We start from the raw sequence: 112,821 nt of genomic DNA, 5'->3' as shown, positions 1-112,821 counted from the left end.
TTTTGAGGAGATGATGGTGTTAAATGCCAGCTGTAATTGATAAAGAACATCTTGATGTATGCATCTTGCTGTCCAGATGTTCCAGGGTTCTGTGAAGAACCAACGAGACAGCATCTACTGTAGACCTGTTGCTTCCGTAGGTGAATTGGAGTGGATCCAAGTCACCACTCAGACAGGAGAGGATATGCTTCAACCCCAGCCTCTCAAAACACCTCATCACTGTGGATAGGAGTGCCACTGGGCGACAGTCATTTAAACAGGTTGCCGAGCTCTTCTTGGGCACGATTGGAGCCTGCTTGAAGCAGATAAGTACGACACGTTGCCAGAACGAGAGGCTGAAGATAACCGTGGACACACCAGCCAAATAGTCGGCACAGGTCTTCAGTACTCGGCTGGGTACTCCGTCTGGACCGGACGCTTTCCTTGGACTCACTCTGTTGAAGGCAGCCCGCACGTCATCTTCAGATACTGTGACCAAAGTATCATCGGCACTCACGGGGATGCGCGATGGTTTCTTCCTGTTCTGGTGGTCAAAGCGTGCATTGAGCTCATTTGGAAGCGAAGATCTGCTGTCCCTATGTCACAAGATTTAGCTTTGTGCCATGTAGAATGCGTGCGTGTTCTCCCGGTGCCCCGGTTTCCTCCCCCGGTCCAAAGACGTACCGGTTTGTAGGTTAATTTGGTTTTTGCAAACTTTCCTGTGATTAATCTAGAATTAATTGGAGATTGCTGGGCGGAGCGGCTCGTAAGGTTGGAAGGGCCCTCCTTAGCTGTATCTCAAGCATTCAATAGACGGAGAGATAGTTAGATAGATAGATAGATAAACAAACCGACACAACCCACTGGGAATGTTGATCCCCTCTGCAAGCACACCTCAGACGTAAGAGTCCCTTCAAAGTAGAAAGTAAATTTATTATCAATGTTCATACCGCATACGTCACCACCTACTACCCTAAGATTTATATTTCGCAGGTATTCTGGACAGAATACTGATATATAATGGAATAAATGAGAAACTGCATACTAAGACTGAAAAACAACCAATATGCAAAGGAAGACGAACTGTGCAAATACAATAAAATAAATAGATAGATAGATAGATAGATAGATAGGTAGATAGATAGATGGAGCCTGGTGGCTGGAGGGTAGTTACTGTTTTTGAACCTGGTGATGTGAGCCCTGACGCTCCAATACCTCCTGGTCGATGGCAGCAGCGAAGAGATCGGCCTGGATGGTGGGGGTCCTTGATGGTGAACGCCGCTTTCTTGTTGCAGCGCACCTTGTGAATGTGCTCAGTGGAAGGGAGGGCTTTACCTGCCACACTGTGAGCAGTGTCCACTGCTTTCTGCTGGCTTTTCTCTTCAAGGGTACAGGTATTGGTGTTTCTGTACCAGGCTGCGATGCAACCAGTCAGGACTCACTCCGCTGTGTGTCTATAGATATTTGTCAACATTCTAGATGATATGGCGAAAATGTGCAGATGTCCAAGAAGGCAGAGGCGCTGCCATGCCATTTTTGTAATGACCTAAAATGCTGGTCCCAGAACAGATCCTCTGAAATGACAACGCTAAGGAACTTAAAGTGACCGACTCTCTCCACCTTCGAGTTCCGAAGGACTCTGGTCTCAGAGATCTCTAGCTCCTTCCTCCTGCAATCAATAATCAGGTTTTTGTACTTTGGCCAAGTCAAGGTGAGACCACTGGAAGCGTTTTCCTTATAGTATCGGACCAGGCTGAATCGCGTTACAGGCTCAAGGAGAATTTGGCTTAATCCGTGTGATCAGTTCCAAGAAAGGCGGACTGCTGTACAGTTCCCCCAGCTAACTATTCCTAAACAAGTGTGACCGGCAGCTTCGGGGAAGAGTAAAAATACTTGTCCTTGTAAGAGTGGTTGATTCGGCAACACCACTCCCCCCACCCCCCCGGCTCAATCTCAATCGTCGCTTCTTTCCCGTGCTCCTTACATCGTCCCCGTTCTTCCCGCTGTTCGCTAGCGGCTGACCGAGGAGAGGGCAGGCGGCGTGCGCAACGCGGGCAGAACCCAACATCAAAGCAACCATAAATTAAAGCAAAACAATACCGCTGGATGCAGCAGTTCAACCAGCGTGTTTCCACCATTTTCTCCTCACCTGCCTATCAGCTTACATCTTCCCTTTTCCCACGGTCTTTTCCTCTCCTATAGGATTCCTTCTCCAACCCTTCACCTTTCCCATCCATCCGGCTTTACCTATCACCTTCTACCTATCCTCCTTCCCTTCCCCACCTTTTTTTTATTCTGGTGCCTTCCCCTTCCTTCCCAGTCCTATTAAGGGTCTCGACTCGAAACATCGACTGCATCATGCCCTGGTATAGAAGCACCAATGATCCTGATCGGAAAATCCTACAAAAGGTAGTGAATACGGCCCAGTCCATCACGGGCAAAGCCTTCCCCCGCCACTGAGCACATCTACACGGATGTTTGTCACAGGAAAGCAGCATTCTCCATCAAGGGCCCCCGGAACCCAGGTCATGCTCTCTTCTCGCTGCTGCCTTCAGGAAAAAGGTAGAGGGGTCTGAACACTCACACCACCAGGTTCAGGAACAGTTATTACTCCTCAACCATCAGGCTCCTGAACCAGAGAGAATAACTTCTCTCAGCTTCACTCACCCCATCACTGAACTGTTCCCACAACCTATGGACTTACCTTCGAAGAATTGTCATTTCATGTTCTCGATATTTATTTCTTCTTATTACTGTTATTATTTCCATTGTATTTTGACAGTTTGTTGTTTTTTTCGCAGATTGGTTGTCCTGCTGGGTGCGGCCTTTCATTGATCTATTTGTGTTCCTCTGTACTTTCTGTGAACGCCCACAAGAAAATAAAGCTCGGACTTGTATATAGTTACATGTACGTACTTTGGTAATAACTAGTTTGGTTGAACTTTGAAATAGGTCCGGAAATGGAAAACAATAACCAGTTCGCTGCTCCAGGGCTGCAGCGAACAGTGGCTCTGATTTCTAACACATAGCAATCTGCTAGAGCAACTCAGTGGGTCGGGCAGCATCACAAAGTCAACGTCAATTTAATATCAAAATGTTTATGTTCTGAATGGACACTTTATTATGTACCTCCTGTACCTAATAAAGCGATCACCGAGTGTATGTCCGTTGTCCTCTGCTGCTTTAGCCCCTCCACTTCAAAGTTCGATGTGTTATGTTCAGAGATGCTCTTCTGCACATCACTGTTGTAACGCATGGTTATCTGAGTTGCTGTCGCCTTCTAGCCAGCTTGAACCAGTCTGGCCATCCTCCTCTTACCTCTCTCATTAACAAGACGTTTTCACCCACAGAAATGCCATTCATTCGATGTTATTTTTCGCACCATTGCCTCTAAACTCTAGAGACTGGTATCTGTGAAAATCTCAGCAGATCAGCAGCTTCTGAGATACTCATACCACCCCGTCTGGCACCAACAATCATTCCATAGTCAGCGTTACTTAGTTCATATTTCTTCCCCTTTCTGCTGTTTGGTCTGAACAACAACTGAACCCCTGGAACACATCTGCATGCTTTTATGCATTGAGTTGCTGCCTCATGATTGGCTGCTTAGATATTTGCATTAACGAGTGGGTGTATCTAATAAAGTGGCTACTGAATGCATACTAACTTGAGATTCAGCATCTTACGGGCATTTATAAGAAAATACAGACACGCTGTAGAACTTATTAAAAACTATACACAAGCAAACGTAAAGGAACAGAAACTGTTCCTGAAATTATGAGTGTGTTTCCTCAGGCTCTTGTACTGTACTGAGAAGAGGTTGAGGAATATCAAACGAAGATATTCAAACCAGCATCTCTTTCCTTGGACTGAAGTTGTGGATGTATTATAGCAACACCAGGGATTACCATAGTTCGGGTGGGCCAGAGCGTTCCCCCCTCCTTCGAAGCAGCCGCCACTTTAGCATAAATAACGGCGTAAGTACAGGGTTTCGATTAAACTCGAATTCTCCTCCTTGTTTTCGTGGCGCCCTATTCGTTCTGCGACCCTTCCAGTCCTGTAACCCCCGGAGCCCGAGGAGACTAATATTCACATCTAGCGCCTTATGTACCTATCCGCTGATATCCCTGGACATCAAGCACCTTATGCAGCGTCCGCTGGTGTACCTGTTCATATAGCATCTTATGTAGCCATCCGCTGTTATACCGGTCTATCTAGCGCCTTATATATGCTTTCAGATACGTATATGTCTGTGCCCGAATCCCCCTATTAAGACAATCACTGAGACTTACCCTTTTGACGATGCATCCCTCATTAGACCGTAAGACATAAGAGCAGAATGAGGCTATTCGGCCCATCGAGTCTGCCCCGCCATTTTATTACAGCTGACTTATTTTATCTCACAACCTGCCTTCTCCCCGTAACCTTTGATATCGTTTTGAATTAAGAACCTATCAACCTCCATTTTATATTTCCCAATGACTTGGCCACCACAGACGTTGGTGGAAATGAATACTAAATATTCATCACTGCCTGGTTAAAGAAATTCTACCTCGCTTCTGCTCTAAATTTACGTCCTTCTACTCTGAATCTGTGCCCTCTGGCCGTAGACTCGCGCGATATAGGAAGCAACCTCACCACATCCACTCTATCTGGGCCTTTCAATATTTGATGAGTACTGTACAAGAGCCAGCAAACGCTCCACATACGTTAACCCTTTCATTCTCGGGATAATCTCGTGAACCTCCTCTGGATCGCCTCCAATGCCGGCACGAATATTTTAAGCTGCTGTGCAAAATTGCTACCAAATGTAGTACAGAGAAATTGAGTATGAAACACCCTTACATAGTCCAAACAAACATCTGGGCGAAGGGCTGAGTGAAGCCCAACATACACCAAAGGAACAACGCATCATATTCCGACTAAGCCGTCTGCAACCCAATGGTAATAACAGTGAATTCTCCAATTTCAGGTGACACACGCCTCAGTTCCTTCCATTTAAAGAAGCTTCGCGCTCTCCCTTCGGTTTGGAGGGGGAAGTGGTGGGTTGGGCTGACTCACTGTCCTGATGCTGTGGGTCTCAGAATGAGAATCAGGCTTATTATCAACTGACAGGTCCAAACAGGAAAAAAATACTACAAGTTAAAAAATAATAGTGATAGAGAGAAACAATGAGGCAGTGTTCGTGGGTTCCTGGGGGGGGGGGGGTCTGGTCATGAAAGCGTTAGGTGTAGTTGTTCAGGCTCCAGTACCTCCTCCCTGATGCTAGTAACGACAGGAGGGCATATCCTTGACGGTGAAAGTCCGAAGGTCCCTAAAGACTAATGGCCCCTTCTTGTATTCAAATGACTGCGCGTTACAACAGTGGTATGTAGAAGAGCATTTCTGAATGCACAACACGTCGAACCTTGAAGTGGATGGGTTACAGCAGCGGAAGACCACAGACATACACTCAGTGGCTATTTTATCCGGTACAGGAGATGTCCAATAAAGACCATAAGACCATAAGACATAGGAGCAAAATTAGGCCATCTGGCCCATCGAGTCTGCTCCGCCATTCAATCATGGTTGATCCTTTTTTCCATCTCCTCCTCAATCCCAGTTCCCGGCCTTCTCCCTGTAACCTTTGATGCCATGTCAATCAAAAACCTATCAATCTCTGCCTTAAATGCACCCAACGACCTGGCCTCGACAGCTGCATGTGGCATCAAATTCCTCAAGTTCCACTATTCTTTCGCTAAAGAAATTTCTCCGCATCTTTGTTTCGAAAAGGCGCCCGTCTATCCTAAGGCTGTGCCCTCTTGACCTAGTGTTATGGTCCGGTCTGTGAAGTCCGCATTCCGGTTCACGGTCCGGTCCGTGGACTCATGACTCCGGGTCTTCCAGCTGTCCCTCGTTTGATTGAGTTAAGCAGAGGCACCTGATTCCCACCTTGGGGATTGGAATATAAGTAGCCTTGGGGTTGAGTATGAGGTGCTGGTTTGCCTTGTCAGTCCCCCTTGGAGCACCCTGCCAGTGGAAGGCTGGAGCAGCCACTTGCCATCTTTAGGCCGTGTTGGAGAACCATCGCTTCATTGAGCCTTGCTGTTGGTAGTCGGAGCTGTCTTTGCGGTATGGATTCGGCTGTTTCCTGGGCCAGCTCAGTGGCTGCCAGCCACTCCGAGCTAGGTAGGGATCCGGCTGTTTCGGTAGCCAGCTGAGGTTGCTGGCTGAACTGAGACTCGGAGCTTCCCTGAAGCAGGGATGGAACTGTCTGTCGTTCTTTGGTGTTTGTCTTGTCTTGTCCTCGCCTCCGTGGGGTAAGTCAGGCCGTTTTGCCGTTGCCCTGCGGGGGGAATCTGTCTTGTCTTGTCCTCGCTTCTGTTGAGTAAGTCCAGCCATTCTGCCGTTACCTGGCGGAGGAACCTGTCCCACCTTGGTGTGGAGATGAAGTTGAGTCCCGTCTTGTCTTAAGATAAATCTCGGCTCTATGTCTAGGTACTGTCATGTCTCATGTTGATGTCACGTTAACGATGAGTCCCGGCTTTTTGAAGGATAAGTCCCGGCTCTATGTTGATGTTCAGTTCCCAGTCTGTCTCTCAGCTCCAGCCTCCGAGTTATCAGCCTCCGCATTTCAAGAGGAAGATCCCACAGCCAAGCTCCAAGAACCCCAGCATCGAAGATCCCGCAGCCAAGATCCAAGAACCCAAGCTTTGAGGATCCCAAGCCAAGCTCCAAGAACCCAAGCTTCGAGATCCCAGGCCAAGCTCCAAGAATCCAAGCCTTGAGGATCTCAACCCTAGCTCAAGACGCAAGACCCCAGCCGGCAGCCAAGCTCAGGCCTCTAGACCCCAGCCACGTCCTGTCCTGAAGCCATGTCATGTCCTTGCCTGGTTCTGGGGTCTGAGCCCGAGGCAAGACCCAGGTTCTGGGTCCTTGTCCAGTCTAGGTTCGGAGCTCAAGCCTTGTCCCCTAGTCCGTGGTTCCTAATCCTGGTCCCGCTTTCCCTAGCCCAAGTCTGCGTTCTTGTCCCTGCTCCTTGTCTGTATCCTGTCACGTCCCTACTCTAGTCAAGTCCTGTTCCTTGTACTTCAGTGTCTGTGTCTCGCATTTGGGTCCGTTCCAAGCACCCCACTGTGGCACTTAGACTCTCCTTATTTTTAATAATGCTGTGTTCATTGTCAATACCGAATGTTTTATGTACGTATGTAAGTATATACTTATTTATTATTTTCTTCATTTATTCGCTGTTTATGTACATACATTTTATTCCATATCGGTCATTCAACCTCTAACTTGATTATTTTTTATTTAAATTTGTCTTTACTTTTATATAATTCTTTATTCTGTATCTTATTGAATGTTTTGTTACATGTCACGCCAACACACCACAGCAAATTCCCAATAAATGTATATGACGCATAAAGCTGATCCTCCATCAACATCTCAAAGCACTTCATCCCAGTAGATATGAGTGCTTCCAGACGATGGTCGCTGATGCAACTGATGTTGTTCTTTAACCTTAATTTTAATTTCAGTTTAGAAATACGGCATGGTTACAGCCCCTTCCGGTCGAACTGAGCCGCCCAGTTACACCTATGTGACCAATTAACCTACTAACCCACATGTCTGTGGATTGTGGGAGAAAACCGGAGCCCCAGGAGGAAACCGTCGCGGCAAGTAGCGAACGTACAAACTTCTTACATGCAGTAGCAGAAATTGGCCCTAGTCACTGGCAATACAAAGCGATGCGCTAGCCATTACTTTACCGGGCGGTTTCTTTATAACTTCGGCTCTTTTGAAGCAGGTGGGAGCCCCATGTTGCAGCGGGGCGAGTTTGATGAGGTTTGGTTCGATCACCCTCATTCTCCTGTCCTCTCTGGTGTGTGAAGTTGCCGTGTTGGGAGAGATCCTGCCTGGAGTTTATTGCAGTAAATTTAGAATTCAGCTCTTTGATCCGTGTTTTCAATGTCACAGTAAATTTATTATCAAAGTATGTATACAATATGTTACCAAATATTACCCCGAGATTGATTTTTTTCTTGGCATTCACAGTAGAACAAAGAAATGCAATAGAATCAATGAAAACTACACAGAGAAATGGACAAAATGACGATGTGCAAAATACGACACTGTACAGTACAAAAAGAAAAATAAGTAATAATAAATAAATCATATGTAATATTGAAAACACGCTGTAGAGTCCTTGGTGAGTCCATAGGCTGTGGAATGAGATAAGGTGAGTGAAGTTTTTCCCTCTGGTTCAGGAGCTGGTGGTGAGAAACTAATAACTGTCCCTGAAACTAGTGGTTTGGGGGCTAACCTCCTGAGCTTCCTACCCGATGCCAGCAGCGAGAACAGAGCATGGCCTAAACGGTGGGGCCCTTGATGATGGAACCTGCTTTCCCGCGATGGTGCTCCATGTAGATGTGCTCAATGGTGGGGAGGGTTTCGCCTTTAGTGGACTGGGCTGTATCCACTACTTTGTGTACGCTTTTCAGCTCCTGGGCAGCGTTGTTTCCATACCAGTCCGTGATGGAATCAGTAAGGATACTTTCCATTGTGTACCTATAGAATTTGTCAACGTTTTAGATAAAATGCCGCATCAGCGGTAACTTCTAAGAAAGTAGAGCGTCTGTGGTGTTTTTTTTTTGTAATGACACTTACATGGTAGACCCAAGACAAATAATCTGAAATGATATCACTGAGGAATTTAAAGTTACTGAAACTCTGCTCCTCCGATACCCTGAGAAGGACTGGCTCATGGACCTTCCTCTTCTTCCTCATGTAAACGACGATCAGCTCTTTGGTTTTGCTGACGTTGACTGACAGGTTGTTGTTGTGGCACCACTCAACCAGAGTTTCAATCCCCCTCCTATATGCTAATTCGTCACCACTCTTGATTCGGCCAAACACAGCGGTTCGACCAACAAGCTGCACCCTGCGGCTAATCACCTGCTGCCACCAACTACCACACAAGCCGGGCGCCACGGTGCCGTGGCGGTGAGAGCGACGCTATTACAGCTCGGGGTGTCCGAGTTCGCATTTCAATACCAGCGCCTCAAAGGAGCTTGCTCTATACGTACTCCCTACGGAATGCGTGGATTTCCTCCGGGTGCTCCGGTTTCATCCAAAGACGTACCAAGTAGGTACATTGATCATAGTAAATGTCCTGTAAGTGTCAAATCGGGGCGTGGGGTGTTGCTGAGCGGTGCGTCGGGAAGGCCGGAAGGATCCATTCCGCGCTGTATCTCAAAATATTAAATTAATTAATAATAATAACAAATAATAATTATACTTGTCAGACTATTCGCTGGAGAAGCTAGCTGGGCACTTTTCAGCGTTGCTGGATGGTGGCAAAGGACCGCTTCAGGCACCGAGTAACAGGTTTGTCTGGTTCTTGCAGGCTAACGTGGGAAAGAACAAAAAACATTCGGTCAGCTGCTGTTTAGAGAGCTGACGTAATCCACAGCCTTAGGGTAATTAAAATAAACCAACTCCTAAATTAAGGCACTCGATTGTTGGTTTGCCCATGGTGGGCGGAAGAACCAGTTGCTGTGCGGTATGACCCTGACCAGTAAGACCTCCGAAGCAAAATACTCACGCCCAGTGCTCTCATTCCCTTCTGCTGGAGAATATTGACTGAACACCCTGTGCACGTCGGTAGATAACAAATAAACACAAGAGATTCTGCAGGTGCTTGAAATTCTGAGCAACTCACACAAAATGATGGAAGAGATGAATAAACAGTCGACGTTTCCGACTGAGTCCTTTCTTCAGGACTGGAAAGGAGCGGGGAGATGCCAGAATATACAAAAAAGGTCGGTGGAGGGGAGGGAGGACACGCTAGAAGGTGATAGGCGAAGCCAGGTGGGGGCGGGGGGGGGGGAAGGAAAAGGACTGCAGAAGAAGGAATCTGAACCATAGCAGAAAAGGAAGAAGGAGGTGCACCAGTGGGTGGTGATAAGACCATAAGACATAGGAGCAGAACTAGGCCATCTGGCCCGTCGAGTCTGCTCCGCCATTCAATCATGGCTGATCCATTTTTTCCTATTTCCTCCTCAACTCCATTTCCTGGCCTTCTCCCCGTAACCTTTGATGCCATGTCCAATCAAGAACCTATCAATTTCTGCCTTAAATACACCCAACGACCTGACCTCCACAGCTGCACGTGGCAACAAATTCCACAAATTCACCACCCTCTGGCTAAAGAAATTTCTCTGCATCTCTGTTTTGAAAAGGCGCCCCTCTATCCAGCGGCTATGCCATCTGGTCCTAGACTCTCCCGCCATGGGAAACATCCTTTCCACATCTACTCTTTCCAGGCTTTTCAACATTCGAAAAGTTTCAGTGAGATCCACCCCATCCTTCTGAATTCCAGCGGGTACAATCCCAGAGCAATCAGATATTCTTCGTATGAGAACCCTTTCATTTCCAGAATCATCTTTGTGAACCTCCTCTGGCCCTCTCCAATGCCAGCACATCTTTTCTAAGATGAGGGGCCCAAAACTGCTCATAATACTCCGAGTGAGGCCTCACCAGTGCCTTATAAAGCCTCAGTATCACATCCTTGCTCTTGTATTCTAGACCTCTTGAAAAGAAAGCTGACATTGCATTTGCTTTCCTCACCACTGACTCAACCTGCAAGTCAACCTTCAGAGTGTTCGGCACAAGGACTCCCAAGTCCCTTTGCATCTCAAATTCCCGGATTTCCTCGCCGTTTAGAAAATACTCCACAGATTTATTTCTACTACCAAAGTGCATGACCATGCATTTTTCAACATAATGTTTCATTTGCCTCTTTCTTGCCCATTCTCCTAATCTGTCTCAGTCCTTCTGCATTCTAACTGTTTCATCAATACTACCTGCCCCTCTACCAGTCTTCGTATCATCTGCAAACTTGGCAACAAAGCCATCTATTCCATCATCTACATAATTTATGTACAACATAAAAAGAAGTGGTCCCAACACTGACCCCTGCGAACACCACTAGTCACTGGCAGCAAACGAGAAAAGGATCCTTGTATTCCACACATTGCCTCCTACCGATCAGCCGATGCTCTAATCATCTTAGTAATAACATGGACTCTTAATTTGGTAAGCAGCCTCATGTGTAGTACTTTGTCAAAGGCCTCCTGAAAGCCCAAATCTACAGCATCCACTGCATTCCCTTTATCTATCCTACTTGTAATCTCCTCAATTAATTCCAACAGGTTCGTCAGGCAGGATTTTCCCTGAAGGAAACCATGCTGACTTTGTAATATCTTGTCCTGTGTCACCAAGTAATCCATCACCTCATACTTAATAATTGACTCCAATATTTTCCCGACCACTGAGGTCAGACTAACTGGTCTATAATTTCCTTTCTTTGCCTTCCTCCTTTCTTAAAGAGTGGAGTAACATTTGCAACTTCCCAGTCCTCTGGCACAATGCCAGAATCCAATGATTTTTCAAAGATCATTTCTAATGCCACCACAATCTCTAATGCTACCTCTTTCAGAACCCTAGGGTGCAGCTCATCTGCTCTGGGTGACTTATGTACCTTTAGGTCTTTCAGCTTTTTGAGCACCTTCTCCCTTGTAATAATAACTGCACCTACTTGCTTTCCTTCACACACTACAACAGCAGACATACTGCTAGTGTCTTCCACAGTGAAAACTGATGCAAGATACTCATCTAGTTCATCAGCCATCTCCTTGTCCCCCGTTATTATTTTTCCGGCCTCATTATTTAGCGGTCCTATATCCACTCTCATTTCTCTTCCATTTTAACGTACTTGAAATAACTTTTACCATCCACTTTGATGTAATTTGCTAGCTTGCTTTTATATTTCATCTTTTCCCTTCGAATGATTTTTTTAGTTGTTCTCTGTAGGCGTTCCTACTAATTTTTGCTTTGTTGTATGCCCTTTCCTTTACTTTTGTTTTTATAATAGATTTGACTTCCCTTGTGAGCCACGGTTGTACTATGTTACCATTTGAGTATTTCTTCATTTTTGGAATGCTGTTCACATGTCCTGCATCTTCCTCGTTTTTCCCAGAAACGCACGCCATTCTGCTCTGCTGTCATCCCCGCCAGCAGCTCCTTCCAATTTACTTTGGCCAACTCCTCTCTCTTACCACTGTAATTTCCCTTACTCCACTGAAATACTGCTACATCAGACCTTACTTTCTCCCTATCAAATTTCAAGCTGGACACAATCATATTTTGATCACTGGTTCCTAAGTGTTATTTTACCTTAAGCTCCCTAACTGCCTCTGGTTCATTTCATAACATCCAATCCAGTATAGCTGATTCCCTAATTGGCTCAACAACAAACTGCTGTAAAAAAAAAAAAAAGCTATTTCTTAGGCATTCAACAAACTCACTCTCTTAAGATCCATTACCAACCTAATTTTCCAATCGACCCTCATGTTAAAAATCTCCCATGACTACCATAACATTGCCCTTTTGACTCGCCTTTTCTATTTCCTGGTGTAACCCGTGGTCCACCTCCCAGCCACTGTTGGGAGGCCCGTATATAAACGCCATCAACGTTCTTTTATCCTTGCAGTTTCTTAACTCAACCCACAAGGATAAGGATTCAACATCTTCTGATCCTATATCACATCTTTCTACTGATTTGATTCTATTCTTTACTAGTACAGCCACACCACTCCCTCTGCCTACCTTGCTATCCCTCCGATACAATGCGCAACCTTGGACATTCAGCTCCCAACTACAGCCATCCTTGAGCCACGATTCAGTGATGGCCACAACATCATACCTGGCATCTGTAATATTGCAACAAGATAGTCCAACTTATTTCTTATAGTACGTGTGTTTAGATACAACACTGAGTACCGTATTTGCTATCCTTTCTGGCTCTGTATCCCTAATGATTGGATACTCAGCCTGTTGGCTGCAACTAAGTCCCATCACCTGCCAGCCCTTCCTGACAGGGTGACTGCACTCTATCTCCACTTTTTTACCATCTGTCCTTTCCAGAGTTTCTTCTCTCCGGTTCCCACCCTCCGCCAAGTTAGTTTAAACTCTCCCCAATAGCTCTAACAAACCTGCCCGCGAGAATATTGGTCCCCCTCGGATTCAGCTGCAACCCGCCACTTTTAAACAGGTCATACCTCCCCGAGAAAAGAATCCAATTATCCAAGAACCTGAAGCCCTGCCCCCTGCACCAGCTTCTCAGCCACGCATTTATCTGCCAAATCATCCTGTTTCTACCCTCACTGGCGCATTGTACAGGCAGCAATCCAGAAATTAGGAAGGTGAGGAGACGTAAGAGGCCAGAGTGGGGAATAGCAGAAGAGGGAAGGGGAGAGGAAAAAGAAATTTAAAAAAATAAATAAAATTAACCCGAAGGAGAAATCAATTTACATCATGTTAGAGGCTACCTAGATGGGCTATGAGGTGCTTCTCCTCTAATCTGCCATTGGTCTTTGAGAGTATACTTACGTGGAAAAGTGGCGGCTATGGGCCGACATGTCGGAGCAGGAATAGGAATAGGAAATGGAAATAAAATGGTCAGCTACAGAAAAATTCCACTTTTGACGGATGGAGTGGAGATGCTCCACAAAGGAGGTAGCCTACTACAGAACATCAGAACATCTAAGTACAGGAACAGGAGCGATGCCCCAATCTTCGCACCATTCTCACCATTCCCAATCATTTCCCTCCACCCACTGATCTTCCGCTCCTCTACAGATTTACCCCTACCCACCACTCCACCAGCACCTCCCATCCACTTAACTTACAGCCGCCTCTCCACCATCCCCTTGGCTTCTCCCACCGTCCACCAATCTCCTTCACCTTGTCATCCCTGCATTCCCTCCCCACTATCTATCCCCCTCTAGCATCTGTCCTTCTCCTCCACCCCCATCTACCATCTTCCATCCATCCCCCTCTCACTATTACCCCTGCCCATCCCTCCGATCGACCTACCCCCCTCCTATCTTTCCCTACATCTCTACCATCTTGCCCTTCACATCCCATCCCACCAACCGCCTCTTCCCAGCATTTACCTCTTGTGCATAATTAACCTTATCTCCAGCCATTACCTCTGTCCACCTTTCTTGCTTCCAGCCACCCTTCTCCTTTCCAACACAGTTCCCTTAGACCTCACACGCCTGTTGGTCTATGAGGCTTCAGCCGGTTTTCTTGCCCAGCCAAGCGAACGCGGCATGTGGAGCTGTATAGTTATGCACGTTGTAGAAGGAACCAAGTTGTAGGCAATGTTCTACAGGGGGAGAATTTTTTTTTAATTAGAGGTGCAAAAGCATTTGGGAATCCTAGTACAGGATCCCCTAAAGGATAACATACAGGTTGAGTAGGTGCTGAGAAAGGCAAATACTATGTTAGCATTTATCTCGAGAAGAGTAGAATATAGAGCAGAACTGCAACCCTGAGGCATTGATCAGACCGCACTTGGAGCATTGTGGACAGTTGAGGACTCCTATCCTTAGAAAAGATGGGCTGGCATTGGAGAAGGTCCGAAGCAGGTTCACGAGGATGATTCCAGGGTTTGGGTTTGTACTCGCTGGAAGATGAGAAATTTGCAGATGCTGGAAATCCAAGTAACATCCATATAATGATGGAGGAACTCAGCACCTATGGAAAAGAGTAAACGATCAACGTTTCGGGCCGTGACTCTTCATCGGGAATGTGGGTCGCGGCCCGAAATGGAAATCCCGAGTGTCGGGACCGGAGGCAAGGGCCGGATGATTTCGTTCGCTCTCCCGCCATGTTCGTTCCCCTCTCCGGCGGCTGTCGTCTCTGCGAGTTCTTGAGGCGTTGTTTTCCAGCTAATATAATGAAACTAAGATTGAGGATTGGGACGACTCTGGCGCTCCGGGGAGCGGACCTAAGGACTTAATCTGGATCGGAATGTGGTTATTTTCTTCTATTGTTTGCATGATGTTAGTGTGTGTTTCCCTCTTTCTCTGCGCAGTGGTTATGGTCTTTGTTTTAAATTGGGTTGTTCCGGTTTCTTTCTTTCTGGCTGCCTATAAGCAAACGAATCCATATATTCTTTGTCAACAAAGTTACTTTGAATCTTTGGATATCATTGAAAACTATCGAATGTTGAAAGGCCTGGATAGAGTGGATGCAGAGAGGATGTTTCCTATGGTAGGGGAGTCAAAGACCACAAGGCAGAGCCTCAGACAGAGCGAAGTCCATTTAGAACAGAGAAGAGGAAGAATTTCTTTAGCCGGAGGTTGGTGAATATGTGGAGTTCAAATCACTGAGTATATTTTAGTTGGAGGTCGATAGATTCTGGATTAGTCAGGGAGCCAAAGGTTATCGGCAGAAGGCTGGAGAATGGGGTTGAGAGAGATAATAAATCAGCCACGATGGAATGGCGGAGCAGATTCGACGGTCTGAACGGCCTAATTCTGGTCCAATGTCTTATAGTCTTAAGACAGTTGTTGACTCTGTTGCCGGGGAGCTCATAGATTCAAAGAGCACCACATCATGAAATAGGCTCGTCGCCCCATCTAGTCTCTGCCGAACTATTATTCTACCCTAGTCCCATCGATCCGCGCTCGGACCATAAGCCTCCATACCCCTCCCATCCATGTACCTATCCAAACGTCTCTTAAATGTTGCAATGAGAGGCATTGATCGTGTGGATAGTCAGAGGCTTTTTTCCCAGGGCTGAAATGGCTATCACGAGAGGATACAGTTTTAAGGTGCTTGGAAGTAGGCACAGAGGAGATGTCAGGGGTAAGTTGTTTTACGCAGAGAGTGGTGAGTGCATGGAATAGGCTGCCGGCGACAGTGGTGGAGGCCGATACGATAGGATCTATTAAGAGACTTCTGGATAGTTACATGGAGCATAGAAAAATAGAGGGCTATGGATAGCCCTATGTAACTTCTAAAGTACATGCTCGGCACAGCATTGTGGGCCGAGGGGCCTGTATTGTGCTGTGGTTTTTCTATGTCTCTATGTTTCTAATCGAACCAGAATTCACTACGTTCGCTGACAGGTCCTTCCACTCTCGCGTGGTTCCCCTTAAGTATTTCATCATTCACCCTTGACCTATGACCTCCAGCTCTAGTCTCACCCAACCTCAGTGGGACAAACCCGCTTGCATTTCCACTATCTATACTCCTCAATTTCGTATATCTCTGTCAAATCTCCCTCATTCTCCTACGAGCTAGGGAAATAAAGTCCTAACCTCCGCAACCTTTCCCCATAACTCAGGTCCTCAAGTCCCTGCAAAAGTCTTATAAATGTTTTTCTGCACTCTTTCAATCTCAGTGATATCTTTCCAGTAGGTAGGTGACCAGAATGACGTGCTCCACCGCGCTGTGCGTGTTCAAGTTTCTCATTCTTTCAAATGGTTCCGCGGTTTCACGTGTATCCTTCCAATAGTGGCTGAGTTTAGGACTTGAAGGCACAGACTCCGAATCGAAGGACGTCCATTTAAAACAGAGAGAGATGAGGAGGATTTTCTTTAGCTAGAGGTTGGTGAATCTGTGGAATTCATTGTCAGAGACTTTGTGCAGGCTAAGCCACTGGGTACATTTAAAGCCGAGGTTGATAGGTTCTTGATTGGTACGGGCGTCAAAGGTTACGGTGAGAAGCAGGAGGATGGTGGACCCACACCACCAGGTTCAGCAACAGTTATTACCCCATAACTATCAAGCTCTTGAAATACAGGGGATAACTTCACTCAACTTCACTCATTGAAGCACTGAGCTGCTTCCACATCGAATGGGCTCACTTTCAAGGCGTCTACAACTTCAATTCAGAATATTTATTAGTTATTTGTGTATTATTATAATTTTGTACGTGTACAGCATGTAAATGGGTTATTTTTCCGTCTTTGTCGTGTGCAGCTTTTCATTGATTCCATTTTTTTACTATGAATGCCGGCAAGAATGTGACCTTCGGGGTTGTATATGGTGACATATATGTAGTGATAATAAATTCCCTTTGTACTTTGAATGGGTTTGAGAGGGATAATAAATCAGTCATGATGGAATGGCGGTGCGGATTCGATGGGCCGAGTGGCCTAATTCTGCTCCTATGTCTTATGGTCATATGGTCTTTACCCAAAACCAGTCGTTAAGTATATTCAATGTACCGGCTTTGCCACGTCTCTTTGTTCAGTGCCCAGATGGTTTCGGTCCTAACACCTACAGATGGCAATCAGAATCGCACGTTGCAGTAACCTTCGATGCAAATGGGCCGCTCTTTGACATCAGTCAAGGTGTTTTAACAGTTCAACTTTTCTTCAGTCGGAGTCTGTGTGTCAGTAGCAGGGGTCCGCGCCCACCGTCAACCACAGCTAACTTGATGCAGCTGCACGTAAAGAGAAAATGAACCGGATGCAGGTGGAAGTAGCGTGCAGATGCTAACTTAAAATCTGTGTTCAGGCTGGGGTATTAAGTGAAGACTTGTGGTTTATAAAGCGCCTTTCATCCGCTCGGAGGCTCCAAGAATCTTCCCAGTTAAACGCAGCAAAGCAGATCTACAAACAGTAAAGAAATAATCGAGTTGTAGGTGCGATTTGAGAGACAGGCGCCCAAAGATGTGAGTCAGAATCAGAATCAGGTTTAATATCACAGGTGTACGCCGCCAAGTTCGTTGTTTTGTGGCAGCGATGCATTACAATGTATAATAATAAAGCTATAAATTATAGTAAGAAGTACAGTCAACACAATTATCCGTATATCTAATTATACTATAGATAGAGAGATACTGTAGATAGATAGATAGAGAGATAGAGAGATAGGTAGGTAGATAGATAGATAGTTAGATAGATAGATAGATAGATGGACAGACAGAATTAAATAAGTAGTTCAAAAAAGAGGAAAACTTACTGAGGTAGAGTTCATGGGTTCAATGTCCATACAGAAACCTGAAGGCAGAGTGGAAGAAGCTCTTCCTGAATCGTTAAGTGTGTACTTTCAGGCTCCTGTGGCTCCTTCCTGATGGTAGCAATGAGAAGAGGGCATGTCTTGGGTGACAGGGGTCCTTAATGGCGATGCCGCCACTTTGAGGCATTGCCACTTAAAGGTGTCCTCAATGCTGGGGAGGTTGGTGCCCACGATGGGACTGGCTGAGTTTACATCTCTCTGCAGCTATTTTCCGGTCTATACTAACCCTCCGCAGTAGCTGTGACAGCTACATTCTTGACTTTACATTACTGTATTGTCGACTAGGCTAACATCAAGCGGCTGCGCCCAGACAGCACAAACTCGCACTGCTGTAGACTTTCTACTAAAAGTTAAAAGTTCAAAGTAAATTTATTATCGAAGTACGTATATGTCACTATTCAGTTTTTGCGGGCATTCAGGGTAGAACAAAAAAATAGAACAGAATCAGTGAAACACTGTAGGCACTCAAGCGAAGACCGATAAGCAACCAATGAGCAAAAGAGACTAAATGGGCAAATAAATACATACATACATACATACATACATACATACATACATACATAAATAAACAGACAGACGGACAGACAGACGGACAGACAGACAGACAGATAGGCAGATAGATATACAGTGGCATGCAAAAGTTTGGACACCCCGGTCAAAATTTCTGTTACTGTGAATAGCTAAGCGAGTAAAAGATGACCTGATTTACAAAAGGCATAAAGTTAAAAATGGCACATTTCTTTAATTTTTAAAGCAAGGTTACTTTTTTCTTTCCATCTTTTACAGTTTCAAAATAACAAAAAAGGAAAAGGGCCCAAAGCAAATGTTTGGGCACCCTGCATGGTCAGTACTTGGTAACACCCCCTTTGGCAAGTATCACAGCTTGTAAACGCTTTCTGTAGCCAGCTGAGAGTCTTTCAATTCTTGTTTAGGGATTTTTGCCCATTGTCCCTTGCAAAAGGCTTCTAGTTCTGTGAGATTCTCGGGCCGTCTTGCATGCACTTCTCTTTTGAGGTCTGTCCACAGATTTTCGATGATGTTTAGGTCGGAGGTCTGTGAGGGCCATGGCAAATCCTTCAGCTTGCGCCTCTTGAGGTAGTCCATTGTGGATTTTGAGGTGTGTTTAGGATCATTACCCTGTTGTAGAAGCCATTCTCTTTTCATCTTCAGCTTTTTTACAGACGGTGTGATGTTTGCTTCCAGAATTTGCTGGCATTTAATTGAATTCATTCTTCCCTCTACCAGTGAAATGTTCCCCGTGCCACTGGCTGCAACACAAGCCCAAAGCATGATCGATCCACCCCCATGCTTAACAGTTGGAGAGGTGTACTTTTCATGAAATTCTGCACCCTTTTTTCTTCAAACATACCTTTGCTCATTGTGGCCAAAAAGTTCTATTGTGACTTCATCAGTCCACAGGACTTGTTTCCAAAATGCATCAGGCTTGTTTAGATGTTCCTTTGCAAACTTCTGACGCTGAATTTTGTGGTGAGGATGCAAGAAAGGTTTCCTTCTGATAACTTTTCTATGAAGGTCATATTTATGCAGGTTATGCAGTGCACCACCACTCCAGAGTCTGCTAAATCGTCCCGAAGGTCTTTTGCAGTCAAACGGGGGTTTTAATTTGCCTTTCTAGCAATCCTACGAGCAGTTCTCTCGGAAGGTTTTCTTGGTCTTCCAGACCCCAACTTGACCTCCATCATTCCTGTTAACTGCCGTTTCTTAATTATATTACCAGCTGAGGAAACAGCTACTTGAAAACGCTTTGCTATCTTTTTATAGGCTTCTCCTGCTTTGTAGACATCATTTATTTTAATTTTCAGAGTGCTAGGCAGCTGCTTAGAGGAGCCCATTGCTGCTGATGGTTGGGACAAGGTTTGAGGAGTCAGGGTATTGATAAAGCTTTGAAATTTGCATCACCTGACCTTTTCTAACGATGACTGTGAACAAGCCATAGCCCGAATAAGCTATTTAAGGTCTGAGACCTTGGTAAAAGTTATCTGAGAGCTCAAATCTCTTGGGGTACCCAAACTTTTGCATGGTGCTGCTTTCCTTTTTTTCACTCTAAAATTGTACAAAACAAAAATAATACACTAATCTTACTTAAAATGTTGAAAGGAATGTTTCATCTTTAACTGTATGACTTTTAGAGATCAGTTCATCTTTTACTCACTTAATTATTCACAGTAACAGAAATTTTGAACAGGGGTGCCCAAACTTTTGCATGCCACTGTACATTCCAGATAGATAGGTGCTGTACATAGATAGGTAGATGGGTAAATAGATGATACAAGGAAGATGGGTTGAAAGTGAGTCTGTATATTGTGGATTTCCTTCCACAAGTGAAGTTATGCGCACTGTTTCTGGAGCCTGATGGTTGAAGGGTAATAACTGACCCTAAACCTGGTAATGTGGGTGAAGAGGGCAGCAGTTCTATGAGAGCATGGGCAGTATGGTGAGGTCCTTGGTAATGGTTGCTGTTTCCCCCGGCAGCGTTCCGTGTAAGTGTGCTCAACGGTGCAGAGGCCTTTGTCTGTGATGGCTTGGATTGTGTCCATCACTTTCTGTAGAGGATTCCTTGGAGTTGTGCGCTAGAGGATTCTCGACCCAGTGGCAACGAAGGATCCGGGATATTCTCGAAATCGAGACTAGAGTGTCAGCTACGCCTGATTGAAAAGTCAATGCATATGGGTTGCCCGTTCGAGAAGCCCACAGAAGCAGCTAGAGAGGCTGTGTCAATATTCCAGGAGCCGCAGCGCGCCCCGGGTGGAGAATGCGAAAATTTTCACCTAGGACCATTATGCGCAGTCTAGCCGTCACCTTACGGAAAGGGTGCAATTAAACATAAGAACATGGGAATCAGAAGCAGGAGTCCATCTAGCCCGTCCAACCGGCTCCACCGTTCAATACGATCATGACAGATCTGATCATGTACTCAACTCCACCTGCCTACCCTTACCCCATCACCCTTTCATTCCCCTGCTGCGCAAAAATCGATCTAACTGTGTCTTAAATATATTTAGAGGTCGACACTACTGTTTTCCTGGGCAGAGAATTCCACAGATTCATGCTCCCTGGCAAAAGAAGTTTCCCCTCATCTCCATGCTAAATCTATTCCCTCAAACCTTGAGGCTGCGTCCCCAATTCTAGTCTCACCTACCATTGGAAACAGCTTTCCTGCTTCTATCTTATCTATTCCTTTCAGAATTGAATGTATTTCCATAAAGTCCCTCTGATTCTTCTGAACTCCAGTGAGTATAGTCCCAGACGTCTCAATCCCTTCTTGTAAGCCCCCTCTCTCACCCCCCAGACTCAACCTGGCGAACCACATTACATCAGTCATGTCCTGTAATGTTCATGCTGTGTAACCCGGTTCCTTAAGGTTGTCATAGCCAGTGGTGTTGTTGGTGGGTGTGCGTTCTAATGGGAATAAGCACCCACTACCTATTTAATGCTCCCAATTATATACCTCTCAAATAGCCTCTGATAACTAAGCCCAGCTCTTAGCTTTCACGTGTAGCGTAGCTACTAAGCCCGCCGAATCGTTTCTACTGAGAGGAGAAGGGACAAAAGCGGGGTACCGGCGCATTAAAACCAATCCCTTCGGGCAGATGGGGCTCGTCAGCCGTGGGTGGGAACTCATCTAGGAGAAGGATTACTCTGATCTCAAACTTCCACTGTCTTGCGTCTGTACACACTCACGGGATAGGCTTTGGAAATAAACCCCGAGGAAATGTCTGGAGCTCGATTCCCCAAGGCCGTCCATTGAGTTCGTGGATGACTGGCAGCTCCAGCGACGCCGCTACTGTTAAACTGTGCTAGTCCCTGCCGTCCCTGGACTCATCAGCTCCGTGGAGAGGAGAAGCCTGCTACATGGGCAACCGCTTGCAGCATCGATAGTCGTCCCCAACCAACGGAGCTCCTCAAAGAATCTAACTCCACCCTGTGCCGGTTGGATTCAAGACACACCAGAAAACGGAGGATCACAAGAGGCTTCAGTGGGTTATAAGCTCAGGCAGCTCTCTCGCGGGCACAACCCTCCACATCACTGGGGACATCTTCAAAAGGCAGCGCTTCAGGAAGGCATTTTTAAGGACCCTCACCACCCACAGGACATACCCCCTTCGTGAGTGTTACCTGAAATTGGAGAATTCAGGTTTAACCATTTAATTCATTGGGTTTCAGAAGGCTCAGTCAGAATATGAGGTGTTGTTCCTCTGGTTTATGTTGGGTCTCACCCAGCCCTTGGCCCAAATACTGTATCTGTTTGGACTAATTATGTAAAAAGGAACGTGCGTAGCAGGTATGGGCAGGTAGGACCAAATAACGTGCTTGAGGAATATAAATAATACAAGAGAACACTTAAGAAATAAATCAGGTAGGTTAAAAGAAGGCATGAGATTGCTCTAGCAGACAAAGTGAATGAAAATCCTAAGGGGTTGTACAGATATGTTCGGAGCAAAAGGATTGCAAGGTCCTCTGGAAAGTCAAGATGGTAAACTAAGCGTGGAGCAGAAAGAGATGGGGGAAATCTTAAATGAATATGTTTGTCTGTGTGCACAGAATCTACAGAAGTGAGGCAAAACAGCCGCGACGCAATGGGCCCTATACAAATTACAGAGGAGGAGGTGTTTGCTGTCTTGAGGCAAATTAGGGTGGATAAATCCTCAAGGCCTGACAAGATGTTCCCTCGGACCCTGTGGAAGGCAAGTGCAGACATTGCAGGGTCTTCGCAGAGATATTTCAATTATCTTCAGCGACATGTAAGGAACCAGCGGATCGGAGGACATTTAATTTTGATCCGCTGTTTAAGAAAAGTTCTAGAAATAAACCTGGAAATTATAGGCCGCCGGGATGATTTCTGAGACCGTTGCTGTTTGTCAATGATCTGGATAATAATGCGGTTAACTGGATCAGCAAATGTGCGGATGGCACCAAGGTTGCGGGTATAGTGGGCAGTGAATAAGGCTATCGTGGCTTGCAGGGGGATCTGGACCAGCTGGAAAAATGGACGATGGAATTGAATGCAGACAAGCGCGAAGTGTTGCACTTTGGAAGGACCAACCAGGGCAGGTCTTACACAGTGAACGGTAGGGCACTGAGGAATGCAGTGGAACAAAGAGATCTAATAATACAGGGTCATAATTCAAGGAAAGTGAGGGCACTGGTCGACAGCGTCATAAAGAAAGCTTCTGGCACATTGACCTTCATAAAGCATCGAGTACAGGAGCTGTGATGTTATGTTGAAATTGTATAAGACATTGGTGAGGCCCAATTTGGAGTATTGTGTGTAGTTTTGGTCACCTACCTACAGGAACGATGCAAATAAGGTTGAAAGAGTGCAGCAAAATATTACAAGGATGGTGCTCGGACTGGAGGACCCGAGTTATAGAGGAAGATTGAATAAGTTAGGACATCATTCCTTGGAATATGAAGACTGAGAGGAGATTTGATAAGGGGGGTATAGATAGGGTAAGTTCCAGCAGGCTTTTTCAGGTTGGGTGGGACTACAATCGGAAGCCATGGATTAAGGGTAAGATGTGAAAAGTTTAACGGGAACATGGGGGGAAATCTCTTCACTCAGAGGGTCGTGAGAGTGTGGAATGAGTTGCCAGCACAAGTGATGCATCTGACTTCCATATCAACGTTGAAGAGAAGCTTGGAAACGTACGTGGATGGTAGGGATAGGGAGGACTACTGTCCCGGTGCAGGTCGATGGGACTAGGCAGTGTAAATGTTTCAGTATGAACTAGATGGGCCAAAGGACCTGTGTTTGTGCTGTACTTATTATGACTCTGTGACTCTACACCTCATTTCTCCGTATTAATTAATCAATTAATCGTTCATTTATTCGTTCGTTAATTTATTCATTATTATTATTAAATTCGCATTATTATCAGTAGGAAGGCTGAACAACACTTCCATCCACTAACCCACCCCTCATTATCCATCACCATCAGCGATCAATCGTAGTCGAGTATGAATCTTCTCCGGGTGGTTGATCTGGTCACTTGTGGGTCTTGAGATGACAGAAGGGGCCGATCCGTGATCCACAAGTGTTGCCAGGTGTAGGTCATTGAGGTGATGGTTCGGCCTTCCCAGCCGCTTGGTCTTGGCGGCACGGAGAGCCCTTCCCCAGCTTCCCCTATCCTCTCCTGACTTCTCCCATCCATTCAGGTTGACGTGACACTTCCTCAGGTGGGTCTTGATACTGAATCGATCTTTCTGCCCTCCAGGAGTGCACTTTGCATACTTGAGTTGGTCGAACAGGAGTTGTTTATGGAGGCGGGACTCAGGCATACGGGCGATGTGGCCGGCCCATCGCAGCTGGTGTTTAGTCACGATTGTGGCCATGGAGTTAACGTTAGCTTCATCCAGGATGCTGGAGTTAGTACACCTGTTCTTCCAGCTAACACTCAGAGTTTTCGTAGGCATCTTTGGTGGTAAATTTCACAGGATTTTCTGTGCCTGCTGTATGTTATCCATGACTCCATTCCACATACTAAAGAGGAGAGGACTATAGCTTTATAGACCAGATCTTGACATGGCAATCTTCAAAACCCTCTTTCCCAGCCTGGCAAAAGCTCCACTCACACACCCTAGTCTGCGATTTATTTCGAAGACAATGTTGGCTCTTGAACGAAGGCTGCCAAGATATGGGAAATGATCGGTGTTCTCCAGAGGGATGTTGTCAACTTGGATGGCTGGAGGTTTAGGAGCTTGATCTGGAGCAGGTTTGTGCAGGACTTGGGTTTTCTTGATGTTTCGATCCAGTCCCAGGAGCTTCTATGCTTTGGCAAAAGCATCCATTATGCACTGCAGATTCTCCTCAGAGTGAGCTGCGATGGCATTGTCATCTGCATATTGGAACTCCATGATGGAAGTAGTTGTCACCTTGCTCTTTGCCTTGAAGCTGTTAAGGTTAAATAACCCCCATATGTCCTATAGAGGACCTGGCCTCTTTGTGGGACGTCTTGACCTGTGAGGTGAACAACAGTTGCAATGAAAACAGCTAACAAAAGTTGGGGCAATGATGCATCCCCGTTTGACCCTGGTCTCAACCTCAAAAGGAGCTTTTTTCAGAGCCGCTGTTGCACTCTTGTCATTGAGTAAGAGCCACAGGATCTTGAGGTATTTCTCCGGGCACCCGATTTTGAATAGTACCTGCCAAAGGGCTGGACGATTTACACAGTCAAATGCTTTTGGCAAGGTCTATGAAGGCTATGTAAAGTGGGAGATTTTGTTCCTGGGGTTTCTCCTGCAACTGACATGCTGTAAAAATTAGGTCGGATGTTCGCCTGGCTGGATGGAAGCCACACTGAGACTCAGGCAGGCGATTTTTTTCTCAGAGGTGAAAGCCGGTTCCATAAAATTATTTATATTATTATCAGCAGTAAGGCTGTTCAACACATCCACCCACTAACCCACCCCTCCACATCCCCAATCGCCACTATCTTTTCTGTCAGAGTCACCATACTCACAGACACTCCTGTGCCTAGAGTCACTTCATGGACGCACAGACAATCTATGTATATAAGCTCTCATGTATTTATATTTATTGTGTTTTTATTATTGCGTTCATTGTCTTATTGTGCTTTATTTTGTGCTACATCGAATTCGGAATAACGGTTATTTCATTCTCCTTTACACTCATGTACTCGAAATCGCATTAAACAATCTTGAATCTAGATTCCTGTATTTGCAGCTTGGCACCTTTTGCGAATTTTTTGCCTGTGAGACCTTGTGTGTGATTTTCATTGGTTCTATTATATTTGTTTGTTCTACTGTGAATGCCTGCAAGAAAATGAATGTCAGGGTAGTACGCAGTATGGTGACGTATAACTAAATTAAATTTACTTTGAACTTTGAGGTCGTCGTCAGCGTGTGCGTCACTTCCGCATGGTTTCATACAGCAGTACCCAGTCTGGCTGTCGATGTTTGTGCCTGTATCAATGATGGCGGCTCGCTGCCGGATCCGCCCGGATAGGACGGGTCCGTGTGGCTGGTCTCACCGAGACGAGCAAACGGTGGCGAAGGACTCTTCCCCCTACCCTCTCCCAGGCGGACCTCTGTAGCGGGTCTATGGAGATCAGGGCCAGTCAGTCCGACACAGACGCTGGCAGTTCCTAGCCAACCCGAGAAACACCGCCTTCTCCTGTTAAACAGTCTGACGCGCCATAGCTCTTCCAGAACCGTGGGATTGTCCCCAACCCTGTCAGTGTTAGCAAAGCCCTAGTCCACATCTCATCCCTTTTCCCATCTCTGTTCCCTCCTGATCTCCTCCAGGGCAGAACAAAGATAACCAAACCCCCACACCTTCCACTCGTAAGGGCATAAGGCATAGGAGGAGAAATGGGCCATTCAGCCCATCGAGTCTGCTCCGGCATTTCGTCATGGCTGATTTCTTATCCCTCCCCACCGCATTCTTTTACCTTCTCCCTTTGACACCCCGACTAAACAAGAAGCTTTCAGTTTCTGCTTTAAATACACCCACGGCCATCCATGGCAATGAATTTCACAGATTCACCAGCCTCTGGTTAACGAAGTTCCTCATTACCTCCGTTCTAAAGGGATGGTCTTGTATTCTGAGGCTGTGTCTTCTGATCCTAGGCTCCCTCGCTATTGGAAACATCCTCTCCACCAGACTCCGCAATCAGATTGTTAGTAGCGTCCGCCAGATTCAAAGAGTTTTAGGCACAGTTCGCCTTTTTCCCCACCCCACCCCACCCTTTCTGACTCTAACGAACTCCTGGTTCACTGTTCTATTCCTCCACCCCACACCCACTTTCCTTTGTAACTTAGACATTGTCACCCATGTCCTTCACCTCTTCCATTCCCAGCTTCCCGAGGCCCGCATCGTACTTCACAATCAGAATCACATTATTATCACTGGGATAAGTTGTGAAATTTGTTGTTTTGTGTCAGCAGTACAGTGCAAGACATGAAATTATTTATAAACAGTACAAAGTTTGAATAGTTAGGCAGATTTCGTGGATTCGTGGACTGTTCAGAACTCTTATGATGGAGGGGAAGAAGCTGTTCCAAAGAAAAAACCCCGCGCTTGGGTCTTCCAGCTCCTGTACCTCCCTTCTGATAGTGGAAATGAGAAGAGGGCATGCGCTGATAGTGGAAATGAGGAAAGTTTAGCTCACAAACCTGAGCATCTCGTTGCCCGCCAATTAAACCCTCCACCACCCTCTGATCTATCAATCTGTGGTCCCTTGCACTGATGTAGTGAGGTCTAAACCAAGGCTGTGGAATGCAGCTTTCCGAACTCTACAACTCAGGAAACGGGTTCAAACTTACTATTAAGTCTCCATATGTGATGAAAACAAGAGATTGTTCAGATGCAGGAAATTGAGAGCAACACTCACAAAAAGTTGGATGAACTCAGCAGATAAGGCAACAACTATAAAGGGGATAAACAGTCAACGCTTCGTGCCGGGAAAGCTCAGCTTGTTTGTAAATCGACCCCCCCCCACCCCCAACACAGCTTTGATTTTCTTCTGAGAGTTCGGGACACCAGCCTAACCTGTGGGGCACGTTCCCCGGCTCTGTGTTTTGCATCTCCTGCATTCTTCTGCCTAAATTCTCACCCTTAACTCCCCCAATCACACACTAAGCAGCGAAGCCCATGGTCACCCTAATACTTAACCTATGACCTCTAGTTCTAGTCTCACCCAAACTCAGTGCAAAAAAGCCTGCTGGCATTTGCCCCTCACAATTCTATATACGTCTATCATATCTGTCCTCATTCTCCTACGCTCCAGTGAATGAAGTCCTAACCTATTCAACTTTTCCCTATGTCTCATGTCATCAAGTCCCAGCGACAACTTTGTTAATATTTTCTGTATTTTCTTTCAGTCTTATTGATATCGTTCCTGCCTGTTGAGAACTGTACATACTGCTACATATTCGGCCTTACCAAAGTCTTAAATAACTTAAGTTCAAGTTCAGTTTATTGCCATTTAACTACACCCATGTATGGCGCCAAAGGAAACAACGTCCCTCCCAAGTAAGGTGCACAACAGCGTACATTTAACTCAGACACACAACATATAACGTAATATTACTGTACCACAAACAATTCATGACATAGTAGGGCTGAGATAGGTTACAAGTTAAAATGAAAACAGTATAATGCTGCTGGTGCTCCATATGCGACGAGACCTGGGTGTTGTCAGGGAGTTCAGTCGTCGCACGGCCGGTGGGAACAAGCAGTTTACCATCCAAACAGTTCTTGTCGTAATGCTACGGTGCCTCCTGCCTGATGGTAAGGGGGGGCGCGGGGGAGGGTTGTCAGAGAGATTGATTACCACTAGGCTAATCCAACACAGTTTCGAACACATCACAGAATATTAACCGGGCTAGAGAACTTCCATTCTCGGGAAAGTTTGACTCGGCCCAGACAGTTAAAAAGGTGACAAACACCGACGACTCGTCTCCCACGCGAGGGGAAAATGGCAAGGAACCAAAGACTGGGCTCATTGGTAGGTAGGAAAATTCTCTCTACCCATAATCTAATAGGACGAGTGCTTAATATGATAATCGAGTGCTCTTTATCGTCATCGAGCCGGAGATACAGAAGCCTTAGGTCCCACACAACCAAGTTCAGGGACAGTTATTACCCCTCAACCATCAGACTCCTGAACCAGAGAGAATAACTTAACTGAACTCAACTCTGAACTGATTCTGAGGCCTACACGCGTGGATGCTGCCTGGACTGCTGACTTACTCCGGGAATCTGCGTGCGTTGCTATTACATTCAGAGTCACCTTCAATGCCTCTTTGAGGTCAGAGACAGGCCATGGTATTTTTATATGCTATCATTTTCTCTATCGTAACTATAGGTGTTCTATGTGTTGCATGTTGCGTGTGACTGATGGTTCTGTGTTTTGCAATTTGGTCCCAGATGAATGCGGTTTCCTTTGGCCGTATCCGTGTGTATGGTTGAACGACAATTAAACTTGAAATTGGACTTGATATGTTTTTATTTGTACAGTTCATCTACTTTTGCACATAGGTTGTTTGTCAGTGTTTGTTAATGTATAGTGTTTAATAAATTTTATCGGAAAGTGCGCGCAAGAAAATAGATCTCTGGGGTAACATATGTGCTGTGATAATAAATTTACCTTGAACTTAAATTTACCTTAAATGCTCCGATGGCATGGTCTCAAATAGCCTCTGACAACCAAGTCCAGCTCCGAAACCTATGGTTTAGCTACTAAGCCCGGTGGAACCATTTATACAGACAGAAGATGGAACAAAGACTAATTTCTGGGGCGCCTTAAAATAGGTTGCCTAGTTGCTTCGAGCAGATGGGTCTCGACAGGGCTGGCACCCCGTCGAGGAGAGGGAAAACTCTGATTTCAAACCCCAGTTGCCTTGTGGCTATATCCACTCACGGGGAAGGCTTTGGGAGTAAACCGCGAGGGGAAAATCCGGAGCTGGAGGCCCTAAGGCAGTCCTACGTTGAGTTCAGCGCTGACTGACAACTCCTCCGTCTCAGCCGGTGCCAGACTGTATCGGCCACTGCCGTTCCTTTAGATTTATCAGCTGCGTGGAGGAGTCTGCCGCTCTTCATATCGTACTGTCCGGGCTTGCATATCGTGTAGACAGGTAGGACGCAACATCCAAGGTTGACCCCAACCAGTGGAGGGCTTCAACTAATATTGTGCATATTTTGATAATAAACTGACGTAAAGTTTTGATGGTAGCATGGAAATTTTTATAAAAAAATTAACGATGAACGTCCTATCTAACCCCACCCCCAACCTAAAACAACACATAAGGCAGCTGGAGGGGTGTAGTGGCCTGGCTCACGCTTCTCATTACTGCTAGAGTCAACAGTCGGATATTTGCGAAGCGTCATAACGTGTCACACCGGAAACGGAGGTCAGCTTTAAAGGCAGCAGTCACCAAAATAGCACAAATAACGGAAATGTGCAGTTAGACACACCACCACCACAAGACCAGTTACTCAACACTGGAAAATCCCCGTTAGTGGGAAAATTAAACTGCTCATTTCACTGGAAAGAGGAATTAAAATGTTTACAATTATAGCAAAAAAAATCAAAAAATAAAACAAAAAGCAACCGGTTCGGTATCAAGATTCAAGATTGTTTAATGCCATTTCCTATACACAAGGAGAATGAAATTATTTTTGCTCTGGTTCCGATACAAAAATAAACCTTAAAAGATAAAGAACAAAATAACAATAATAAAATAACACACACAATAATTATAAATACGTAAGCTAGTTCATATAAATAAACGGATTGTTTGTCCATCAAGCTACACCAGGCACTGTAGTGTCTGTACATAAGGTGACTGACAGGAAATGATTGACTAGTGGTGGACGTGTTCATCAGCCTTGCTGCTTGGGGACTGCTTGAGTCTGGTGATGGTGGCGTGGATGCTACGTACCCTCCTCCATTATGGAAGTGGGATAAACAATCCATGAACAGGGGGTGTGGCTTCCTTGTTGATGTGACTAACTCTTTTCTGGCACCTTTCTGCATGTCTATCATTGCTGGCAATTCATTCCAATCCATAAAGCAATTCTCATGATGGGGAACAGTGATTAAAAACATCTGTAACTCGCTCAGCTACAGCAAGTCGCAAATTTACTCGCTTTAAATACGTCAAATCATTTTTGAAGCAAATTTCTTTGAAGAAAAAGTGCAAGGCATTGACACTGGCCGTGTCACAGACTCCTCCCGCCCCACCCCCCTCCCCCGCAGTTGGACTGGTTGGCGTCCAATCCACTACTCCCTACACTCAAATTTAGGATTTGTTAGCCTGTGGAAAATAAAACTCAGAAATCTTCAGCCCTCCTTTCTTGTCGTAAACAACGAGGTCACTGCTTTTATGTTAACGCCCTAAGCATAATTCACAGAATGCAGCAATTGTACTCCAATCTTGCAGCTGAACATTCTCCTCTCTGTTCACCGGTTGGGTTCCGCCTCTCCTCCCACTCACTCTGCACTGAAATTCGTAGGAAGCGTTCTTAAAGGGACATGGGGGATTCAGAGACTTCACAAACAAGAGAAAATCTGCAGATGCTGGAAATCCAAGCAACACACGCAAAATACTGGAGGAACTCGGCAGGCCAGGTAGCATCTACGGAAAAGAGTAAACAGTCTACGTTTCGGGCCGAGACCCTTCATCAGGACTGGAGAGGAAAAGATGAGGAGTCAGCGTAAGAAGGTGGGGAGAGGGGAAGGAAGAAGCACAGGGGTATGGGTGAAACTGGGAGGAGGGGTGAAGTAAAGAGCTGGGAAGTTGATTGGTGAAAGAGATACAGGGCTGGAGAAGGAAGTATCTGATAGGAGAGGACAGAAGGCCATGGAAGAAAGAAAAGGCGGAGGAGCACCAGAGGAAGATGATAGGCTGGTTAAGAGATAAGGTGAGAGAGGAAAACGGGAATGGGGAATGGTAAAGGAGAGGCGGTAGGGGGGAGTGGGGGGCGCATTGCCAGAAATTTGAGAAATCGGTGTTCATGCCATCAAGTTAGAGGCTACCCAGATGGAATATAAGGTGTTGTTCCTCCAACCTAAGTATGGTCTCATTGCGACAGCGGAGGCGGCTATGGCCTGACATTTCGGAATGGGAATGAGAAGTGGAATTAAAAAGGGTGGCCACCGGAAGATCGTGCTTTTTCTGGCAGACAGAGCTAGGCTGCTCGGCGAAGCCGTCTCCCTATCTACGACGGGTCTCACCGATATACAGGAAGCCACACCGGGAGCACCCAATACAGTATATAACCCCAACAGGCTCACAAGTGAAGTGTCGCCTCACCTGGAAGGACTGTTTGGGACCATGAATGGTAGTGAGGAAGGAGGTGTAGGGGCAGGTGTAGCACTTGTTCTGCTTGCAAGGATAAGTGTCACGAGGGAGATCAGTGGGGAGGGACGAATGAACAATGGAGTGGCGTAGGGACCGATCCCTGCGGAAAGCAGAAACTGGTGGGGGGGGGGGTCGGGGGGAGAGGTGTGGTGGGATCAAGTTGGAGATGGCGGAAGTTACGGAAAATTATGTGCTGGATGCGGAGGCTGGTGGGATGAGGGAATGACCAGAGGACCCCTATCCCGGGTGGGGTAGAGGGAGAATGGGGTATGGGCAGACGTGCGTGAAATGGAAGAGATGCGGTTGACGGCAGCGGTGATGGTGGAGGAAGTGAAGCCCATTTCTTTCAAGAAGGAGGACATCACATTAGTCCCGGAAATTCAGAGCCGTTTTCGCTCTGCGCCAACACATAGTGTGTACCAATACTTTCAAGACTGCCGGGGCAAGGAGGGAGTGTATTACAGCACGGCTAACTCAGTCGGAAGAGCATGAGGCTCTTAATTTCAGGGTCGTGCGTTCGAGCCCCACGTGAGGTGCTACTACCTTTAACTTTAAGGCAACACATTGAGTATAATTAGAGGTTGGCATGTTCTTTATTAATAAGGGCGTCAAAGGTTACGGCTACAGGTAGAAGGCAGGAGATTGGGAGATGAGAAGGGAATAACTGTGCCGTTATGGAGTAGTATATCCGAATTGTTATGTGCGCCACGATTACGTCTATTACGGCTCGGGGCGTAGGAATTCGGAATGTAATCCCGGCGTCCTCTGGAAGGAGTTTGTGTGTCCTCCCCGTGGAATCCCCCCACCCACCCCGGTGTGCTCTTTCCCCTCAGTCTAAAGACGTGACGTACGGGTTGGTAGGATAATTGTTCATTATAAATTGTCCCATGAGGAGGTTAGGATTGAAGCGGAGTTTGTCGGGAGTTGTTAGGCAAAGCGGCGCTAAGGGCCGGAAGGAACTGCTCCGCGTTCTATAATTCTTGCGCTGTCAGGACAGGAAAGGTTTACATATTATTCTGTAGGGAATGCCGGCTTTAGATAATTGTGCACTACGTGAAAACCTTGAACAATATGTTATATGCACAGGCGGGAATCCTGGCATGCTACCGTTGACCATTTGGCTCCTGGGCGGCGGGGTAGAGATACGTCCCTAGCAAAGGCGCGCCTTTCCTCCGCTAGCCTGCAGGTCACCCTTGGGCAAGGTGCAGCACCTGCTCCACCACCCCCAACCCCCACCCCTGATCAGGGTCTGGTTACGCGACCACTGACGCCAGGCAGACAATCTCTGAAGAGTATTGAGAATGGCTGCGGATCACAGAACCCGCAAGTACACTGTCCAGAAGAAGGCAATGGCAAACCACTTCTGTTGAAAAGATTTCCGAGAACAATCATGATCCTGGAAAGACCATGATCGTCCAAGTCATAGGACACGGCACGTAAGGACGAACGGCCACTCCCCACCCCATTTTCCTGTCCTCACCCCGTAACCTTTCACACCCCAATTTATCAAGGTAAAATATACCCAATATACTTTAAGTCTATGCTTCAATACGCTTTAAATCTACCCAATCACTTGGCCTGTTCATCTGCCTGTGGTAATCTAGAGAGTCAATTGATTGGAAACATCACAGCCCTTGAACGGAAAATCCTACAAAAATTACTGGACCTGGCTCGGGTCATCAAGGTTGAAAGCTTTCCCACTATTGAGCACACCTACACCGAGCGCTGTCGTAGGAAGGCAGCATTCATCAAGGACCCCCACCACCCCGGTCATGCTCTCTTCTCGCTGCTGCCATCAGGAAGAAGGTACAGGGGCTTTAGGGTCCACACCACAATGTTCAGGAACAGTTATTACTCCTCAACCATCAGACTCTTGAATCAAAGGGAACATCTTCACTCAACTTCCCCATTCTCCTACGCTCCAGAGAGTAAAGTCCTAACCTATTCAACCTTTCCCTATAACTCGTTCCCCTAAGACCCGGCAGCATCCTTGTAAACTTTCTCTGCACTCTTTCATTCTTACTGACATCTCCCCTGTAGGTAGGTGACGAGAAGTGCACACAATGATCCAAATCAAGCCCCACCAACATCTTACACAACTTCCACATAACATCCCAACTCCCGTACCAAGGTGGCTCTCTTTACGAACCTAGCTACCTGTGACGCCACTATCAAGGAAATATGAATCTGTATTTCCACGTTACTCTGTTCTCTCGCACTCCTCAGTGTCCTACTGTTCATCGTGCAAGTCCTACACGACCATGCGAGTACCGAAAAAGTAATCGCACTGATATGCGCAAAGCTCTTTAGGGGCTGACTGGGATGATGCTTCTTTTCAATGGGCTGTTCTGAATAAGTAGTCACGTCTCCAAATAAGGGCTGGAACATTCAGAACAGAGTTGGGGGAAATATTCTTCGTTCAGTGAAAATCTTCGGGAATTTCCATGCAGTAGGACAGTGGAGGGTCTCTTGCGGTGTTCAATGCAGACACAGTTAAAGTTTTCAATATCAGTGCTTCTATTCACGGTTTCTATTCTTTGGTTTAGGAACAAAACACTATTAGGGCAAAGGAGCAGAATCTGACCATTCGGCCCATCAAGTCTGCTCCGCCATTCCATCATGGCTGATTTATTATCCCTCTCAACCCCATTCTCTTGCCTTCGCCCTGTAACCTTTGACACCATGACTAATCAATAACCTCTCAACCTCTGCTTTAAATACACCCAATGACTTGGCCTTCCATAGATTCACCACCCACTGGCTAAGAAATTCTGTTCTAAAGGGACATCTTTCCATTCAAAACTTGTGCTCTCTGGCCCTAGTCTCCCCCACTATAGGAAAAATCCTTTTTGCATCTACTTCACCCTGGCATTTCAAAATGCGAAAGGTTTCAATGCGATTACTCACTTTCTTCTAAATCCTAGCGAGTGCAGGCCAAGAGCTATCAAACGCCCGCGTACGTTAACCCTTTAATTCCCGGAAACATTCACTTAATTTCTTGTTCTACCTCTGTGCTAGTGCTCCACAAATCAAAAAGCGTTTTGTTAGGTCTCGGAAGTTACTACTAAATTCACCAATTTCAGACGCCTGGCCCATCCAGGTTATTTTAGAACTGGGTAGTTCTCATGAAAAGTCAGAAACTTACAGAGTCATAAAAGATCTAGCGCTTTCCGGGCGTACCTGCCGAATAAACTCGATTCAGGCTTCCAGCCGGGTACAGATATCATTAACACCGTTGGGCACAGGAATACATTCAGCCAGAGACTCATTCCACCGGGATGCAGCACTGAGCGTCATGGGAAGTCATTCCTGCCTGTGGCCATCAAACTTTGCAGCACCTCCCTTGGAGGGTCGGACACCCTGGGCCAGTGGGCTGGTCCTGGACTTATTTCCGTCTGGCATGGTTTATATATTATTATTTGATTGTTTGTGGTTTTGTATTGCTATGTTTGTACTCTGTTCTTGGTTGGTGCAACTGTAACGAAACCTAATTTCCCTCGAGATCAATAAAGTATGTCTATCTATCTATCTATCTATCTATGACATGTTATAATATTAACTATGCGTCCCTCCACAGATGCTTCCTAATCCTCGGAGTTTTTCACTCTCTTCAGTAAAGTGTTTCAAATGTTATCGTTCTCACCACCACGCAGAGCCCCAAGCAGTCCTTCCAGGTGAGGCGACACTTCACCTGCGAGTCTCTGTTGTATTCGGCGCTCCCGCTGCGCTCTCCTCCACATCCATGAGGCACGACGCAGATCGTCGAGCACCTCCACTCCATCTGCTCCAAAAGGCACTGTCTCCCGTTGGCTGCCCATTTCATTTCGATATCCCGGTTTCTGGCTCCTCGGCGGCCACGACGAGGCTACCCTCAACGTGGAGGATCAATGGTTCACATTCGGTCTGGGTAGCCTCCAGCCTGAAGGCATGAACATCGGTTTCTCTAACTTTCGGTTATGTCTTCCTCCTCCACCACCTCTCTGCTATCATTTTCCCATTACCCACTCTGATTTTGCTCTCACCCCCTCTCTTCTCCTGACCTGCCCGTCAACTCCCTCTGGTGCCCCTCCTCCTTCCCTTTCTCCCATGGTCCACAGTCCCCTCCCTCATATTCCTTCTTCTTCAGCCATTTACCTTTCCCACGCCTCCCCTGCCTGCTTCTTACTTCACCCCACGCCCCCTCCTCCACCCACCCATCTCCCCCTCACCTGGTCTCACCTATCAAATGCCATCCTGTACTTGATGAAGGGTCTCGGCCCAAAGCTTCGACTCTTTATTCGTTTCCATTGATAATCTGCTGCTGGTCCAGCCCTTTGCGAGTGTGGCAACCAACAATTCGTCGCAAATAAATATTAATGGTTTCTCTGCTCTGTTACATACGGTTGTGTCTATATAATGTTAGGAACAAGACAAATACACTCCTTGTATTGTAAGCCAAGTACCAGCCTTCCCCGGGTTACGAATGTCTGAACTGTACCTACGATCGAGCTCCCAGAACATGAATAAATTCCAGTCGCTCCTCCGAACTCCAGAAGCAGTTATCTGTTTTTCTTCATGTTGAGCAATTAGTCTCTTGTACCAGGAGGTACTTGATAAAGCGGCCACCGAGTGTATTGTCCGTGGTCGTCTGCTGCTGCATCCCATCCGCTTTAAAGTTCGACATGTTCTGCATTCAGAAGTACCACTGATGTAACGCGTGGCTATTTGAGATACTGTCGCCTACCCGTCAGTTTGAACCAATCTGGCCATTCTCTTCCGACTTCTTTCATTACACTCACATAACTGCTTCTCATTGGATGTTTTGTTTTGTTTTTGCACTATTCTCCGTAAACTCTGGAAAATCCCAGCAGATCAGCTGTCTCTGATATATCCAAACCACACCCTCTGGCACCAAGAATCACTCCATGGTCAAAGTCACTTAGATCGTATGTTCCTCCCATTCCGATATTTGGTCTGAACAACCGAAGTCCTTGACCATGTCTACATGCCTTCATGCATTTGCGTTGCTGCCATACCATTGGCTGATTAGATATTTGCATTAACCAGCAGGAGTATGGATACATAATAAAGTGTATACTGAGGTACAATGGAAAAAGTGTGTTGCTTTAAATTTCCAGCAGACTTTCTTGTGTACAATGGAAAAAAAGTGTTTTGCATTACGTCCATGCTGATCAAATTATAAAAGCGCATAGAATTAGTACAAGGTTGGGCAATAGCACAATATAGTTTAGATTAAAGTGTTACAGTACGGTGTGAGCAGTGCAGATAGACTCAAGCTGCAAGGTCACAACGAGGTGGATCATGAGGGCGAGTCCATGCTATTCTGCTACGGAATCAATTGTCTTACGACAGCGGGGCACAAGCTGTCTTTGAGTTTGGTGGTATGCTCTCTCAGGCTTTCGGATCTTCTGCCCGATGGGAGTTGGAAGAAGAGAGGGCGTCCGGGGTGGGTGGGGTCTTTGGCTATGTTGGCTACCTTAAGGAGGCAGTGGCAAGAGCAGACAGAGGCCGTGGAGGGGAGGTTGGTTTCCGTGATGTGTTGAGTTGTGTCCACACTTCTTTGCAGTTCTTTGCGGTCACCTGTGGAGCAGTTGGTGCGCCAAAGGCCAAAGTTCAAAGTAAATTTCTTATCATTTTACGTACAGGTTATGTCACCACATTCTACCTTGAAATTCATTTTCTTGCGGGCATTCACAGCAGAACACAGAAATGCAAAGGAATCAACGAAAGACCGAACACGACCAAAGACTAACAAACAACGAATGTGCAAAAAGACCAATTCTGCAAATACATAAATAGTTAGATAGATAGACAGACAGACGAGCAGGCAGACAGACGGGTAGGTAGATAGATAGATAGACAGAGAAACAGAGAAGTCGATATATATAGATGGATAGGCAGGCAGATAACTAGAGGGATAGATAGAAAGGACAAATACAAGTACAGTAATTAATACTAAGAACATGAGTCCTTTAAAGTGAGTCCATGGGTTGTTGGATCCGTCCAGTGTTCAGGCGAGTGTAGTTATCCACGCCGGTTCAGGAGCCTGATGGTTGAAGAGTCATAAATATTCCCGAACCTGTTGTTCTGGTACCGAATACTCCTGAACCTCTTTCTCGATGGTAGTGGTGAGGCGAGAGCATGGCATGAATGGTGTGGGTACTTGCTGATAGATGCTACTTTCCTGCAGTAGCGCTCCTTGTAGATGGGCTCAATGACGGAGCGGGCTTTGCCTGTGATGGAGCCGTACCGACTACTTTTTGTCGGGTTTCTAATCTCGGGCATCGGTGCTTCCATACCAGGCCGTGATACAACCAGTCAGCCAGGATACTCTCCACTGTCTGTAGAATCTATAGATGTTTGTCAGTTTCAGTTGTCATGCCAAATCTGCGTAAACTTCAAAGAAAGTAGATGCACCAAGCCGTGATTTGTTTTTTAATATATTGAGAGAGACAGTGCCGAACAGGCGCTTACGGCCCAACACGCCACCTCTTTAACACTTGGCCAACCACAATGACCAATTAACCTACTAACCGATACGTCTTTGGACTGTAGGAGGAAACCGGAGCGCCCAGAGGAAACCCACGCGGCTCACGTACAAAATCCCTACAGATGGCACCGGAATCGAACTTGGATTTCCAGAACCCCACGGGCTGTAATAGCTTCGCGCTAACCGCTACGCTACCCTGGGGCCCAACTCTGTGGTAGGTGGTGGCATCAGGTGATTGGCTGAAGGGTGCAGCTTTTCTGACTTTCTGACTGATTTGCATGTGTAGCCCACGCTCCATTTCACAGCCAGAACAGCAAGTCCTGTTTCCCCCCAGTTGCCTGCTCACTCACCGCACCGGTACTTAGTCCTGACGCTCAGTTCACGCACCTGAAGATGACGGCCGACGGAGACATGCCAAAGCGCTCTGCAAAGTAGGAACTCAAAAATATGATTCAAGAGGGGCGGCAGCGGCGGCGCATCCCAGGCCGAAGTGATTGCGCCGAGGGATGAACTGAAGACACGTGCCACAAACCTCACAGTCTTTGTGGGGAAAGGCATGCTTCCACAGGAGACCTGGGAGCCGAGTCCCATGCAAAATCCTCTCCCGCTTGTTGGGTGCTTTGTTCGGAGAGGCCACGAGGTGATTTTAAAATAGTAAACACAGGAGATTCTGCCGACCATTGTTGGTAGAATCTCAGATGGAGATGAGAGATCGTACAGGAGTGAGATATACCAGCTAGCGGAGTGCTGCCGCAGCAACAACCTTGCACTCAATGTCTGTAAGACGAAAGAGCTGATTGTGCTCTTCAGGAAGGGGAAGTCGAGGGAACACGCACCAGTCCTCATTGAGGGATCAGAAGTATAAAGAGTGTAATTTAAAGTACTTGGGTGTCAAGATCTCTGTGGGGTGGGGGGGCGGAAGGTGTTACTGCACAGGACCAAAAGAAGCTACAGAATGTCGTAAAATTAATCAGCTCCATCTTGGGTACTAGTCTCCATAGTACCAAAGACACCTTTGAGGAGCAGTGCCTCAGAAAGGCAGCGTCCATTATTAAGGGCCCCTTCATCCGGGACATGCCCTCTTCCCATGGTTACCGTCAGAAAGAAGGTACAGTAGCCCGAAGGCACACACTCGGCGATTCAGGAACAGCTTCTTCCCCTCTGCCATCTGATTCCTAAATGGACATTGAACGCACGAACAGTAGCTAAGTTTTTAAAAATATATATTCTTTCAGTTTTTGCGCCATTTTAATCTATTTAATATATATACTTACTGTAATTGATTTACTCAGTTATTATTTTCTTCTTTCTATATTATCATATATTGCATTGAACTGCTGCTGCTAAGTTAACAAATTCCACGACACATGACGGTGATAATAAACCTGATTCCGATTCTACTTCTGTTTCTGAGATGCTGGGAATCCAGAGGGAGAAACACAAAATTCTGGAGGAACTCAGCAGTTTAAACAGCATTGGTAGAGAGGTATAAACAGCGGGTGTGGAGATGATGTTTCCTATAGTGGGGGTAGTCTACGACCGGATGACACAGACAGAATGGAGGGACGTCCATTTAGAACAGAGTTCTGGGGAATGTCTTCAGCCAGAAGGTGGTGAATCGGTGAAATACATTGCCATAGACGGCTGCTCAGGCAAAGTCATTGAATATATATAAACTGAAAGTTGATAGGCTCTTAATTAGTTAGGGCGTCTAAGGTTACGGGGAGAAGGCTGAGGATTGCCGTTGAGAGGGAAAAGAAATCAGCCATGATGGAATGGCGGGGTAGACTCGATGGACTGAGTGGACTAATTCTGTTCTTATGGCTTATGGTCTAAAGCCAATTACTGCATGACGTTATTGGGCCTTTTTTTTCCTGGATGGTGAAATGGACGCTAAGATAGCGCAGCGATTGGCGGGACACAGTTACAGCTTTTGCTGATAACACGAGACATGTTGGAAAGTGGGCCGTGAAGAGAAGCGCTGGGGGCATATCATTCAGTATCCATTGCACTAACTACCTCCTGTACCTAATAAAGTGGCCGACCACTTCGAAGTTCGACATTTTGTGCCTTCAGAGATACTTATCGTGGAGATCAGCAGTTTCTGAGATTCAAAGTTACAGATCACACTTCTTCCCCATTCTGACGTTTGATCTAAACACCAACTGGACCTCTTGACTATCTCTTTGATTTTATGCGTGAGTTGCTGCCACATGATTGGCTGATTAGATAATTGTATTAAAGAGCAGGTGCACAGCTGAACCTAATAAAGTGGCCACTGTGTCAATCGTGAACAAACCGTGCTTATAGGAGAGTAATGCAAAAAAAAAAATCTACATTCCATCCTCCGCCCAAAATACGCTGTCTCAATGTGGACTTTTTTCAAAAGCGATTCATTGAATCCAGCATCCAGATGCAGTCGATTCGCGACAGCAAGGAATTACGGCCTTTCGTGACCACCGATTTCCTTCTAGAGTTTATTACTTCAGAAGCTGGTTACAACAGCTTGCAATGGTCTCCAAAGAAATTCCATCTTACCTGGCATGAGAGAGACAGGACAACATTAGTCTTGGTGGGGTGTGGGGGTATGTTTTTCCTAAACACAACTACTTTGGTAACGAAAACACATCAGCGTCACCATTTCCTGAAGAGGTCGAGGCGTGCGAGGCTCCCCATCCATTCTGTCCAAACAGGAGCACCATTGAGAGTGTCCTGACTAGCTGCATCACTGTCTAGTACGGGAATTCCAAGGCATCTGACCACAGGTCCCCACAAAGGATTGTGTGGACTGCTGAGAGGATCATCGGGTCTCTTCCACTCATCCAAGATATTAATCAAGACCGCTGCGTACGCAGGGCCCTAAGCATTGTCAATGGCCGCTCCCATCCGTCCAACAATCTTTTTTACCCACTACCATCAGGCAGGAGGTATTGCAGCATCAGTACAAGAACTGTTAGGATGGGAAACCGCTTCTTCCCCGAGAACACCCTGCCGTCACCCAGATCCCATTCGGTAGGATGCACCAATAGTATTATACTATTACTTTTTAACTTGAGCTGCAATTGCACCATATCTATTTTTTTTGTACTAATATTACTTTATGCGTGTTGCGTGTGAGTTATATGCACTGTGTTGTGCATCTGGGTCCGGGGGAACATTGTTTCATTTGGCGGTAAACATGCGTAGAGTTGAATAAAAATAATCTTGAACTTAAACCTGAAAAAACATGTGTGGGTTGGCTTCTGAACCGAAGATGTACAACAGTGCACCTTTTTTACAGTGATGGAACGGAATGATCGCAAAACATTGAAAATAAACTAATTAATTGGATTTAATGTTTAAAAATGTACGCAAATCCTAATCTGTCAGATTTTCCGTGAAAATATACAGCCTTCAAATACAATGTATATAAACACAACTACGAAGAAAACGTGGATTAAAATCCCCTTTTATACTGCATACGATGTAATAAAATTGTTAGTTTTATTGTTAACTCCTCTACAACCTGACCCCGATTTCGAAATATTTTAAAAATGCTCAACTGTATAGTATAAATAATCTCTGAAAGACAAACATTTCAAATTCATGTAGTTTGAACATTCAAAGATCAGACGATATTGTTTCTAAGCTTCGAAATAACGACCCCTGATTTTAACTGGCCGAAAGCTTCTTCTTTCTAATGGTCTCCAGTGCGGCTTCCTTCTCCTTCAGAATCTCTTTTAGCCGCCGGATTTTCTCGTCTCGGCTGGTCTTATTTACCCTGGAAGGTGTCGGGATGGTCGAGGAGTGGCTCTTGGTCACAGTCGAGAGGCCGGGCACTTCATCCGCCGCTGCGCATCGCGTCGGCTCATTGGAAGGTTCGATTACATGTGGCCCTGATCTGGTGCTCGGTGAGCCGGTCAAAATGTTTTCACTGCTGCGAGGACTATTGCAGGCCGCTCCCTCGGTATCTCTCCCCGGGAGGCAACTGTACGCGAGCTCCGATTTTCGGTTTAGATCCGCTTTCTCGTCACGCAGTTTCTCAATTAAACGCTGGTTTTTCTCGCATTTTCTTTTGTTCTTCGCGGACGATTTAGCCTTGATCTACAATGAACGAATCAGATATTAGCATAGTTTCCAATACTGCATCTGTAATATCGAAAAAAATGTGTCCTAACCTTATAGAAACATCTTGGTTACACTGCGCCTTCACCTTCTCTAAGATGAACCCAGTCAATGCATTTTACTCCGTGTGGCCGGTTCCCAAGTGAATTTTTGGCCCCCTACCATCAGGCAGGAGGTACCTTAGCATCAGGACAAGAATTGTTAGGATAGGAAATAGCTTTTTCCTCCAGGCCGAAAGACTACCCAACTCCTTGCCATCACCCAGGTCTCACCACGTATGAAGCGCCAATTGCGCTATACTGTTTACTTTCGTAAATGCACCTTATTATTTGTAAATTTATTGGTGGTAATATTACTTTATCGCTTATGTGAAGCATAGGTACTATTGTTGTGCACCTTGGTCCGGAGGAACGTTGTTTCGTTTGGTTGTAAACGTTAAGTAACTTCAGTTCACAAGTATAGAATCCTCGGTAATCTAATTTCGGATGATTTACAATAAAGGTGAACAACAATGGACATCAAGCCCCCTAACTATCGCCAGAAAAAGTATTGGCTGCGAGGAAGATCAACAGCCCCACAAAAGGAAAATTCTTTCGCGCAGATACGCAAATTCTTTTTCTCCTTACTAGGTAGGTGCCCAATATTTGCAACACTCCCTTCCCCTTCATTCACAAAAACCTAATGCTGCAAAGTCTGTATCGTCCGCTATCCATTCTCCATCCAAGAGCTACTCCGACGCCCAAGAAGGCTAGTGCACCCTTCGGCGAAGAATTCACTTTGTTGTATCGACGGGCGTAGCGTAATGTTAAGTGCGAGCGAATCAGCTTAAATGACCATCCGCACAACCGCATGGTTAACAGGAACGCCAACTACAAGAAGATGCGAACTAATCCAACGCTCGCTGAGGTCTTCGTGAAAAATTCAACGGTTGGGATTTAACATGAGCTGTGAGCGAGGAAAAAAGCAACTGGGAAAAGTATCCCATACAAGGTATGGTTGTTTGCAATGTGGAAAGATGCAATACGAGAGTGAGATTGTCAACTTATTTCGAGGCACGAAGCAGTGTGAACAGCACTTAATAGCCTACATGCTCTTTTCTACACCAGAAAAAAAATAAGATGGGTTATAACGGAATTCGCGTTAACAGCCGCAATGACCATAGGACATTGAAGCAGAATTAGGCCGTTCAGCTCATCGAGTTTGCTCCACCATTCCATCATGGCTGATTTTTATCGCTCTCAACCCCACTCCCCTGCGTTCTTCCCGTAACCTTTGACGGCTTTACTTATCAAGAACCTATCAAGCTCCTCTTTAAATATGCCCAGTGTTTTGGCCTCCACAGTCGTCGGTGGCAATCCTCTGGTAAAAGAAATTTCTCCTCATCTCTGTTCTAATTTCCTCCTCAGCCTTCTATTTTTTTTTTGGCTGTGCCCTCTGGTCTAGGTCTCCCCATCATAGAAAGCATCCTCTCCACGTCCACTCTGCCAAGTCCTTTCAATACTCAGTAAGTTTTAGCGGGATCCCCCGCCCCCAATTCTTTTAAACTCCAACACAGACCCAGAGCCATCAAACGCTCTTCATACGTTAACCCTGTCATTACCGGAATCATTCTCGAGAATGTCCTCTGGACACTCTCCAGACGCCAGAGCGGCGATCATTACACAAGCAGACTGCTGAACATTTTACCCAACAGTACTGAGCACGGAGGCTCAAGATTAGTTACAAGGAAAATTAAGGAAGTTGGCTATTAGCAACATAAAAAAGGATCGGTGTAGGGGTTATTTCAGAGGCGCGTGAGACGAGCACTGTACTGCTGTCACGAAATTACAAGCTTCACCACGTATAATATTACATTCGGTGATCGAATTAACTATTTCACAGCATCTCCGGCGGCAGGGCCATTTTACTCAGGACCCTCTTTGCAAAAAGGATCACAAGGACTATATCTTTGGTACAGAAAAAGGAACTACAGTACACGAATCATATAGAGAGCATCGAAACCTAACAAGTCATCGTTGCCTTAAAGTAGGAAGGTTAAGATAGCTCGAAACGTCAGTTTATTTCTGTCCACAGATGCTACCTGGATGCTGAGTTCCTCCAGCATCTCTGGATTTCCTGCATCGCCAGAACCTTGTGTTCAGGTTTAAACTGTTTCATCCTCGCCATTTCATCAATGCAGTAGTGATCGGAGGGAGGCGAAAGCCCGATTTTGCAACGTTAGGACTCTAGCCAAAGTTTGGGGTGACTGGCTTGCACTTTATCGTTACAGGAGGCTTGCAATTCTAACCTAACTTAACTATGCTAATACAGTGTGAAGGCCAGTCTTTCTGCAGATGCGGGCAGCCAACGAACAAAGTTGTGTTAGGAAGCCTGCACACTATAAGACATAAGAGAAGAATTACGCAATTTGGCCCATGGAGTGTGCTCCGTCATTCCATCAAGGCTGACTTATTATCCCTCTCGATCCCGTTCTATTGCCTTCATTCCGTACCTCGATGCTCTGACTAATCAACAGCTTATCACCCTCCCATTCTAAATATACTCAATGATTTGACCTAAAGCTGAATTGCAGCGTCCGATGTGGGCTTGAACCACAACCATGAGATTAAGAGTCTCATGCCCTACTGCCTGAACTAGCTGGGCTCACACAGGGAAAGGTACGCCCAATTACAATCTGCAGCAGTTCCGATGTATGATGTTTATTCAGTGGCAAAATATTTTCCGCTTTTGCCTTCTAAATTCATAATCTATCCCGTTGACTTACAAGCCAGCGAAGTTTCCTCTAACTCGTACAGGAGACTAGAGAGAATAATAATTCGACACGAACTAGAGGCATAGAGCACGACAGCACAGAAACAGGCCCCTCGGCCATCTAGTCCATCCGTGCCGCATTGTGGTGTATGGGGTGTCAGGGATGGGTAGCTCCTCTGGCGGGGGATCATGTCGCGTCCTTTTCAAGGCAGTTAGCCCACCTTTGGTCCCTACCTGGCACTCAGCTCTCGCCTCTGGCTCCCCGCAGCTGTTTGCATGCAACAGCGGCCACACCCCGAGCAACGACTTCGACAAGCCGGCTAAACCAGGTGAGGGTAGCCGACGGGTGTCAAACCCTTGGTGAGATAGGAGTTGTCTATCCCAGCATGTGAAGACAGACTCCGGCGGATTGAGCAGACGTGACCAATGGAAGGTCCAACAGTCAAGAAGGCCATCTCTGCAAGCGTCGTGGAACGTGTAGAGCAGGACAAGACACGGAAGACGTCCTGGTCATCCACTGCGCTTAGTCGCATCTCCAGCCGTCTCGACTCTTGTCTTGCCACTGGATCCAGATGGGAATTGGGAAGAGAGAGTGAGGCTGATGCTGCGGAACTCTCCCTCACTTAAATTCAAATCACGCGCTAGTCTCGACACTATCATAATGGTATCGAGGTCCTCATCGACGTCGACGATGGACGAACACACCATCCGTGCCGTAAGTGGTAATCTCGTCCCAGCAACCTGCTCCGGGCCCGTACCCCTCCCATCCACGTACCGATCCAAATTTCTCTTAAGTGTTGCAATCGAACTCGCATCCATCACTTTCGGTGGCAGCTCATTCCACAGGTGGTGAATCTGTGCAATTCATTGCCACGCAAGGCTTTAAGTACATTTAAAGCGGAAGTCGATACCTGATAGGTGAAGCCAGGTGGGTGGGAAAGGTGAAGGCTGGAGAAGGAATCTGATAGGTGAGGAGAAGGGAAAGATGACGGTGCACCAGGGGAATGTGATAAGCAGGTGAGAAGAGGTAAGAGATCCAGACTGTGGAATAGAATAACAGGGAAATACCGGAGGGCGAAGTCGATGTTCATGCTATCAGGTTGGAGGCTACCCAGACGGAATATGAGAAGTCGCTCCTCCACCCCGAGAGTTGCCCCATAGTGGCTGTAGGGACGACCGTGAACCGACAAGTCGGAACAGGAACGAGGATAGGAAGTAAAACGGTTAGCCACTGGCAGATAGTCCTTTGCATAGATGCTATACTGCCTGACCTGCTAAGTTCCTGCAACATGCTACCTGTGTTACTCAAGTTTAAGTAGTCTCTTCTTAACACATATCTTCCTTCAATTATACAGCACAGGCTGGCCGTCCAGTACTGACTTTGGTTTATCAATCATCGTTCTAATCTTTCCCCGTAACTTTGGTTTTATAAAGCACTGGTGAGCTCTCATTTGGAATATTGTGAGCAGTTCTGGGCCCCTTATCTAATAAAAGATGTACTGACATTGGAGAGTATGCAGAGGAGGTTCACGAGAATTATTCCGGGAATGAAAGTGTTAACGTATGAGGATAGCTCTGGCCTGTACTCGCTGGAATTTAGAATGTCATTGTAACCTATTGAATATTCAAAGGCCTAGACAGAGTGGATGTGGAGAGGATGTTTCCTATAGTGGAGGAATCTAGCACTAAAGGGCACAGCTTCAGAACAGAACGTTTAAAATGGAGATGAGGAGAAATGTCTTTAAGCAGAGGTTGGTGAATCTGTGGACTAGGTTGCCCAAGGCAGCTCTGGAGGCCAGGTCACTGGGTGTATTCTGCGCCTATGTCTTGTGGAAATTACATTTTCCAACTAATTCACTGGTTATTCAGATCTGCCATTTTATACATTATGGGTGCTCCGTGAAACACATTATTTATTTTTAAAAGCTATAGCTGAATCAGTCAGGTTTAGTAGCATCAGCAAATGCTGTGAAACTTGTTTTGTGGCAGATATATTTCAACCTGCAAATTAAACTTTAGGAAATCCTGCACAAGGACTCCCAAGTCCCTTTGTGCCTCAGATTTTTGAATTTTCTCACCATTTAGAAAATAGAGTGTACTTGTATTTCTTCAACCATAGTGCATGACTATACACTTCCTGACACTGTATTCCATCTGCCACTTCTTTGCCCAACTTTTCTAATCTGTCCAAGTCCTTCTGCAGTCTCTCTGCTTCCTCAACACTACCTGCCCCTCCACCTGTGTATCATCTGCAAATAACCTGTGGTTATTTGAGTTACTGGTGCATTCCTGTTAGCTTGACCAGTCCTGCCTTTATCGTCTGAAGTCTCTCATTTACAAGGTGTTTTCACCCACAGAACTGCAGCTCACTGGATTTTTGTTGTTGTTTCTTGCACCATTCTCTGTAAACTAAAGACTTTTGTGCATGAAAATCCCAGATCAACACCTTCAGAGATACTCAAACCACTCTGTCTGGCACCAACAACTATTCCATGGTCAAAGTCACTGAGATCACATTTGGACTGAACAACAACTGAACCTCTTGACCATGTCTGCAAGCTTTTATGCATCAAGTTGCTGCCACATGATTGGCTGGGTAGATATTTGCATTGATGAGATGAACAGGTGTACCCAATAAAGTGCCATTGACATAATATGACAGTGGATGGGGAGGGGGAACATGAAGCCAGGGCAGGCCACCAATCAGTACTACAATACCTTGGCACACCCTCGCCACCGGAATAAAGTCTAAACAATTTGTACATCCGCACCTCAGGTTCTATGCTTAATTGACGCCACAAAGAATGATTATCTGTTTGGCTTCTGGAGTAATTTGACATGAAGCATTCTTTTCCAATGTCCTACCAAAGAACTCACCAAGACGGGCGGGCAATGTGAACAAGTCAATATCTTCCATATGGAAAGGAGACATCAGGTGCATCAAACTTGGGCTGCTAGGGTAACAGGACTGTCTCAGCAATGTTTAAGAAGGTTCTGAGATTTAAAGGATGGTGAACTGAATAAATAAAAGCTTAATGCTATTCTTCTGGATAAAAGAGTATGAGCTGGCCCATCAAAGACCTACCAAATCCCAAACAAGATTGCTGATTTGAAAGAGGACCACAAATTGGTGGTCAAAAGTGTTCTAAACAATCGTGAGTATATAAAAGCAGGATCAGTTAGAGTGATCCATAAAATCTCTGCTTGCCGGAGAAGTATTATTTAGAACCTGACTAAATGGACAATTGATAGAAACATTTAAAAAAACTGAACAGAAAAAGACAAATATGTAAAACAGTGAGATACTGAGAGATTTCACTACAAGTGTAAGCACTGGCTGTACATGGAGTTAGAAAGACTGACACGCCTGGCCCTTGCTAAATGTGACTGAAAGACAGTCGTAGAATGTGCCACCAGAAGAGTAAAAGGAAGATGTCAAAGTTTTAAAGAATTTTCCTTTGAATAAACTCTGAATGGACGATAGTTCATGCTAAACGTACCAAATTGAAAGTCCACGGTGTCCGCAAAAAGATGTCATAATGGTGAATGGAATAGACCGTAAAACAAAGAAACTACTGGACAGGACTTGGGTTCATTCACAACACAGAGAGTACAATGGGAACCCAGAAACACACACAAGAATAAAATGCATTTTTAGGTTCAAAGAACATGTAGCACGCAGTTAAACAGAGCACACCCAATATAACTGAAGGACTAAATATTGTACAACAAAGTGCAGCTATCAAGATGATTATAGTTTTTCTACAATTTTAAATTGCAAATATTAAATGTGACTGCTGAACTAATTGTTCAATTTCTAAGAAATTGTAAGTACAGAGGATTCCAGTTAATTGGGCCATTTCTTAATCAGGGCAGCAGCTTATTTGGGACAACCCTTACAGAAAAAAACCGATCCAGAGAATAGCTGGGATTCCCTTTGCTTATTTGGGACACTATGCCACTTAACTGGCGCAAGAGACTACTGCTGAACAGTTTCTAACAAGCATCAGTCACATGCACTTGTGTGGCTGTTAGACACTACACTGTGCTTAGAGCAATCAGTTTTTAAATAGCATCAATTGCATGAACTTATGTTCAAAAAACAGTGATTCTTGTCACTGATAGCTGGCGAGAAATAAGCAGTAATGTAATTCAGAACTGTTTTGCTCACCGTGATTTCAAGCATTCAGGCCTGGAGATGCCAGAAATGGCTAGGAGTGCAAATGGATCGATTTCACTACTTCAAGTTAGGACTATGAAGAATTTGAAGGTATCAACAATCATCTTGAATGTTACAATGAAAATGAAGATGTGGAGGATGCAATCGTCGGCAGCATAGTATGAAGGCAGTCCATTATCTGCACTAGGTGTCCGTGCAGATTTTGTTCATTTACATTAAAAGTAAACAAGATGCAAGTGAATTCCTCTGTCGATAAGTATTAGGAACTATTTCAGTTTTATAGTACTGTAGTAATATTGGTAGTGTTCTCATTTGTCCTGCATTTCATTTAAATACTTGTTACTCGGTTTGTCTTTTTTTTATACCTTTTTAACTATTCCATGAAACTTCGACTAACTGGAGCTGCCGCTTAATTGGGCCAAAATGTACTGGTCCCAATGTGTCCCAATTAACCGGAATCCACTGTATTTGCCATTTTAAGCACTGAAGAGACAGATCACATTGAACAAATATTTATATCTTCAAGGACCAGCACTGTAAAACACAAACTAATAAATTTGAGAAAGAACTTTAGAAAGGAGCTGAAACCATTTTCTTCCGTATTGCTTCCAGCGCAGCCTCCTTCTCTCTCAGTATCTCTTTCAGTCGCTTGATTTTCTCATCGCGTGTGGTTTCGTCAACACTCAAGGGAAGAGGAGTGTAAGGGTGTGCCGTGCCGATCTCAGAGGCAGAGCAGTGTCCTCCTGAAGGAGGTGAGCTGCTGGGTGCAGGATCAACTGGGGCAGCCATATGGCGGCCATCAATTGTAGTGGGAGAGGATTCCACTTCTGCGGGCTTCTCTGGTACTGAGTGGGGTTCAGCTGTGCTGGCAAGTTCCTCTTGTTCACAGTAGGAGTCAGTGTGGGAGGGTTCATCCTTAATGGAAGTAGGCCTTTCAGCACAGTTCACAGGAAGAGAGCTGTAGGCATGCTCACATTCCCAGTTTGAGCTTAATCTTTTCATACACTGTTTCTTAACTTCCGTTGAATTATCAGCACTTTCCATTTTTCTTTTTACTGGTGACTGAGGCTCACGTTTAATCTAAAATAGAAAAATAAAACTTCAGAAGATTAGCATACACATATTAAAGATTTCCATAAATTCCACAACTCCTTGAGTAATGGCCACATAAAATAAGCTGTAGTTAAAACTACTGGAACACACTTTAAATCCCCTAGATTTTGAAAGACTCTACATTCAGTGGTCACTTTATTAGTTACCTCCTGTACCTAATAAAATGGTCGCTGAGTGCATGCTCATGGTCTTCTGCTGAAAGGTTCGACAGCTTGTGTATTCAGAGATGCTCTTCTGCACACTACTGTTGCAAAGTGTGGTTATTTGAGTTGCTGTCACCTTCCTGTCAGCTTGAACCAGTGTGGCCATTCTCCTCTGACCTCATTAACATGGGCTTTTCACACATAGAGCTGCCACTCACGAGATGTTTTCTGTTTTCCACACAATTCCATGTAAACTCTACAGACTGTTGTGAAGATCCCAGGGATCAGCAGATTCTGAGAAACTCAAGCCACCCTGTCTGGCACCAACAATCATTCCATGGTCAACATCACTTAGATCGCACTTCTTACCCATTCCGATGTTTGACCTGAACGACTTAAGCATGTCTGCGAGCTTTTATGCACTGAGTTGCTGCCACATGATTGGCTGATTAGATATTTGCATTAATGTACAGATTTACACATGAAATAGCCACTGAGTGTATTTCTGAATTTAATTCTAACATGCGTAGGAAGGATTATGATACGTTTTGCATTAACATTAGCTGAGTGTAAGTATAGAAATCTCAAGTGAAAAGTAGTGGGTTCAAATGCAGATATGTCGGTATATTATCTAGGCTGACCTTTCAGTGACAGCACTGCTTGGGATGGAATCTTCCATGTGACATTAAAATGATGCCCTGTTTGTTCCAAACAGGACACTATTTTGAAACAAGAGATTCTCCAGAGCAATGCACATGAAATGGTAGAGTGTCTCAGCAGGTCAGGCAGCATCTGTGGCAGGGAATAAATAGTCAGTGTTTTGGAACCTAACTCTAACCCACAGTACATCTCAGTAGATGTACTGAGCACATCTACATGGACAGTTGCCACAAGAAGGCAGCACCCACCATCAAAAGTTCCCACTATCCAGGCCACACTCTCTTCTCACTGCTGCCATCCGGATGTTGCACGGTGGGTGTTGAAGGCGGACCCAAATGCAAGGCACAGACACTGAAATTCTTGGAAAAGGACTAGGTTTGTCAAGAAAGCAAGGGAAGAAACAACGCTGGACATTGACACAGGCTCTGGACGAGACTGGGATTCAGGACCTGGGCTTGGACTTAGATGAGAGACACGGGACCCAGACGGGGACTAGGAACATGCAACTCCAGAACCAGAGTCCAGACAAGGACCCAGAACCTGGGTCCTGATTAGGACTCGGAACCGGAACCCAGGTCCAGACGAGGACTCGGAACTAGGATCTTGGCCAGGACCCGGGACTAGGATCTTGGCAAGGACAGGACGAGGTACTCCAGCACACTTCTACTAGAAGTAGAAGAGCCTCAGGATCTGCAGCACCAGGTTCAAGAACAACTATCAGCCTCCTGAACTGACGTGGATAACCTCATTCAACTCAGCACTGAACTGATTCCACAACCCAAGGACTCACTTTCAAGGACTCTTACTCTAAATATAATTATTTAATTATTATTACATTTTGTATTTTGCACATTGATTGTTCTTCAATCTTTGTGTGCAGATTTTCATTGACTCTATTGTATTTCTTTGTATCTATTGTGAATGCCCGCAAGAAAATGAATCTCAGGGTGGCATATGGCGACGTACGTGTACTTTGAACTTTGCTTAGTGACACTGCTTTACCGTAGAAACCTCACTTATTGAACTCAACGTGATTTTGGACAATCTGAGATTGTAAAGGATAAAGTGCGAATAATCTTTATGCTCAATTGTACAGTGTTGCCTGGGTGATGCTGCCGAGTACCATTACATCTTAGTGTTACCTTTAGCAGACACTAAATTACTCAGTTTGAGAACAGGGAGGACACTATAACTGAATCCATTATTCCCCAGAAGACCATGAGACATAGCTGCAGAATTAGCCCATTCAACCCACCAAGTCTGCTCCGCCATTCCGTCATGGCTGATTTATTTTCCCTCTCAACCCCATTCTCCTGCCTTCTCCCAGTAACCTTTTCTCAATTCCGACATCATCTTTAAGCAGTCTGTACATCCTCCCTATGGAATGCATAGGATTTCTCTGTGTACTCTGATCTCCTCCCACTATCCAAAGGTGTACCAGTTATGAGGTTAATTTGTCACTGTAAGTTGTCCTGTGACTGGGCTGGGTTTGAATCGGGGGTTGCTGGGCAGTGTGGCACGCCTCAAAGGGTCAGAAGGGCCTACTCTGTATTGTATCTCTAAATAAATAAAGAGAAACAAATCTCTGTTCTAAAGGGACATCCTTTTATTCTGAGGCTGTGCTCTCAGGTCCTACACTGCCCCAATATATTTCCATGTTCACTCAATCTAGGCTTTTCAATATTCGATAAGTTTCAACGAAATGCCCCCTCATTCAATATATATTGTAAATTCCAGATGGGTGATGGGGTGGGGGGGGTGAATAGTATTTAGCCCTGCTCTGATGTTGTTATTGTTGAACATATACAATGACTTAACACTCATCATATGTTTCGTCCATGTGAAACAGATACCTTACAAAAGATTATTTCACAGCTGACTAAATACCAGCTCATTCTTAAAAAAATCTTAGACTAAGTTCAATAATTTGCAAGAAAAATCTGGACAGGCAAGAAGGTGGAAAAGTATATTATCCAATCCCCAGCTTCTCAGGCATTATACTTGGTATCTACAATAATGAACTTAATGATGGATACTGCCTTCTCGAGGCATCACCTTTTAAAAGCATCCTCGATGTTGGGGAGGCTAGTGTCCATGATAGAGCTGGCTGAGTCTACAACGCTCTACAACTTTTCCGATCTTGTGCATTGGTGCATCCACACCAGACTGTGATGCAACCAGTCAGAATGCTATCACCGGTACTTTGCTGGAGTCTTTGGTGACAAGTCAAATCTCCTCAAACTCCTAATGAAATATAGCTACTGCCATGCCTTCTTCATGATGGCATCAATATGCTGGGTGAAGAATGAGTCTTCAGAGATTTTGACACCCAAGAACTTGAAACTTTTCATTATTAAGCACCCCCCACATGCAGGATATGTCCTCCTCTCATTGCTACCAACAGGGAAAAGGTACAGGAGCCTGAAGACACACACACACACACGTTAGGAACAGCTTCTTCAGGCCCACCATCAGATCTCTGAATGGTCCATCAACCCATAAGCACTACCTCAGTACCTTGCTCTTTTTATTCAGATATAAATATTTCATTGCAACTTAGAATATAGATCAGTACAGCGCAGAAGCACAGTGTCTGTATGAGCCACCATTCCAATCCAATCCCATCTGCCTGGACATAATCCATGTATCTCTAATGCCAGCCTGTTCATCCGTCTGTGTAAACACAACTTCAACATCACTATCATATCTGTTTTTAATCACCTTACATAGCATGTTCCATGCACTAACCATTCTGTGCAAAAAAAAAGTTTGCCCTACAAATCTTCTTTGATTTTTCCCCTTTCACCTTAAAGTTACGTCCTCTAGTATTTGTCATTTACCCCCGAGGAGAGTAACTGTGACTATCTCCAGTCTCTGTAATCCTAGCAGCACACGTCTTTACTTCCCCCCACGCTCTGCTTTCCACAGGGATTGCTCTCTCCACCATTCCCTTGTCCATTTATCCCTCCTCACTAATCTCTATCCTGGCACTTATAACTGCAAGCAATAGAAATGTTACACCTGTCCTCAAATAGTCCTTTCAGGTGAGACAACACGTCACCTGTGAATCTGTTGGGGTCACCTATTGTATCCTGTGTTCCTGATGTGGCCTCCTGTACATTAGTGAGACCTGCCTAATATAAATTTGGGGAGTGCTTTGTCGAACATTTCCATTCTATCCACCAAAAGTGGAGTATCTGGTGGGCAACTATTTTAATTCTTCTCCCCATTCCCGTTCCAACATGGCAGTCCCTTGCCTCCTCTTCTGCCCAGATGAGGCCATTCTCAGGGTGGAGGAGCAACATCTCACAATCCATCTGGTTAGCCTCCAACATCATGCCATTTATATCAATTTGTCCTTCCAATTAAAACAAATTCCCTCCCCCTCCCCTCCTTTTCTATTTTCCTCCTGGCCTCTTACCTCTTCTCCTCGCCCGCCTATCACCTTCCCCTGGTGCCCCTCCCCTTTCTTGACATGCCAAAATTCCTTCTTCTCCTGCCCTTTACCTTTCCCACCCACCTGGCTTCACCTATCACCTTCTAGTTTGTCCTACTTCCTCCCCCCCTCTTTATTCTGGCATCTTCCCCATTTCCTTTCCAGTCCTCATGAAGGGACTCAACCCAAAACACCGACTGTTTATTTCATTCCAAAGAGCTCCTCCAGCATCTTGTGCTTGTTGCTCTGGATTTCCAGCATCTGTAGAAGTGTGTGTGTGTGTGTGTGTGTGTGTGTCTATATCTGTTTAAGTCTTTCGTAAATTTATGAACTATTATCTCAGCCTCCAGAGGAAGCAATCCAACTTCATCCAACCTTCCTTTCTAATGAATGCTCCAATCCAGGAAACTCTTCAGCACACTATTCTCTTTTAGGACATGGAAGCTTTGAGAGTACTTATATGACTTACAGTAATTTTTAAGCACTGCACTGTCCTGCTGTTGCAAAACAACAGATTTCACAACATACAGTACGTTAGTGAATACAAACCTGATTCCAATTCACTTTCCTCTTTGCTATATTTATTTTCATCAGAGAGACAGCGTGGGACTGGTCTTTCCAGCCCAGAGACCTGGTAACACACCTGTTTAACTCTAGCCTAATCTCAGGGCAATTTACAATGACCTGACCAGCAAGACTTTAGACAGTGGATGGAAAGCAGAGCACCCAAAGGAAACCCACGCATTCACAGGGTAGACATACAAACTACTCACAGAAGACATTGGAACTGAACTCCAAACTCCGACGCCCTGTGCTTTCATAGTATCGCACTAACTACTCTGCTTCTATGATGCTCACAATATTGTGCTAACCTTAAATGGTGATCTATATTATAGCATACAGTAATTTTTGTGTCTTGCACTGTACTGCTGCCACTGAAACAAGTAAGAATAAACCTGATTCTGAACTCAGGCGCCAGTGAACATAGCAAGTGTTACAATTATTCGACAGCCTTTAAATAATTAACTGTTGCCAGAGTAGTTATGTACCTCAATCTCCCTTGTATGGTGTGCACAATATTCTGGCTCTATAGGCTCCTCCTTCTTAATCGGAAGCATCAAATTCACTTGAGGTTTACTGCTGGTGGTATCATCGGCTTTCTTGTTCTGCTCGCTGGATGACGGTAGGGATTCAGATATTGCAGGGGAATTGGTCCTCACCCATCGTTCGATCTCCTTAGGGGAGATCCTGGTGAGGCAGACTCGGAGATCCGAGCAAATTCCTGCCTTCTTCTGTAACTGCTTATCCATTTCCTCTTCAACCATCGTACTAGCTGGTTCCGTGCACTGTTGGGAGAAAGGGACGAGATGTTTAGCTATTCGGCAAGTACAGAAATTTTGTTTAAAATGCTCACAAGCAGAATCACAGTATGATACAAGCAACACATAATTAAAAATATCACATTTTCACTTGCTAATATGACGAGGTTCTGTGATTTTGACTACCATTGTCCCAGTCTAAATTACACAAAATATATTGATTACAAATGTCAAGAAATGACAACAGATAAAAGTTTTGATCATTATACACTTGGTGGCCACTTTATTACATACCTCCTGTGCCTAATAAAGAGGCCACTGAGTGTATGTCCATGGCCTTCTTCTGCTGTGGCCCATCCACTTCAAGGTTCAACATGATGTATATTCAGATATAGCCCTCTGCACACCTCTGTTTTAGTGCATGGTTACTTGAGTTACAGTCACCTCCCCTGTCAGCTTGATTAAGCCTTGCCATTCTCCTCCGACCTCTCTCATTAACAAGGAACCTTTTGTCCACAGAACTGTCACTCACTGCTTTTTTTTTGTTTTTTTGCACCATTCTCTGTAAACTCTGTAAACTGTACTGGGTGAAAAGCCCAGATAAGATTCTCAAACCATCACATTTGGCACCAACAATCATTCAATGGTCAAAGTCACTTAGCTCAGCTTTCTTCCCTGTTCTGATGTTTGGGCTGAACAACAACAGAACCTCTTGATCATGTCTGCATGCTTTTATATACAGTGGCATGCAAAAGTTTGGGCACCCCTGATCAAAATTTCTGTTGCTGTGAATAGCTAAGCGAGTAAAAGATGAACTGATTTCCAAAGGGCATCAAGTTAAAGATGACACATTTCTTTAATATTTTAAGCGAGATTACTTTTTTTCATTTCCATCTTTTACAGTTTCAAAATAACAAAAAAAAGGAAAAGGGCCTGAAGCAAAAATTTGGGCACCCTGCATGGTCAGTACTTAGTAACACCCCCTTTGGCAAGTATCACAGCTTGTAAACACTTTCTGTAGCCAGCTAAGAGTCTTTCAATTCTTGTTTGGGGGATTTTCACCCATCCTTCCTTGCAAAAGCCTTCTAGTTCTTTGAGATTCTTGGGCCATCTTGCATGCACTGCTCTTGAGGCCTATCCACAGATTTTCGATGACGTTTAGGTCGGGGGTCTGTGAGGGCCATGGCAAAACCTTCAGCTTGCGCCTCTTGAGATAGTCCATTGTGGATTTTGAAGTGTGTTTAGGATCATTATCCTGTTGTAGAAGTCATCCTCTTTTCATCTTCAGCTTTTTTACAGACGGTGTGATGTTTGCTTCCAGAATTTGCTGGTATTTAAGTGAATTCATTCTTCTCTCTACCAGTGAACTGTTCCCCATGCCACTGGCTGCAACACAAGTCCAAAGCATGATCGATCCACCCCCATGCTTAACAGTTGGAGAGGTGTACTTTTCATGAAATTCTGCACCCTGTTTTCTCCAAACATACCTTTGCTCATTGTGGCCAAAAAGTTCTATTTTAACTTCATCAGTCCACAGGACTTGTTTCCAAAATGTATCAGGCTTGTTTAGATGTTCCTTTGCAAACCTCTGACACTGAATTTTGTGGTGAGGACACAGGAAAGGTTTTCTTCTGATGACTCTTCCATGAAGGTCATATTTGTGCAGGTGTCGCTGCACAGTAGGACAGTGCACCACCACTCCAGAGTCTGCTAAATCTTCCTGAAGGTCTTTGGCAGTCAAACAGGGGTTTTGATTTGCCTTTCTAGCAATCCTACGAGCAGTTCTCTCAGAAAGTTTTCTTGGTCTTCCAGACCTCAACTTGACCTCCATCATTCCTGTTAACTGCCATTTCTTAGTTACGTTACGAACTGAGGAAATGGCTACCTGAAAATGCTTTGCTATCTTCTAATAGCCTTCTCCTGCTTTGTGGGCATCACTTATTTTAATTTTCAGAGTGCTAGGCAGCTGCTTAGAGGAGCCCATAGCTGCTGATTGTTGGGACAAGGTTTGAGGAGTCAGGGTATTTATAAAGCTTTGAAATTTGTGTCACCTGGCCTTTGCTAACAATGACTGTAAACAAGCCACAGCCCTAACAAGCTAATTAAGGTCTGAGACCTCAAATCTCTTGGGGTGCCCAAACTTTTGCATGGTGCTCCTTTCCCTTTTTTCACTCCAAAATTCAACAAAACAAAAATGATACACTAATCTTGCTTAAAATGTTGAAAAGAATGTTTCATCTTTAACTTTATGACTTTTGGAGATCAGTTCATCTTTTACTCACTTAACTATTCACAGTAACAGAAATTTTGACCAGGGTGCCCAAACTTCTGCATGCCAGATGATTGGCTGATTAGAAATTTGCATTAACAAGAAAATGTGGAGGTGTACCTAATAAAGTAGCCACTGAGCGTATATCTTCCAATCATGGCTTGGTCTTTAAAATTATTACTTGGAGTGTTATGTAAAAATAAACACATCCTAGCAGTGAATTATCTGATTAGCTAGGTTGGCAAGTTGCTGGATGACTAAAAATACCTTCCAACCCTTGCCTGATATTTATGCCTCAAGTACAGATGGTGGGGGGGGGGGGTTCTCATCTCTAGATTTCTGCACAAGGAATCCTTGATACCAGGAAGAAATGCTAAGCACAGGTTGCGGCCAAGCACAGAGTTCAAATGAACCGCACAGGCCCTTCAGCCCACAACCTTCTCCAAGATCAATCTAACCCTTTGCTCGAAATTGCCATCCATTTTTCTATCATTCACGTGCCTAGCTAAGAATTTCTTAAATCTCCCTTATGTATCTACCTCTACCACCAACCCCGGCAGGACATCCCACACACCCACCACTCTGTGTAAAAAAAAAGCCTACCTCTGACATAAAGGAAACTTGCAGGGCAAGTTTGTTTTCATACCCCAAAGTGGTGTGTAAGAGGCTGCTTCTTACAAACATGAATACACTAGGAATGGATCATATGCAGGCAGAAGAGTTTTAGTTTAATTTATGTTTGGACAGACATTGTGGAGAAAGGGCCTATTTCTATTGCTGTTCAATGTTCTACGCAAGCCAAACACTATACAAGGTTAAATTTTGAACACAGAATGCTATAGCACAGTATGGACCCTTTGGCCTCCGATTCTGTGCTGACCTTCTAACCTACCCTAGATTAATCTTATCCTTCCATCGCACAAAGCCCTTCATTTTTCTATCATCCATGTGCCTGAGATTCTTTGAAAAGTTTCTAATGTATCTGCATGAGTGGCAATATGGAGATATGTCTGTACCAAAGGAGGTACTGACAGTATAAGGTGCTCATTCCCTCCACTAGCCTGCAGGCCCATTTTGAGCAAGGTGTAGTGCCTGCTTAGCACCCACCCCACTGAACAGGGTCATTTGAAGCCATGGGAGCACGTAGTGGATGGTCGGATAAGCAACTGGTGCGACCACTGAGGCCAGGCAGACAAACTCTGAAGAGTTTTGATCATGGCTGGGGTCACCCGTCTTGAACGGCAAACCAAGAACAAAGGAAAAACACGAATGCCCATGTCATAGGCATGGTACGTGATGAAAAAAAACCTACATATCTGCCTCTCCCACCACCCCTTGCTGCACATTCCACTATGACGTGCAAAGGTTTAAACAAAATGTGAGGTACTTTAAAAGAAACATGCAAATCACACAGTAAAACTCATGTTATTTTTTACCTTTTCCCTTCTCCTCACCTGATTATCACCCTGATGCCCCTCCTCCTTTCTCCCATTCTCCCCTCCTACCAGATTTTTCCTTCTCCAGCCCTTTGCCCATTTCACCCTTTACCTTCCAGCTTCTCACTTCATTATCCCCCTCACCCATCCATCTTCCTCCTCACCTGATCATACCTATTACCAGCACACTTAGCCCGCTACCCCCATCCCCTTCTTATTCTGGCTTCAACTCCCTTCCTTTCCAGTCCTGCTAAAGGGTCTCAGTCCAAGATGTTGACTGTTTCCATACCTGACCTGCTGAGTTCCTCCAGCAATTTTTGTGCGTTACACTTTTTCTTAAATCCCGACATGTCAAGTGTACAAACAAGCTTAGCTGACAGGTGGTGCACAGAAAAGGGTCCAGCCTTATGACACTATTTCAGAAAAGCATTCCCAGATTATCCATCAGATTAAAGACGTGTTTATTTATCACAAGTACATCAAAACTGTGAAATGCGTCATTTGCGTCAAATCACATCCGCAATGATTGTGCTGGGGGCAGCCTGCAAACGTCACCACACATCCAGCACCAACATAGCATGCCCATAAGTGGAGACATATGTATTTCATTTCTCTGTGATGCTAGTATAAAGAAGAGAGAAGAAGCAGGATTCTTGGTAGGGTCCACATTCACAGATCCCTCAAAATTGCTGTGCAAATTGGCAGGCTGATTAAGAAAGCATATGGTGTGTTGGCCTTCATTAGTCAGGGGCTTTAGTTCAAGACCAAAAGGTAATGTTGCAGCATCTCTAAAACTATGATTAGACCATTCTTGAACAAACTGTGTTCAGTTCTGGTCACCTAATTATAGGAAGGACATCGAAGCTTTAGAGAGGGAGCAGATGTACCTGATAAAGTGACCACTGAGTATACATAGGTGATAATAGGAACTTGTAGGGGACAAGTAAGTGGCAAGTGGAACAGAAAGGATGGCAGGACAGAAAGGACAGTGGACAAAATGCATTACAGAACCGGGAGGAGCAGCTGTAAAGAAAGAGGAAAGAGTGCAGCAGGTAGCCATGGAGGGAATGAAGGTGGATAGGATGCGGAGGACAAGTGGGAGGGATGAGTCAACCAGATAGTCATGGAGAGAGTGAAGTTGGAAAGGATGGTGAGGTCAAGGGGAGTGATAAGGGGAGTGATGAGTGGACCGGATAGTCATGGAGAGGAGGAAGATGGAATGGAAAGGGGAGGGATGAGTGGACCAGATAGTCATGGAGAGGAGGAAGATGGAATGGAAAGGGGAAGGATGAGTGGACCAGGTAGTCATGGAGAGGAGGAAGATGGAACGGAATGGGGAGGGATGAGTGGATCAGGTAGTCATGGAGAGGAGGAAGATGGAATGGGGAGGGATGAGTGGATCAGGTAGTCATGGAGAGGAGGAAGATGGAACGGAATGGGGAGGGATGAGTGGATCAGGTAGTCATTGAGGGAAGGAAAATGGAATGGAATGGGGAGAGATGAGTGGATCAGGTAGTCATGGAGAGGAGGAAGATGGAACGGAAAGGGGAGGGATGAGTGGACCAGGTAGTCATGGAGAGGAGGAAGATGGAATGGAAAGGGGAGGGATGAGTGGACCAGGTAGTCATGGAGAGGAGGAAGATGGAACGGAATGGGGAGGGATGAGTGGATCAGGTAGTCATGGAGAGGAGGAAGATGGAACGGAATGGGGAGGGATGAGTGGATCAGGTAGTCATTGAGGGAAGGAAAATGGAATGGAATGGGGAGAGATGAGTGGATCAGGTAGTCATGGAGAGGAGGAAGATGGAACGGAATGGGGAGGGATGAGTGGACCAGGTAGTCATGGAGGGAATTAAGGTGAAAGGTGGTGTGGAGTACAAGGTTTGGCTGGTGGTGGGATCTCATTGGAGCTGGCTGCAGGTTGCTGAGGAAAGCAGGTTTAATAATATGGGCTAGAGGAGGCCAGTCTCCATTCAGTCTGAAAGGAGTGCAGCAAAGAGTTGCAAGACTGGTGACAGTAATGGATACTTTGCATTTTGAGGATAGTGCGTGGATGAGAACTCCATTCTCCAGAGTCAGGAAAGAGGAGATCTCATCTAATCCCTCAGTATTCTCACAGGGCTTGACAATCTGGATGAAATGAGGATGCTTCTCCTGACAGTAGAGTCTAGAGCCAGGTCACAGCAGCACTTCATGAAAATATTTGGACTCACTGATGAACACCTGAGCAGTCCTATGAATGTTTCGACATATGTGATTGAAAAAGAATCTGAATAAGTCAAGATGACATGTGGTCTGGAGGGCAACTCCCAGACCTTGGTGGTCAGGTGCATTTCCTACCCTTGTAGAGGTGGTGGGTTTCGAAGGTCGACAAGGTCTTGTTGATTGCCGCATTGATCGTACTGCTGCGGCCACCGGTCAGTGGTGTGGTGAGTGAGCAGGTGCCTACTGGGCTGCAACACCCTGTGTGCAGTTCATCCTCTTGAGGGTGCACTCATCCAGGCAAGAGGAGACTGTTCTATTGTGTTCCTGACTTGAGCCTTGTAAATGGTGAGCAAGCATTGTGGAACTGTGAGGTGAATTCATAGCCTCTGACTGATTCTTTTATATATCTACTCCAGCTCAGTTTCTGCTCAAAACAGACCAGGGATGCTGACATCAAAGGTAAGATAATCAACATCAGAAATTCACAAAAAACTGGAGGAACTCAACCAGTCAAGCAGTATCTATGAAGAGGGATAAACAGTTGACAATTCTCAACCCAAGTCATCAACAGTTTATTCCTCTCCAATACCATTCCTCACCATCTCCCCTCTTACTCCTTTTCTTTTCCTTACCTGCCCATCATCTCCCTCTGATGCCCCTCCTTCTCCCATTTCTCCAATAGTCTACTCTCCTTTCTTATCAGATCCCTTCTCTAGCCCTTGACCATTCCTACCTATCCCCTTCCAGCTTCTTACTTCATTACCCTCCCCTCACCTGGTTTCATCTATCATCTGCCACCTTGTGCTCCCCACCCCCAACACCCCTGCTTCTTATTCTGGCATCTTCTCCCTTTCTTTTCAATCTCGATGAAGGGTCTCAGACCGAAATGTTGGCAGCTTATTGCCCTATAGATACTGCCTGACCAGCTATATCTCTCCAGCATTTTGTGTGTAATGTTCTATGAAGATAATGTTAGGAGTGAGAGGTGAGAGCTGGATTTACTCATTGGATAGCATTCGTGTTTCTGAACGAATAACACATCGAACCTTGAAGTAGACAGGCTCCAGCAGCAGAAGACCAAGGTGAATTCCACTCCTATGGACACATGATTAGTTTCTATGCATTTCACTGTACTACTGCTGCAAAACAACAAATTTCGCAACATACGACATTGATATTAAATCTGATTCTGATTTAATGAGGGTCACTCCAGTCTTCTCAGCATTTATATTAAGTAGGTAAACAAGGTACCATACATCATGTAAAAAGTTATGAACACAATTAGAATATGCAAAGGTTACAATTGGAAGGGAAGCTCTTAACAGCATGAGACACTTGTTAGAACCATAATATGACACTTCATATTCTGTCTATGTGAGGCCATTCTCAGGGTGGAGAAGCATCACCTCGTATTCCATCCAGGTCACCTCCAACCTGATAGCATGAACATCAATATTTCCTTCCAGGAATTTTTCCCTTCCTTCTTCTATCTTTCTATTCCTCACTCCGGTTTCTTACACCTCTGCTCTTCACCTGCCCATCAACTCTCTCTGATGCCCCTCCTTGGTCCCTTTCTCCCATGGTTCACTCTCCTCTCCTATCAGATTCTTTCTTCTCAATCCTTTTACCTTTTCCACCTATCACCTCCCAGCTTCTTACTTCATCTCTCACTCCCCACCCACCCGACCTCACCTATCACTTTCTAACTTGTCCTCCTTCCCACATCCCCTTCCTTTCCAGTATTAATCAAGGGTCTTAGCCCAAAATATCAACTGTTTACTATGTCCACAGAAGCAGCCGGACCTGCTAACTTCCTCCAGCATTTTGTATGTGTTGTTGTAACTATCAATTGCTTTAGCATTTCATATAGCCAAACCTCTTTTGTACTTTAACTTGCATTGGAAAATAAGACTGTTAGACAAAGTAAATACCAGTTGATTAAATTGGTAGCAAAAAGATTATGGAAAGACTCACCTTACACTTGACAGGCACACACTGAGTCTTGTGCATGTTGCTGGGATTTTGGACACTGCAAACTTTCATGGATGAGCCTTCAGGCTGGTTCTCTTCCAGCTGGACCGGATTGAAGTCAGGGTCCTTTGGTTCTTCCTTGATTTTAACCTGTGAATTGGTCTGCGGCAAGTTAGGAGACAAGGTGCTCTCCTTTTCTCCAAGACTTTCTGAAGCTGAAAGAGTCTCAGGCTCTGGACTGGAAGAGTCGTTGCCCTTCTGAATGACAAGGTAGACTTTGCTGTTGTACATAACCAGCGCATTTTCCTTCGCCGGAGAAAACAAGTCTTCCTGAGTGTCTTTGTGCGAAACTCTCACCGGTGTTATCAAGTCTAACAACTTTTCTTCCACATATTTGTGATCAGCCAGGTTCTTCAGGATCTTTGAGGCTAAATTATTGGAGGATTTAACAGGAATAAGGCAGCGTGGTAGGAACTGTTGCTTGCTCTGCATAGCCAATTTCAGAGACGCCACCTGCCCAGCGTTAAAGGTTGCTGCACTACTACTGGGCAATGCTATGCTGGGCCCAGGACCCGCCCTGTTAATGACAACCGTGGGGACCTCAACAATGTTCTTGGGATGATTGCTTGGGGGGTGCTTCTGTACCGTCTTCACAGTACGGACAGGGCAAACATAAATGACAACAGGAGATGCATTTGAGGACTGTTGCCCACCAACAAGGTTGGAGGCTGCAGTAGGCAAAATCTTCTGCTGGATAGCAAGAGGCAGTAGAGATGCTGGTATAGACTTGACTTCTGCATGTGCGGGGATCAGAAGGTGATGGCCAGAAGGCAGTATCGGAGATTTTAAAAACATGTATGTCTTGTGGTCCGCTGTTAAAGGAGATGCTTGAGGCTTCTGCACCAAAGGACAAGGTTGCTTATCACTCTGTATATCCTTAGGTAATGTTAGCGATGCTTGGGTTGGAGATGCCGCCTGCACACCAACTGTTGCTAGTTTACAACTCATTTTATCTTGAGCCAAAGTGACAGAAGGCTGGGCATTTTTCACTGCTGGACTTGCCAAAGCATCTTTGTAAAGCAGTTGCTCCAACGGCAAAGCAGGAGGAGGCTGCGTTTTCTGCATGGCCAGACTTTTCACTGTAGCTGTTTTTATACTGTGTGACTCTTTGTCTGGACATGGGGTAGCAGTTGGCAGGGTCTGCATAGGCTTCCCAGAGAAAGTAACTGTTGTCAGAGGACATTGCAAAGGGGCAACATTTGCTGCTGTAGGTATCTTTGCTGGTGAACATTTGACTGGAGGGACGTTACTGATGCCTACAGGCGCGTCAACTGATGTTATCAGTAATCCCCCCCCACTGGTAGGCGGCAGTATTGAAAGACACGTCTGGACGTTGCAATTTGTTGTTGCCACAGAGATCATGTTCAGTTTAGTAGAGGCGCTGCCGGTGGGAATTGGGAGAGGAACTGTAGGGATATAACGTATAGTGTTGTTGGAGACTGGAATTAGCTTCAGGATGTTCTTGCCATCCAGAGCTGTGCTCTGCACAATCTTATAGATGCATCCTGAAGTGCTAGGAGAGACATTAAAAAAAGTCTTAGGCAATATGAACATATCCATTTGTGTTATAAAAAAGATAACACGATCTTAACTAAGCTACGCAACACATCCCCAATTTATAATATCATAAAAATAGAAAATCCACACAAGTTGATGATTCTCAAGTTGAAGGCCCCTCACCATTGAGCAAATCTATATGGAACGCTGTCACAGGAAAACAGCACCCATCGTTAGGAAACCCCACCACCCATATCATGCATTCTTCTCGCTGCTGCCATCAGAAAGGTGGTACAGGAGCCTCAGGAGCCACACCACCAGGTTCTATAATCCGGCTCTTAAACCCGGGGGATAACTTCACTCGCTCAATCACTGAACTGTTCCCACACCTACGGACCCACTTTCAAGGATTCATCATCACATATTCTCAATATTTGCTTATTTATTATTACTATTATTACTTTTGTTCTTCTTTCTTTTCGTATTTACACATTTGTTGTCCTCTGCACATTGATAATTTGTCCATTCTGTTGCGTGCTGTCTTTCGCTGATTCTAATGTGTTGCTTGTATTTACTGTAAGAAAATGAATCCCAGGGTTGTATATGGTAACATATGTGCACTTTGAGCTTTATTATTTTGTGATTGAATGTACTATTGTAACTATAAGCACTGTATGTGACTGTATGTACTCTGTACTGGAGGAACCCTGTTTCGTTTAGCTGTATACATGTGTTTGATTCAATAAAAATTAAACTTGAACTTATTAATATAATCAACACATTATTGCATCATTTCCCAGACATGGTTTAAAGCAGGTAAAACACTGAACAGAGGGGGAAAAAAAGGAAGAATGAGGAAGAACCAAATTTAAGCTCTCCCAGTCTGAAAGGAAGAAAACATTGCTTAGATAAGGTGGTCCACAGTTGATATTTCATGTCTGCAGAAGGACTGATATTAAGAATGGGCAAAGATGTGGCAGATGGAATACAATGTAGCGGAGTGTATGTTCATGCACTTTGGTAGAAGGAATAAAGGCAGAGACTATTTTCTAAATAGAGAGCAAATTCAGAAATCGGAGGTGCAAAGGGGAGTCCTAATGAAGGATTTCTTGAAGGTAAGCTTGCAGGTTGAGACAGTGGTAAGGAAGGCAAATGCAATGCTATCATTCATTTTGAGGACTAGAATACAAAAGCAGGAACATATATGCTGAGGCTTTAAAAGGCACCAGTCAGACTGTACTTGCAGTATTGTGAGCAGTTTTGGGCAACATATGTAAGAAAAGATGTGCTGGCATTGTAGAGGGTCCAGAGGAGTTCACAAGAATTATACCAGAAATGAAAGTGTTGGCGTATGTGGAGCCTTTAATGGCTCCTGGCCTGTATTCACTGGAGTTTAGGGGGTGGAGGAGGGTGTAATCTCACTGAAACCTATTGAATATTGAGAGGCTGAGACAGAGTGAAGATGGAGAGGATGTCTCCTATAGCCCAGGCAGACTAGGACCATAAGGGTCAAACTCAGAATACAACGATACTTTATTCTGCTGTTACGTCTCATTGAGAAACCCACATAACTAGATTTTATTTCCATCTTTGAATTCACAACCAGAAGGGAAGTACATGAATTTTGAATTAGAATTAGGGCAAATTGCACTGGTGAGCCACAGTAGCGTGTCAGTATTACAGCCCGGGGCGTTCCGGAGTGTAATTCTATCACTATTCTGTAAGGAGTAGGTCTCCACTCTCCTCCCCCGCAGTATGTGTGGGTTTTCCCCGGGTGTTCGAGTTTCCTTCCACAGACCAAAGGCATACCAGGTGGGTCAAACTGGTCACTGTAAATGTCCTGTGATTAGGTTCGGGTTAATAGGTTTGTTGAGGGTTGCTGGGGCGGTGTAGTACAAAGGGCTGGAAGGGCCTACTCCGCGCTCTATCACTGAATAAGTAAACTGAGGAATAAACCGCAAAATGCCTTTTCATTCTTACATTCATGGTATTACAGGCAGCTTACAAAAACTTCTAAATCCTGCAAGAAAACAAATCTCAGGGTTGTATATGGTGACACACAGTATACGTACTTTGAATTTTAAGGACTAAAAAAAAGCTCTGAAAATCTTAGAACAAAACAAGTGACCTTGTAAGTAAGAGCAACAGCCCAGAATAAGTTAACTGCACACACATTACCGAGACTGTTACCTGTTTAGATAACTCAACGTGCTTTAGCATCACCTTTTCTCGAGCCTAACCCAAGTCGATCCCGATAACTAAAAACGATAAGATCAAGGGATTCACACACAAAATGCTGGAGGAACTCAGCAGGTCAAGCAGCATCTATGGAGAGGAATTGACAGTCGACGTTTCAGGCCAAGGCCCTTCATCAGGACTGGAAAGGAAGGGGGAAGATGCCAGAATAACATGGTGGGGGAAGGAGAAGAAGGGAGTGGGTGGGAAAGATAAAAGGGCTGCAGAAGGAGTTTGATAGGAGAGGAGAATGCATGATGGAATAAAGGAGGGTGACTGGGGAAGTGATAGGCAGGCGAGGAGAAGAGGGAAGAGGCCAGAGTGGGGAATGGAAGAAGAGGGAAGGGGATGTTAATGCCATCTAGAGGCAGTATGAGGTATTGCTCTTTCTCACTGACAGAGGCCTCATCATGGCAGAAGAGGAGGCCATGGACCAACATGTCAGAACAGGAACAGGGAGAGGAATTAAAATAGTTGGGTCACTGGAAAATTACGCTTTTGGCAGATGGAGCAGAAGGGCTCAAAAAAATGATGCTGCTCTCTATTTTATCAGTAGCTTTACCCCCCTACCACTGGCCTTTGTCTAGAACTAGTGTGTTGACACCATCCAGGAAAACTTCAAATGCAACCCATTTAGGCCCTGAAGCTTGCTATTCAATAAGAATTCAATATGGCCCAAACACATTCATGCAATTCCAAAGACACAACAGCAGCTATATTTCATTAAGAGTTTGAGGAGAGCTGGTATGTCACCAAAGACACTTGAAACTTTCTGCCGATGGACCGTGGACAGCTTTCCATCTGATTGTATTATCATCTAGTGTGGAGGGGCCACTGCACAAGATCAGAAAAAGGTGCAGAGGTTGTAAACTTAGCCAGCTCCATCATGGGCACTAGTCTCCCCAGCATCGAGGGCACTTTCAAAAGGCGATGCCTCAAAATGGTGACATCCATCAGTAAGGATTCCCATCACCCAGGACATCCTTCTTCTCATTACTACCATCAGGGAGCCTAGAGACACACGCTCAACTTATATATACATACCCACTTACTTATTGTAATTCATGGTTTTTACTATTTGTATTGCAATGTACTGCTGTCAAAAAACAAGAAGTTTGATTACACTTAATGGTGATATTAAATCTGATTCTGATTCTGTGATATAGAAACAGAGAAATATAGAAAATAGGTGGAGTAGGCCATTCAGCCCTTCGAGCCTGCACCGCCATTCAGTATGATCATAGCTGATCATCCAACTCAGAACCCTGTACCCGCCTTCTCTCTATACCCCCTGATCCCTTTAGCCACAAGGGCCATATCTAACTCCCTCTTAAATATAGCCAATGAACTAGCCACTCTATTAAAGAGTCAACACAATCCTCAAAATAATAACGATCAGAATCAACATGGGCTTATTTCAAGGAAATGGAAATTCACCAATCGGTTCAGAGTTTTAAGACTAAAATGGATAGGGCAGATGTTACATACTTTGAACTTCAAAAGGCATTGGATAAGATTTTAGTGAGAAAAACATAGCACAGGGGAAAGTGAACTGACACAGACTGAAGATCAGTTAAGTTAGAAACTTAAGTACATTGAGAAGCTGTGGGTAATACTATGCTATAGGGTTTGAAAATCTTGATCAATGATTTTGATCAAGTGTATTTACTTTTGATGTTAACAAGCAGAGGATGATGCAGAAACTTTTAAGGTGGCATGGAAAGTTAAGTGAATGGATAAAGATGGAATACAATAGAGTAAACACCGGGAAATCTGCAGATGCTGGAATTTCAAGCAACACACATAAAAATTGCCGGTGAACGCAGCAGGCAGGGCAGCATCCACAGGAAAGGACACAGTCGACACCTCAGGATCTCCCCCTCCCTCTCCCACTTTCAAATCATATAGAGGGGGTGCAGTAGTGTAGCAACCAGAGAACACTCGTGACCCAGGTTCAATTCCTGCCCCGTTTCCCTGTGACTGTGTGGGCTTCCTCCCATATTCCAAAGACATACAGGTTAGTAGTCATATGGGTAGAAGTGGATGGTGTGGATTTGTTGGGCCAGAAGGGTCTGCTAGCATGCTGCACCTCGAAATAATCCTCAGATCACAGTTCATGCTGATCTATACGAATTGTGGATAGCACAGAGGGCTGCTGTCGGCTACAATGGGACATTGACCGGATGCAGAGCTAGGCTGAGAAGTGACAGATGGAGTTCAACCTGGAAGAGCGTGAAGGGATTCACTTTGGAAGGTCAAATTTCAAGGTAGAATACAGGGTTAATAGCAGGATTCTTAGCAATGTGGTGGAACAAAGAGATCTATGTTCCCTCTAATTAGACCAACCATTGCTATGAGCAGAATTATTAATTTTTTTCTAAAAAAACACAGCCTCAATACTGCATAGCACTTTTTTTTGTAATTATGCTTACCATGAATATTTAGAATGAAAATTGGAAACTCACGTTCTTTTGATTTTATCTATTAATTGAAGTATATAATGAAATCCAGTACCAAGAAAATCCTTCATGTTTCATAAACGCTTTTTTATCAGTCCTTATTACAAATCCACTATCATATCACACAAACACAAATCACAACTCACAACACAAGTAAATAATGTCAGGTTGTCACAACAAGAGAGGCAAAATGGCAAAAGTAAAATATTTTTGACTAAATAGCGTTGGTGTTCAGAATACTGGTGGTTTATTAACAATGAGCAACTGACTTCCATTCTGTGTTTATTGTTACAATTTGTAAATGTATTGTAACTTGAAACATTGACAATGTAAATACATTGAAGCTCTAAAATGTTTCAAAGTAAAGGCTGTGGTACATTTATTATTTAGAAAATGTATGGATTATATTCATTAACACAATTACAGGGTATTTGACTATTATGCTAGTCAATTATGCTAATCAAAATTATATTAACATTATATAAAATAAAATTCCAGCTATTGCCAACAAAGCCTATATGCACAAGAGCATTTTGGTTAATGTGCGCACATGCACCAGCACAGCTTAGAGGGAGCCATGAGAGAGATCATGGGATCCATATTGATAGATTTCTCATAGTTGTTGAGCAGGTTGACAAGGTTATTAAGAAGGCACATAGTGCGCTGGCCTTTAATAGTTGGAGGACTGAGTTTTAATAAGACATAGGAGCAGAATTAGGCCACTTGGCCCATCAGGTCTGCTCTGCCATTCCATCATAGCTGATTTATTATCCCTCTCACCCCATTTTCTCACCTTCTGCACATAACCTTTGACACCCCCACTAACCAAGAATCTATCAACCTCCACTTTAAGTATACCCAATAATTTGGTGTCCACAGCCGTCTGTAGCAATGAATTCCACAGACTCACCACCTTCTAACTAAAGAAATTCCACATCTCTCGGCACTTGTATCCAAACATGGCTTAACTGATGACAATGGAATTGAGTTACACAAAACCATTGGTATTGTCATTTCAGAGGATCTGTCCTGGGTTCAGCACTCAAGTGCCATCATGAAGAAGGCATGACAGAGACTTTACTCCTTGGAAATTTACACAGAGGTGGCCTGTCATCTAAAGCTCTGCCAAACTTTTATAGAGGCACAAGGGAGAGTATCCTGACTGGTTGCATCAAATTCTTATGAATTCCAGTGGGTAGACACCCACAGCCATCAAACGTTCCTCGTATGACAAGCCTTTCGATCCCAGAATCATTTTCGTGAACTTCTTCTTAAGTCTCTTCAATGTCAGCATATCCTTTCTTAGATAAAGAACCCATCACAATACTACAAGTGAGGCCTCACCACTGCTTTATAAAGCCTCAACATTACATCCTTGCTGTTATATCCTGATCCTTTCGAAATGAATGCTCACCACCGACTCAACCTACAAATTAACCTTTCAGGAATCCTGCACGAGGATTCTCGAGCCTCTTTGTTGCTGAGATTTTTGAATTTTCCCTCCTTATTTATTTGCTATTTTTTTAAACACTTTGTCTTTTTTAGCATATTGGTTGTTCGTCAGCATATGAGTGTAGTTTTTCATTGATACTATTGTATTTCTTGTTCTAATGTGAATACCCACAAGAACATGAATCTCAGGGTATTACAAGTACCTTGTACCTTAAAGTTGTCATATCCCCAGGGTGGGGTGGGGAGGGGGTTGGAAAAGTGGTGTAAAGTTCCCGATGTCTATTAAATGCTCTGAATGGCAAGCATCTCAAAGAGCCTTTGACAACCAAGTCTTTTGCCTGGCCTTTACGTGTGGTTTAGCTAAGCGAGGCAAAACAGTTTCTACTGACAGGAGAACAAGCAAGGTCCTCCAGGGAGCTGGGGCTCATCAGCCATGGTTGGCAGCTCGCTGAGGACAAGGAAAACGCTGAGCTCAAGCACCTGCTGCCTTACAGCTATATCCACTCATGGGGAAGGTTTCGGGAGTAAAGTCCCAAGAAAAAATCCGGAGCTGGAGTCCCAAAGGCAGTCCTACATTGAGCTCAATGCTGACTGGCAATTTCTGTGGCACTGCTGGTGTTAAAACTGTACCAGTCTCTGCTGTTCCTTTGGGTATATCAGCTACATGGAATGGGGGAGCCTGCTGCATGGGCAGCAACTTGCTCTCCATATCGTATTGCCCCAACCAAGAGCAACCAAGGCCCAAAATATGCATTTTGATAATAAATTTACTTTGAATTTTGTGCTTTTCAACAATGGAAAGGGCTGCAGATTTGATGAAAAGCACATAGCAGCTTTATGTCTGAAGAAGGGTTTCAGCCCAAAATGTCAACTATTTATCCCCCTCCCTGACCTGCTGAGATCCCCCAGCATTTTATGTGCGTTGCTTTGGATTTCCTCCTTGTACTTGTCTCTATTAGAATCACTTTGGTGCCCAAATAAAATCCATAAGACAAGAACACATAGGAGTAGAATTAGGCATTCGGCCCATCAGATCTGCTCTGCAAATCCATCAAGGACAATGTATTATCCCACTCAACTCTATTCAATTTTCAAAGTTCAGCATAAATTTATTATCAAGGTATATAATATACGTCAACATGTACAACCCCAAGATTCATTTGCTTGCCAGCATTCACAGTAGATACAAAGAAACACAATAGAATCAATGACAAACCGTACACAAAGATGAAAAAACAACCAAAGTGTAAAAAACAAACTGTGCACATACTAATAAAAACCGAAAATAATACTCAGAGTTGAGTCCTTATTGTTCCTCTCCACCCTATTCTCTTGCCTTCTCATGTAACTTTTGATGCCCTGACTGATCAAGAGCCTATCAAACCTCCACCTTAAATATACCAGTGAATTTGCCTCCACAGTCATCTGTGACAACGAATTCCACAGATTGACCACCCTCTGGCTAAAGAAACTCCTCCTCATCTCTGTTTGAAATGGAATTCCCTCTATTCTGAGGCTGTGCCCTCTGGTCCTAGACTCCCCAATACAGGAAACGTCCTGTCCACATGGACTCTATCGAGGCCTTTCAATATTCGAGGTGTGTCTACCGTATACAGACACCCACAAAGTATGTCCACCGTGTACAGACACCCACAGAAAAGTAAAGAAATATCATAAAATCTATGAAAGAAACATACTGGATATAACAAAGACTGACAACATCCAATGTACAAAAGAGGACACGTGGTGCAAATCATAAAAGATGGCCGACAATTGGAGATTCAAAACATCCTACACAGGATGCATTCCTGGGAACTATTGCTGGTTTGTTACAATGACTACGCTGACTTTGCTTCTTTGCAGGAATGGGACCCGTTCTCGGGGTTTCAGGACCAGCTGTTGTTCGGCATGCCAAGTGGTTGGCCTGAGAGGTGGCCTAGTGTTTGGAAGTGTAAGACCTCGGGGCTCTGGAGACGGGCAGATCAAGGAATGGTGTCACGGCAGGAGATTCATGTGTTTTCAGGGAGGCTGGAAAATCTTTCGCTGTGGGCCCAAAGACCCAAGATCTTTGGGATCTTTGGGCACAGAGCTCATAAAAAGTGACGAAACACACTTTTTAACATCATAACCCAGCGGGTTGTTGTTGTTGTGTCTCCTGCTGGCTGTGAAAATGGGGGACACCTCCCTCCTCCCTATTAGGGAGACAGAGAACCTGTGGGTTGTTGAATGCCGGATGAAATGCGATAGTCTTTGGGATAAATGCAAGGTCTGTGTTTTTGCTATCGCTTAGCTCAGTGGTCCCCAACCACCGGGCCGCAAAGCATGCCTTACCGGTCCGCAAGGAAATGATATGATTTGGCGATATGAAACGATATGAGTCAGCTGCACCTTTCCTCATTCCTTGTCACGCACTGTTGAACTTGAACATAGGGTGGCCAGCTATCCCGTATTTGCCGGGACATCCCGTATATTGGGCTAAATTGGTTTGTCCCATACGGGACCGCCCTTGTCCCGTATTTCCCCCGCTAAGGTAGAGCGTTCCTATGAAACCTCTCGTGCCGAAATGGCGTAAAGCAAAGAAGCAATTACCATTAATTTATATAACACTAACATATAGTAAAGGCAGGAATTATATGATAAATACACAGCCTATGTAAATTAGAAATAATGCATGTATAGTGTAGTTTCACTTAATAGAATTCGGAAGGTTAAGCCAAAATCAATTTGTAGGAAAAAAAATCAGCATGTACCCGCATGCGCACGTCACGCATGCACACACAGGTGCCCGCACAAGGCTTCGTGGTCATGAACCCACCCCCCACTACCCCGGGTCGGCCAGTCCGCAAGAATATTGTCAATGTTAAACCAGTCCGCAGTGCAAAAAAGGTTGGGGACCCCTGGCTTAGCTCACGCTTGTGCTCGGTAGCGGGTGCGCTTTTTTTTGCCGGGGTGGAGGGGGTTATCATTTCCTTGCTGCCCCTTACATGCAGGAGGTGGGGAGTTGGGGGGGGACTTTGGGGTTCTCACGTTTAACTGTCGTTCATTCTTTGGTACACTCCTCTGTTTTTGTGGATGTTTTGCGAGGAAAAAGCATTTCAGAATGCATATTGTATACATTTCTCTGACTTTAAATTGAGCCTTTGACAGGTCATTAAAAGGATGCACTTTATAAACACTAGCTGCCAGGGGTTAATCTGGGTGGCGAAAGCAGGACGGCAGGATCCAGAACAAAGCTGACTTAAACAATTTATGCTAAAACATCAACTCTGTGGTTGCTGAACCATGAGAGTCTGGCTAGTATCAAAGTCCAAAGTAAATTTCTTACCAGAGTACATGCATGTCACTATATACAACCTCGAGATTCATTTTCTTGTGGGCATACACAGTAAGTACCAGAAACACAATAGAAGCAGAGTAAGACCACACTCAACAAGATAGACAAACAACTGATGTGGAAAAGGCGACAACTATGCACATACGAAGAAAAAAAATAACAATAATAAATTAATATTGAGAACTTGAGAGAAAGAGTCCTTGAAAGTGAGGTCATAGATTGTAGAATCTGTTCAGTGATGGGGTGAGTGAAGATGAGTGAAGTTATCCCCTCTGGTTCCAGAGCCAGATGATTGAGAGGTAATAACTGTTCCTGAATGTAGTGGTGTGAGACCTGAGGCTCCGGTACGTTCTTTCCTGACAGAAGGAGTGAGAAGAGAGTATAGCTCGGCTAGTATCAGTTCATTTTGTGCAAGACCATGCAAAGACAATGCACCCAGTACCTCTCCAGTGCAGCTAGCAATTGGCTGATGACAAGTAGACAGCAGTTACCACTTCAATGAGAAATACCCCAATTCTGACAAAGCATTGACAATGAACTGCAAAATTCATTAATGCCCAGGGACCCTCCTACATACAGCATCTGAAACTCCCACAGTACCTACTCTCAGCCAGTCTGCCCTGAGAAAACATCACCAACTCACCTTCATTGAGTCTGCCTCACACCATCAATAACCTCTGGTTCGCTTCCTCCTTCCCTTTCTTCCACGATCCACCGTACCCTCCAATCAGATTGCTCCTTCTTCAGCCCTTTACCTCAGCCACCAATCAGCTCCCAGCTTCTCACTTCATCACTCTCCCCCAGCCACCCACCTTCCCCCTCACCTGGTCTCACCTATCACCTGCCAGCCTGTACTCCTCCACCTCTCCCACTTACTTATTCTGGCTTCTTCCCCCTATCTATCCAGTCCTGACGAAAAATCTTGGCCTGAAATGTCAACTGTTTATTCCTCCCCATAGATGTTGTCTGACTTGCTGAGTTCCTCCAGCATTTTCTGTGTGTAGGTCACAATACAGGGCATTCAACCCCAACGTCACTTCCTTCCGTCACCCCTCCAGATGCTACTTGGCCCACTGAGTTGCAGCAGCAGGCTGTCTGTGATGCAACTGGCACCCACCAACCTATCTCTTAACATCTCGCACATCTTGTGCCCCCGTCAGCCCAACCCCATTACCAAACCTCGTCAACCGCCCCCCACCTTCCGCCTACACAGAGCTGCGTCACTGTCAGAATCAGATTTAACATCACTGGCAAATGTCACCAAATCTTTTGTTTTGTGGCTGCAGTAGATTGCAATGCACAATTTTAAAAATCTGTAAATTATAATTAGGATATATTTTAAAAATTAAATTAGTACAAAAAGAGAAGACAAAGTATGAGGTAATGTGCATGGGCTCATTGTGCATTCAGAAATCTGATGACAGAGGGGAAGAAGCTGTTCCTGAATCATGAGTGTGTGTCTTCAGACCCCTGTAGCCTCCTCCCTGATGATAACAATGAGAAGAGGGCATGTACTAGGTGATGGGGGCCCTTAACAATGGACGCTGCCTTTCTGAGGTATCGCTTATTGAAGATGTCCTGGATACTGGGGGGGCTAGTGTCGATGATAGAGCTGGCTGAGTTTACAACTTTCTGCAGCTTTTCCTGATCCTGTGCAGTGACCACACCCCCTCCCCGTACCAGACAATGATGCAAACAGTTCAAATCCTCTCCAAAGCACACCTGTCAAAATTTGCGAATGTCTTGGTGACATATTGTCTCCTCAAGCTCCTAATGAAATATAGCCACTGTCGTGCCTTCTTGATGGAGCACAGAAGTGGGCGTGTCCCCAAGAAGGCCAGGGCCAGGGAAACACAGGAGCACTTACAGGACTGCTTTGAGTCACTGGACTGGACTGCATTCAGGGAGTCATCTTCAAGTCTGGATGAGTATGCTTCAGTTGTTACCGACTTCATTAAAACCTATGTGGATGAGTGTGTGTCTATGAAAACTTGCTGTACATTCCCAAACCTAAGGCCATGGATGAACTAGGAGGTTCGTCAACTGCTGAGGTCTAGATCTGTGGCATTTAAGTCTGGCAACCCAGGTATGACTTGCAGAGGGCTATTTCAAGAACCAAGGAATAATTCCAAGAGTGGTTGGAGGTGACATTGGATGCACTTCAACTCTGGTAGGATTTGCAGGCCATTACTTCCTGCAAAGTGAAACCCAACATGATGAATGACGCAATGCTTCACTACCAGACAAGCTCAAAGCCTTTTATTTTGCTCGCTTTGAAAGGGAGAATAAAACTACAGCTATGAGTATTTTTGCAGCATCCGGTGACCCTGTAATCTCTGTCTTGGATGCCAATATCAGGCTGTCCTTCAAGAAGGTGAACCCTCGCGAGGTAGCAGGGTCCGATGGAGTATCTAGTAAGGCTCTGAAAACCTGTGCCAACCAACTGGTGGGAGTGTTCAAGGACATTTTGAGTCTGTCACTGCTACATTTGGAAGTTCCCACCTGCTTCAAAAGGGCAACAATTATACCAATTCCTAAGAAGAGCTGCACGAGTTGCCTTACTATTGTCCTGTAGCACTCACATCTACTGTGATGAAAAGCTTTAAGAGGTTGGTCATGGCTAGAATCAACTCCTGCCTCAGAAAGGACCTGGACCTACTGCAATTTGCCTGTCACCACAATAGGTCAACAGCAGACGCAATCTCAATGGCTCTCTACGTGGCCTTGGAACACCTGGGCAATGCAAATACCTATGTCAGGATGCTGTTCATTGACTATAGCTCTGCATTTAACACCATCATTCCTGCAGTCCTGATTGAAAGCTGGGCCTCTGTACCTCCCTCTGCAACTGGATCCTTGACTTCCTAACCGGAAGACCACAACTAGTGCAGATTGCAATGAACATCTCCACTTCGCTGACGATCAACATGGGCACACCACGGGATGTGCGCTTAGTCCACTGCTCTACACTCCTTATACCCATGACTGTGCGGCTAGGCATAGCTCTATAAAATTGCTGATGATGCAACTTTTGCTGTAAGAATTTCAGATGGTGACGAAAGCATGTACAGGAGTGAGATATACTAGTTAGTTGAGTGGTGTTGTAGCAACAACCTTGCATTCAATGTCAGCAATACCACAGAGCTGATTGTGGACTTGAGAAAGGGTAAGACAAGGGAACACAAATCCTCATAGAGGGATCAGAAGTGGACAGAGTAAGGAATTTCAAGTTCCTGGGTGTCAATATCTCTGAGGACCTAATCTGGACACAACATATTGATGGAACCACAAGGAAGGCAAGACTGCTGCTATATTTCATTAGGAGCTTGAGAAGATCTGGGTTGTCAACTGAAAAACTTCTACAAATATACAGTGGAGAGCATTCTGCTATGGGGGGGCGGGTGGGGTTGGGGCTACTGCACAAGGTCAAAGTGAAGTTGCAGAAACTTGTATAATTAAGGCAGCTCCATCATGGGTGCTAGTCTCTGTGGCCTCTTCAAGGAGCGGTGCCTTAGGAAGGCAGTGCCCATCATTAAGGACACCCACCACCCAGAACATGCCCTCTTCTCATTGTTACCATTGGGACGGAGGTACAGAAGACTGAAGGCACACTCTCAGCGATTCAGGAACAGCTTCTTCCCCTCTGACATCCAATTTCTAAGTGGACATTGAACCCTTGAACACTACCTCCTACTTTCTATGCCTTTGCACTAATTAATTAACTTAACTAATACATATATATAGATAGATAGAAACTGTAATACAGTTTTTTCTCTATATTTATGTATTGTATTGTACTGCTGCCGAAAAGTTAATAAAATTCACTAATATGCCGGTGATTTTGATTCTTTGTAATTGTATTGAAATATTGGGGCTGAATGGGCCGTGCCTAGTGCACACGCCACACGGCTGTCCCGCAAAGCCTCCAACGTCTCCCGCTCCGCTGTGGCAGTCCACCTCGCGTCCCAGAGGTAAGATGCCCAACCGGCTGGCTGAGGACAGACTCGAACCCTCGACTCTCCGTTCCGCCTGCCCCCTCGCCAGCCCAGGGGATTTAAAATCGAGCGTCAGGGGTACGTCATCCCCTCCTCTCCACTCAACCGCAGCCACGACCCTCTACGTCATCCCCACCCTCTTTCCCGGTCCTCCAACCACGGCAGCTCCAGCCACGTCACAGGCTCAAACGCCTCGGCTCTGACCTTGGCCCCGCCCTTTGCATTGACGTCACCCAGGGGCGGGGACCTGCCCGCCGCCCGCGGGCGAAGGCAGGCGCTCCCATTTTGTCTGGGAAAACATCTTTTCCCCCCCCGACAGCCTCACCCAATTTTAAGCCGGCGGCTGCTAACAAATGAATATTGCTATGAATCATCCGGAATCCAGGCCGTGCAGGAAGAAAATAATGACTGTATAAAGTGTGATATTGACGTCAATCGGAACCAAGGTGAAAATCAAATGTTCAACAAGAGAGTCCATCACTTCTGCAGTCAACACGACGAGTATTCCAGTTCACGTAAAAAAATACGTTACGCAAGCTGTTCTATTCCATTATCAGGGATCTCCACCACCCAGGCCATGCTCTCTTCTTGTTGCTGCCATCAGGAATTTGCTACAAGAGCCTCCGGGCCCACGCCGCCGGGTTCAGGAACAGTTCTTACCCCTCAACCACTGGCTCTTGAACCAAACGGGGTAACTTCACCCGCCCCATCACTCAAATGTTCCCACAACTACTCTTCATGTTCTCCATATTTATTGCTTATTTATTTATTATTATTTATTTTTTATAATTTTTGTATTTGCAGTTTTTGTCTTTTGCACATAGCTTGTTTGATGGGTGTGGTCTTTCACTGATTCTATTCTGGGTCATGTATTTACCGTGAATGCCCACAAGAAAATGAATCTCATTTTGTATAGTGATAATAAGTTAACTTTGAAATGCATCACAAGCTCTCACAATATCAAACAAAATGTTGGGTTTTATGAAAGGCACTGTCAACACATTGTAATGTTGCCCTGGATCCCAGTCATGCTGAATCTACTGTGGGTGATGTTACAAGTTTTTCAACTCATCTCCACATAAAATTCACTACAGGCTCCTGCAGGCCAGGGCCACCAGACTCAAAAGCAATGACTTCTCCTAAGCCGTTAGACTGATTAGCACCTCCACCCTCTGTACTTAGCGCCACTTTATGTACACATTTACGTCTATGTATTAAAGACAAACTTGTGTATTAATATTTATTGTTTTATTATGCTTATTGTATTCTCAATGTTGCGTTGGATCTGAAGTAACAATCACTTCTTTCTTGATTACATTCATGTTCTAAAGACTGGCAATAAACAATCTTCATAGTGGAACCTTCTATTTCTACAGATGTACCCTGGAGAGTATACTGGCTGGTTGCATCGCTGTCTGGTATGGAGGGACCACCACACAGGATCAGAAAAAGCTGCAGAGTTGCAAATTCAACCAGCTCCACCATGGACACTAGCCTTCCCAGCATTGAGAACAACTTCAAAAGGCCATACCTCAAAAAGGTGGCATTCATCATTAAGGACTCCCAGCACCCATGACATTGCTACCATCAGGGGCCTGAAAGCACACACTCAACGTTTCAGGAACATTTTCGTCCCCTCTGCCATCAGATTTCTGAATCAATGTACACCATTTCAGTATTTTTCCCCATTCTTTTTGCATTGCTTATTTAATTTAATTTTTCTTTGTTTATACTTCTGTAATTTACAGTTTTTATTGTCATTTATTGCAAAGTACTACTGCAAAAAACAACAAATTTCATGACATATGCCAATGATATTAAGCCTGATTATGAAAAAAAAATAGACTGGTATACTAAAGTCAGCAGAGGTTAGTTAAAAGGAAATCACACTGTTTTTCAAAATTAACCAAATACCTTGATACTTAAATAAAGCCTGAGACAGTTCAAAGTTAAGGCACATTAGATTTGATTATCTTTGTCACAAGTACACCACAACATAGTGAAATGCATCACTTGCACCAACGACCACAGTCCAAGGATGTGCCTGCAAGTGTCACTGTGCCTCTGGCGCCAACATAGAATTCCCACAATTTGGAATGTTGGGGGAGAACAGCAGCACCAGAGGAAACCCCCATGTCATGGAAAGAATGTACAAACTCTTTACAGAAAGCGGGAGGAATTCAATCCAGGTCATTGGGGTCTGTAGTGTTGCGCTATCTGCTATGCTACAGTACCTCCCTTGTGAACTCCCTTTGGAGGCATCTTGAAGCACTGGAGAAACATCACACGGGATTAAAAGGGGAAAAATAGTTAAAGGATAAAGAAATGGAAAGCAGAAGTGAACAGTTTATTAGACTGGAGGGAAATTAGTGGTGGTAATCCCCAGAGGTTAGTGTCAGGATAATTTCTGACACACATCACTAATTTGGAGGAACGAGGCAAATGACAGAATTTCAAGATGTTCACATGACATATTACAGTAGGTCATTTGTAAGCAGATGAAATGGGAAGTCACACACCTAAAATTTAAAACAAAAAAGTTACATACTTTTAAGAGACTCTTAGATTGATACATGGAGCTTAGAAAAATAGAGGTAGGGAAATCCTAGGCAGCTTCTAGAGTAGGTTACCTGGTTGGCAGAACATTGTAGGCTGAAGGGCCTGTAATGTGCTGTAGATTTTCTATGTTCTACTCAGTGTCCACTTAGGTACACCTGCTCATTAATGCAAATATCTAATCAGCCAATCATGTGGCAGTAAATCAACACATAAAAGCATGCAGACTTGGTCATGAGATTCAGTCTTTGTTCAGACCTAACATCAGAGTGGGGAAGAAATGCAATCTAAGTGACTTAGACTGTGGAATATTTGTTGGTGCCAGATGGGGTGGTGTGAGTATCTCAGAAACTCCTGGGAAGTTCATGCAGAATAGTCTCTCGAGTTTATGGAGAATGATAAAAACAAAAAACATCAAGTGAGTGGCAGTTCTGTCGGTGAAAATGCCTTGATATGAGAGAGGTCAGAGGAGAATAGCCAAAGTAGTTTAATCTGACAGTAATTCAAATAACCACGCATTGCAACAGTGACATACACAGAAGCATCTCATTCACTGAACCTTAAAGTGAATGCGCTACAGCAGCAGAAGCCCATGACCATACCCTCAGTGGCTACTTTATTAGATACAGGAGGTACCTAATAAAGTGGCCACTGAGTTTATCTCTAGACCACAACACATGGGAGAATTAGGCCATTTAGCCCATCAAGTCTGCTCTGCCATCCTATCATGGCTTTACAGTTTTGAAATTTCTGTCAGTTTAGTTTACACCTTTATTCCTTCTATCAAAGTGCATGACCATACAATTCCCTATATTATATTGCTATTTGCCATTTCTTTGCCTATTCTCCCAATCTGTCTGTCCTTCTGCACACAGTTTTCTCAGCAATATTTGTTCTTCATCTACTGTCCATGAAGCCATCATTTCCATCAACCAAATCATTTACATATAACATGAAAAGAAGCAGTCCCAACACCAACCCCTGTGGAACACCAATAGACACCTGTAGCCAACCAGAAGAGGCTTCCTTCATTTTCAACTCTTAGCCTTCTGTCAGTCATCCAATCTTCTATCCATTCTAGTTTCTTTCCTGTAATACCATGGGCTCTTAGCTTGTTAAGCAGCCTAATGTGTTGCACCTTGTTAAAGGTCTTCTGAAAATCCAAGCAAGTAGCATCCTTTGTCAATCTTGCCTGGTATTTCCTCAAAGAATTCAAATAGATTTGTCAGGCAAGATTTCTCCTTAGGGAAACCATGCTGATTTTGGCCCATTTTATCATGTGCCTCTAAGTACCCTGAACCCTCATCCTTAATAATAGACTTCAACATCTTCCCATCTACTGAAGTCAGGCTATTTGACTTAGAATTTCCTTTCTTCCGCCTCCCTCCCTTTTTAGAGTGGAGTAACATTTGAAATTTCCCAGTCCTCTAGAACCATTCCAGGATCCAGCGATTCTTAAAAGATCATTACTAATGCCTCCACAATCTCTTCAGCTGCTTCATTCAGAACCCTGGGGTATTGTCTATCTGGTCCAGCTAAGGTATCTACAATACTTTCAGATTTTTCAGCTTCCCAAGCATCTTCTCCTTAGTAATAGCAACTATACTCACTTCTGTTCCCTGACACACTTGTAGTGTCTTCCACAGTGCAGACAAATGCAAAATATTTATTAAATTCTTCCACCATTTCTGTCTCCCATTAGTACCTCTCCAGTGTCATTTTCCAGTAGTCAGATATCCACTCTCACCTCTCTTTGACTCTTTATATGTTTGCAAAAAACTTTTGGTATCCTCTTTTATATTATTGGCTAGCTTCCCTCCATTGTTCATCTTTAAATTAGGAATAATTTAAATAACACTAATAATAAACAGACGGACTTCTGCTGTGCTCTGAGGGTTTTGGATTCCCCATCTACCAACCAGGCAGTGCACTATTAACACAGGAGATTATGCAGATGCTGGAAATCCAGAATAACACACGTGCAAAGTGCCAGAGGAGCTCAGCAGGTCAGGCAGTAACTATGGAAGGGCATTCCAGGCCGAGACCCTTCAGTAAGCAGCATCTATCTCACAAAAAAAAAGGATTGTAGTAAGGTACAAAGCTTGCATAGTCCTTTTTGAAACTGGGCATGCTCTGATTAATTAACTTCAAAAAGAAAAATCAAATAAAAATACTACAGATGTCTGAAAGCTGAAATATAGAAAATGGCAAAAAAACACCCAGCAGGCTGGGAAGTGAGAAACGAAGTTAACCCATCAGGTGAAACCAGACTTAGCGTTTTCTGATAGTCACAGTTCAAAGTAAATTTATTATCAAAGTACATATATGTCACATATACTACCCTGAGAATCATTTCCTTGCAGGTCTTCACAGTAGAACAAAGAAATACAACAGAAGCAATGAAAATTGCACACAAAGACAACTAACATACAATGGACAAACTCTGCCAATAAATAAATGCTGAGAACACAAGTTGTAGAATACTTGAAAGTAAGTGCATAAATTTGGAATCAGTTCAGTGTTGAAGTTAGTGAATCATAAACACAAGAGTTTCTGCAGATGCGGGAAATCCAGAGCAACACACACAAAATCCTGGAGGAACTCAGCAGGTCAGTCAGCATCTACGGAAAGGAACAAAGGTCTTGATGAAGGGTCTCAAGCCTGAAACATCGACTGTTTATTCCTCTCCTCAGATGCTGCCCAACCTAAGTTCCTCCAGCATTTTGAAAGTACTGCCCAGAATTTCACATAAGACCATAAGATATAGGAGCAGAACTATGATATTTGTCCTAATGAGTCTGCTTCTGCCATTTCATCACGGCTGATCCATTTTTTCTCTCAGTCCCAATCTCCTGCCTTCCCCCCAAACCTTCTCATGCCCTGACCAATCAAGAATTTACCAAATTCTGTTTTAAATATACATAAAGACGTGGCCACCAGAGCCGCTTGTGGCGATGAATTCCACAGATTCATCACTCTCTGGCTAAAGAAATTCCTCCTCATCTCTGTTCTTGAAGGATGCCCTCTATTCTGAGGCTATGTCGTCTGGACTTAAGACTCCCCCACCATAGGAAACATCCCTTCCACATCCACTCTATCAAAGCCTTTCAATATTCGACAGGTTTCAAATAGGTCACCCTTCATTCTTCTGAATTCTAGTGAATACAGGCCCAGAGCCATCAGACACTCTTCATACGACAAGCCATTTAATCCTGGAATCATTTTCATGAACCTCCTTTAAATTTTATCCAGTGTCAGCACATTCTTTTCAAGATAAAGGGCTCAGAACTGCTTACAATACTCCAAGTAAGGTCTCACCAGTGCTTTATAAAGTTTCAACATTACATCCTTGCTTTTATGTTCTAGTCCTCTTGAAATGAATGCTAACATCACATTTACCTTCCTCACCACGGACTCAACTTGCAATTGAACTTTTAGGGAATCCTACACAAGGACTCCTAAGACCCTTTGCATATCAAATTTTTGAATTTTCTCTCCATTTGGAAAATAGTCTGCCCTTTCATTTCTTCTACCAAAGTGCATGTCCTTCTGTAGCCTCTCTACTTCATCAAAACTACCTGCCCCTCACCTATCTTCGTATCAGCTGAAAACTTTGCAACAAAACCATCAATTCTGTCATCCAAATAATTGATGTATAATGCAAAAAGAAATGGTCACAACACAGAACACCGTGGAAGACCACTAGTCACTGGGAGTCAACCTTCATTCCCACACATTGCCTCCTGCCGATAGTCACTGGTTTATCCATGCTAGTATATTTCCTGTAATACCATGGGCTCTTAACTTGTTAAGCAGCCTCATCTGTGGCACTTTGTCCATGGCCTTATGAAAATCCAAGTACACAACATCAACTGATTCACCTTTGTCTATCCTGCTTGTTATTACTTCAAAGAATTCTATTAGATTTGTCAGACAGGATTTTCCCAGGAAAACCATGCTGATTTTGGCCCATTTTATCATGTACTGTACCTCAAAGTAGCCCAAAACCACATCCTTAACGATCGAGTCCAACATCTTCCCAACCACTGAGGTCAGACTAACTGGGCTATAGTTTCCTATCTTCTGCCTCTCAATCTTCTTGAAAAGTGAGTGAGATTTGCAATTTTCCAGTCTTCCAGAACCATTCTTGAACAATCATTACTAATGCCTCCACAACCTCTTCGGCCACTTCTTTCAGAACCCTGGAGTGTACACCATCTGGTCCAGGTGACTTATCTACCCTAAGACCTTCCAGTTTATTTTGTTAATGACTTTTAATTGTTTTCTGTTGATTATTTGAAAGCTTCCCACTTCTCCAACTTCCCACTAATTTTTGCTCTATTATATACCCTTTCCTTGGCTTTTATGTTGGCTTTGACTTCCTTTGTTAGCCATGGTTGTGTCGTCTTGCCTTTAGGATGTATATACTTCTTCTTCTTTGGGATGTATATATCCCATGTTTTCCAAACTCCTTCCAGAAATTCCAGCCATCGCTGCTCTGCTGTCATCCCTGTCAGTGTTCTTTTCCAATCATTTTGGCCAACTCCTCTCTCATGCCTCTGTAATTCCCGTTACTCCACTGTAATACTGATACACTTGACTTTAGCTTCTTTCTCAACTTTCAGGGTGAATTCGATCATATTATGATCACTTGCCCTGAAGGGTTCTATTACCTCAAGGTCTCCAATCAATTTCGGTTCATTACATAACACCCAATCTAGAATAGCTGATCCCCTATAGGGGCTCAATGATGAACTGCTCTATAAATACCCCTTTTTGGGATCCAGCACCAATCTGATTTTCCCAATCTACCAGCATGTTGAAATCCCCCAAGACTATTGTAACATTGCCTCTTTGGCATGCATTTTCCAACTTCCGTTGTAATTTATAGACCGCATCTTTACTACGTTTTTCGGGGGGTGGAGGTCTGTATATAATTCCCATCATGGTCATTTTAACCTCACAGTTCCTTAGCTCTACTCACAATGATTCAACACAGTCCGATCCCATGTCACCTCTTTCTAACTATTTGGTTTCATTTTTTTGAAACCAACAGAGCCATGCCACACTCTCTGCCTACCTGCCTGTTCTTTCAATGTAATATTTTTCCTTGGACTTTCAGCTCCCAGCTATAATCTCCTTTCAGCTATGATTCAGTGATGCTCACAGCATCATACATCCCATCTGTGACAGTGTTGCAAGTTCATCTACCTTTTTCCGTATACTGCTCACATTCAAATATAACACCTTCAAGTCCTGTATTCATCCTTTTCAATTTTGTCTGCTTTTACATTGCAACTCATCTCACTAACTACAATTTTGCCCTATCATCAGCTTCTCCTTGCTGGGTGTCTCACTCCATATCGCCTCTGTTTGCAAACCAACCATCTCATCCTCAGCACTTTCACTCTGGTTCCCATCCCCGGCCAAATTAGCTTAAACAGTCCCGAACAACTCCAGCAAAGCTGCCTGTGAGGATATTGAACCCCCTTGGGTTCAGGTGCTACTCCTCCATTTTGTACAGTTCATACCTTGCCCAGAAGAGATCCCAATGATCCACAAATCTGAACCCAATTTCCCTGCATCAGTTCCTCAGCCACGCAGTCAACTGCCAAATCATCCTATTCTTATACTTACTGGTATGTGATATGGGCAGCAATCTAGAGATTACTACCCTGGAGGACCACATTTTGCTTTTAAAATTATGGAACTTTGTCTTAGCATTGACATTCAAAGCATCAGTAAATGCCTGTATGTTCAAGACTAACTACCTGGCCTTTGAGCTGGCCGTCCTTCATTTACATACGGCAGGTAACGTGCTCCAAGGATTGGATGCCACAGCCTGATGGATATAATCAGCTTTTAGGTCTTGCTGACATTGAGTGAGATGTCATATTTGTGGCAGGTTTGAGGAGCATTTGTATATTACCAAAGAACTTGCAAATTTCTACAGATTATTGTGGGGATCATTCTAATTGGCTGCATGAGCGTCTGGTACGGAGGGACCACTGCACAAGGTTGGTAAAAGCTGCAGAAAGTTGTAAACTCAGCCAGCTCCATCATGGTCACGAGCCTCCCCAGTATGGAGAAGATGCCACCTGTCATTAAGGACTCATTACCCAGGACATGCCCTCTTCTAATTGCCACCATCAGGGAGGAAGTACAGGAGCCTGAAGACACACACTCATTTCAAGATCATCATCTTCCCCTCTGCCATCGGATCGCTGAAGGGAATGAGGCCAGTATTTATTCCTCTTTTTGATATACACAAGTAATTTATAGTTTTAATTAAGCATTGCACACTACAGCTGCCAAGTCTCACGACATACAGCGGCATGCAAAAGTTTGGGCACCCCTAGTCAAAATTTCTGTTACTGTGAATAGTTCAGTGAGTAGAAGATGAACTGATCTCCAAAAGTTAAAGATGAAACATTCTTTTCAACATTTTAAGATTAGTGTATCATTTCTGTTTTGTACAATTTTAGAGTGAAAAAAAGGAAAGGCGCACCATGCAAAAGTTTGGGCACCCCAAGAGATTTGAGCTCTCAGATAACTTTTACCAAGGTCTCAGACCTTAATTAGCTTGTTAGGGCTATGGCTTGTTCACAGTCACCATTAGGAAAGGCCAGGTGATGCAAATTTCAAAGCTTTATAAATACCGTGACTCCTCAAACCTTGTCCCAACAATCAGCAGCCATGGGCTCCTCTAAGCAGCTGCCTAGCACTCTGAAAATTAAAATAAATGATGCCCACAAAGCAGGAGAAGCCTATAAGAAGATAGCAAAGGGTTTTCAGGTAGCTGTTTCCTCAGTTTGTAATGTAAATAAGAAATGGCAGTTAACAGGAATGGTGGAGGTCAAGTTGAGGTCTGGAAGACCAAGAAAACTTTCTGAGAGAACTGCTGGTAGGATTGCTAGAAAGGCAAATCAAGACCCCCGTTTGACTGCAAAAGACCTTCAGGAAGATTTAGCAGACTCTGGAGTGGTGGTGCACTGTTCTACTGTGCAGCGACACCTGCACAAATATGACCTTCATGGAAGAGTCATCAGAAGAAAACCTTTCCTGCGTCCTCACCACAAAATTCAGTGTCAGAAGTTTGCAAAGAAATATCTAAACAAGCCTGATGCATTTTGGAAACAAGTCCTGTGTACTGATGAAGTTAAAATAGAACTTTTTGGCCTCAATGAGCAAAGGTATGTTTGGAGAAAACAGGGTGCAGACTTTCATGAAAAGAACACCTCTCCAACTGTTAAGCATAGGGGCAGATCGATCATGCTTTGGGCTTGTGTTGCAGCCAGTGGCACAGGGAATATTTCACTGGTAGAGGGAAGAATGAATTCTGTTAAATACCAGCAAATTCTGGAAGCAAACATCACACCGTCTGTAAAAAAGCTGAAGATGAAAAGGGGCTGGCTTCTACAACAGGATAATGATCCTAAACACACCTCAAAATCCACAATGGACTACCTCAAGAGGCGCAAGCTGAAGGTTTTGCCATGGCCTCCACAGTCCCCCGACCTAAACATCATCGAAAATCTGTGGACAGACCTCAAAAGAGCAGTGCATGCAAGATGGCCCAAGAATCTCACAGAACTAGAAGCCCTTTGCAAGGAAGAATGGGTGAAAATCCCCCAAACAAGAATTGAAAGACTCTTAGCTGGCTACAAAAAGTGTTTACAAGTTGTGATACTTGTCAAAGGGGGTGTTACTAAGTACTGCCATGCAGGGTACCCGAACTTTTGCTTCAGGCCCTTTTCCTTTTTTGTTATTTTGAAACTGTAAAAGATGGAAATAAAAAAAGTAATCTTGCTTAAAATATTAAAGAAATGTGTCATCTTTAACTTTATACCTTTTGGAAATCAGGTCATCTTTTACTCGCTTAGCTATTCACAGTAACAGAAATTTTGACCGGGGTGCCCAAACTTTTGCATGCCACTGTATACGCCCTTCAGATTCATTAGCTTTTGGGCATTCACAGTAAGTGTAAGAAACACAATAAAATCAACAAAAAAACGCACCCAAACAGGATGGACTAACAACGAATGCAGAAAACACAATAAACTGGGAAAATATGAAAAAGAAGAAAGGAAATAATAATAATAAATAAACAAAAATATAAAGAACATGAGATGAAGAATACTTGAAAGTGATTCCAGAGGGTGTGGGAACAGTTCAGTGATGGGGTGAGTGAAGTTATCCCCCTCTGGTTCATGAGCCCGATGGTTGAGGGTCAATAACTACTCTGAACCTGGTGATGAGGGTCCTGATGCCCCTGTACCTTCTTTCTAATAGCAGGAGCGAGAAGAGAGCAAGGCCTGGATAGTGGGGGTCCTTGACTATGGATGCTGCTCATCTCCGGCAGCACTTCGTGTAGAGGTACACAGTGGTAGGGAGTGTGTTTGGAGAGACGGGGGGGGGGGGGGGGGGGGGAGACAACGCTTTAGGCTTAACTCGAGATGGACTGTATCCACTACTTTTTGTAGGCTTTTCCCTTCAAAGACATTGCTGTTTCCATACCAGGTCGTGATGCAACGGGTGAATATACTCTGCATCAGACATCTGTTGAAGTTTGGCAAAGTTTTAGATGAGATGCTGAATCTTTGCAAACTGCGTTTGTAAATTGTACCGTTAATACCAAGGTGTCCCAGCTGAGAAATCATTAGGCCACGTTTTTAGTCGGTGTGCTGACCGAGGAAACATACAAGGGGGAAGAATGGAGGCCTTGGTCCCGGATGACCAATAAATTAAAGACTCTTCTGTGCCTTCTTCATGATAGCACCTACGTGCTGGGCCCAGGATCTGAAATGATAACACCGTGGAATTTACAGTTGCTGACCCTCTCCACCTGTTTCCCCGATGAGGTCTGGCTCACTGTATGCTAGTGATATTAGACCCGATTCTGTGTCTGACGTTGGCAGATTTGAGTGCCCGAGTATTGATTGCAATTATAAAGACAAAGGCTGCAGATGCTGAAATCCGGAGCAAGACAAGGTGTGGGAGGAACTTAACGGGTCCGGCATCCGTGAGGCAGGTGGGCGTTTGCCGTCTCGTGTGATAAGGTAGAGCGGTGTTGGACTGATAACTGCACGCCAAAGGTCGCAGGAAGGAGTCTCGGCTGGAAACGATGGCTGTTTGACATTTCGATAGATGCTCCTGTTCTGCTGAGTTCCTCCGAGTGTGAGAGACACTCTGGATCTGCAGAACCTCCTGTGTGTAGGAAGGAATTGCAGCTCCTCGGGGTAAAGTCCGACATCAAAAGATCGAGGGTTGGAGGAAAAGTTATCATTGCCTAGGCCTGGAAACTCCCTCGAGACACTTCCTCCGCCTTCCGTCTTCACGAAGTGCCCGGCCAGGCGGTACATTGCGTGTTTTATTTTGGAACAGTTGTGTTATTGTATTGGCCTATAAATCATATCTAGGTGTGAGATTACATGAGATACTGAGAATGCCGATTAGAATTGCTTATTTAAGTGTGTTTAGGTGAGTATTCTTGGTTGCCTTTTGGTACGAGACCCAGACACCACCTTTAAATTTCAGACTGCCCGCTGGTCTGTAAAAGTGACGGAGCCGCTGCCCCATATGACTATCTTTGGGTGACAAGCGGGTGTTTAATGTTCTCAAGGCCCACGAAAAAAGGTCTCAACAGCAGGCATAGCTCAGTTCAACACGAATGTCCAACCTGGGCCCCGTCTGGTGCCGCTCTCCAAACGCGGCAGAAGGCAGGGCAGTGGGCTACGCAGCGCTTGTTAACTCGGCCGAAATCGGAAGTAAACTTCCTCAGACAAAACAAGAACAAAAATCTCCTACTCCCGCTTAAAGTTGAAGGTCATGTATGCTGATTTACTAAATTGTTGACACTTCAGGTAATTGGTTTAATTATGTGCCTACCTTTAGCTGATCGACATTCTAGGCGGAGCGGCCTATGAACGGTAACGAGAGATCAGCTCTCCAAACTACCCACCGCAGTCCTGATATCATCCTGCAATTTCAGCATTTAAGAAACTTGGATGGGAGCATATGGAAGGATATGATCCGGCTGCGGGTAGATTAACAGTTCGGCACGGAGTAGATAGGCCGAAGGGCCCGTTTCTGCGGCTGTCGTGCTCTGAATATCAGCGTCAGGGAAAGGAATAAGCAGCGACGCACTGACTGTAGACCTTTCGACATATGCCGAATGGCTTCTGCTCCTGTCTTACGGTCTTATAGGAGCAGAATTAGGCCATTAAGCCCTTCGCTCTATCCCAACTGTACTTTCCCCTCTCAGCCACGGCCGCTCGCTTCCGCTCTGCGCTCGCTGGCTCCCGGCCACCTATACAGAGTAAATGGATGGCCAGATGACATCGCCTGCCATTAGCACAACTGTCAACCCATTTCCCCTATAGCCTCGAGTTACTCAAAATTTAAATCTCCCCACTCCTCTGCACGCAATCCGCTCATCCCCGAGGCCCCTCTGTCAGACCGTAGAAACAGTCTTAAGGAGTTATTTTCAAACACATTATAAACCATCAGATGCACTTCTCGTTCGTTTTTCTACAGCAATACTTCAAAGAAATCGTTAATTGTTATATTTTCAAAGTTGAAAGCAAATTTATTGTCATAGTACGTATATGTTACAATATATAATCAAGATTAATTCCCTTTACAGCAATTACAAAACACAACAGATTCAACGAACAACCGCACTAAACAGAGGCAGACAAGTCAGACAGAATTACAACTAGTCCCGGGTGTTGTTTCAAATTAGCAGAAAATTCTGATGCCCGCCCGATGGTTCTTTAATTCAGTCTCACTGAGGAGGTAATTGGAGTGAAGAATCGATCACAGCCACCAGCAAAAGGTATTGCATCCAGTGAGTGAATACCTGGATGCCATCATGCACCGTTACCAAATATAATCTGATTTTGATCAATCGAAACTTCTCCCTGCCTCAGTAAAACAGTTATCATCTCAGAACCGCACCCCCCCCACCTCCCAAGGGGTAGACGATACAAAAGCCCGAAATCGCGCAGCATCACGCTCGAAGGCACCTTCCACCCCGCTGTTACAAGGCAGCTGAAAAGTCCCCTGCTGTGTAAAATGGATTCTGAACTTCAGAATCAACCGCGGGATGGCCTTCCACCTTACATTCTCCGTGCATTACACCTTCTTCTGCACTGTTGTCGTTTACCCTTGTCCCACCTCAATACACGGTCAGAGTGATATGTATTGAAGGTATGCAAGACAAGCTTTTTATTGTACCTCGGAACACGCGACCAGTTTCAAAAATCAAAGTAATTTTATTGTCAAAGTACATATATGTCAACAAATACAACCCATGAGATTCATTTTCTTGCGGGCATTCACGATAATCACAAGAAACACAACAGAATCAATGAAAGTCCGCACCCAACAAGATGGACACACAACAATGCGCAAAAGTCAACAAACTGCAAATATAACATAATAAATAAACAAGCAATAAGTATCGAGAACATGACATGAAAAATACTTGAAAGTGAGTACATAGCTTATGGGAACAGTTTAGTGATGGGGTGAATGAAGTTATCCCTTCTCGTTCAAAGGGGGTAATAGCTCGTGTTGTCGTCTCATTTTCTATCTGCAGTTTCCTGCAGCACAAGTTATTACGGGGAACTCTGATGGTTATGTTGTGTCAGCATATCTGCGGAAGGCTTACACCTCCTACTTCACTCGCTGAGAGGAAAGATCCTGCCAACCAGGTCACCAATCGGCCCTCCCATCTACGCTTGTTCGGTATTGTGCAATTGGACGAGCCTGCTGAGCGGAACGCAGGGCACATAAAAGGAGCCAATGATTGCGTGGCAACGTGATGAAGTCACCGTGTTACTATCGGATAACCCGCTACAGCGCCATCGCCGGCCAATGACTCGGACTGGCAGGGTTTCAGTTAAGTTCCCTGACAAGACCGCCAGAAACCCGTATCACATTCACGCTTCAATTGCAGCTCCGTGCCACGTTCAGCGGGCAGCATGGGCCATGGAATCGAACTGATTCTCGCTCGGCCCACACCGAGCTGCTCCGTTCACCGACCTCCTCGCAGCCCGTGGCGGGAGGAGTGGAAAATAGGCGACAGGAGGGCACTGCGCCATCGGTGCCGTTACAGGATTGTGCCTCGCCGGCAAATGACGCTGTTGAAAACTGGTCCGGAGGGTGGAGGACTGACCCCTCAACTGTATTGCTCACAATAGCAAGACCCTCACGTCATGTTGCCTAGTACAGTAATCCCTACACATCTTTAACTTGATCAGGCTCAAAAGCTCACAGCGCCGATTTAAAGAGCTCCACGAGCATACTTCACTCCCAGTAACCTTTCCTAATCACTCCAGGGATAACTGGACCAGAAAACATTCGACATTTTCACCCGAGAGCCCTTCATTATCTCCCCCCCCCCAACACCCCAACAATTTTTAATTTTCATCACATTCAAAAGAAACCACGAATTTTAACTCATTTACGCGACTCGCAACTTTTTAAACAGGCTGGGAAAGATACATGATTATCTACGCCCAACATACTCCTGATTCACGATTTCGACATCACTCTAGGAAGGATTTGGCTTCCAGTGTACACCTTTGGAACAAAGGTTTTCTGGTGTATATCAGAGTCGACCATTTGCCATCTGGAAATACGTTATTTTAGACTCAGGTTGCTTTTCAAGTCGCAATTGAAACTATCAGAGGAAAAAAAGAGCCTCGAAACAGACCAGTTTGGCAGTTTTTAAAGAGACTGAAATTATTCTAACGTACTTACCACTGACTATTGCCCGAAGTGTCTGTACTCTGTAATAAAATGGGTTGGACGTTGTTCATGTTGAAAACTGAATGAGGTGCCTCTCCCGAGCCCTCGGATAGATAATCTTGTTTCCCCGGAGGGACAGAGGCGTTTGTGGTTCTTTCTGTGTCCCCCTACACAACCCAGCCGGATGAAGCCGGAGTCCTTGACTCGTTGCCCAATTCTTCCCGTCGCCAGAAATCAGCCCGGAAGCGCCACCCGCCGGCGGCGGCCGGAATGACGCCTCGCTCCCACAATCCTCGGTAGCCGGCACAAAATGGTGGCAGGTTGAGACAGCTCCCTCCCTTTGACAACACCAAGACCTCAACTCCCTAACAGACTCGTGGCTCTTCGCCCTAGAGGAGAAAGGCAGCGGGCTAACAGGCCGGCGAGCCAACGAAATGCACGCCCTTCAACTCTTAGCTGCCTGTGCTCCTTAAAAGAAAACAAACTTAATTGATTTAACCTCTAAAAGCAGCAGGAGGTGACGTTTAAGTCAATAAAGGTCTGGTAGGTGGAATAAAGCGCCCCTCTGAAGGAAGTCGCGCCGCCTTGTAGTTTCCCAGTGTCCACCCCAACGGCCAGCGGCTTCACGCAACAGCCACACGGGCAGCACGCACGGACGCTCGCGCCATCCGCCGGCTCTGATTGGCCCGCGGATGAACCCTCACCCGCCGGCCACCACCAATCGGCAGCAGCCCCACTCCCTCCGCGCCACCGCTCGGCAAGAGCGTCAACTGCCTCGGTCTCCTTTTCCCCCTCTATCTGTCACCGCCTGTCAATCAAACACAAGCACCCGCCCTGCTCAACGGCAACCCGCCACGGTAACTGCTTTCAACTGAAATACGTTAATCGAAGCTCTTAATTTTAAATAGGTTGCAAGCATCACAGATTTCAATGCCCTTTGTATTTTACGTGCATGTCCAAGTTTTACTTACTGATTTTCCGTGCATTTTACTTTAAAACAGTTTTAAAGAATTCGTAACGGCTTTCAGTGACGTAGCAGAAAAGTTTGATTTAACAGAAGCACCGCCCTTGAAAGTAATCGTAATTAGTTTCCTAACCCCCCAGATATACAAAATCTGACTTTTGTTTATTTGAAAACACACTTTGTTATATTTCGGATGGGGAAAAAACGCTGCGTTCGTCTGTAATAATCTGTAAGATATTAAGTTCAGTTGTCGTTTGCAGTACGCAGTGTCCTGCATTTGAAAATTGTATTTCACAGCCACAGTGTGACGTTTTCTGGTGGCCTGTTGGTCTGCTGACGTTAACCAGAAGATTAACCAGATTGACGGAAAATAAGCAATTACGAACATTTACCGAACACGCTAATTGCTACAACCGGTTTCTGTACTTTTCTAGGTTCTAGTTATTTAAAAAGCTTCATGGTGCCTTAATTCTCGGAGCTCTGCTCCCTCACCCCATGCGTGGGTATTGCGGTCGTCTTTATCATGTCTATAGTTGAAAAGCCCACATCCTGTACTATTTATGAAATGCAAGATTTTACACTGAGCTCTGGGCTTACTTTAGCTCTGTAGGTTTATACATTTCCGGATGTTTAGCTGAACTCCCACCATCTGTCGGCAAGACACAAATGGCCTTGCTGTATCTATGGTCTTCATTTGAAGGGTCAGAGGATTAAATGTCTATCCGATTCCCTCACGGGGGCCGGTATGATTTTCAATAAAATGTACAGGCCGCACCAGGAGCACTGGATACAATAGGCAACCCCAACAGATGCGCTGAAGTGTTACCTGGCCTGGAAGAACTGTTTGGGGCCTGGAGCGGAGGTGAGGGAGGAGGTGAATGTGTTCGTGAGCAGTTCTCTCGCTTGCTGGGATAAATGCCAGGTGAGCAATTAGTGGGTATTAAAGGAGAAAGGAACCTCGGAGGGCGAGATCCCTGCGGAAAGCCGGTGGGGGCTGGGGGGGGGGGTGGATAAGGATGTGTTTGATGGTAGGAGCCCGTTGATGATGACTGTTTTACACCTATGCATTAATTTAGTATGTATCTGTATCTTAACCCCTGTGTGTGCTATTGTTTCAAAATATCAAAGTGCATAACGTCACCCTGAGATTCAACTCCCTGCGAGCATTCGCAGAAATACGAAGAACCACAATAGCAATAAGGCTGATCAACACCACCAACTACTAAATCCACCAATACTTTATTACTTCCCGTCAGTCACCTTATATACTGCTTGGCGTCTCTTTATTATCAATCTATGTATATAAATTACCTTATGTATTTATATTTATTGTGTTTTTGTGTAATTTTATTGTGTTTTTAATGCTGCATCGGGTCCGGAGTAACATTTGTTCTCCTTTACACTTGAGTGCTGGAAATGGCATTAAACAATCCTGAATTTGAATTTGTTTGAGTGTGTGTGTGCGCGCGCGCATGTGGTTGTGCATGTTCTGTCCTTTTCAATGAGTAGCTGAGACTGCTCCCTGATCAAAATGGGCCTAGAAGCCATTTTGCTTTGTTCCTGTGCATCCTCAAGCGACCAACACAATGGTTATGAATGAGGTGGGTTGAGTAATTAATAACAAATAAATCAGTCCAGATGAAAGTTCTCAACCAGAAGTATCGACTATTCACTTCCGTCCACATATACTGCCCCAACTGCTGAGTTCTTCCGGCATTTTGGCGTGTTCTGCTTGCTCCAGATTCCAGCATCTCTTGTCAACAAATACAACCAGAGGCCACGTTATTAGGTACACCTGTACCTAATACAAATATCTAATCAGCCAATCATGTGGAGGCAACTCAATACACACAATAATGCAGACATGGTCAAAAGGTTCACTTGTTGTTCAGACCAAATATCAGAATAGGGAAAGAAAAGTGACTTTGACTGTGGAATGACTGTTGGTGCCAGACAGGGTGGTTTGAGTATCTCAGAGACAGCTGATCTCCTGAGATTTTCACACACAACAGTCTCTAGAGTTTACAGAGAATGGAGTGAAAAACGAAAGTCCCAGTGAGCGGTAGCTCTGTGGGTGAAAATACCTTGTTAATGAGATGGTTCAGAGGAGAATGGCCAGATTGGTTCAAGCTGACAGGAAGGCGACAGTAACTCAAGTAAGCATGTATTACAACAGTGGTGTGCTGAAGAGCATCTTGACCTTGAAGAGGATAGGCTACAGCTGAGGAAGACCACGAACATAGACTCATTTACCACTTTATAAGGTACAGAAGTTACGGGATGATAATAAATTATGTTACTTCACTGTACACCGTCATACGCTCTGCGGTGAGCTATAGAGCAGTGGACGTCTAGGTTTCTCGAGCACCCGGATTTTTTTTCAAGGCTGTCTGGGCCGACGAGGTTGGTTAGGTATCCCCACTGTATTGAATGTTCCCGAGGCTTCCAGCCCTGTTTCGAGAGCATTAGGCTTGTTTCGAATTTCTGCAGTCCTGTCCCGAGAACATCAGGTCTGTCTTGGGTTTACTAGTGCTGTTTCCAGTTCCCCAGGGCTTCCTGCACCGTTAAATGCCGGCCCCTGGGGGGGGGGGGGGGTGAGGTACTGTCATGGGGCCTGCAGGCCTTTGTGACGCTGTAAAGCATTGGCCTTCTTGATTTCTCGAGCACCCGTACGTACTAATTGTACGAGAGGCCCTTTTTTGTTTAATCTTGTCAAGTTAATTGTGAGTGGCATGTTTTTTTTCCGCATTCGGTGATTATTTAAAGCAGACTTGCAATTAGCGCTGAATGCAGGGCCCTTATGTTGAGAATGATCTGTCTCGTAGAGTCGCTCGGTCGTGCCACACATGTTGTGTTTAAACTCCCATGTATAACCTTTTGTTTCCGTCTTTACATGGTAGTCTGCCGTTCCTCCACACCTGGGTTCAGTCATCGCCAGTATAACCCTGTCAGTCTATTTTGTTCTCTCTGCTCAAAGCAGCAGCTCTTTGCCAATTTACACAATTGTCACCAACCAAATCTGTTGTATATAGCCGCTTGGAATGTAATTCCGGTCAGGTCCATGGCAAAAACGCGAGTCATATATTTGAGGTAACACAGAAAAGCTAGAGGAATTCAGCAGATCAGCGGCGTCCAGTGAAGAGAATACACGGCCGACGTTACAGGCCGAGCCTCTACATCGGGACTGGAAAAGAAGTGGGCGGAAGCCAAAATAAGAAGGTGGGGTGGGGGGGGGAGAGACAGTACACTTTGGAAGATGATAGGTGAAGCCAGGTAAGAGGGAAAGTGGGTGGGGCGGTGTTAAAGACTTCTCTTCAATAAACACCCGTGTTGTCTGTAGAAAGCGGAAACCCAGTTTTAGAATGAGAACCGAAGACTTCTTCCTTTTGAAGCTGCTACATCATATTGTGAGCCAAAAATAACATCGATTGAAGCTTATTATTGCAAGCCTTCGCGGCAGCCAATGTAAACGAAAATTGCAGGTGCTAGAAATCGGAAATAACAGAAAACGTTCGAGTATTTTCCAGTTCTTTCAGTTTTTATTCGGCTTCAATGCGGAAGTGAGCAAGATTCGGGGCGCGCTGTTGGCAAGAACTAAACGATTGAGATAACCCAAAGATGAGAAACTGTGCAGTTGCTGGAGAAACTCAGCTCCCCCTCCCCCACCTTCTTGTTCTAACATCTTTTCCCGTTCGTGATGAAGGGTCTCAGCCCGAAACGTCGACTGTTGACTCGTTTCCAGAGATGCCGCCTGGCCTGTTGAGTTCCTCCAGCATTTTGAGAGAACCCGGACGTTTTGTTACTACCTCCGCTTCTCATCCTGAAGGCTTCTCCGAGGATCGTTGTCTTGTCGTGGTGGAGAGTCTCGTGAGTTCCGCGGATCCCGAGACGGTGCCGTCTGGAGCTTACTCTTGGTAGGGTCACCCATGGCGGTAAGGTAAAGAGGCAGGGTCCAGACGAAGAGCGATCCAACCGACCTCAACGGTGGAGCTGGCGGAAGGTGATGCCACATCACACCTCCGGTGAAGGCGGATGAAGGCTGCGCGAGTGAAGGGTCCCCAGACATCTTGCACTCCACGCCACCCGAGCCTGACCCCGATCTGTCAGGAACTGTGTGGTAGCAGCCCGTGCGTCACCCTCCCCACGTTAAACAAACTCACGCACAGGCGTTCTGCATTAAGGGAGTCACAGTCGACGAGAGTGACCGCGGTGCTACACCCTTACGGACGCTCTGACTGACTAAAACAAAGATATAAACATTCTGAACATTCATTACTATTAGAGTCAAAGAGTCGCGTCAGCACGGAAACGGGTCCTTTGGCCCATCTAGTCCGGGATGTACCACTAATCTGCCTAGCCCATCGATATACACCCGCACCATAGACGATGTCTTATGATCGTAGTTGACCCTATCCCGGGGAGTTCATCAGAGTCATACAGCCCTACATCAGAGGAACACGCTCTTCGGCCTAGCTCGTCCGCGCCGCACTGTTATCCTGCCTGGTGCCATGGACCCGCAGCCGCCCCATGGCCCTCCATGCCCCTCTCAGCCATGCTCTGACCCACACTTCTCTTAAATGTTGCAATCGAACCCGCTTCCACCACTTCCTCCGGAAGCTCATTCCACACTCACACCGGCCTCTGAATGAGGAAGTTCTCCTTAAACATTTCACTTTTCAATCTTAACCCATGACATCTGGTTCTAGCGTCACCCATTCTCAGCCTGCTTGTATTTTCCCTCTGTATACTGCTCATAATCTTGTATACCTCTAACAAATCTCGGCAGAATCATCTACATTCTAGGGAATAAGGTCATCTTAAAGTGATTTTAGAAGATGACGACTAGACTGATTCATGCCATGGCGTGTTCAGAGAAACTAAGCGGTGGTGGTTCGTGGTGGGATGTAAAGTTTGCGGGTAAACACTGACCCATTTCCGTAGCATTCACTGAGCGCTGGCTCCAACTGGTCGACCACCTGGTGAATACTGACTCAGACAAGGCACCTGGTTAAGCTGATTTTCATTGATAAAACAGCTGAGGTGAGCATGACGAACGCAGATTGTCGCTGGGTGAAGATTGATTCACAACGATTAGACCAGGCAGAGTTCTCTAGGGAACCGAACGTTTCACCACAGTGAAGTGAGTCATTGACTCCAAACGTTAAGACCAAAAGACAAAGGAGCAGAATTATGCGATTCGGCCCGTCGAGCCTCCTCCTCCATTCGATCACTCTTGATTTAATTTCTCTCTCAACCCCGTTCTGCTGCCTTACATATCAACCTTACAAATCAAGCACCTATGAAATTCTGCTTCAAATATTCGAGCAACGCACACAAAATGCTGGCAGAACTCAGTATGCCAGGCAGCATCTATGGAGAAAAGACATAGGAGCAGAATTAGGCCCATCGAGTCTGCTCCGCCATTCAAACCCGGCTGATCCATTTTTTAAATCTTCTCCTCAACCCCAGTTCCCGGCCTTCTCCCCAATACCCTTGATGCCATGTCCAATCAAGAACCTATCAATCGCTGCTTTAAATAACCCAACGACCTGGCCACCACAGCTGCACGTGGCAACAAATGCCACAAATTCACCACCCTTTGGCTAAAGAAATTTCTCCACATCTCTGTTTTGAAAGGGCGCCCCTCCCTCCTGAGTCTCTGCTGTCTTGTCCTAAACTGTCCCACCATGGGAAACATCCTTTCCATATCCAGTCTGTCTAGGCCTTTCAAAAATTGAAAGGTTTCAATGAGATCCCCCTTTATCGTTCTGAATTCCAACGAATTCAGACCCAGAGCCAACAAACGTTTCCCGTATGATAACCCTTTCATTCCTGGAATCATCCTTGTGAACCTCCTCTGGACCCTCTCCAATCCTAGCACATCTTTTCTAAGATGAGGCCCAAAACTGTTCACAATACTCAAGGCAAGGCCTCGCCAGTTCCTTACGAAGCCTCAGCGTCACATCCCTGCTCTTGTATTCTAGACCTCTTAAAATGAATGTTAACATAGCATTTGCCTTCCTCACCACTGACTCAACCTGCAAGTTAACCTTCGAGATGTTCTGCACAAGGACTCCCAATTCCTGCTGCATTCCAGATTCCTGGATTTTTACCCCTTTTAGAAAATAGTCCGCGCATTCATTTCTACTACCCAAGTGCATGACCATGTATTTTCCAACATTGTATTTCATTTGCCACTTTCTTGCCCATTCTCCTAATCTGTCTAAGTCCTTCTGCATCCTACCTGTTTCCTCAACACTACCGACAAATTTGGCAACAAAGTCATCTATTCCATCAGCTAAAACATTGATATACAGCATAAAAAGAAGCAGTCTCAACACCGACCCATGTAGAACACCACTGGTCACTGGCAGCCAACCAGAAAAGGATCCTTTTATTCCCACTCGTTGCCTCCTACCAATCAGCCAATGCTTTAACCATGTTAGTAACTTTCTTGTAACACCATAGGCTCTTAACTTGGTAAGCAGCCTCATGTGTGGTGCCTTGTCAAAGGCCTTCTGAAAGTCCAAATATACAACATCCACTTCATCCCCTTTATCTATCTTACTTGCAGTCTCCTCGAAGAATTCCAATAGGTTCGTCAGGCAGTAATTTTCCTGAAGGAAACCATGCTGACTTTGTACTATCTTATTCTGTGTCACCAAGTACTCCATCGCCTTAACAATTCACTCTAACATCTTCCCAACTACTCAGGTCTATAATTTTCTTTCTGCTGTCATGCTCCTTTCTTAAAGAGTGGAGTAACATTTGCAATTTTCCCGTCCTCTGGCTGCCTCTTTCAGAACCCTAGGATGCAGTTCATCTGGTCCGGGTGACTTATGTACCTTTAGTTCTTTCATCTTTTTGAGCACCTTCTCTGTTGCAACAGTAACTGCACCCACTTCCTTCACATACTACAACATCAGGCATACTGCTAATGTCATCCACGGTGAAGACTGATGCAAAATATTCATTTAGTTCATCAGCCATCTCCCTGTCTCTCGTTATTGTTTCTCCTGCCTCATTTTCTAGAGGTCCTATATCCACTCTCATTTCTCTTATATTTTTAACATACTTGAAAAAAACTTTTACTATCTGCTTTGATATTGTTTGCTAGCTTGCTTTCATATTTCATCTTTTCCCTTCTAATTATTTTTAGTTGCTCTATGTAGGTTTTTATAAACTTCCCAATCCTCTATCTTCCCACTAATTTTTTTTTTTGCTGTAAACCCTTTCTTTTGCTTTTACAATAGCTTTGACTTCCCTGTCAGCTACAGTTGTACTATTTTACCATTTGAGTATTTCTTTATTTTGGGAATATACATGTCCTGCACCTTCCTCATTTTTCCCAGAAACGTACACCATGCTACTCTGCTGACATCCCTGCCAGCAGCTCCTTCCATTTTACTCTGGCCAACTCGTCTCTCATAATTTCCCTTCTTCCACTGAAATACTGCTGCATCAGATTTTACTTTCTCCCTATCAAATTTCAAGTTAAACGCATTCATATTGAGATCACTAGTTCCTAAAGGTTCTTTTTCCTTAAGCTTCCTAATCACCTCCAGTTCATTACATAACAGTGAATCCAGTATAGCAAACCCCCGAGCAGGCTGAATGATAAACTGCTCTAAAAAGCCATCTCTTAGGCATTCAACAAGCTCACTCTCTTGAGATCCATTACAAACCTAATTTTCCCAATCGACCTACATGTTAAAATCTCCCATGACTACCAGAACATTGCCCTTTTGACTCGCCTTTTCTATTTCCTATTGTAACCTGTGGTCCACCTCCCAGCCACTGTTCGGAGGCCTGTGTACAACTGCCATCAACGTCCTTTTACCCTTGCAGTTTCTTAACTCAACCCACAAGGTTTCAACATCTTCTGATCCTATGTCACATCTTTCTACTGATTTGATTCCATTCTTTACCAGTAGAGCCACACCACCCCCTCTCCCTACCGTCCTATCCCTCCGATATAACGTGCAACCTTGGACATTCAGCTCCCAACTACAACCATCCTTCAGCCACGATTCAGTGATGGCCATCACATCATACCTGGCAATCTGTAGTAGTGCAACAAGATCATCCACCCTATTTCTTATACTATGCACATTCAGATACAACACCTTGATTACCGTATTTCATATCCTTTCTGATTCTACACCCCTTTTGGCTGCAACTGAGCTCCATCGCCTGAGAATTTGACTGCATACTATCTTTACTTTTTTAGCAACCGTCCTACCCTGAGTCTCTTCCGGTTCCCACCCCCTGCCAAATTAGTTTAAACCTTCCCCACAGTTCTAACAAAGCTGCCTGCGAGAATATTGGTCCCCCTCGGGTTCAGGGGCAACCCGTCACTTTTGAACAGGTCATACCTCCCGCAAAAGAGATCCCAATGATCCAAAAACCTGAAGCCCTGTCCCCTGCACCAGCTTCTCAGCCACACATTTATCTGCCAAACCATCCTGTTTCTACTCTCACTGGCGCATGGTACGGGTAGCAGATCAGAAATTACTACCCGGGAGGTCTTGCTTCTCAGCTTTCTGCCTAGCTCTCTAAATTCTCTTTTCAGGACCTCTTTGCTTTTCCTTCCTATGTTATTGGTACCAATATGTACCTTCTCCATCTCCAAAATGTTGTGGATGTGACCTGGACGTCCCTGACCCCGGCACCTGGGAGGCAACATACCATCTAGGTGCCCCGTTCACGTCCACAGAATCTCCTGTCTGTTCCCCTCACTATTGAGTCGCCTATCACTACAGCTCCCTTCTTCTCTCTCTTTCCCTTCTGCACCACGGCCCATGCTCAGTGCCTGTAACCCAGTTGCCGTGGCCTTCTCCCGGGAGGTCATCCCCCACAAAAGTATCCAGATCAGTATACTTGTTTTTGAGGGGAATGGCCACAGGGTGCTCTGCTCTAACTGCCTATATCCATTTCTCCTGACGGTCACCCAGCTCCTCGCCTCCTGCAGCTTCGGGGTGACTACTTCCCAGTAACTCTGATTGATTATCTCCTTACTCTCCCGTACAAGCCGAAGGCCATCCAATTGCTGCTCCAGATCCCTAACACGGTCTTCAAGGAGCTGCTGCCAGATGCACTTCACGCAGATGTAGTTTCCTGGGAGACTCTGGGTCTCCAGTTCTCTAACACCCGGCACGAAGAACACACCACAGCCATTTAAATGGTATAGTAAGGGGGGGGGGGAGCGAAAAGGAAACCTTAGCAGACGTTTTACACAGTGCCGATGCCTTTTCCTAGCCGAAGCCTCCTTTGGGCCAAAGCCTGCCGCTTCTACTCTCGCCACTGGCCTACTGCCGTCAATGGCCGCCCCGCTTATCCCTTCTGTACTTTTGTTTAGCTCGTAGAGCTCTGTTGATGCCGCTGATAGGCCACGTACAATGGGCAAACGTCCTCGAAGCTCCCTTTTTATATATCCGCCGCCGACATGCGAGAAATGGGCTGGTAGTTGAGGACAAGAGGAACCCTATCCCTAGTAGGATGGCGAGAGGATGGGGTGAGAGCGGAAGTGCGTGAAATGGAAGAGATGTGGTTGAGGGCAGTATTGATGGTGGAGGAAGGGAACCCCCTTTCTTTGAAAAATAGAGGATAACTCTTTCGTTCTCGAATGAAAAGCCTCATCCTGAGAGCAAATACGGTGGAGATGGAGGAATTGAGAGAAGGGGATGGCGTTTTTACAAGTAACAGAGTGGGAAGCGGTATAGTCCGGGTAGCTGTGAGAGTCCGTGGGGTTCAGTAGATACGATGTCTCCAGAGATAGAGACAGAGAGATCAAGAAGGAGACTGAGGTATCGCAAAAGGACCAGATAAACTTGAGGGCATGTTGGAAGTTGGAGGCAAAGTGGATGAGGTCGACGAGTTGTGAACGGGTGCAGGAAGCAGCGCCAAAGCAGTTATCGATGTATAGTAGGAAAAATGGGGGACGGTCACCTGTGTAGGCTTGGAGCATAGAATATTCCACATATCGACAAAAAGACGACCATAGCTGGGACCCATACGAGTGCCCTTAGCTGCACCTTTTGTTTGAAGGAAATGGGACGAGCCAAAGGAGAAATTATTTAGAGTGAGGACAAGTTCCGCCGGGCGGAGGAGAGTGGTGGTGGAGAGAAGCTGGTTACGTCTGGTGTCCAGAAAAAAAATGGAGAGCTTTGAGGCCCTGCCGGTGGGGGATGAAGGTGTACAGGGGATGGACATCCACAATAAAAATAAGATGATGGGGGCCAGGGAAATTGAAATCATTGAAAAGATCCAGAGCATGTGAAGTGTCATGGATGTAGGTAGAAAGAGAGTGAACTAGAGGGGATAAAAGAGAGTCGAGGTGTCCTGATATGATTTCAGAGGGGCTGAAACAATGGGTCTACCTGGACAAGCGGGTTTGTGGATCTTGGGTAGGAGGTAGAAACGGGAGGTGGGGGGTGGTGCAAGACCTACGAGGTTGTTGATAGTGGATGGGAGATTCCCAGAGCTAATGAGATAGGTGATGGTGGAGACAATGGCCTAGTGCTCCTTTGTAGGGTCCTCTTCGAGGAGTAAGTAAGAGTAAGAATCTGAGAGTTGTCGCTGTGCCTCAGCAAGGTAGGGATCAGTAGGCCAGAGTACTACAGCACCCTTCCCCCCCCCAACTTATCTGCGGGTTTGACGGTGAGGTTAGGATTAGTGAGAAGGGAGTGGAGAGCCGAGCGTTCGGAAGGAATGAGATTGGAATTGGAGAGAGTAGTGTTGCAGTCGACATGGTTTATGTCCCGTGACAAATGGCAATGAATAGGCCCAGAGCAGACAGAACACCAGGGCGGAGTGTCCAGGAAGAGGAGTATTGAAGACGGGTGAAGGGGGTCATCGGTGTGGTGTGAGGAGTCCTTGCCAAAGAAGTAGTCTCGGAGACGGATGCGGCAGAAGGTAAGCTCAGCGTCATGGCGGATGAGTAACTCACTGAGGTATGGACGCAGGTGAGGCCCGTACTGAGCACAGAGCGCTCTCCCTCAGAGAGGGGAATGTCAGAGGGAATAGTGAAGAACCGGCACGGATGAGAGTTGGGATGGTGGGGGGAGTGGCTTGGTAGGTTTTGAAGGGAAAGGAGAGTTGGGGTATCGCGGACGATGGGGTAAAAGATGGATGGTGTCTCCGAAGAGCTGCCTGTGGGACCTGAGAGAGACGGGATTGCTGTATGGCGGTGGGAGAAGGGGAGATGGGGGTTCCCGCGGCAGCGCGTCAAGGTCGGCTTGGAGGTCAAGGCTGGAGTCAGAGTTGGAGGCTGCGCAATTGGCACTTTGGAGGTGTCCGTTGATGGCGATGGAGTCCGGGTTTTGAATCTGCTCTCGATCGTTACAGCCGTTGAGGTCAGTAGCAGAGATCACGGTCTGGAGACCGCCGGGCCTGCCGCCGTTGGAGACAGCGGGTTCTGTGGTCTCTAATCGGGCGATTTTTTTTGCAGGACGCGAGAATGTCAAAGAACCGGCGCTGAAAGCGTGGACCAAGCGAAGGATAAAGTAGCGGACAGGTCCATTACAGGAGGCCAGAAGCCACTCTGTGGAACACACAAGCAGTGTGTCAGGTGTTGAAGGGTGTAAGGGAAGATAGGTGAGTGCAGTTACGATTACAAGGGAGAAGGTGCTCAAAAAGCTGAAAGACCTAAAGGTACATTAGTCACCCAGACCAGATGAACCGCCACCCTAGAGTTCTGAAAGAGTTTTAAAAGAGTCAGAGATTGTGGCGGCATTAGTAATGATCTTTCAAAAATCATTGGACTCTGGCATGATGCTAGATGACTAGAAAATTGCAAATACCACTCCACTCTTTAAGCTGATCTCAGTGGTTGGGAAGATGTTGGAGAGAATTGTTAAGGCAATTGTTAATTGCATGGTTTTCTGAAAGGAATATCCTGCCTGACAAACCTACTGCAATTTTTTTTGAGGAAATTACAAGCAGGTTGGACAAATGAGATGCAGTAGATGTGGTGTTCTTGGATTTTCAGAAGACCTGTGACAAGGTGCCGCACATGAGGCTGCTCAGCAAGATAAGAACCCACGGAATTCCAGGGAAATTACTAGCGTGGGTGGAGCATTGGCTGATCGGCAAAAGCAGAGAGTGGGAATAAAGGGATCCTCTTCTGGCTGGCTGCCGGTTACCAGTGGAGTTCCTCGGGGTCGGTGTTGCGACCGCTGCTTTTTACTATGGGATTAATGGATTTATGGCCTAATTTGCCGATGATACAAAGATAGATGGAGTAGCGGGTAGTGTTGAGGAAACAGAAATTTTGCAGAAAGACTTAGATAGTTTAGGGGAATGGGTAAAGAAGTGACAATTGAAATACAAGCAACACATACAAAAATGCTGGTGAACGCAGCAGGCCAGGCAGCATCTATAGGAAGAGGTACAGTCGACGTTTCAGGCCAAGACCCTTCGTCAGAACTAGTGAAAGAAGAGATAGTAAGAGATTCGAAAGTAGGAGGGGGAGGGGGAGATCTGAAAGGGGGAGGGATAGATCCAAGAGCTGGACAGTTGATTGGCAAAAGGGATACAAGGCTGGAGAAGGGAGAGGTTCATGGGGCGGGAAGCCTAGGGAGAAAGAAAAGTGGAGAGGAACCCAGAGGTTGGAGAGCAGGCAAGGAGTGATAGTGAGAGGAACAGAGGGAGAAAAAAAAGAGAGAAAAAAAGGGGGGGGGGAAGGAGGAATAAATAAATAAATAAATAAGGGATGGGGTACGAGGGCGAGGTGGGGCATTAACGGAAGTTAGAGAAGTCGATGTTCATGCCATCAGGTTGGAGGCTACCCAGACGGAATATAAGTGTCATAAGGTGTTGGCTGGGAACGGACCCAAGTGCAAGACACAGACACCGAAGTACTAGGGACAGGACTGGGATACAGGGCGATGGCAAGGACATGGACAGGAAAACCAGGAACCTAGAACCGGACTGAACAAGAGAGCTAGGAGCCCGGGCTTGGACTCCGAGCCAGAGACTGGACAAGGACCCAGTACCTGGGTCTTGCCTCTGGCTTGGACCCCAGAACTAGGCAAGGACGAGGCTTGGCAGGCAGGCAGGACGAGGCTGGAGTCTTCAGGCTAGAAACTAGAGGCTAGAGACTTGGCTTGGCTTGGCAAGAGGCTAGAGGCTCGAGGCTAGAGACTTGGCTTGGCAGGAGGCTAGAGGCTCGAGGCTAGAGACTTGGCTTGGCTTGGCAGGAGGCTAGAGTCTCGAGGCTAGAGACTTGGCTTGGCTTGGCAAGAGGCTCGAGGCTAGAGACGGCTTGGCTTGGCAAGAAGCTAGAGGCTCGAGGCTCGAGACGGCTTGGCTTGGCAAGAGGCTAGAGGCTCGAGGCTAGAGACTTGGTTTGGCAAGAGGCTCGAGGCTAGAGACTTGGTTTGGCAAGAGGCTCGAGGCTAGCGACTTGGATTGACTTGGCTAGAGGCTAGAGGCTAGAGGCGACTTGGCTTGGCAAGAAGCTAGAGGCTCGAGGCTAGAGACTTGGCTTGGCTAGAGACTCGAGACTCGAGACTCGAGACGACTTGGCTTGGCAAGAGGCTAGAGGCTGGCAAGAGGCTAGAGGCTGGCAAGAGGCTAGAGACTTGGCAAGAGGCTAGAGACTCGAGGCTCGAGGCTTGGCTTGGCAAGAGGCTAGAGGCTAGAGACGACTTGGGTTGGCAAGAGGCTAGAGACTTGGCAAGAGGCTAGAGACTCGAGGCTAGAGACTTGGCTTGGCAAGAGGCTAGAGGCTCGAGGCTAGAGGCTTGGCTAGAGGCTAGAGGCTAGAGGCTACAGACTACAGACGGCTTGGCTTGGCTAGAGGCTCGAGGTTTGGCAAGAGGCTAGAGACTTGGCAAGAGGCTAGAGGCTCGAAGCTAGAGACTTGGCTTGGCAAGAGGCTAGAGGCTCGAGGCTAGAGACTTGGCTTGGCAAGAGACTTGAGGCTAGAAACTTGGATTGGCTAGAGGCTACTGGCTACTGGTTTGGCAAGAGGCTAGAAACTCGAGACTCGAGACTCGAGACGACTTGGCTTGGCAAGAGGCTAGAGACTTGGCTTGGCAAGAGGCTAGAGACTCGAGGCTCGGCTTGGCAAGAGGCTCGAGGCTAGAGACTTGGCTAGAGGCTAGAGGCTAGAGGCTAGAGATTAGCTTGGCTAGAGGCTAGAGACTTGGCTTGCCTTGGCAAGAGGCTAGAGGCTCGAGGCTAGAGACTTGGCTTGGCTTGGCAAGAGGCTAGAGGCTCGAGGCTAGAAACTTGGCTTGGCAAGAGGCTAGAGGCTCGAAGCTAGAGACTTGGCTTGGCAAGAGACTTGAGGCTAGAAACTTGGATTGGCTAGAGGCTACTGGCTACTGGTTTGGCAAGAGGCTAGAAACTCGAGACTCGAGACTCGAGACGACTTGGCTTGGCAAGAGGCTAGAGACTTGGCTTGGCAAGAGGCTAGAGACTCGAGGCTAGAGACTTGGAATGGCATGGCTAGAGGCTAGAGACCAGAGGCCAGAGACTAGGCTTGGCAAGAGGCTAGAGGCTCGAGGCTAGAGACCTGGCTTGACTTGGCTAGAGGCTAGAGGCTTAGCTTGGCTAGAGGCTAGAGGCTTGGCTAAAGGCTAGAGACTTGGCTTGGCTTGGCAAGAGGCTCGAGGCTAGAGACTTGGCTTGGCAAGAGGCTAGAGACCCGAGGCTAGAGACTTGGATTGGCGAGGCTAGAGGCTAGAGGCTAGAGAATTGGCTTGGCTTGGCTAGAGGCTAGAGGCTACAGACTTGCCTTGGCAAGAGGCTCGAGGCTCGAGGCTTGGCTTGGCAAGAGGCTCGAAGCTTGGCTTGGCTCGAGGCTCGAGGCTTGGCTCGAGGCTCGAGGCTTGGCTTGGCTCGAGGCTCAAGGCTTGGCTTGGCTCGAGGCTCGAGGCTTGGCTCGAGGCTCGAGGCTTGGCTTGGCTCGAGGCTCGAGGCTTGGCTTGGCTCGAGGCTCGAGGCTTGGCTTGGCTCGAGGCTAGAGACTAGAGACTAGAGAGTAGAGACTAGAGACTAGGCTTGCCTTGGCAAGAGGCTCGAGGCTCGAGGCTAGAGACTCGGCTCGGCTTGGCAAGAGGCTAGAGGCTCGAGGCTCGAAGCTATAGACCTGGCTTGGCAAGAAGCTCGAGGCTTGGCTCGGCTTGGCAAGAGGCTAGAGACTAGAGGCTAGAGGCTCGGCTCGGCTTGGCTAGAGGCTAGAGGCTAGAGGCTCGAGGCTCGAGGCTCGAGGCTTGGCTCGGCTTGGCAAGAGGCTAGAGGCTTGGCAAGAGGCTAGAGGCTCGAGGCTAGAGGCTCGAGGCTTGGCTCGGCTTGGCTCGGCTTGGCAAGAGGCTAGAGGCTAGGCTCGGCAAGAGGCTAGAGGCTAGGCTCGGCTTGGCTAGAGGCTAGAGGCTAGAGGCTTGGCTCGGCTTGGCAAGAGGCTAGAGGCTAGAGGCTAGAGGCTAGGCTCGGCTTGGCTAGAGGCTAGAGGCTAGAGGCTAGAGTCTTGGCAAGAGGCTAGAGGCTAGAGGCTCGAGGCTTGGCTCGGCTTGGCAAGAGGCTAGAGGCTCGAGGCTAGAGGCTCGAGGCTTGGCTCGGCTTGGCAAGAGGCTATAGGCTAGAGGCTCGAGGCTTGGCTCGGCTTGGCTCGGCTTGGCAAGAGGCTCGAGGCTTGGCTCGGCTTGGCAAGAGGCTAGAGGCTAGAGGCTAGGCTCGGCTTGGCAAGAGGCTAGAGGCTAGAGGCTCGAGGCTTGGCTCGGCTTGGCAAGAGGCTAGAGGCTCGAGGCTAGAGGCTCGAGGCTTGGCTCGGCTTGGTAAGAGGCTAGAGGCTAGAGGCTCGAGGCTTGGCTCGGCTTGGCTCGGCTTGGCAAGAGGCTCGAGGCTAGAGGCTCGAGGCTTGGCTCGGCTTGGCAAGAGGCTAGAGGCTAGGCTCGGCTTGGCTAGAGGCTAGAGGCTTGGCTCGGCTTGGCTAGAGGCTAGAGGCTAGAGGCTAGAGGCTCGAGGCTTGGCAAGAGGCTAGAGGCTAGAGGCTAGAGTCTTGGCAAGAGGCTAGAGGCTAGAGGCTCGAGGCTTGGCTCGGCTTGGCAAGAGGCTAGAGGCTCGAGGCTTGGCTCGGCTTGGCAAGAGGCTATAGGCTAGAGGCTCGAGGCTTGGCTCGGCTTGGCTCGGCTTGGCAAGAGGCTCGAGGCTTGGCTCGGCTTGGCAAGAGGCTAGAGGCTAGAGGCTAGGCTCGGCTTGGCAAGAGGCTAGAGGCTAGAGGCTCGAGGCTTGGCTCGGCTTGGCTCGGCTTGGCAAGAGGCTCGAGGCTAGAGGCTCGAGGCTTGGCTCGGCTTGGCAAGAGGCTAGAGGCTAGGCTCGGCTTGGCTAGAGGCTAGAGGCTTGGCTCGGCTTGGCTAGAGGCTAGAGGCTAGAGGCTAGAGGCTCGAGGCTTGGCAAGAGGCTAGAGGCTAGAGGCTAGAGTCTTGGCAAGAGGCTAGAGGCTAGAGGCTCGAGGCTTGGCTCGGCTTGGCTCGGCTTGGCAAGAGGCTCGAGGCTAGAGGCTCGAGGCTTGGCTCGGCTTGGCAAGAGGCTAGAGGCTAGGCTCGGCTTGGCTAGAGGCTAGAGGCTTGGCTCGGCTTGGCTAGAGGCTAGAGGCTAGAGGCTCGAGGCTTGGCAAGAGGCTCTAGGCTCGAGGCTTGGCAAGAGGCTAGAGGCTCGAGGCTCGAGGCTTGGCAAGAGGCTAGAGGCTCGAGGCTTGGCTCGGCTTGGCAAGAGGCTAGGGGCTAGAGGCTCGGCTTGGCTAGGGGCTAGGGGCTAGGGGCTAGAGACGAGGGGAGGCTTGGCTGGAGGCGGGGCCATAGGATGGCTGGGGCCAGGAGGCGAGGCGGGGCCATAGGATGGCTGGGGCCAGGAGGCGAGGCGGGGCCATAGGATGGCTGGGGCCAGGAGGCGAGGCGGGGCCATAGGATGGCTGGGGCCAGGAGGCGAGGCGGGGCCATAGGATGGCTGGGGCCAGGAGGCGAGGCGGGGCCATAGGATGGCTGGGGCCAGGAGGCGAGGCGGGGCCATAGGATGGCTGGAGACTTCAGGCGAAGCGAAGCTGGAGGCTGGCGGCAGGAGTCTTGAGGCGAAGCGATGCTGGAGGCTGGAAGCAGGAGACTTCAGGCGAGGCGAGGCTGGCGTCTTCAGGCTTAAGGCGAGGCAGGCTCCTCAGGGGCAGGGCACCGTTCACCTGGGCAGGGCGCGGTACTCCTGGGCAGGGCTCGGATCACCTGCGCAGGGCGTGGATCACCCCCCGACAAAGGCAAAGGACAGGAAGGGTCAAAGCCAACTGCAGGGAACGGTAAGACGGCCTGGCTTACCAAGGCGGAGGCAAGGGACAAGAAGGGACAGAACCAACCCCAGGTAACGGCAAGACGGCCTGGCTTAACTGGGCGGAGGCAAGGGACAGGATGGGACAGAACCAACCCCAGATAACGGCAAGACGGCCTGGTTTACCTGGGCGGAGGCAAGGGACAGGATGGGACAAAACCAACCCCAGATAATGGCAAGACGGCCTGGCTTACCTGGGCGGAGGCAAGGGACGGGAAGGGAGCTAGGTACAGGGTGGCTCCAGGACAAGACTGCAGGCGAGACGAGGTGAGAGTTACCAGCAAGACAAGGCAAGGCTTCTGGCAAAGCAAGGCGAGACGAGAACTTCAGGCGAGAGTGGGGTTACCGGCAAGACAAGGTAGGGCTCAGGTGAGGAAACAGAAGGCAGGGGAAGGGATACAAGGAGTAAGGACAAGAACAATCCAGCC

The 112,821-nt window shown here is 45.8% G+C and overlaps 1 protein-coding gene across 3 annotated transcripts; it reads right to left on the bottom strand.

The window, feature by feature from the left end:
• Nucleotides 1–41,490: 41,490 nt before the first annotated feature.
• Nucleotides 41,491–95,191, bottom strand: LOC140195263 (uncharacterized). Of its 3 annotated transcripts, none has more exons than XM_072253322.1 (5): nt 95,082–95,191; nt 63,770–65,339; nt 55,616–55,912; nt 49,803–50,294; nt 41,491–42,262 (listed from the first exon to the last, which is right to left on the bottom strand). In XM_072253322.1, the coding sequence occupies exons 2-5, from the start codon at nt 65,186–65,188 to the stop codon at nt 41,831–41,833; spliced, it is 2,640 nt and encodes an 879-aa protein (XP_072109423.1). In that variant the 5' UTR covers nt 65,189–65,339; nt 95,082–95,191; the 3' UTR covers nt 41,491–41,830. The 3 variants fall into 3 exon arrangements, with proteins under 3 accessions (XP_072109423.1, XP_072109421.1, XP_072109424.1); XM_072253320.1 differs by lacking the exon at nt 95,082–95,191 and adding an exon at nt 94,123–94,877; XM_072253323.1 differs by lacking the exon at nt 95,082–95,191 and adding an exon at nt 94,123–94,879 and having other exon boundaries at nt 42,186–42,262; nt 49,784–50,294.
• Between the last annotated feature and the right edge of the window lie 17,630 nt (nt 95,192–112,821).

Source organism: Mobula birostris, chromosome 3 (assembly GCF_030028105.1).
Source record: "Mobula birostris isolate sMobBir1 chromosome 3, sMobBir1.hap1, whole genome shotgun sequence".
In the NCBI taxonomy this organism is placed as follows: domain Eukaryota; kingdom Metazoa; phylum Chordata; class Chondrichthyes; order Myliobatiformes; family Myliobatidae; genus Mobula; species Mobula birostris.
This window is presented reverse-complemented; position numbering and strand designations above follow the sequence as displayed.

What these genes read in the sequence shown, in the direction of transcription:
- LOC140195263 (XM_072253320.1), bottom strand. Translation starts at nt 94,181, where the DNA reads ATGAACAACGTCCAACCCATTTTATTACAGAGTACAGACACTTCGGGC. An exon ending in ACTTCGGGCAATAGTCAGTG is followed by an intron (nt 65,340 to 94,122) that starts GTAAGTACGTTA and finishes TGTCTCTCCTAG; the next exon opens with CACTTCAGGATGCATCTATA. An exon ending in GTGTGCCTGTCAAGTGTAAG is followed by an intron (nt 55,913 to 63,769) that starts GTGAGTCTTTCC and finishes TTCTCCCAACAG; the next exon opens with TGCACGGAACCAGCTAGTAC.